At 41.4% G+C, this 144,179-nt stretch overlaps 1 protein-coding gene and 1 pseudogene across 1 annotated transcript; one reads left to right on the plus strand and one right to left on the minus strand.

Moving 5' to 3' along the window:
• Positions 1-5,407: 5,407 nt before the first annotated feature.
• LOC147308848 (vertebrate ancient opsin-like) lies at positions 5,408-86,657 on the plus strand. Its single transcript, XM_086271171.1, has 4 exons — positions 5,408-5,780; positions 23,278-23,606; positions 64,762-64,995; positions 81,752-86,657. Exons 1-4 carry the CDS (start codon positions 5,408-5,410, stop codon positions 82,031-82,033), a joined length of 1,218 nt encoding a protein of 405 aa, XP_086127297.1. The 3' UTR covers positions 82,034-86,657.
• LOC147308849 (uncharacterized) lies at positions 53,500-55,386 on the minus strand (annotated as a pseudogene).
• Positions 86,658-144,179: the final 57,522 nt, after the last annotated feature.

Genomic DNA, 144,179 nt, shown 5'->3' on the forward strand with positions numbered 1-144,179 from the left:
TCTGTAAGCATAAATATGCACAAGTGTCTTTTAACAGTGACTTTGAGCCACTTTCAAGGTTTCTTTATGCCACATGTTCTTTGTAAAGAGAGATGACAGCCATCAGGACTGTGTCACTTCAAAATATTTGCACCATCATAATTACTCCAGTACTACATTTTCCTTCTTATCACTGAAATGAATAAATGAGCATCCATTTAATTATGTGAGTGATTACCCTGCCAAATAAAAACAGAATAAAAGTGTTTTTATAGTCTGAACCCATTCTTACCTTACTAATCAGAAGGTTGGCGGTTCAATTCCTGTCTGCTCCAGTTTGCATGCCAAATATCCTTGGACAAGAGTCTAAGCCCAAGTAAGAATGTGTGTGAATGTTAGGTAGAAAGAGCGTAGAAAAAAGTGCTTATGTGACTGGGTGAATGAGGCAAGTTATTTAAAGTGCTTTGAATGCACAGATAGAGCAGAAAAGTGCTAAATAAGAACCAGTCCATTTACCATTTAATTTTGCTGGTGCTTTAAATGCGTTTAAAGGCAGGTTTAATGTCCCCGGTGAGCCAGCCAATAAAGGTATCTTTGCTCCGAAGTCTGATATTTTTTCTCTTTACATCAGAAAGTGAAATAAAACATTCTTATTGATTTCCTTTTTTTTTTTTTTTTTTTTTTTTATTGTTTTTTACCTTTATGCTTTGTGTGAATAACTAAGGTGTGTTGCTTAAATCCATGAAGTGCTACAGAGAAAATTACCTTTTATTTATGCAATTAACACGTTTTGAACTCTTAAAGAAATATAACAAAAGGAAAGACACCCAGCTGAACTAAAATGATCCAGCAAACAAAAACTGCTGTGAGCCGCCACCCTTATATCTCCTTTGGGCTTTTGGAGCCTTGACCTGACTTGTAAAAAATAATTGGATAAAAGCTCTATGCTGCTGAAAGATGAAAAATAGATATTTGTTAAATTCTGCCTAAATATGTATTTTACCTGGTTAATGTGTGTGGGAGGGGGAGGCGGACGCACCTGAGCGGCACCCACAATCACGCCTCGCCGCCTTTACGTCTGTGCTCTCTCTGCTGTTTTTTTTTTTTTTTTTTTTTTTTTTTTTGCCTGTCCCGTTTGGCTCTTTTGCCATCAGAATTGTTGTCTAAAGGCAAAGAAAGATGCCCAACGGATTTACTTTACCAAACTGACCATCCCAGCCTTGCCGTAATGGTCCATTTGATTCACCTTTTATTGTTTATTTTATTTTCACTTACTGAATACGGGACAGACTTGACTGGGGGAAAGAAGGGGAGAAAGAAAGAGGGAAAGAGAAACAGCTGAGAAGAGGGACGGGGGAGAAGGGCAAAAGACAAAAACCAACAGAACGGGCAGAGAAAAAAAATGCATATATCAATCACCTGGATCACCTGCTGAGAAAGAAAAAAGAAAGCAAGCAGAAGAGAACAAGAGTAATAGAATAAACAACATCACAATGATATATGGGAATATGACAGTAAATACTAAATGTTAAACATTATTGTGCAGCACATAAGATCAACAGAACACAGTGTGCTTTGAGGTAGGAGCCATTTACCATTTAATTTTGCTGGTGCTTTAAATGCGTTTAAAGGCAGGTTTAATGTCCCCGGTGAGCCAGCCAATAAAGGTATCTTTGCTCCGAAGTCTGATATTTTTTCTCTTTACATCAGAAAGTGAAATAAAACATTCTTATTGATTTCCACAGTGAATTAATGCACTCTGCCATGTGCAGGAATGTGTTTCACAATTAACTGATCATAGTTACCAAACAAAAACTGCAAACAAAGGTATGGGTGCCAGCAGTTCAGCAGTGAAGAGTCAACAATCTCACATGATATCAGTACATGAAATAATCGCTGAGACATGATAGTCATAATCAGTTTGGATTGGGTGTAACAGGCAAATGACTTGAAAAAGGAAATTCAAAATCAAACTGATAACCTTTTTGAAGCTTGGTATGAATATTATCTGAGCCAAACTGATTGAAATTTGGAACAAAAAACCCCTTCCACACCTTCCTTGTTAGGAGAGAAGCAGGCTTTCTTTTTTCACTGACATGTTTCAGAGCCGAGAGCAGGAAAAAATACTCCGGGTATTTGGAAAAGTCTGACGACTGAACTTTCGGCTCATAGAGATTACATGAACATGAGATGATTAATAATATTAATAAAAGTATCCACCACTGCAACCATATGTGTAAGTTCAACAGTGTGCTTTAAAGACACCATGATCATTGTTTGTAGAATTTTAAATGACCTCAGCACATAGTTATGGACAGCTGCAATGACATGCACTTGATTTGACACCTGCCAGTCTGCCACAAAATGCTGAGCCGCATCCTGAGTGCCTCTCACAATCTATTCTCAGACAATCCCCCCACCTCCCACCACCATCATATATTCTCCTCTGCTGTATCACGCCATGACAAGCTGTGTGTCAAGCACTTAAAGCACGGGTCTCAAGTAGGGGCTGTGGAGGGCCTGTGTATTACATTTGTGGACAATAAATTGATATGATCCACAGCATCACGCCTCTTCTGAGCTTACCCTAAAGCCCGTGGTACATTAAGTTGCAGAGCAGCAGAGGCCATTCTCACAAGGTCAACATCAGAGGTGAGGGTAACAATGATGTAGGAGGAAGGAGGAAGGAGGAAGCATGGGGAGGATGAAGGAAGCTGGGAATTTTGTAGATTTGTCATTTAATTAAAACCTCCTGTGTCCGCATGTCCAACCAGCTCAGCCCCTCACAGTTATATAGACAACAAGAAAAGGCAAACTTGGAGGAAGAGAAGCTATGATATATCCAGCAGAGCTGTACAAAGCTTGGCTTGGCTGCTGAACTCATGGCTGTTTTCTAACTCAACTTAAAGCTCAGATATTGGTCTAATTGCAGCTTTGGCCTGCTGAAAAGCACATGAGAGAATATCATCTCAATAAATGGGGTAATAACTCCAGAAATATTACTCATTTTAGTATATACTGTTATATTAAAGTGGAAATGACACAGCCGGCTGCCCAGATGTGTGAGTGCTTTTCATAAATAAATGTAAACCCTAGCAATTGAAAGCATAATGTGGGACAGGGCGAGCAGAACAGGGCGAGATTGTGAATTTGGGTCTGAACATACCACGGAGAAAGTGAACATGTCCTTTTCACCTAATAAAATACTTTCTGTTAATAAATGTAACAATTTACCCCTCTGAAATTGGGCTACAGTGACAGAACTGTGTGTCTCTTTGGGGGAACAGCAAGACAGATTTAATGTGACCAAACAGGTAACAGTCCATAACAAATCAACTACATGTGATATTATCCATAAAGCACCATTCTGCTAGCACTTTTCCTCTGATTTACACATAAAACAGAATCTCTGAGACAACCTTCTGACCCCATTTGCACTTCATCGTCCTGGACATCTCCTCAGAGCACAGTCGCCAAATTGACCTAGAAACCCACCTAAATACCAACCGCCCAATCCCACTGCGATGATTAAATGAGGGTGGTATCACAGCAGAAACCCAAGTGTCTTGATTCAACTCAATTAGGCCTGCATATGGGGAAGATGTTGTCAGAGTAAATGTCACTGTACAGTTTTCACAGGTAATTACCTCGCTCCACTGTGACAAGGGGCCTATTTGGTGGAAAGTGTTAGAACACACTGGGAAGGTAAGACTAAGTTTCCCCATCTAATTCTGGAACTTTCCATTGCATGCAAAGTCAAGAGATGCAAAAGAGGGATATTTTTATCACACTGCTTTAGCACCAAATTGTTGCCCTCCCACTCACATGCAGTCGATATTTGTCTGGCTACCAGGATTTGCTTTTAATCATCAGCTAATTGCTGACAATCGTTGAACTGGTGGTTTATTAATTATTTTTTGTGTGTACTGTTTGTCTGTGTCTGCTGACATGACACATAAAGCTGCAACAACCAGAAGAGACTCAAAGTTATGTTATTGCTGATGCAAACTGATCTATTTGTTCACTCAGCTTTTTTTTTATCTGCTTACTGTCGCTTCAACATAAAACTCCGTTTAAATCAAAGTGAAAGGCGACATGCTGTTCCTCGCACAAACGAAAAAAACAACAACTGCATTATCTGTCAGACATGCCACGCGCGTGTTTAGAGATAAGAGTTGAGTGGTTAGTGTAGCATGTGGAGGAAAGGTTGCGCTTGTTTGACTCAGAAGTGAGTCAAGGTTCAGCAGTGCACGGTGTGCTATCTGCACACAAATGCTACGACTCCTCTCTGCCTGCAGCGGAATATATGGACGCCAGGAGAGAAGATGCCTGACACTCATGTTTTAGCATTTCACTGCTCCTCGTTATTCCTGGCTGAAAATGCAATTCATGGAGTTTTACAGAGCTGGCAGATTGGAGGCGGGTGAGGCCCAGACATCTGTACATTGTGACTTCACACGCAGAGTTTCAACCTTCCGCTCAAACCCAGTGCTGCACGGTGACCTCGTTATAATCTAAAACAGCCCCAAAGTCGGCTGGAAATCTCCCCATTAGTGATTATTCACCTGATTCATTTAGGGCGGCTCATTGCTTTTGTGCCTGATTTAGAAAGACTGCACAACATTTCCCACTGCGAGAGATGCTTTCTAAATAAAGACAGTGAAATGCTATAACTGGTGGTGATATATTAAAGAGCCGGGGGCTTCTACCTTTCTACTGCTACGGTATTGACTTCATTTACATGCATGCAGACTTGGACGCACCGTTGATTAGTGGAATTGGTTCAGCACCTCGGACAGCGCCGAGCATCGATACCTGCACTGAGGACGTCAGAGCAGAGGTGGGGCTGGGGTGGTGGTGGGGAAGAGCAGCTCCATAAACTTTATTGAGCGGGACTTTTCGTCGAGTCGCGCTCTGAGCAAGAGCGGGTTGGCGTTTCTCTTCGAGGAGCGCCATTATCGCCCGATTGGTCGATGCTGCTGGATGCCCAACGCCGCTCCTTCCACCCACACACCCTCCCAGTCACCGAACGTCAGCTACCGGAGAGCGGGCCACGGTGATTTAAACACGGACAGAGAGAGAAGGTGTTTGCGTGAGAGACAGGAGCGTCTCCGGAAAGAGTGCGAGTGCACACTGTAGACATCCACACGGTGGAGCAAAGCCTACAAACTTTATTCCTTTTCTTTCTTTCATTTCTTTTTTAAGATATATTCCTGTTTACGAACACTCCCCTCCCCCTGAACAAAGACAAAGTTTTGACATCCCCACCAAAAAAAGAGCAAAAACAACAACTATTTATCACCCCACTTGTCCGCTTGGCTCTACTTGACGTTTCTTTTTAAAGCAACAAGTGTTGTCGGCTACGGTTCTTTTTCTTATTAGCTACCGTGGTCACTCGGTGTGGCACCGCAGTGACACCAGGACTGCCATGATCGTGTCCAACGTGAGCCTGAGCGGCTGCGCGGATTTCAACAGCGCTCTGTGTACCGGAGCCGGGGAAGGGCACCTGGGGGGCGGATCATACCGGACCGCTCTCACCCCGACTGGGAACCTGGTAGTGGCTGTGTGCCTGGGCTTTATCGGCACTTTCGGACTTATTAACAACCTGCTGGTGCTTGTTCTTTTCTGCCGCTACAAGATGCTGCGGTCGCCCATCAACCTGCTCCTGATGAACATTTCCATCAGCGACCTGCTGGTGTGCGTACTGGGGACTCCGTTCAGCTTCGCGGCCAGCACGCAAGGAAGGTGGCTCATAGGGGAACGGGGCTGCGTGTGGTACGGCTTCGCCAACTCGCTCTGTGGTGAGTACAAATGCGGGATCAGTTAGGTGGTGCTATAGGTTTCTGTACTGTATACAGGCTCTATATTCTTTATTTCACACGAGGTCGTGAGTGTTGCTGCGCGGAATGCGTGGATCCTCTCCAGAGCACTGCGCTTTGTAGACTGGATCGTGGTATGCTTTATTCGTACAGACGAAATGATGATTTTGAAAAAGAAAACGTAAAAATGTCCAACTGTCTCTCGTGCACTGAGTCATGTGTGAAGCCATATCAAACTTTCACAGAAAAGCTTAAAAATCTTCGGACTCCTAATGAATTAAATCTGGAGATAATGAGCAATGCTCGTGTGCCACTCTGGAGACAATAAGAGCCTGTTATTACAGCTGTTTGTTCGTTCTGCATGACTCGTCGCTGCTGGAACAAGGCATTTTGTTTATTGCAAGCTTTCTCTCGTTCGTTTCGTGCATTTTGGGTGGGATCATCCTGCAGTCTCCTACGTCATTAAGGTCTTTCATTAAGGTATCGCTTAAAGTGGAGGTTATCTTATTACGTTTTATTGTTTTAAAAAACAAACAAACAAGCAAATAAAAAAACTCATTCTGCACGAGTCAACTGGTTCATGAATCCAATCCGTGATTCGAGTTGCACATCTCCTCTCATAATCCCGATGAAGCTTTCACATAAAGATGCGCAGGTTTGGTCCAGGTGCGGTACTGGTCATTATATCTGTGGATGTGGTCTGGATGGAGCTCCGTGACAGACCGTACCGTACCGGTCCCTTCTGCAGCTGTGTGCATCATTTTGACATTCTCCTTGTCATAAGACAGCTCCACGGTTTCACGAAAGTAATTTAGTCATTTAGAAATCGTTTGTTCGAATTCCATTATGAACTCTGCAGCATGTCACACTACTGTCGGCTGGTGATTTTTGTGTGCAACCTGCTATTAAATGGCCGCTAAATGCTTATTACCGTTTAGTTGAGAGGCTGTACCTGAGGCGAATCAAACCTCCTCACTGTGCACTGTTCATTTAGCTGCTCCTGCAGGTCTGTAGCGGGCTGTGGCGACGCTGACTGCCTCCATGGCAGGTACATGGCATTTGTTGCAGAATAAAACATTTCCAAGGGGGAAAGCTGTGTAATGAGAAAACGGGATGCTGCTATACCTTTGCTCAGCAGTGCTGACATAAATAAATTGGGTATAATGATGCACACAATAGAGAATAATGCTGGTACGCACTTGCTTGATACTGGGCCAGACTGGATTGCGGAATTAAAGTAGAGCGATCAGACCAGGTGTGCTCTATACCAGCAGCAAACAAGGAGTTTCAATTAGCATTAAACACAGACTTACATTAATTGTCCTCTAAGAGTTGTATTAATTAAAACCGTCAGTGCACACATCCGAGTCACTTGGATGAAGTTCTCTTTTTTGCAAGCCTTATTTCTGTATAAAAGATGAAAATGTTCTTCTGTCAGCAGGAGTCCTTGGCCCAGTGCCTGATTTAAAGTGTTTAATGAACAGAGTCACAGACACTGAAAGGCAGGATGTCCCATCTTGAATCTTTATCACTGCTGTATATTATACCAGTTCCCTCTTGCTTTTAAATCAGTTCATATTTTAGTTGCTTGACAGGTAACAAGTTGAAAAAGAAGAATTCCTAAAGTTCACTTTTCAGTTGAATCAAAACACACAAGTCACCTTTGGGAAGACTTAAAAAAACATTAGATGAAAACCTGAAAAACTTTGAGCTTTTCAGTTACAGAGACCACAAATTCTTTGTGCAGCTGCGAACGGACCGAGTGTTCATGCTGGATGTCTGCGGTCAGCGGTGGCAGCCTTTCACTGATGAAGTTTGCAAGGGCTGATAAATCTTTTCTAAAACTTCTCTCACTCACTTCAACACATCTAATCTTCTGATGTTTAAAGGCCTGCTTTAAGCTGAGAAATGGCCACTGGAGCCAAACATTAGGTCCTCTGATACCTGCTGCAACTAAAGATTTCGGGCGTTTGATCTTATCTCGAATAGGATTACAGCTTGTTAGCCACCTATGTGAGAGTCCAGTTGCTGTGAAGCAAAAATCCCTCCGAGATAAAAGTCTGATTTCTACTTGAGAAACATTTGTGTTACATAATTTCCCATCCTTACTTTATGGTCATTCTGTGGCCCTGAGGTCGTCACGCTTCTTTGTGGTCACTTTGTGCATTATGTGAGCACCGAAACCTTCCTATCCAGGCGACAAAGGAAGAGGCTAAACACGGAGCAAACAAGTCCAGCAGGGGTTTTAATCCCCTGCTTTTATCAGCTCTTTCACACATTGATCTCTGGCTAACATTTACCCGCAGTGCACACTAACTAAATTGCATTTTACTTTCCACAAGAGCCTCGTGAATCTGTCAGCCTTTTAAATTCAAAACAGGCTCTCGACTGGTACACTCGCTTCCTCTGGGATAAGTTCCAAAACTTTATTTCTGTCTTATCATGGTGCAAAAAAGGCAAACTTCCAATCATTTTACAGTATCTGAGCGAGCTTTGATCGCATCCACCGTCTCGCTAACTCGAGTGTTAGACCAAGATTAAGCACCATGTGAAAATATGTAACACTGACCTCCACAAAGAGCCAATTTATTAAACATCTGACAAAAAAACTGGGCTTCGACAAACTTAAATATTGTAGGGAGACAGTGTGTGTGTGTGAGGGAGAGAGAGAGAGAGAGAAATATCTCACAGACATCATTAGAGCCTCCACTGGTTATGGATGAGTAATTCCTCAATGGCCTCATAAAACCAGAATGAAAGAGTGAGGGAGGGCCAGAGAAAGGAAAAGTGAAATTGATTGTTTGGGTGAATTATGCCGGGTGCCGCTTTGACAAAGCGACAGTCTCTGTATTCGTCGAATCTCCGCGAAGCTTTTCTGAGTGATCGATGTTCCTTCAAATTAGAGGGCATCACTGTCAGTGACAGAAGACATTGTTAGCATGGCGTTAGCACGTCGTATTCCTGCTCTCTCTTCACATCGATTTCTTCTTTCTGCTCACAGTCTTAGATGTTTGAATGACTGAACAATTGAAGATGTATTGCATTGACTTTTGTGCCAAGAGCACCCACTGAACACAATTTGTGGAGACGCATGCATGTGCATGTGTGTGTGTCTTTATCTGGACCTCCTCACCCACTGCCATCAGCCTCCTGGCATCCATTTAGCTGCTTCACCTCTTCTACCCGCCTCTTTGCATTTTCTTCTCTGTCTTGCTGAACTTTTAGTGTCTTCCATTATACTGAAGATGAACAGGACAGGATCTTTTTTTTTCTGTCTCTGACAGCTCGTCTATGTCTTCCTGCATGCCTCCTTCTTCAAGCAGGCTCTGCACACAGTCGCTGGATTAACCTTGCACTGCTGGGGGCCACTCACCACATATTGGAGTCAGATTGCTTTCCGCATACACTCACTCGCTGACCTGCGCACAGCAGCATCACCGAAATAGGCGGGCAAACTGATGAGCGTGCACGTGGGGGGAAAGGAAAATGCACGAATATGTGCATCATGTTGGTGCGCACAACTTTTGGCCTGAGTGATGTTAATTTGTCAGGACGCTACGCAGAATTCTCAGTAGGGAGAAAGAAAGCAGAACAATGCTGCTCTGCTGTAAAGGTCATAGCAAGCAAGCCGACTAATGAGGCACGGTAATAAATACTGAATTAAAGGTCTTGCATAGCAGAGACCCAAAAATATGTTTAGGACGTGATGTGTGTCTGGTGTTCAGCATTCATTAGTGTGAATGATCATGTCCGTATGCTCTGACTTCTTATCCAAAGCGGGGAAAATCGAATAAGAGGTACGCATGTTTGATGTCTCTTAGTAGACTCGGTGCGTATCGCGCTGGTTTCGCGGGATCTTCTGAATAAACACAGCTTTACTCAATCCTGTGTTTTTCATTCAAACTGTCTTTTCCTGGATATACGGTATCAAAGGAGTGATGCAGAAGCAGATGGTTTCTAACAGAAAAGCAAGACAGAAGTGGCGAGTGAATGTCACACAGGCAGGAGAACAAAGACTGTTCCTTTATACATATAAATATATATATATTTCAGATGTTATCACATCATAAGATGTTTCATTTTGGAATATTACATTCAGCTGATACATTTGATCCTGCCAGAGCAGTAAAAGATTGATGCAGGGTGATGTTTGATTTCAGATGCTATCAAAGTTATATCCAGAGATGTGTGGGTGTCTTTCATGATGATATTACATGGCCTCTAATAATGGATTTATTCATACCAAGAACCTTGCAAAGCAGAGACAGTGTTGTACTCATCGGGTAGGTGAAAGTTGTAGGGGATCTGCTGCTATAATCTAGTTTTCCCATTAAAAGCAATGAATTAAATCAACTACAACAGTTTCCATGAGCCTGAGACCAGAAGACTTCAGCAACATGATGCCAGTATTCAATTTTGGGTTAATTTTGAGCCGTGGAAGAGATTTGCTAATTAGTTTTTAGTAAATGTGAAGTTTGATTTATTGTGACAGTTCTTAAAAACTGCTTAAGGGATATTGGAGAAATTTATATTCAGCTGTTGTCTGGAAGATATACAATATGCACATGCTCACCAACCTGACCCGAGACTCATGACCACAGCCAATAAAGTATGTTGTTTAAGATGAAATGCTCTTCTCTTCAGCAGTATATTATTTTCCTCATGCTATTAGGGATGCATCAGTACTGTACTCTGGATCAGGTTACAGTTATACTTCAGTCAATGAGCTCGTCAATAGCTTCAATGCTAAAATGTTAAATGTAATGGACACTATTGCTCCCATTAAGGTGAAGGTTATCTCTGGAAGGAAGAAGTCTCCATGGAGAAACTCCACACTGGTGAAAAATGAAAAAAGAGAGCGTAGGAAAGCTGAGCGCAGATGGAGAAAAACAAACCCCCAGGTTCATTATGACATCTATAAAGAGAAACTTCACAATTCTAATTTACAACTGAGGAGTGCAAGGAGGTCCTACTTCTCTGACATCATCACCAAAAACAGTCATAATGCTCGAGTCTTATTTGCTACAGTTGACAGGCTAACAAACCCTCCTGTGTCAGTGGCAGCTGAACTTCATTCAACCATGGCCTGCAATGACTTTGCCAAATTCTTCAAAGACAAAATCCAAAAGATTAGACAAACAATTGGTACATCAACAGCAGATTCAGGATATGTACTGTGTCCACCAAAAAACAGTTTAAACACCATGAAACAGTTTCACCCTATGTGGGATACACCAGGCACAAATACACGCACACGCAGGTATGTACTGCCAACTTCCACATTTATTTGTCACTGTTAGTTTTGACAGCTGAATCAGTCGCACAGCCTGACAGCTCACGAGCCCAGCTGATCTCTCCTGGCCGCTCCTCCCCGTCTCACTATAAACACAGCGGAGGGAGACCATCATCAGTACATAAACACCATCAGCTGTTCTTACCGGCCTCGCGGCGCCGCCCTGTTGAGCCTTCTGCTCCACTCCTCCCCTGCAGCTGCGCCCGGGGCCACGCCTCCGCCACACACCCCCACCGCCCGTTCGAGGCCGGGGAGCCGTCCGGCCGAGCCAACTCCCCCTCCCGCGAGCGAGAGAGGAAATCGGCCACCGCCATCTGCGCCCCCGGCCTATGGATCACCTTGAACTTAAAGGGCTGCAACGCCAGATACCACCGGGTGATCCGGGCGTTGGCATCCTTCATGCGGTGGAGCCACTGCAGCGGGGCGTGGTCCGAACAGAGGGTGAATGAGCGTCCCAGGAGGTAATAGCGCAGGGAGCCGACCGCCCACCGGATGGCCAGGCACTCCTTCTCCACGGTGCTGTACCGGCGCTCGCGCTCCGCCAGCTTCCGGCTGATGTACAGGACAGGGCGGTCAGCCCCCCTCACCTGCTGAGACAAAACGGCTCCCAGCCCTCTGTCCGAGGCGTCAGTCTGCAGAACAAACGGGAGGGAAAAGTTAGGAGTGTGAAGCAGCGGCTCCCCACAGAGAGCATTTTTCACTCCCACAAACGCTGCCTGGCACGGCCCCGTCCACTGGACCAGATCCGGGGCACCCTTTCGAGTGAGATCGGTCAGGGGGCTGGTTAGCTGCGCACAGTGTTGGGAAGGTTACTTTTAAAATGTATTCCGTTACAGAATACAGAATACATGCCCCAAAATGTATTCTGTAACGTATTCCGTTACGTTACTCAATGAGAGTAACGTATTCTGAATACTTTGGATTACTTAATATATTATCGTGCTTTTTACAACAACGTGAATGTACTATTGCTGTGTGATTTATTACTATTACTGAAGGTCCGCGACTCCGAACTGTAGTAAAGGGACCTCTGACTAATACAGCGGGGTCCCTGTCGGCTCATAGCCGAAAAATAGCTTTACTTTGTTGTGTGGGTCAATTTTTCTTGCGAGAGACAGAGAGAGGCGTTGAAAGACTGCTCCAACGGAACTTATTGTTTTCGGAGGAAAACACGAACACGGTGTACAGTCGAGTCTTAATAGCTTACTTACAACTGGGCTCGTCAGGCACTCTTCTTGGCTGCAGTGGTTATTATTATATTTACATGCTTCCAGCTCCCGTTTTTCCTCGACGACAACTCGTACCTTTCCACTCGCCTTTTTCTCCCTCCTCGCGCTCACAGACACATAACGTGTATGGCAGTGCATTCTCCCTGCAACACGGACTATACTGCCCATGATGCTACATTCTTTAGAGCTATGCTTGTAGCATTCTGCCTGTTAGCTTAGCACAACAACAACAACAACGAAAAGGCGCTCTCTCACCCAGGAAACACACAGTCGCAGAGAGAGAGAGCGTCGCCATGTAACCATGGCAACCGTAACGCTGCTGCCTGGAACGAAAGAACGTAGCTGTCAAACAAAACCCAAACAGTCCTGACCCGCGACAAAATGAAACAGGAAAGTACCGCAGTGTAATCCATTTATTTCAACAAAGTAACTGTATTCTGAATACCACCTTTTTAAACGGTAACTGTAACGGAATACAGTTACTCATATTTTGTATTCTAAATACGTAACGGCGGTACATGTATTCCGTTACTCCCCAACACTGGCTGCGCAAACCCCGGCACAAAGCGACGATAGTAACCCGCCAACCCCAAGAACCGTCTCACCTCCTTTTTCGTCCTGGGGCGCGGGCAGGATGCGATAGCCGCCGTCTTCTCCACCTGTGGACGCACCTGCCCGCCCCCCAGGTGGTACCCCAGATACTGCACCTCCCTCCGTCCAACCGCGCACTTCCTCGGATTGGCCGTGAGCCCCGCCCCCCTCAGGGACTCCAGGACCGCGGCCACCCGCAGCACATGCTCCGCCCAGGTGTCGCTGTGGATGATCACGTCATCCAGGTAGGTGGCAGCATACGCCGCGTGCGGACGCAGCACCCGGTCCATGAGACGCTGGAAAGTGGCCGGGGCCCCGAACAGGCCGAACAGGAGTGTCACGAACTGGTACAAACCGTACGGAGTGGAGAAGGCCGTTTTCTCCCTGGCCTCGGCAGACAAGGGAATCTGCCAATAGCCCTTGGTTAAGTCCAGCGTCGTGAAAAAGCGGGCCGTGCCTAACCGGTCCAGGAGCTCGTCGACCCGAGGCACGGGGTAGGCATCAAAGCGTGACACTTCGTTCACCCTGCGATGGTCGACACAGAACCATATAGACCCATCCTTCTTCGCCACCAGAACGATGGGGCTACACCAGGCGCTGTGCGACTCTTCTATTACTCCCATCCTCAGCATTTCCGCTAATTTCCTCTGCACGATTTTTCGCTTATGCTCCGGGAGCCTGTAGGGCCGTGAACGCACCGTCACGCCGGGCTGCGTCACGAAATGGTGCTCGATGAGGGACGTCCGGCCGGGCAGGGGGGGAGAACACGTCCGCAAAACGCTGTTGCAACGCGACAACATCCGCTCTCTGGGCCTGTGTGAGATGGTCATCACAAGGGAGGGAGGTGGGAATGATAGAATTTGGCACCTCAGGCCCCAACTCATCTCTCTCCTTCACCAGGCTCACCAGAGAAGCGGTTTCGACCTCTCGCCACTGTTTGAGGAGATTGAGGTGATAAATCTGCGCGGCTCCTCCCCTGTCCGACCGAGCGACCTCATAGTCCACGTCCCCGACTCGCCGTGTGACCACAAAGGGACCTTGCCACTTGGCGAGCAACTTCGAGCTGGAAGAAGGGAGTAACACAAGCACTTTATCTCCCGGTGAAAATTGCCTGAGTCTAGCCCCTCTGTCATACAGGCGTTGCTGACGCTGCTGAGCCTGGAGCAAATTCTCCCGTGACAACCTCCCCAAAGTGTGGAGTTTTGCTCTCAGGTCCAACACGTACTGAATCTCATTTTTGGCGGGGCTCGGACCGTCCTCCCAGCTTTCTTTAATCAGGTCGAGCACCCCACGTGGCCTCCTGCCGAACAGCAGTTCAAAGGGAGAAAATCCCGTGGAGGCCTGGGGCACCTCCCACACTGCGAATAACAGAGGGTCTAGCCAGTGATCCCAATTGCGTTCATCCTCGTTAATGAACTTCCGAATCATGGACTTTAAGGTCTTATTCAGCCGCTCCACCAGCCCGTCAGTCTGAGGGTGGTAGACGCTGGTCCGAATAGATTTAATGCCCAGTAATTCGTACAGTTCCCGCAGTGTACGAGACATAAACGACGTGCCCTGGTCAGTCAGTATCTCTTTCGGGATTCCGACTCGGGAGATGACCTGAAACAGTGCCTGCGCCACACTCTTAGCCGAGATGGTGCGCAGCGGAACTGCTTCCGGGTACCGCGTTGCGTAATCCACCAGGACTAACACAAAGCGGTAACCGCGTGCACTCCGGTGAAACGGCCCGATGAGGTCCCCAGCGCTCAAACGGGACCTCAATGAGGGGGAGAGGGCGCAGAGGCGCTCTCGGTATGGCCGGCTGGTTAACAAGCTGGCAGTCCGGGCAGGACGCGCACCAGCGGCGCACATCCGCTCGGATGCCCGGCCAATAAAATCGGGCCGTTATTCGCTCCAGAGTTTTCTCGTAGCCCATATGCCCTGCCATGGGGTTATAGTGGGCCGCCTGGAAAAGTGTTTCCCGGCGGCCCTGCGGCACCAACAACTGGGTGTGTGTTTCCTCAGTCTGAGTGTCACGACTCACTCGATATAATCGGTCATTTAATAAGACGAAACGCGGGTAGGTCTGCGCGGCCTCAGGGCGCACCACGTGACCATCAATAGCCATCACTTGGTCAAAGGCTGAGCGTAGGGTGCCGTCACGAGACTGCTCCAGTGGGAAATCACCCATGGGGGACACTTCCGGGGCCGGCGGGACGTCCCGTGAGGGACCCGCCGGCTCCTCCCCCCCGGAGTCGGTGTCGGACGACCCCGCGTCACCGCTGAATGCCGCGCACACGCTACACCCCGCTTCCGGTCGTGATCGCACCCCCGCGTACTGCCCCAGTAGCTGATGAAACCCCGGCCAATTGGTACCCAGAATCAGGGGGTGCGACAGGCGCGGGCTAACCGCCGCCGTTACCCTATGTGTATGGCCCTTGTATTTTAGCAGCAGCGGCACTATGAGGTACCGGTGCACATCACCATGAACACACCTCACCTCCACCCATTCTGCCTCCAATAATGCCCCGGGGCGAACCAAGCCTTGGTGCACGAGGGTCTGTGTGCAGCCTGTGTCCACCAACGCTTGGCGTATACCCCCTCGAGTCCTTACCGGAATACTGTATGTCCCTCCTGGACCGGGGGAGGGTGCTGGGGCGCCAACAACGCGGAACACCTGCCCCACTTCCATAAGCGGACACTCCCTCCTCAGGTGTCCCGGCTGCCCGCACTTCCAACACTCCGGCCCCGGCGTCTGTGCTGCCCTCCGTGGCTCGGGGGCGGCTCCACTCGGCTCGGTTCCCCTGGACGGCACCAATGCCGCGAAAGGGTTAGTGGGGCTCAGCGCCGGCGGCCGCTCTGCCTGCCCTGGTGCCGGCACACGGCGTCTCGGGGCCGGCACTGGGGCCTGTTTGTTCGGCCTCCGTCCGGTGTCCCCGGGCTCCCCTGCTCCAGCGGCAAGGTGGTCCTCCGCCAGCGTCACCGCTACCTCCAAGCTTGCGGGCCGGTGGCACCGGACCCATCTCGCCGTCTCCGCTGGCAATCCCTCCGTGAACTGCTCCAGCACCACCTTGTCCACCAGCTTCGTCTCGCCCTCCGATGCTCCCGGCTGCAGCCAGCGCACCGCCGCGTCGCGCAGCTGCCGGGCCCAGGCGAATGGTCGGTCCGTTGCAGCCAGCCGACAGGCCCGGAACCGCCGGCGATGGTCTTCGGCGGTGAGCCCCAGCCTGTCCACCACCGCCCAGCTCACATCCGGGAAGCTGCTCCTCGACGCCGGAGGCAGACTCAGGGCCGCTGTTTGTGCCTCCCCAGACAGCAGGGGGAGCAGCCGCAGAGCCCACTCCTCCCGCGGCCATTGGCAAGCCTCCGCCATGGCACGGAAGGTCTCCAAAAAAACCTGTGGGTCGTCCCCGTCCCCCATCCGGGGCACCGCCACCGACAGTGGCGAGGGCTTCGGCGTGGCAGCGGCCCCGACCAGCCGCTCCAGAACTTGCGTCTGTCGGTCCGTTTGCTCCCACAGCGCGGCCAGGTGGGCACGCTGGTCGGCCGCCTGATCCCGGCTCATCGTCGCCATCTCCGCTAGCATCTGCGCCAAGAATTGCAGGGGCTGGGCGGGTGGCGCGGCCTGTGGGTCGGACATTCCCCCACCAGCACTTTCCTGGGTTTCGGCACCACTTGTGGGATACACCAGGCACAAATACACGCACACGCAGGTATGTACTGCCAACTTCCACATTTATTTGTCACTGTTAGTTTTGACAGCTGAATCAGTCGCACAGCCTGACAGCTCACGAGCCCAGCTGATCTCTCCTGGCCGCTCCTCCCCGTCTCACTATAAACACAGCGGAGGGAGACCATCATCAGTACATAAACACCATCAGCTGTTCTTACCGGCCTCGCGGCGCCGCCCTGTTGAACCTTCTGCTCCACTCCTCCCCTCCAGCTGCGCCCGGGGCCACGCCTCCGCCACACCCTATTAACAGCAAAGACCTGGAGGACATCTTGGGTCAACTGAACTCCTCCTCTTGCTGTTTAGACGTCCTGCCAACAAGTTTTTTCAAAAAGGTCTCAAAGACTTTGGAGTCAGACCTGTTACAGATCATCAACCTTTCTTTAATGTCAGGTGTGTTTCCAGAACCACTAAAAACTGCTGTAATAAAACCTATACTGAAAAAGGACAATCTTGACAAGACACAAATGAACAACTACAGGCCGATCTCAAATCTCCCATTTTTAAGTAAGATCATTGAAAAAGCAGTTTCTCAACAGCTGAGTTACTTCTTAAAACAGAATAACTGCTATGATGCCTTCCAGTCAGGTTTTAGACAGAACCACAGCACTGAAACCGCTCTGACCAAAGTGTTCAATGACATATGTCTGAATACAGACAGTGGAAAAATGTCAGTCTTAGTTTTACTGGATCTCAGTGCAGCATTTGACACAGTTGACCACAACATATTACTCAAACGACTGGAGAACTGGGCAGGTCTTTCAGGAACTGTACTAAACTGGTTCAAAACATACTTAGAAAAAAGGAAATACTTTGTATCAATAGGTAACTTCACATCTGAGCAGACAAGTATCACATGTGGAGTTCCCCAAGGTTCCATCTTGGGACCCCTTCTGTTTAACATTTACATGCTCCCACTGGCACAGATTATAAAGAACAACAAAATAAACTACCACAGCTATGCAGATGACACACAAATATACATCACAATGTCACCAGGAGACCAAGGCCCTGTACAGGCTCTTGGTAAATGCATTGAGGAAATTAATGACTGGTTGTGCCACAATTTTCTCCAGCTAAACAAAAACAAAACTGAAGTAATAGTCTTTGGAGCCAAAGAAAAATGATTACAGGTCACCAGAGAACTTCAATATACCTAAAAACCACAAACCAGTAGTGGTGATGGATGCAGACCTAAACTTAGAAAAACACATTAAGACAATAACAAAATTAGCTTACTATCACCTCAAGAATATTTCAAGGATAAAAGATCTGATGTCTCAACAGGACCTGGAAAAACTAGTCCATGCATTCATCTTTAGTAGGCTTGATTACTGTAACAGCATCTTTACAGGTCTACCTAAAAAATCAGTCAGACAACTGCAGTCATTCAGAACTCTGTTGCTCGAGTCCTCACTAAGACCAAAAAAGTGGACCACATCAGTCCAGCTCTGAGGTCTTTACACTGGCTGCCTGTTCGTCAGAGGATAGACTTTAAAGTTCTGATGCTGGTCTATAAAGCTCTGAATGGTTTAGGACCAAAATACATCAGTGACCTCCTGACCCAGTATGAACCTTCCAGATCCCTCAGGTCATCTGGATCCGGTTTTTTATCTGTTCTGTTGAAATCTCCCAATTCTTTGAATCTTTGGGCTGAAGGAAGGACAATACTCGGTGTATTTATGCTCAATCAACAATCATTTATTTCCATACAATTCAACACTTAAGAGCATAAGGACCATCATGATGGGGAGAGCTGCCTGAAGAGGGTCACAGCAAGTCTCAAAATGGTGACGGGTTGCTCAGCTTTTTATAGTCTCTAGTGGCCCCCATCTAGTCATAAAAGCCAAAACATCACATTCTTTCTCTGTTACAGCGCCTAAGTTATGACCTCGGCAGTTGTTTCTCTGCTTTCTGTAAGGTGGGGGTATGGAATGTGGTCTGTCTATCTCCCCTGTCTTAGACACAGAGTCTCCTGCTTACAATCTTCTCTTCATGATTCAACAATTAAGCATGTAACACATTCACAGCAGATCAAGGATACAGAGTGATGCACACTTGTCTAATAAACTAATACGTGAATATGTTCTTTTAACTCAAAAGTATAACGAGAACTAAACTACATACAGCTCACACACTCTATATTAAAGGGTATAATATGATCTACAGCAGTATTCTAATTCAACTACTTTGATTACATATATAAGGTAACATATAATAACAGAATAATATCACAGTTCCCAGAGTCAGAACCAGACACGGAGAAGCTGCATTCAGCTTTTATGCTCCATATATCTGGAACAAACTCCCGGAAAGCCTCAGATCAGCTGAAACACTCAGTTTATTTAAATCCAGGTTGAAGACTCCCCTATTCTCGGCTGCATTTGAATAAAACACCAAATCCACACGTTTAAGCTTAAATTTCAAAATGTACTCTTTCTTTTTCATTTTAAATCATGGTTTTTATTTGTTTCTGTTTTTTAATGTCTCTGTAAAGCACTTTGAATCACCTTGCTGTTGATTGTGCTATATAAAGAAACTTGCCTTGCCTTATACTGCTACATCAGGCTGCCAGCTCAGCTTTTAGTCCTGCCGCAGTCTCAGGTACATTCAAAACTAAAGACATTTCTTAAAGGTGACCCATTCTGCTGATTTACATTTTCATATTATTACTGTCAGACTCTATTAATCTCATACTGGGTCTTTGTGAAGCACGTCAGCTCATCTAGTTTATTTTTTCGTTTCTCTCCCTTTAAGCCAACTTTTTTCTAATTGGCTATCCTTCACTAATAGAAGGTTTGAACAGCAGATGGGCGGGGCTGCTGTTCCTGAGATGACTGTATTCATCACACCCCCTATCTTTGGCATCATACAGAGAAAAGAACAGAATAAAACCATTTAAAGCAGAGTGCTTAAAGACATCTGAAGCCTGCACATATGCTGCACCAAACTCTAGCGATGGTTATCCAACCATTAACCATCCAAAACTGTAATGCTGTTTCGTTGTGGCTGTTCTTCTGTCATCTGTTCCCTTTATGTGGGGTTGCCACAGTGGATCATCTGCCTCCATCTCATCCTCTCCCTAGCATTTGTCTGTCACACCAACCTTCTGCACGTCCTCCTTCACTACATCTAAGAATCTTCTCTGAGGTCTTTCTCTTTTCCTGCCGCTTGGTAGCTCCATTTTCAACATCCTTTTGCCAATTTATCCACTCCCCCTCCTCTGCACATGTCCAAACCAGCTTAACGTTGCCTTTCTCCACACTGATCAAACTGAGCTCTCCCTGTGATGCACTCATTTCCAATCATGTCCATCATGGTCACTCATAATGAAAATATTAATATGATCGACTCTGCCACCCCCCGTCTTTTGTCAGTGCCACCATTTTCAAATCTCATATCACAGCAGGTCTCACTGCCATCTTGTAAACTTTCCTGACACTCTCGCCCACTCACTCCACCCTGCCTGCGCACTCTTATTCACCCCTCTTGTGCAATGTCTGTTTTCTTGGGTGGTTGATTCCATGTATTTTGCTGCCTTTGCTTGTTGCAGCTTCACTGTTACACCTGCTTCTCTCTCATTCTACTTTCCTCTTTTCTCCAGTGCATATCTCACAACTGAGAATACGCTTTTTTTTTTTAGCTGCATGGCCACCAGCTGGCAGAATTAAAAAGAAATTGCAATCTTGCTCAGTGAGAGTTTGTTTATTTGAAATAAACTCCTCTGCCGAAAATATGGAAGCCTTTACAATCACTATAATCACTATAATCACAAAAATTACATCTATTATATTGTTTCTCCTAAGCTGATGACTTGGTAGTCCGTGGTCCACAGCAGCAGAGAAAACACTATAACAGAATTTGATGTGCAAACAACAATAAAATGAACCACATGAGTTCAAAAAACTTTTGTATTATCAGATTCTGCTTAACTGAAGTATCTTCTTTGCACATTTCATGGTCACTAAAACACGAAGTTTCATCTTTTTTTCATTGCCTTAAATAACGAGAGATGTTTATTTTCTTATCAGCAGTGAGAAAATTATTTTTCTCACTGTCTTTAAAAATGTTTTGCACGTGATTATTACAAAAACACTCATCAGATATCACTATGATGTGTAATGCTTAAGATTTGGGAACTTTGCAGAGAATTCAGAAAATGCTTCCCTCTCATGTCACTGAATCATTCCTCACAGGAAAGGTCAAACATCTGAGGATGCCTGAGGAAAGACCGATTTAAACACATAATGGAGTAGAAAAGGAGTTTTTTGAAAGCGTTGCTACTGGATTACAGCAGATTTTACAGATCATACCCAGCTATAAACACGACCGCTTTAGATCTCAGCTGAAAAATGACAGTAGCCCGTCCACCTGCTGTGGGAGGACAGTGTTACCAGGCTTTCATGTCAAAACTCACAGAAAAAAAGGGGGAGAGAGAGTAACAGATTTGGCTTAAATTAAAAAAACAACTGGAATTTTTTTTTTAGGTTTGGTTCTTATGAGCCAGCCCAGATCAAACAGAAACATAAGTGGACTGTTGTAAAACTGTGTTGACTTTAGAATATTGCTGTAACAGAGCTCATAAAAGCCCTGAGCTAACAGTCTGTGCAGGACAAACCACATTGAGTTTAATATCTGGGGGTAAACAGACAAGCACAACACACTGTACCACAGAGACTGTGTAGTCAAGTCAATGTATTTGGATAAACAAGACAAAAATACTCAAGTTTTCAACTACAGAACTAAACTTTGTTTCTATTCTGCTGACTTAGTTTTCTCTACCTAACCTCATGCACAGTTTATTTTTTAAAATACAGTAAAATAACAATAATAATTAAAAGTGGTCATTAAGCATGGCCCAGTGAACAGGATGACAAGACTAAAATTATGTTGTGTATTGAACAGTTACATACATATATATGAAAATGGTTTCTGAGATTTCTGTCTTGTGCTGCACTGAGACGCCGTGGGTAGTGCCGCTGTTTATAATGTGCAGTGTGGGTTTGCTGCAGGCTCCAGACTATAAATATAAGATGATTTCTTTTGCTATAGTTTTCTACGCTATGATAAATTTTAAAGCTCACTTTAGCTGCACTTGTGATGCCAGGACGTCTTTGGGAGGCTTTATATCACAGTGACTGTGCATGTTTTTCTCACTAGAGAAGAAAAACATTTGGACAGGCGGTACATTTCAGTCTGTATTTTATGATCCCATTAAAGGTGAAATATTATATTCAAGCTTACAACAGGAGCACACTGAACAAGCAGTCTGTAGTCTTGCTGTATGTCTGTGCATGTGTCACACTTACGTTTCAGATCATGAAATATAATTTAATATTTGACAAATAGAAGATGAGTACGTACACTCGGAATACAGGAAATACCCTGCAGGAACGAGCAGGAAACAAACAAGCAGACTACACAGTACAACAAACAGAAGCAAACTGAAGATTTAAATACACAAGAGCTAATGAAGGAAAAGGAAAGAAGTCACTGCCATCTATCAGTCTGTAAAGGGTTACAAAGCCATTTCTAAAATTTGGGACTCCATTGGACCACGGTCCACAAATGGAGAAAACTCAGAAAAGTACTGAACCTTCTGAACTTTCCCAGCCTACCAAAAGTACTCCAAGAGTGCATCGACGACTCATCCATGAGGCCACAAAAGAATCCAGAACAACATCTAAACTTCTGTAGGGCTCACTTCACTCAGTTAAGGCCAGAGTTCATGATTCAACAAAAAGAAAGAGACTGGGCAAAAATGGCATCCATGGAGAGTTTAAAGGAGAAAACCACTGTTGACCAAAAAGGACACAAAGGCTCGTCTCACATTTGCACAAACATCTTGATGATCCCCAAAACTTTCTGGAAAATATTCTGTGGACTGGGGAGAAAAAAGTTGAACTTTCACCATCTGGTGTAAAACTAGCACAGCATTTCATTAAAAAAAAAAAACACCATCTGAAAAGTCAAGCATGGTGATGCTAGTGTGATGGTCTGGGGCTGCTTCTGGGTGACTTGCTCTAAATGATGGGACCATGAATTCTGCTCACTGCAAAGAAATTCCGGATGGAGAATATCCAGCCATCGGTTCATTTCCTGAAGCTCAAGAGCAGTTGGTTTATACAGCAGAGTAATGATCCGAAACACAGCAGCAAGTCCACCTTTGAATGTCTCAAAAAAAGAAAAAGAGAAAACAAAGAACAAAAGCAAAATGAAGGTTGTGAAGTGGCCTTGTCAAAATCCCAACTCAAGTCAGATTCAGATGCTTATGGATGACCTTAAACACGCTGTTAAAAAAAGTCTCCAGTGTGGCTGAACCGAAGAACAGTGGATCAAAATTCTTCCACAGCGATGTGGAAGACTCACTCCCAGTTATCACAAACTCTTGATTGCAGTTCTTGCTGCCGTGGGTGGCACAACCATTTACTAGATTACGTTTCACACAGGGTCGGGTAGGATTGGAAACTTTTTCCCTTACTAAACGAAATCCTAATTTAAAAACTGCATTATATATTTACTCTGGTTATCTTTCTTTAATTAACATCAAACTAACTAAAAAGACTTTAATGATCTGAATAGTAAGGGGGAAATACCATATGTGTCTGTACCACATGTGCATATAATGCCTACCTTTGTATTTCTGTGCTCTAGGCATTGTGTCCCTCATCTCTCTGGCTGTCCTCTCCTATGAGCGCTACAGCACTATGATGGCTCCCACTGAGGCGGACTCCTCCAACTACCGTAAAATCTCCCTTGGCATCATCATGTCCTGGGCGTACTCACTTATCTGGACCCTGCCGCCGCTCTTCGGCTGGAGCCACTACGGCCCAGAGGGACCTGGGACCACCTGCTCTGTTGATTGGACAGCCAAGACAGCAAATAACATCTCTTACATCATCTGTCTGTTTATATTCTGCCTCATCGTGCCCTTCCTGGTGATTGTGTTCTGCTACGGAAAGCTACTGTCCGCCATCAGACAGGTGAGTCAATATGGGGATGGAGGAGACTTTCAGTCACCTTGCAGGACTTGCAGAGGAGAGCCTGTCCTTTCTGTGTGGGAAAATCCCCTCAGATCAGCTGCAATACTCAGACAGCCTCGCTGGCACCTGCAAACATACCATGTTCTGAATCACATATGATTGGCTGACTTAAATAAGCAAGCTGTTGAACAGCTGGACCTAATAAAGTGGCTGGTGGGTGTATATCAGCTGAACATTTAGGCGAATGTTTTTCTAACATATGTCAGTGTTGTGCTTGCAGCTTATAGAGTGGTAACATTACTCATATGTGACTCAGCAGATGCTCTCAGTGTAAAGAGTGAAATTAAATCCTGTCTACACCTCAAGACACTCAATATTCTAGTAAATCAAACAGGCAATGTGAAAAAGCACAAAGCAAAAACAGAGATTCAAAGTCTTCCCAGCTTTACTTAGAACAGCAAAATCACAGGTCACTGATTCAGAATCATTTCCAGAGCTGCATATATGCACATCAGAACTACTTTAAAAGTGAATGAAAAAGAAAGAAAAAATCTTTGAAAACCATACAGAACAGTGATTCAACCATTTCTGTTTTCTGGCAGTTAAAGCAATAGTTTTCAGTTTGAATAACTTTCCTCCAGTGATGTGAACCAGTGAACCAAAACCTACAGCTGGTTTATATACTCATTTCTATAGCAGAGCTAATTATGGTTTGGAACCTCAAACTGGTGAAACGTTACACTGAAATGACCATCGGTAAGTGCGTGTCTGTCTTTGGGCCACAGGACAGCTGCACACACACCAAACGTACACACACACATCTTTTAGTTTCCGCCGTTATCTGAATCAGCCTAAAAGCACAGAGACTTTTAAAGTAATGGTCTCTACACGGGGTTTGTGTATCACATTATTTTGCTTGTCTTTCCAGCTAGTTTGAATTAGCATCCTGAGTAATGTTTTCAGTTGCTGGTAGCAATAAAGAGCCTAATTTACATAACGTGAATTTACATAAGTGCTTAACAACTGAAAATAAAGTGTACAATGCTGCGGTAGCCCGAGCATAACAGATTAGTTATTACTATAAAATGACTTTAGGTGAACAATGTCTTTGAATGATAGCACGATCCGCTTGTTCCTGTTTGTTTTTGCTTCGTTTTGTCTGTGCTGAAGAAAGTCTCTGGGCCTCAGTCTTCGTTATTCTATGGAGACAAGTTGAAATGTTGTCTGACATGCGACAGGTAATCCTGCTCTTTCTACGACTACATACACTCATACTTGTATTGATTAGTGTCCCTGACACTGACAGTTTCTTAATGAAATCACAAGTGGTGATTGTGGACTAAGTGTTTTTCAGGAAGAAACATGTCCTTCCATGCAACAGGCCACTTCTTCACACTGCCCTCCCTTCTATAGATAGTCAATATCACTTTGCTGTGAATTACACTGGACATGTCTTTGGTCACCACATTTACACAGTGACACATCGCGAAAAGATGCTTGTAGTGGACCTGCTGGTGTCACACTGACACACACTTGTTAAGTGAATAGACTGTATATAAAAGATGGCCTTGGCTTAACTGCTCTGCATTGGGTTACCTGGTAGCCATTAGAAATGGTAATAATAATCATCATCATCATCATCATCATCTTACTCTAATAGTTATAGTGTATATACACGTGTCTATTCCTATTATTTATTCTGCATTAAACCAAACAAATGATTAATAAATAGATGTATTTATTTTATATATTAATTATTTTCTTTGGTGTTTATTAATGTACAGTCATATAATGATGCTCGAAAGAATATTATAAATTAACATAAATGTCTTTCTTTTAATACATAAGTGAAGAACCACAGGTCTGACAAAAACCGCCCATAGGGTGTTTTTTTTGCAAGGAACACCACCACTACTACTAATAATAATAAAAAGAATGATAATACGTGTGAATGTGAGTGTGAATGGTTGCCTGTCTCTATGTGTTAGCCCTGCAACAGACTGGTGACCTGTCCAGGGTGTACTCTGCCTCTTGCCCCCCTCCTCCCTCGCGACCCTGACAAGGATAAGCAGAAGAGAAGAGAGGGGAAGAGAGAAGAGAATGGATGGATGAAGATAACAATGACAATGAAACCAAGAATGGCCACCAGGGGGCAACTCTTGCCCTTAGCACCATTGCACTAAGTTCATTGTAAAGTTTCTGTTTCCTTATTCTTTCTTATCATTTTCGGTTATAACACCAAGAATGAAATATGAAAATGCTTCACAAAATGAGTTTGTTCATCAGTTGGTGACATCACAGTGGCTATTTCCATCACATATTTTTTCAATATCCACTGATCAATGCCAGTCGGTTAAATCACTAAATGAAAGGAAATTTTACAAAATGAAACAAATCAGAATGAAAGCTGAACAAAACAAAGATCAAAATATAATACGCATGTAACTAAAATATGATCTCTGGCACCACCTTCTTGTGACACCAACCTCTTAACGTGGACTTTGCTCCTCTTTGAATCATTTTGCTATCATTGGTGCATCAAGGCTCACATTCCAAAGTCCATCCCACGCATAATTTGAAGAAGCCCGCAGCACCCTGGGATGGCAACATACTGAATTAGCCTACAAGCCCTGCTCTGTTGGGCAAGTTTCAACACAACAAGGAAATCTAAAATACTGTATGAAAATTTGGTCCTGATCACAGTAATGAATATTTAACAGCAGTTCCCTGCTGTGGGCGTGAGAAGGACAACAGATGATCCAAACTTTCTGTGTTTTCTGGGATCTGCTCCTTTTTCTCCCCTCGGCTGAGAACTGTGATGTGAGCCAACCGACGTTTGCTTTTCCACATTCTGTTCCACGCTGACTGAATCAAACAGTATGTGCAGAGACAGAGAGCAAGACAGAACAGCAAGAACAGGTCCCTGAGCAATTTTGTGTGTGTGTGTGTGTGTGTGTGTGTGTGTGTGTGTGTGTGTGTGTGTGTGTGTGTGTGTGTGTGTGTGTGTATCCTGATAAATTCCAGTGTGAGACAGAGACACACTGGTCACCTAAGATGCATAACAATGAATCTAATGGCAACAACTTGGTAGTTTTCCTCTATTTTTATGACTTTGCAGAATAAAAAAAGCGTGCTTCTTTCCTTTTCAAGTGCACACAGTTCTTTGTATGAATGAAGAAGAGAAAGTAACAATATAAAGGTCCCTTTCTCAGTTTGTCTTTATCCCATTTCTCCTACTTTTCTTTCTTGCTCATATATCCATGTGCCAGCTGGAGCTTCTTTCTTTCTTTTCGTCACCCTCGTCTTTGGTGATCACATGTGCTTTCTTTATCTTTGCTTGTTTTAATGGCTGCTCTGAGTTCTTCTCCCACTGACGGTGCAATGTAAAACAAAGCTTCTCCCGTCACGGTCACTTGGGACAACTGTGACAGATAAAAGCAGCTAAGCCACTTGTTCAGCAAAAGCTAAAAGACCTGAACCTCCTCAATCTGATAATGTGGAGCTGGAGCAGTCAACGTGGAAAACATTGATTCAGCTTTGGGTTTAGTCCAGGTTGGTGTAAATCACCGCCTGTAGACAGGGAGATTTTTCCAGCTTATGACTGAAAGACTAATTTTATGTATTGCAATATAGATCACACAGATCGGTCTTTGAGGCTGCAGGTTTTAATAGTGTTTACTTTTATAAACCAAACTGTAAATGGGCTCAAATATGTAAAGACAGATCTGAGATTTCCCATTAAGAATGAGAATTTCTGTTTTTTACAAGGTTTAGAATTTATGTTCATAGCATCCACACCGAGGGGCAGACACTCAGAAGAAAGGAGCATTTTAGTGGGCTGATTGGCTTGCAGAAGGCAGGGAAGAAAACGATTGGACCAGAGTGATGATAACAGAATTTCGCTTGACAGCGTGGAAACGAGGAAGTGATGTAAAGAGCCTGCAGCAGCCCGAGCAACCAGGAATGCAGGGGTTGGATCAGTGAAGGCTAATACAAGATGTCCTAATCAAATTTACTCATAAGATTCACTATGAAAGAAATAAGGATTGTTTGAATTGTGAACCAGGCAAAGCTTCTCTAGTTGGAAATGAACACAACAGGCCCCAGTAAAAAGGAAACTAAACTTCAAGGTTTCCATCAAATCCTCTCAAAATTTTAAGAAAAAAAAATGAAAACGGGCAGGCAGCCAAATGGGTGCAGCCTGTCTCTACTTGTTTGATCATAGCTGGCAGTGTTGCCATCTTTTTTTATTTCTCCTGCTCTCTTCTTATAATGTGAAACGGCGGTCTTTATCACTGCAGGAAACAGATGCTGTCTGTCCTTTCTCGGGTACTTGAGTGATAGAACATTGATTTTTAAATTTTAGCTTCAATTCTATGAGGTTCTGCCTGGAATATGATTCTAAGTAGTTTATATGATTTTCTACTTAATGTGAATTTCTGTGTATTTAAATGGTAACATATTTGCAACAAATGGCTGATTTATCACAGTTAATTTTGTATTATCGCAAAGAGATTGCATGTAATTGGCTGACTGATCACATTCAGTCACAACCTGTTTTACTGCTGTTTCATCTGCATCGAGACACACTGAGGTAACTTTGAACACAGCAGCTGACTAAGTGGTCACAGACCTGCTCCCTGACTACAATGTTTCAAAGGCACCAAGACTGAAAGTTCATTGTCCATGGTTACAAGGATTATGGCATAACTGATTATATTAGATTAACCGATTATAATCTTGTAATCACTTGCCCTTGTATCCTCTTAAGTAAAGGGCTGCATATCACAGAGTTGTAACCAAGCAATGCTTCCCTTTTTTATTGTGTTACCAAACGGTCCACCCTTGGCTCCCATCAGCCATTATATTTCCCAGTCCAAAGACTTTCTGACTTTTTGCCTTCCACGACAGGTAAACAACGCCAGAAAGCAAGAACAGCAGTTTCAACAGAGACACGTGAATGAACTTTATCTATGACAAATAGTTAGGTTTTTAATAGAATACACACACACACACACACTAAGCGGTCTTTGGTTAGATAACCAGTTGTCTTCTCCCTTGTGTGAACATCTTTACCTTTGGTCTGAATTCATTATGTGTCCCTGTGGAAAAATACTTCTTAAGCTTTTTCTGGGCTGTATGGCACTGAGGTCACTTTGGAGATAGGCAAGGAAATGAAGATTTCAAGAGGAAGTGCAGGAGGAAGAGATGACGGAATAACAAGCAGTGCTGGTGGTGATTATGGTGGGGCGGCTCTCAGACTTTGACTACTGGGGTCCTAATTTTGTACTGGCCTACATCATGTAGTGACCTTGTGCGGATCGTGTGTTAATTCAATGGCCACGAGGAGAGTTTTTTCCCCGTACCTTAACCCAATTGGTAATTTTGTGACCTACTATTTCACAAAAACAGCCAGGCAGTGCACTACAGGGGAACGTCTGTGCAAATTAGCTGGTGAAGCTTCTATTGAGAAATTACACTCCACATCACACACAGCACTGGTATTGAGGGATCATGTGTATGTTGCACTAGTATAATGCATAAAAAGCTACAATGCAAACAGCATTTTTCATATTGTAAATAATAAAGTTGATCAACAGAGGGAAATGTTTTTATGTAGAATTCATATTTTGGCTCCCAACTTATCAAATGTCGGGTTTCTTTATTACTGTACATTAAATATATTTGGATATATTAGTCAGACAAAACTAGCTGCACCCTATTATTGTGAAGAGAATGGCAAAAGAGAAGCAGAGGGTTTCAGACAAGCTATATTGTCTTGTAATCACACTAGGCACAGTTATCTTACGAGGCCATGATTTGTCCCCACTCTCCTGCAGACCTGTGCTCTGCTGGGCTTAACCTTCTGGACCTGATTGGGCTTCACTTTATCTCCTTTGCTCCTCATAGTTTCACTCCATCACTTATCTCTCTGTCTTTTCTTTCTACCAAACCTAAAGGAGGATCTCAACTCCTTTTGGTCACTCTCTCACATAACACAGTTTTTTGGGGAAAAAAATAATACAGTGAAAGTCCTGTGAAAACCTATGTACACCCTGTGGTTAAACAGCTTTTTGAACCATATTTAGCAGCAATAACTTGCTTTCCATATGACTCTCTTAACAACATTGCTTCAGTCTATTGACATTTAATAACAGCTCTCTTAGGGTCCCATGTTTTCTTGTTCAGTCATTCTTTTGTAAATTTGCTGCTGCGCTTGGGATCATTGTCCTGTTGCATGACCCGGTTTGGACCAACCTTTATCTGCCAGGCAGACACCCTCACATTTGACTCTGTTGTAGTTTGGTATACAGAGGAATCCTTTGTTAACTCAATGACTGCAAGCTGCTCTGTGGCTGCAAAACAAGCCCAAATCATTAACCCTGCACCACCATGCCTGACACTTAGTATTAGGTGTTTGTGCTTTTATTTGTAGTTTGTCTGAGGATTGCATTTTCTGACCTTGGGGTGAATTTGCTTGGACTTCCACTCCTGGGAAGATTGTGGCATCGTATTAAAACACCTGAATGCTCCAGACCAGCAAACTGCTAAAACCTTTGCTATTTTATGCAGTCACATTTGCTGATGATCAGTTAATTAAGTGCATTTGATTAACAGCACTTAATTACCCTTAAACCTTAAATCCCGTGGAAGCAGTAGTAAGGGTGTACTTAGTTTCTCACAGACACAGACGACACAGATTCACGTTATTGGGACCCTTTTGTAAGTGGTGAATGCCAGTCTGTCACATTTCCTAGAGACTTATTAGTCATTTAGTCACACTGTTGAGATCATGTTGGAGTTCTGTGCTTGGTCAGCAAACACACCATATGTATACTTTAATCAGTGTTGGGACTAACGCGTTATTAAGTAACGCGTTACAGTAACTACGTTATTATTGTGGTAACGAGCACGGTAACTAGTTATTATGCCAAAATCAGGAACGCATTACTCGTTACTGGGATTTAGATAGGCTCGTTATTCGTTACTTCGTGTGGTGGCCATCGCGGAGCTTCCACAGATTCAATAACATTAGCAAGTGTTGGAGGCCAGCAGGTGGATGAAGGAAAAGGGAGGCAACAGAAGAGACCCGAAGCGGCCGCCGGTCCGAGAGTGTCAGGTGAACTGAACTTCAGGTAAGAAGTTATGACCTGCAGTCCATCTGGGTCAGACATAAACCAAGTTTAGGTGGAGTTTATTTTCGTTATGCTGACTTTTTCGTACTGCGTGCTAGCTAGCATGACGGAGTTTCTATACAGCTGGGTGGTGCTATGTTACTGATGTTGAACTTTATTTTGTTCATAAGGTTAAGAGTTGCCAACCCTCCCGTAAAAAACGGAATCGTCTCGTATTCAGAGAAAATATTACGGGTTTCCTATTGAGCTGAAAAGGAACATTTTGTCCCGGACTTCAGCTACAATGAAAAAGACACAAAGCTGGAGTTATTCTGTGTTTACGCCGCACAGCTGCCTCTTCTTCTCTCATCCTCTCCTGTTTCTACTTCAATCATGAAACTGATCAATGATCAGCTGATCGGCTTTTCTCTCTTGTTTGTTTATCGCTCACTTTGCGCCAGAAAGAGGAAACCAGCGGATGTCGCGCTAAACAACAGCAGCACGTTTAAGCTTGATCAGCTGTTGTTAGAATTTATTTAATATTAATTTCTAGTATCAGCTGATGTTTGCTGGAGCCACAGCTGTAAAAGCTGCTGGTCATGATATGGTTTGGTTATCTGGTGAGAGGGAAACATGAAGATGAAACCAGGAGATGTCCTTACTGAATCATCAGAGCTGAACAGGTGATGGAGAAGCAGGTTTACCTTTTAGGTGACATGAATGAGTTGAAGGGAAGTTATGAACTGTTTCTGAGAGACAAATAACACCAGGATCCTTTTTTACGTAGCTGACAGCTGGTAACTGTGCAGGGGCGGGTCTAGCAAAGTGTTGCCAGGGGTCCATGTAGGGCATTAAAAGGGAAAGGGGGGCACAAGGAAATACTTTCTTATTCTCATTTAAAATGTCTCACTCAAAAAATAATTATCTGAGTCTTACAACAAACAATTGATAGATTGATGCATATATACCATCAGAACAGTGAACATCACTGTCACAACAGTGTTTATTTTCATTCAAAGGCTTTATGATTTTTCCTATAATGGTGGGCCGGTCTCTAGTCAAAATGCCCGGGACGATTTTTTTGGCAGCAGTCAATGACGGTCCAGGCGTGGGATTTCTCTCGTGGAAATATGCACATTATCTTTTCCTTTCTATTGGTAGGTGGCACAGTGCACTTGCGGCAAGTAAGCAAGCTAGAAGACTGGCAATCTTGCTGGGTATCCAGTTACGGAAGCAACACATTAACAAGAGAATTCTGAGTAAAACCAAAGTTACTTTCCCTAGTAACTAGGTACTCTGAAAGTAACGAGTAACTTGAAGTAACTGAGTTACTTTTGATAGAAGTAACTAGTAATGTAACTAATTTAAAGTAACTTACCCAACACTGACTTTAATATACCAACACCACTAATGACTACTTTTTCTGTGTAAAGCAGGAAGATATAGGATCTTATATGCATGTTGCTGTATGTTGTGAAAAGCTTAACTTGAGAATCTAATTCCACAGTATTTGACAAGAAAGACTCAACAGTGAACAGCTGAGTGTTGTGTTATTTGCAAACACAACCTCCCCATTTTAGTGCCATTGAAGGTAACTCTCCCCAGGGTAACAGCATCAAAAAGTCAAAGGAAAACAGAAATCTGTTGGAATGAACAGACAAAATACAATTCATAACAAAACTTCAGGGACAGTTTAATGCCTGCTCCTCGTCTCTTCTCACGTTTCATAAAGAACATGCCGCTCATGTCCAAGTGTGCTTTGGGCACAAAACCCGTATCCGTGTTTACTTCTTTGGTTCATATTAGGACTCCTGATGTTTTTCACACTAAAAAATCACCATGTGTATAAACACAATACACTCAAACATCAGAAGGAGGAGACACAGCTGTGAAAATATTTCTTGGCAACACTCAGAAGGAAATTTGCTTCTGCTTGATATGAACTTTGTTTGGCAGAATACTTGACACTAGAATGCACAATTAAAACATACAATACTCCTGGATGTCCGATTGGATTAAACTTATGCTGTTTATGTGTGTGCTACAAGTGCCTTGTCTCAGTCTCGCTGGTCCCTTGTTTTTATTGCATGCTTTACCGGCAACCCCTCTGCTCTCTACGCATCCAACTTTAACCCAGTGTCTGCTCTGTTGGCATGTCTGGACTCTTATCTTAGTTGTGCGCTCTTCTTTCTTATTCTTATTTTCCACACATTCACACTCTGTGCATCTCAGCAACTTACATTTCCAATCTTTGCGCACACACATATCATATATAAGAGTGGCTCATTTCATCTTTTTGCAGTACCTACTTCAGTCTCTATTTTCTTGCTAGCTCTTTCACATTGTTTCTCCGTCTCCATGTGCCCTGCTCCTATATTCTTTCCCTTATTCTGTGCCATTATCATCCGTCTTCTTCACCTTGGTTGTCTCACTTGCCATTATTGTTTCCATTCAGTTCACACCACCTCGCCATAAAGCACCCCAAAAAGTGTTGTTTGTGTAACAATGGGCCAGATGTTAACGCCTGAAAGCAAAACTTGTAAAACAGAAGGTGGGAAGCCCGTGTTCTGAATGATGTGCATATGCCTGATGTTTTATTTTGCTTTGTTGTGTTCCCAGCTGATGCAAATACTGCATAAAATTTAATTTATTGACAAAAAAGTTACATGAATGCAAACAAACAAGAATAAATAGATGCTGTAAAGTTTGTCCTGTCAACAATTAAAAATACGCAGAACGTCATTGCATATGGGGCGATGATTTGGATCCATTCTATTGCAACTTTTAATTAAGCCACTAAGCGCTGTTACAAAGTGAAAACTACGATTAATTAAATGAAAGTGTAATGAACAGGACTCAGAGCATAAAGAGACTCACGAAGAAAGAACTTTTCCTACTACGGCTGAATGTTATCTCCAGTAATTCCTATAACTGTGAGATCTTCAGATTTTTATTTTTAACTTGTTAATTTGCTATTATGCTATTTAATGGTGTCATTAAACAAATAACACAAATGGATAGCTGGCTTTTCCATCTGATGGTGCAGCAGTTCTGAGGGGCATTTAGAGAGGAACACATCACAAACACATTTATTGTTGCCAGACCAAGATGCTGTATAATATTTCAGATCTGAGATATTGACTCTCAAATTCTAGCGATGATCCAGGTAAATGTAATAAACTTTTCAGTCTCTCAGAATTTAAGGTTTGGTTTGATTTTTCTTTTCTTAACAAATCAAATACACTAAATGTCTTCTGGGAAACACTCTTACAGGAGGTTGGTTCTGTCTTTGCAGCTCTTGATGATGACAGTGGTCACTTTCTTTATAATGTATTTGTAATTTTTTTTAAAGGCTGTGTAAAGACTTCCTCTCCTTACACCCTTCCACAGTTTTAGTCTCAGTATAGCTGAGCACAACGGTTCAGTGATGATGCTGTGAATTAGGACCTTTATGGATTTGGCTTGTGATACATCTGCAAATAGGATCTGGGGAATTGGGAAGCTAAGTCAGTGCTATCTTGTTTGGGCCTTTCCTGGGTGCTTTTTGCAGTTTGATGGAGTTTATTTTATTCCTGGAGGAGCCCATCATGGAAAATCATCACCAGTAGTACTGGACTTGGTCTCAAACAATGTTTAGGTGATCAATAGCATTTACCTACCCATTATTTGGTTTACATGTGTCGGCTAATTGGTGTCAGTTCTTGACCATTAAAGACATTTAAGACATAGAAACTTGATAACCCAGTGCTGAAAATCTTAGGCTCAGAGAACTCTGGCTTCACTCATTACTGGAGGTGGAGCCAACAGTGGAAACAGGAACAGGACAGTGGTTCTAAACCGTCGGGGGATTATTGAGGGTCTTAGTCCTTCCATCCCAATGAACCCTTTGCGACAAAGGTGCCATTCTGTGTCGCTGTCCCAGCCTATACTCTACCTCTGTTAGCCCCTCGGACAATTCAATTTCAAAATGTGGTGCAGTGGGCGGAGTTAGTGTCAGAGCTGTGGGCAAGGTTACAACTTAAATTGCATCAGTAATAAACCATAAGTCTTTATTTCATATCCCATGTCGACCTCCCTCATTACTTTTTAATGACGCCCTGTGAAATCTACATAATGAAAGAATATTAATAAGTGGCAATATTTAAGAATACTGTAATCATAATGCCATTCCCAGTGTCCTTAAGGCTTTTATTTAATTTAGCAATATAATTGTTTTAAACGTTAATTCATCCTTTGTTTAAGAAACTAATGTGAGATGTAGATTTAACTTGGATTCTAATATTATGTAAATTCTGTTAGTGTAAACTGTGCCATGATCTGAGTGAGCATCTGCTGTTTTTGTGCGTTTTTCCATGCTGGCTCTGGTACTCTGGTATCCACCTATGTGGGCTCATTTTCACACCGGCATCGTCCACCTGTGATCCATCAGTGGCAATCAGCAGACAAATTGGCCACACGGTGAAAGTTTCAACATGGAAAAAGCTACTTTATTGACCCACAAATCTCCAATGTCCACATTATTTGAACTGAAAGGATTTCCTGTGTGTATTACTGACCCAATAACTCAAACCAGTTGCACCACATGGGGAGAAAATTATTCAATTATTCATTCTTACTGCATTAATTATTGACACTTGCGCCATGGCCCTCTGTTAGGAGACAAGGTTCGGATGACTGTCACTAAAATACCAAATAGTGTAAACTTGCATCCTGATAATTCCCATTACGTTTGTCTCCAAACCAAACTGGGACAGGAAAATCTGTAAATATCAGCCCCAATTCTCCTTGTGCTGAAAGCTTTCAAGTTGGCATCCCAAAGAGGAAATCAGAACACAGGCAACAAAGTAAAACTGAAACACTGTAAATCTCAAGGCTCTTCCGTCATCGAATTAACTACAGTGCTTTACTTTCTAGACTCCCAGTCTTTACTGGTAAATGTAATTGGATGGTTCTGTGGGAAATATAATTAATGTTTATTGGCAACATGTGGAGGCATGGGTTGTTGCCCTATTATTCCTGAAAATGATTTAATTTGATTAGATCAAAACTTAATACTTAGTATATATTGTGGAGCTTCCAAGGCAAACCAAAGTGAACCACACTGTTGGTCTTTCTGAAATCACAGTCAGCTTTTTGTTTTGTCAGAACAGAAAGTCACACCCTGATGTGTCTTTGGCAGACTGACAGTCACATGCAGACAACTCTGTAATTCCTCAATGAGTGAATATTAAAAAACAAAATAAAACAAGCAGAGAAGCAAAAAGCGGAAAAAAATCAACAAATAAAAAACAACAACATTTCTTTTTGTGTATTTTTGTAGAACAAAAAAAGTGAGTGATGTACAATCTAAAAAACTATGAGGTTTACACAACAGCCGCCCTAAATTAAAACCATTAGTAATTACCAAAACGTGTTTTTTTTTAAATTGTTAATCAGTCAGTTTTAAAAAGCTATCTAACTAAAATTATAGCTTGGATGGAAAAATATTATTGTTGTTATTATATTCATAAATTTTCAAATTTACAGTTTTACATATTTTTACTTTTTTGGGTGGAAATGCCAGATTACAGTTATTTACTAATATTTTGAAACAGAAAAAATACAAATAATAAAAGGTTAAAATTAATTAAGTATGAAATTTGCTTGTTTAATTTCTGACTTGATTAATTTCTGACTTTGAGCATGACTGTGCCGGCTCCAATTCAGTAGTTTGCCTTATAAATAGCAATGCAATTTTTATATTTACAAAGTTTTGACAGACTTCTAACATATTTGTGTTTCCTTGTTTTTGTGACAGGTGGTCTAATAAAGTTGTTAATCGCTGTACCTGTATGGCGTTTCACTCTCTGCCTGTCTTGACCTAGGAAGCTGTGTCCTAATTGAACTATTTGAATGTCAGGCAGCCTCTTCTGTGGTATTTCCAGCCTCTGCAGCCATCTGTCTGTACGATGTATCGTCATTTCATTTTTGGCTAAAACACACACCTGCACTCACACTTATTAACTCAACAATGCAGCCGAACTCAAATGGGCTCTTGGGAATTATAGCGGTGCTTTTTTGAAATATTTTTCGAGCTGCATGTTCATTGACGATGCCTGCCTGCTATTGTCACAGTGTGTGCTTGCCTGGCTCTGCTGTCTCTTCCTAAGGACAGACCTCTTGAGAATTCTGCATTGAAAATGGAACAGCGGCCAGACGTGTTATTGCTTTGATTGGGTCCTTCCTGACCTACATCTGTGTACTCTCTTATTCCCTGGCCTTCCTTCATAAGGTTGGTAAGCTTAAGGGAATGCTGAATTCTGTCATAGATTGATATTCCTAACTTGGCAATTATTCGTTTTTTTGTTGTTGTTTTTTTTGAAAATCAAGGTCTGTAATTGGATGCTCTATAATTCTCCTTCTGCTTGTCCAGCTTTTTGTAGATGTCCTCTTCTTCTATACAACACTTCAGTCTCTATTTGTAATGTGTTTCTTTTTTCTTTTAATGCCCTAACGTTCTTCACTGGCAATAGAACAATTAAGTTTTAGTGAACCGAGTTGCCTTTAAAGATTCCTACTCCAGAGCTTAACAGTGGAAAGAAACCATACTTTGTTGAAAGGAAGCTCTAACAACAATCCTTTTAGGCTTATTGTGGGATTATATAATGTTTACCTGCATCATTACTGGCTTTTATGTGTTTTCTGATTGGCTCCCTGCAGTCCGTCTTCTTTTTGCCTCAAATTAAATTTAAAATCTTGAAACACAATCTGCTTAAAGAAGCACTTCTTAGGACTGTCAGCATATCAGTTTTTCTATACATGGTTAAAAGAATTCACTTTAATGATTTTACTGGCTGAACTGATATAACTAAATAGAAAATGATATTGTAAATGGTGCCACATTTGTAAGGAAAATTATTTTGTGAGGAGTCACTGTGGAGGCTCTCTACAAATAACGCTGTAACTTGATTTTACTGTTACCATGTTAGAAGTTGCCTTACGGCTCAGGCCGTGTCCAGATCAGTTAAACATAGCAGGCTTGGAGCAGACGCCAACTAACCGCTGTAGCAGTGTCCATGCTCACATACCCGAGTACCAGCAGCTCAAAACAAGAGTCAGTAGCTGAACAAGCTGTATGGCACAGGCAGAGAAGATCTGACAAGGTTTTCATGGGAGCAACACACACACTCAACTCTCCTACTCAACCCACAAACGCATTTTCCTTACAAATGTGAACCATCTAAGTGGAAATAAAGAGGCTTTCCAAGAGCATAAAATGTAATACCAAGAAGCATTGTTACAACAAAGACATAATGCACCAAACTCAAATTACCCGCTATAATACAAAGACTAACTATACTGTGTATTTTTTCTCCTTTCGGAAAACGAATTTCACTCAAAACATGAGTGAAGGGAGGTGGAGAACTTCAAAGAAAGAAAAAGTGAACCAGATTATGTACGTAGAAAGGTTTGGACTGTTAGACAAGTCTATTTAGGAACCTGAGCCTTCAGGAACACAACAATGTGAGCTCACACTGATGTGTTTTAAAGAGAAACGTAGAAGCTTTGACATGCAGAGTGAGATGAAACTTCCAAATTATTATCTTTATATTCAACCATCGAGTAACTGAAAACTTCATGCACACTTAAACTGATCCTAAGCTGCAACCATATAAAGAGAATAAGTGCATTTCTTTAGTGATTTTTCCTGACCTGCTACCCAGCTGGTACTGTGCTTCAGCATTTGGCTACATCTTTTTAAAAATTTGTTCCTCCTCTCTACCAACTTTCTATTGACAGGTACAATTGGACAGGTTGTTATGTGTGCATTGATGTTTGTCTTTGGGGTGCACACCTGCATGTTATGGACCCGATAGATGCTGTGGTGAGAGCATACAGTCTTTAAGTGAGTGTGACAGAGTTGCACCTGATGCATTTATTATGAGCCCTTCGTCAGCTCATTACGCATTTTATATTATAAATGACTCAACTTATGAAAGGCTGTCCACATTTTTTGCACTCATTGCAAGTTTGACCACATGACTGCCTCTGACCCATGATACATGTGACAGAAGAAGGATTGCTGCAATATGTGGGGTCAGGTTTGCAATAAACAGGGCATCAAACATACTAATGGAGCCTAAAAATACAGAAAACCTTTCTAGCCCTAAGCTCTGTAGTGTTGCACTGTCTAATTGCTTTTCCCTCCACTATAACAAATTGAATATTCATGTAGCTCATTAATTTTCAGTTTTATGTCCCCCTGATGTATTAAACTGGAGCCTTACTGGGGCAATCTATAATTTTCATACTAAATGTGTTTAAAATCATACAGAGAGAAATCTTTCTGGCAAGGTGTTGGTGTGTGAGTGCACGTGTGTGCACGTGCTAGTTTTAGGCAGTTTCAGGACACACTGAGAGATGAGCTGTTAGCTCCCTGCTGGTAACTGATGAAACACAAGGACATAACACAGCCATTCTCTTTGACTATGACTGTATTTGTGTACACGTTAGTGAGCATGTCTGAGGGAGTAACACATAAAATTGCTTTCCATGGGGAACACTATTTGTTTAAAGGCTTTTTCCTGTCTTTTTAAAACTTAGGTCTGAGCCTTTTTTAAAGGGCCTGTGGCAAATGACCTGGAAAAAAAAGAAAGAAGAAATCGTAAGTTTATACAGCATCATATTTGGCCTAGTTCTAAACTGCAGTGATTAAGTATGTAGTCAAACCCTTTAGCATAGCAGACTGCTTCAGGTTTGACGGGATACTATTGTAGTTTTTAACTAATGCCTTATATACTCATTCAGATAGTCAAACTACTCCCTAGACCACAATTAAAATTTCCAGTTGGAATAACAAAACTGTTTCTTTTTATATATCTCGTGAAACAAACCAAATCTGCCAATTTTCTGTGTAACACATAATAGAAAAACTGTTCATTTGCTGTGAAAAACTTAACTTTAGAACTACTGTGATGGTGATGGCCACAAACTATGTAAAAACAATTAAGGTTTTTAGTCAAATTACTTACAATTTTCCTGCTGGAGGAACCCCAGATCATCTGGCTTCATCCTATGATGCTAATTCTAATCTTTAATTAAAGACGCTGTGCAATTGAACTATATAAATTGTGATGATAATATTCATTTTATGGACTACAGGTCAAGACATCTGCTTTAATTTTGGATTTTGTCTGTAGTACAAAGCAAAATTGCAGTAAATCCCCATCAGCATCCCTTATTGGTTCAAAAACTCATTGAAAGAGTCCAAAAAAAATTGGATAAGTAACCTTTTACTGTTTGAATATTATTGCCTTGATGCAGAAAACACATTATGTTTATTGCATAAATAAAGGGTGCGACGGCTGAAGTGAACTGGACTTCTTTAAAGATGTCTCTTTGAAACTTCAAACTTCCTGTTATGGCAAGGTGCTGATGTGCATCTATAATATGTGACACTGGGAAAATGTGTCTGGATATAGATGTAACAAACTATTTCAGGCCCACACTAGTGAAGCCAGCCATGTCTATCACATGGTAGATTGTTGCCTTTCATTGTTATTCATTCATTTCATGCCACGGTTTGGTTTAGCCATTGCCAACAGCGATTGTTTGCCATCCTTCCAAATGTGGTTGCAAAGTTCTGAGTGAAGCAGTTTTAAACCTGTCTTTTTGTCAGTTACCGCTACACTTGGGAGTCAATTTGATTGAGCCAGCAAGCTATCGACACACAGACAGACCCATCAAATGAGTTGGGATAAAACACTCGGTCTTTCACAATGCCTGTCACAAATAAAAGCCTTCAAGCGTCCAATTTAGTTCATTGAAGTGACAATTTCCCTGTAGACTTCCACCTTAAATCCAGTTCATTTTTTTCCTTTCTTCAATTTACAATGAGTTCTAAGCTAAAGATTTCAGGAGCTGGATTTAAGGCATTTTTAATGTCAAAAATGTAATTTGTGTTTGGCATGGAAGGCATGTGCATGAACTGCTATAAATGTGTCTTTGAAACCTTCCTCACTCCCAGCAGATATGAATCATTTCGTTTTCTGTAGCTAGTGAGCTCTATAAAGACTTTTGACATCAAGGAAGCATCAGTCACTCAATTCCCCCCCCACCTCCTCAATTTAAAGTCCATTTAGAGCTGCAGGAAACAGGACATGAGGCAGGATCTCCAGAAATTACCAAAAGCAATCTAACAGTGAGAAAAGCCCTTTAGGTATACAATTCAACAACTCAATTCTACATCTCTGGTACAGTGCTCCGCTCTCCTTTTGGTTCTCAGAGTGTTATTACTCTGAATGAAAATGAATGGCCTCCACTTCAGCATACGCACGCATGCAGCTCCCATCCATTTACCACATCTGAATTTCTGCAGCAGCCAGACAGAACGTCATCTTCAATGCGATTCTGATTTCTACGCTTAAAAAGTTGTTTGTCCGACAAAGCGGCTGGCGATGCTCGTTCCCCTACGCTCGACAGATTTACTCGACTCCCCCCGATTCAATTCAAGCTACAATCAGTCTTTTTTGCACGACCGTACAGACACCTCGATGTGACGGCTGAGGGGGGTGCGGGTGGAGGGATGAGAAAAGGCAGCAGCGAGTGTTTGTAAAGTGACTCAGTGGAGCGTTAGGGATTCTTGCTGAGAGAGACCCTTTGATGGGGCGACAGGCGGGCGCAGTGTTTGGCAGACCAGGAGACTGGTGGTGTACAGGACTAATACAGCAGACACAAATCCTGCGATCAATCATGTTTAGCAGCCAACAACTGTGTTGGCAGAACACCCGGGCAGACTCAGGAGCTGAAATGCTGAGGCAAAACAAGCCATTTGAAAGTGCTGCGCCTATGTCTTTTCCCCTCCTGGGTTTTGTCTACGTGTGTATATCTGTGTTTGTGTGTGCGTACAGTTTGGTATCTGCGACCAGGTGTGTGTTTAAATATAAAACTATATTTCAGATAGATCTGCTTTATATTTTTGTTTTCAAATGCTGGAACATCTTTGTGAAGTTCTTGAGGTAATATTTGCAGAGTACATACACGGATGATTCTGAGTGTATATTTTTGTACGTTATGTATGTACATCTGAGTGAGTGTAGAAGCCACACACACACACATGCACAGAAAAAAAAGAAATTGTCAGCATAAGACTGGAGTTATGCACAGCTGATTGGCTGCAAGAACCATTTCCCCTCTCTCGCCAACATCAAGCATTTGCTTTAAGAAGAGAAATGTCTCATACGATCACTGATGTGTTTTCATGTGACTCTCAGCATTAGTTGCACGTCTTGTTTCAGTCACTGCTCTTTCCCTCCCCCCCCTCTGGCACATTGGGGATATGATGGAAGGGCGAAAAAGTGTGATTAGATTGGTGAGGATGTATCTTTCTGAAGTGTTCATGTTCTGGTGCCAGAATTTTGACTTTGCTTTGATATCCTGGTGCAGTTTTAACTGTCAGAATCCCGCCAACGGGGGCTGAACACAAGTCATACGAGGGAATTTTCCTAACAAGTACCGACAAGATTTAACTGTTTAATGTGTAGATTTTCAATATAACGATGGTGTCTGAACCCGGTGAGCCACTTTTATTACATTTGCAATCCCAGTCAGGGGTTCAAATTGCAACTCATTAAATGAACAGAAGAGGAACCCCTGCAACAAGCACGCATGTCTCCACATAACTGCACTGACACTCAAAAGTCGCGACATCAGTTTTTGACTTGCACCATTTCTTTTTTTTTTTTTTTTTAGAGTGGCTATTTTACAGACTTGAGAGTGTGAAAAAATGGTTTCTTTGAAAGACAGTAGGAGATGTGGTTGTAAAGCACTTCAGAAAATTGCTTCTAATCTTTCCTTCCTGGCTGAGGAGGTGTAGCTTCGCAAAGCTGTTCCAGCTCAACTCTCTCCTGAGTTTTCTTCCAGGTGTTGACAGTGCGTTCTGGGGTGCATTCAGGCATGTTAGACACTAATTATTTTGAGCAATCTGGCTTAGGTCTCAGTTTCCCAGAGGGTCTCTGAGGGTGTGCGCACTCAGAGAAGGGTCAGGGAGGGTTATTTGCGCCTGCGTGACAGCCACGTCTCTAAAGGTTGAGCACATGTTTGCGTAATCAGCGACTCAAACATGGTGCGGCCACAAATTTTTCTCTGGCTTGGTAGATCTGGCAAAGCTCTACCAACATTACCTGCTGTTTATAATTGCACAATGCCAGCCCATAATGAGGACAGAAAGACGAGGGCAGCACTTTAGTCTCTGCTAATTTGGCTTTAAAATTGGACTCACAGGAGGAGAACTCAGCTATAAATCTACCTGCATGCAGCTACGCCTTCTATCTCTTCATTTCAACCCCTCTGAGAAATTCACTGCTTTCTCATTTCTCCCTTCTGAACCCATCCACCCCCGGCCACAACCACCATACGTTTACCTCTCAAACAACCTCTCTCCAAGTTATCTCGCTCTATCCTCTTCGCCTCTTCTTCCTCTGCCTGTTTTCACCCCGATGTCTTGCTCACACTGCTTGCTTTCCATTGCTGCACCGCTTCCAATCTCCCAAGCTAATAGCTAGTGTCTGCTGCTGATTCTGCTGTGCTGGCGGGTGTGAAGGAAAGCAGCAGCAGCTGGGGAAGGCACAGGTGGTATAGTGGCTGTCTAGGGCCTCCCATGGCTTCAGAAGCCAGTCTGCCAACCACCTCCATCCGTGTGATCAAGTTAGCCAGCCAGAAGACTCCAAATTAACTGATTATGTGGATTAATTAAGAACATTTAGGGTATGCAAGTACTGTTGCATGTGTAGGGCGACAGAGGAGTTGGAAGCATCTGGTATAAGCGTGGGGAAATTCTCGGTCACCAGAAGTCATTATGAACAAGATTTTATTCTCTACTGGTAACTCTGTTAGTTAGGACACAATTGTAAATAGCAGTGAATGGAGAGAAAGAGAGAGACGAGGAATATCTGAACACAAGAAGTTGTGAGAAACAAAATTAAAGCGGAGAGCTGATAAGAAGCGTTAAATGCAATGACTCTTCTGTTCTTGTGTTGATTTATTTCTGCCTTCCTTGAGCACTGCGCCAAGATGATTATCAGATTCTCTCCTCCGTCCACCTGCAGACCAGTTTTATGTTTGTTTGGGACGTGCTGGAGGTGACTTACCCTAACGCCAGGGGCACACCGTCTCACCTGGCATCAGTCTTAACCTATACATGACCACCAAACTCCCAGTGTTTTAGCAATAAACCAGCGCAGCTGGTTAATTAAGAAAGCAACTGTGATCTCAGAGTCATCTTGGCTCATTTGTCTATTTGATTACAGTGCTGTAAAAAAAGCAGCTAATCCCATCAGTATAAGGCACAGAAATACACAAATGGCTGCCGTGCTTGAAGTTGCACGCTCCTTATTACATGCAAGCCCATAATTTTCAGAGTTTTTCATGCATGCTTTGAAATAACCTGCTGTTTGTTTTCCTTTTGCCACATGCCTCCAAATCGGGATTATCTGGTGCTGAAACCTGAAAAATTCATTTCTAAACCATGACAGGATATCGTGACAGAAATACAGATTTGGAAGTTAATTTGGCACAATGCGGGACTTTGTTGTCAAACTTCTGAATGCAGCTTTTTTGCTTTATTTTACTCTGAAGAAAATGTGCGCAATATAGCAGAACTGACAGTCAGAAAACAAAGTGGGAGTTCTGAACGCTTCAGATGTGTGCACAGCACAGAAAGAAGCCCCAGTGTTTAAATGTTTGAAGTGTAAAATAAGATGTGTGAGGTGGAATCAGTGACAGCAGCTGATATATAATCAGTGAAAGGAGTTTAACTAATGGCTAAACCAATCAAGTGTCAAAGATGAGTGTAAAGTCTGACTCGGAAACAGAGTCATGAAAGAACGACATTGTGCAGACTTTTTATTTTATCTATAGAAGGCAATATTTGAGTTTTAGATAAGATGTGTTTCTTTTAAATTAAAATATTTAATCTAGTGACCTAACCTTTCCTCGTGTCAAGTTCAAGTGCTAATTTGTGGCCCAGTCTGCACAGCAACGGAAATATCCTATTGAGTCAACATGTCCTGGAAAATAAACGAATTTACCTTGATTGAAAAAAAAAACATACAATTATTTGGGAATAAAAATAAATGTGTGCTACTTGGGCACTGCTGAATGAAGCAAGAACAGAGGATAAATTTCCGCTTGTAAAGCATCCAAAGCTTTTAATATCTCCACATCAAGTTGTGCGTGCAGTGTATAAACTACCGAAATAAGCAAACAACAGGTTGTGAAATATTCTCCTTGAAAACTAGCACTAAAAAATGGATAGGATGGAGTGTACCGAGCTTTTCCCCTCCAGACTCTTCCATCACCACTGACAGTACTATAATGACTCCTGTCTGAGCCCTGCAGGAGTCCTGACTTGCTTCTAGACAAGGAACTGTCATACAAAGCCCACATAGCAGCGGCAACTGGAGCATGGGGATGTCTCTCCCCAAAATCCATCAAATCTCCTCCATCTCTCCTCATCCCAGCTCTGCCCAGCTCTTTACTGAAACTTTAATCATCCTCCACCTTGACCACTGCAACACCTACTGGAGCCACGCTGCCGAAATATTGGTTTGAAATGAAAATCATCCCCAAGTTTTCCAAGCTCTGTATGTTCTACTACTTTCACCTTGAAATAGTAGAATATTAGACTAGTAGATGTTCATCCCCTCCAGCTTTATCAGGACAGCTTGATTTCAGAGTTGTCCCAAATATTTGATACCTTTGACGACATCCACCTCAAGGCTTAATCTGCCTCTGATATTATTTTTAAAGTGACACAGAAACTCTGGTCTATCGCTTATAATGCTCCAAATTTTAAATTGGCTGATTTTAATTGCACTGTAAAAAGTACTAGGTCTAGGCGATGTCTGCGATTCTCCAATCATAGATACATACACATATGTGACACCTTTTTCCTGTGTATGGATCTCAGCTGAGAGGAGGGAGACGAAGACGGAAAAAGAAGGTCGATGTCCTGAAGTGAGAACATGTCTTCTGCCCTTCAGCAATGTTTTAAGTGCTCTTCTTGTCAGTGTTTCAGCAGAACTCTGCTGATAACGAATGATACAACATCTTCCACACGAGTGTTTGTATGTTAAAAGGGAGTTTTTCCTTCCCACTGATGCAAAAGTGCTTGCTCATAGGGGGTCATATGATTGTTGGATTTTTCTCTGTATGTATTATTGTGGGGTCTACCGTACAATATGAAGCGCTTTTGGAGACTTTTGTTGTGATTTGGTGCTATATAAATAAAACTGAAGTGAACTGAATTGAAAGTTGTGATAGCACACCTTTTTTAAAGAAGTAAACAACAACTTACCAAACACATTAAAGCTATGTTAATATAAACGTGCCTGAATAACAATGAAAAAAAATATTATTGAAAAAAATCAAGGTTGGCATGATGGCATCGTGGGTAACACTGTAACCTCACTGGGTTCAAAACCATCAGCTGACTGAGGCCTTTCAGTCATTTTGCATATTCTCCCTGTACCTGTGTAGACTCTCTCTCTGGGTACTCTGGATTTCTTTCTATCTGCTTTTCTGCCTCTCTGTGTTAGCCTTGTGATAGACTAGCAGCCTGTCAGGTTATACCTCACCACGGGGTACCTTGTACTGTATGGCAGCTGGGATAGGATTCAACCACCCCCTTACTCCGAATTGGAGTTCGGAGTAAGGGGGTGGTTGAGTTTAATTGGAGTTTAATTGTAGTCGTGAGTGATATAAAAGCGCCCCCACCCCCCAAAAAAACCCACAAGAGTCTAGGTCATACCAGCATCTGTGGCCAGGAACTGAAAAACTATGGAGAGCAGCTGTGTGATATCTTAAAGTATATTTTTGCACAATCCCTTAAGCTGCAGAGGGTCCCCGAGCTCTGGAAACATTCCATTATTGTCCCGAATGTCAAAAGTAATCTACTAAGTTGTTAGACAAGTTCAGGCCCTTAGCTTTGACATCCATCCATCAATTCATCCAGTCATCCATTCATCTCATCCACTTATCCGGCTGAGGTTGCTGGAGCCTATCCCAGCTGGCATTTTTGGGTGAGAGCTGGGTATAGGGTCAATACATACCATCGCCGGGCTCACAGAGACAGACAACCATTCACACCCACATGCATGCCTACAGCAGACCTATCAGAATCAGAATACTTTATTGATCCCTAGGGGAAATTATTTTTCGTTACAGCGCTCCATTATAAACAAACATGAACAAAGACAGACAATACACTAACTAAGAATAGCATAATATATACATGCATATATATACATAAAAGTCAGTTCTTAATAAATAGCTGAAAACCTAGAATCACATGCTAACATGACATTCACGTCTTTGGACTGGAAGACTAACTGGAACGCTGAGAAAACCCACACAAGCACAAGGAGAACATGGCAAGTCCACACAAATAATTCGCTGCTCCACACAAATAAACATCTTGCTAACCACTGCACCAACTCCAGCTTTGATTTCTTTTGGCTATAAAACCATCCCTTTAATGCTTTTGCTGGAACAGCTAGAACTGTTACAGTTTGCATCTTGAGGGCCACAAACCTTATTCCAGATTCTTACTTATTGATTTTTCTTCAGCGCTCAATACCACCCCAGTCATTGCTGCTCACAGAGAGCCTCAATTATTGCTTTGAACTTGGTTTTGATCTTACCTTAATTGGGTGGATAACTGACTTTTTAACCACTTTTTAACCAGCAGGTTAGAGAGTGTGCGACTTAATGGTGTTCTCTACTTACCCACTGGTTGCCCTCAAGGTTGCTGTGTCTCCCCTGGTTATTACATCAGCACAAATCAGTGTTGCAGCAACCACCATGACAGAGCCATTAGAGAGTTTGCAGAAGATTTGATTTGGTTGTTGTGTCAGAAACAAAAGATCTGATCAATCATTTCAGAAAGTTGCCACCAAATTACTTTTAATGGGGTTTAAAACATTTTTTTTACCTCTTATATTTTAGATCTACAATTTTTTGTTTTGAGTTTTGAATCCTGTATTGATGATACCTCTGAATTGTCACATTTCTTTCTGTGGAAGATTCATCTTCGACTCCCTCTCGCAGAAGTTTTAATCATTTGGTTAGGAAACTTAAATATGTGTCATACCTGGATATTAAAAAGGCCTGTAAGATCTCAGTGAGGACTCAGGCAAACACTTGATCATTTCTTATTTGAGCTAACCCTAAGCTACACTACAGGGAGCTCGAGCTTTTGACCTCAGGTCACCCATTTAAGGTGCTCGTAAGGAGGACTAAAATTTTCTGTCTTTCTGATCTTGAGTTACACTCTTAAAAGCAGTTCACAAGGTTATTATCGTTAACGAAAACTAACGAAATAACGAAAACTAGAAGTGAAAAAACATTTTCGTTAACAGAAATAAAAATAAAAACAAAAAAAGGAAAACTAAATAAAACTGTAATGAGTGTTCACAAAACTAACTAAAATTAACTGAATTTATAGCAAAAATGTGTTTAGTTTTCGTAGATGTGTGTGTGTCATACAATAGTCAAGGGTGAAAATGAAGTTTAGTTTCCAGATTTTTTTCTTGCTGTCTCATTATGCCAGCAGGTGGTCAGTACGTTAGTCGAGTCGTCTGTGTTGCTGCTCCGTCCACGCGCAGAATCATGTCAGGAAAAGTCGGGAGAAAGCACCAGAGTCCAATTTGGGATTACTTTGAATATGACTCTGTTTTGGATAAAGCAAGTGTCTTGTAGTGGAAAGAGACAAATTATGAGGGACATTTCTAAAGGGAAAAAAATCCCACAAACCTTAAAGTGCACTTGAAAAGCTCACACAAGAAGGCTAACCTAGCTTACCTTGAGAAGGGAGCACACTCAACCCTCATCCCCAGAAAACAGAAGCTAACCCCAGGCAAGGCAGCGTGATGCATCCCGAGACAACAGGACTGGGATATCTACATAACTGTGTGAGTCAATTGCCTTCAAAAAGTTTATCAATTCACTTGAACCAAAATTACGAACACCCGGTGCTGCAAGAGTTAATAGTCTCATTGGGACCAAGATATACATTTTGTAGTTTCCTGGAATCAATGGTTGTTCATCTGCCTTTATTTATTTATTTAAAGAACCCATAGGTGGGAATGTGAGTTGTCTGTCTCTGCGTGTTAGCCCTGCGACAGACAGGCGACCTGTCCAGGGTGCAGGGTATGGTAGCTGGAATAGCAACATACCCAAGGATAAGCAGAAGAGCATGACTGATATGATGAAACTGGGATTTTGCTACACTTAATTATTGCAAACACAATTAAAACTATAACTGAAACTAATCAAAACTAAACTGAAACAAAGGATTTTGAAAAACAAAAAACTAAACTAAACTAGCAAACAATTGGTAAAAACTAATTAAAACTGATATAAAATTGAAAATCTGAAGTCAAAACTAAATAAAAATAAAAACTAATGAAAATTGCAAAACTATTAAAACCCTGGCAGTTCACATCCTGGCTACCTGGTTAACTTTCACTATGCTGACACATTGGCATATTTGTACTTGGTATTGATTTCCATTTTCCTTCATTAGCTTGGTGATTTATTGTTGTTGTCTCTTTGGACTGAATGTCGTTATGACGATCACTGCCGCTAAACAATAGAAATATGCCTGAACCTTACAAAGGCTAATGATTCGTGCTGCTGTGACACAACCTGGTCATCACTCCTCTTGCTTTGGAATGATCGCTACACTGAGCAGAAGAAAGAAGGTTATTTTTCTATGAAAGTACATCGTGTTCAGTATGTGTTCACTTGTTTTTGTGTTTTTGCCCAGTGGTTTATAATCACATGAGAAGGAACAGGTTCTACCATTCACTCATTTGAAGATCTTTTTGTGAACATGATGTGTGAATGGCTAAATGACAGTAAAGCATTAACTGTCATATATCACAAGTAACAATGTATTCAGCGTGTCTTCCTCACTTCGCACACCGTCTTCATCTTTTTGCATGTGGCACATTGATATTAGAATAGATCTCTTTGCCTACTGATGTCAGTGTGACCCAAAAGAGCGAATATCTTCCGCCACAGAAAAACAGAACATAGCTGAGACTGAAAACAGGTTCTAATGTCAACTAGGGCTGCCACAAACGATTATTTTGATAGTCGACTAGTCACCGATTATTTTTGCGATTAGTCGACTAATCAGATCATGCATCCATTGGACGTAAAACGTACAGCTTATTGCACCAGCATGCATCTGCTCTTATAGAACTATCATTAGCTTACAGCTTTAAGTGTTTAAGGTATGTGCTAACTAAAAATAAAGACAAGATGATAGTTTGTTAAATTTTAATGAAATTTTCAGATTGTTTCGGTGAAGTTTTCCTTGCTATCTAAAATATAACGGGACACCGGAGTATATTCTCCAGCATCTAACACTTCTGATAATCAGTTGTCTGCTTGACGTTTATTCAGCTGTGTAAAAACTATAACTTTTATCTCAGCCAAACCGATTTACTCAGGAACAAATAAAATACTAAAAAAAAAAAGCCAACAATAACATTTTGAAGTTATCTAAGTGACTTATATATGTTTAACCTGAGTAGCGAAAGACAGCGGTGGGTTTGAAAACAATTTTCCGAGAGTTCACGGGTTCTAGTGAGCCTTGCCCCCGGCTAGCTATCGAGCTAGTGGGTAACAGACGTCTCCGAAAACGTCAGAGCGCTTTTGAAAATATGTGGTGTCTTGATAAACTGAGCAGATATTTGAGGTTTACACGGTTACATTCTCGCCTGAAAATATGTTAAAAGTTTATTTTGTGATCCAGAAAGAATAATAAGAGCAATATTAAAACTAACTAGCTGCCGCCATTGTTGGAAACTGAGCAGGGCTGCGCTATGAATTCTGAGACACAGCTTCTTCTTCTTCAGGGTTTAACCGTCATGTCATCCTTTAACGGCAGCTGGCATCCTTGTACATGCAGTGCTGCCATCTTCTGTTTCAGTCCGTTATTACACTCTTAAATACTACTACTTATTCCTGCGTCTTTTGTGATCTTACAAAGCTTCAAAGGACGCGTCGACTATTAAATCAGTCGTCGACAATTTTGATAGTCGATGTAATCGTGACTAGTCGACTAATCGTGGCAGCCCTAATGTCTACTTAGTTACTTAATTGACAAAATCTGTTCAGCAGAATGCACACATATGAATACATATGTAGAGGCAGGTAGGTATAATAAAGTTAACTCCACAAAACAGGTATTCTCTATTGTGCATACTGCCATATTTACGTATATGTATTCTAATATAAGTAACCGCAAATAGTAAACTCAAGTAGTAAGCAATGGAAGATAAAAAAAAAATAGCTTCTTTTTCTTTCTTTTTTTAAAAAAAAATTGCATGAAAGCACAGTAACATCTTGGTTAAAAGTAAAGCTTTTGTGTATAATGCCACTGTTAGGAATGGAATTTGTGTTTGTTTGTAAATGTTATCCAAACATGGTACAATACAAACACTTTTTCCTAACATACTACATATCGCGCTGCTTTTTCATTGTCGGCAGCTTAACTGGCAGTGCACTGTTGTTTTCTTATTCTTAACAGTCTGTCTGAATCCATCTTCTAGGTGTGAATTTCTGAGTTTGTTGACTTTGGCCTTTTTATATTCAGTAGTTTGCATGCACACAACAGCTTCTTCTGCTGCTGAGCCCAGCTACAGCGATGCCAACACTTCTAATAATTTAGCATGTTTGTCTTCTCTGATCAAAAACCTTTCGCTCTCTGAGAATTCAACAGAAAGAATTCAACAAGGACATCCCTGATTTTTGGCACACAATACACTGGGCTTCAAAGCCTCAGTGCTAATCATAACACAGATTTACTTTAGAAGATATTCGGTCATACAGCATCAATAGAGAGCACATGCAAGAAGTGAATCAAAATTTGGCAGATGAGTGAAAAGCTCTGATTAGAATGAAATGACTGTGTAAACAGCATTGTTGACTAAACAAAGGGCTTCAGATTGGGATGACTACACAAAAGGCCACATCTTATTTTTTGCATATAGTGTTAATATTTCTGTATTATCATATTATCATTTATATTGATGAGCTTAAGAAAGTTCCTCAACTGACCCAACAAATTACCATGTGTAGCTTACCAACATAGCCAGTATGAGTGTCGTCTAATCTGATCTAATCTTAGAAAAATTATCTCGAGTCTTTTCTTTTCTTTTCTTTTTAAATTTTGCTGTAAATTTGCTGCTGTGCTTGGGATCATTGTCCTGTTGTATGACCCAATTTCCTAAGAGAGAAGAGTTCAATTTCCTAAGGCAGACAGACCTTCGTAATTTGTCTACACACATAGTTTGAGATGTTCGAAATTTGTTCACAAAGTATGAACAAATTCAAACATGACAATATGGATGAATCACTCGTTTGTGCAGTGAATGTTCATATGCACAGTTTATGTGCAGCTTTGTAAAGAAGAGGTCTATTGTTCCAGAAGTCTTTGTTCAGACACAATTTCCCTTCTGAACTTTTTAAGACAGAAAAGACTTCCTCCTCGTAACCTTTCCAAACAAGCCATACTTCATACTTAAACACTCTTTATCTAATTGTACTGTCATGAAATTTACCATTTAACATCCAAACTGAGGCCTGTAGATTCTGAAACGTAGCTCTTGCAGTTTCACAGTTCTGATCTCCTTGGAAGACGGGCAGCTGTCCTGAATATTGCCCACTTGTGAATAATCTTTCCCACTGCAGAGTTTCTTCAAATTGTTTGGAAATGGCCTTTCCTGGAGCAATCTCTTCTCAGAGATCATTGTTGATGTATTTCCTTCTTGGCATTGTGTCAACACACACCTGAATCCCCCAGACCAGTAAACTGACAAAACCTCTGCTTTCACGGAGGTGCTCACACTTGCTGATGATCAGTTCATCAAGAGCATTTGATTTTCAGCACCTGGCTGCTACCTACCCTCTTAATTCTTATAGAAACATTTCAGACATTGCGTCGACATTTTGTTCGTTTTTGTTAAATAAATACAAATATCACGTGTTGATCACTTGGAGTTATATCTGTCTAATTTTAAATCCTGCTGAGGATCAGATCAGCATTGTTTATTATATCCTGATATGTGAAACCTGAGTATAATAATTCACGAGTGTTTTTTGATCTGTAACCCCCCGATACATAATAACGACAAAAAAAATCACACCACGGCAGAATGACGAGAGTTGGTTAATTTATTTACTGAACAGGTAGCGAGCTTCAGGGTGGGCGATGCCAAAACAACAAACAAAACACACTAGAAAGAAAAACAGAGCTAACTTACCTCCCACGATCCCAAAACAAAATACAATTCTCTAACCTGTCTCCCTACCCGAAACAGGAGAAAAGAGGGGAATAAAAGAAAACGGCTTCCCACCCCTACAGCTACCAAGCCCAGGTACAACCCCTTTTTCAGCATTAATATTGCAGCCCCGTGCAGTCACACACCACGACGGTCCCCAGACACACAGCTCACGGGAAACCAGGAAGTCTGCTCGCCGACCCAGTCCAACCCCTTTTGTAGCTGGCCTCTTTCCTTCCTCCACCAATGGGTGGCCTCCACCTGGAAACAAGCTACACTGAATACAAATACAAACAATAACAACACCGTACCGCAAATAATGACCCTGGGTCATAACACCCCCCCACCTAAAATCAAGCATCTCATTAGAGAGATGCTAGACCTAGTATCAAAAACATTAAAACAAACAAACAAATCGAACACTTCCTAGGGGGGAAACCAGACTCATCAGTCACTGTCTGTGTCATCACTGATGATCCCCTGCAGGCTGGCCCATTCGGACATTTTCCTGCGACCTCTGTGGGTATTGTTTTCCTGATCACTGTCTGATTCCGAGTTTAGAGTGCGCTGATATTCAGAGGACGGACAGTCCTGTTGTTTCTGACTTGCTGAGGCACCCCTGCGTGTAGGTCGACCTTGTGTGGTAATGATGTTGTTGACATCAAGAGCAGCCAGTTCTTGAGCTTGCTCTCTCTTCATTCTGACCTTTTTCCATTTCTGAATAGTTGGCTGACCATGTACACCAAGCTCTTCAAGCTCCTTCTTCAGAACAGCCACCTGGGAGCGGCAGTCCTCCAGCAGCTTCTTGTAATTTCTCCTCACGCCGCAGAGGGCAATATAACGTTCAAGCCTCGCCACCGATTTGTCATCAGACTTTGGTTTTCTGGTGCTCTCATCTTTCTTCACACTCTTCTTCATCTTTTTATCATTTGTTTTATCAGTCTTATTTTCTTTTTCATCTTCCAAAGAAGGTAGTGATGAAACTGAGTCTGGGTCACTGGTTTTCTCTTCCACTTTTGTATCTTCTTTTTCACTGTCAGAAGACTCGTCGCTCCTAATTTTGTCACTCGTTTCTGACTTGCAGTCTCCATCTGATTCGTTTCCTGCATCACTCAGTGGTGTTCTCCTTCCTTCATCTTTACTGCTGGTTACTGTCTCGACGTTCATTCTCACCATTTTCTTTGGACTGTCACTGCAGTTGCTTTCCTCACTGAGTTCCTCATCAGAAGACTCGTCACTGTCAATTTGACGATTTTCATTTCTCTTTTGTTGTGATTTTTTCACCTCTGGCTCTTCACCATCAGCTTGAGATTTGGCATTTTCTTCATCATTGCTGCTTTCTTTACTTTCTGTTTTGTTGTCCTCTTGAACCTCAGATTCTGATGATGAGCTTGAATGATTATTTTGTGATTTCTTTGCCGGGATTCATCATCACTCTCACTCATGACCTCGTCATTTCCATTTTCTCTTTTCCTTTTGTTCTGGAGCTTCTTAGTCTCTGAGTCACTTTCACTTTCATCATTATCCTGCATTTTCATCAGTTCCTCTTGCACCACCTGTTTCATGAAAGTTTTTACTTTTGGCCTTAATGAGTCACATTTGTTGTGTGTCTGATATCTCTTTTTTAAAATTCCCAAGGTCAGCGTGCTCAGGTCTGCCTCGTCACGGAGTTGACCACACACAAACCTGCGGATACCTGCTGCCTCCTTCTCCGACACCATACTAAAAACCTTCGCCGTCCCACCATCTACCCCCGGAACAGAACTATCATGCGGCTCAGAGCCGTCCGGAAACATTTCAGATATGTCCACCTCACCACCCAAGCGACGAGCTTGAGCACGAGTAACCACACATGCCGGATAAACTGTGGGGTCACCCAGCTCCGACGGGAATTGGCATAACCGATCCGAAGTAGGACACTCAATAACTTCCGGCATAGCCGGAAACACTTTTCCCCCGGCCAAGTCATTTCCCAAAACAAGATCAATGCCTTCAATTGGCAGCTGATCTCGAACCCCCACCCGCACAGCGCCCGATACGAAGGACGAGGTCAAAGTAACCGTATGGAGAGGCATGCGTAAAAGACTCACCTTGATACCCCACACCAGCAAATCAGAACCACAGTACGACTGCTGAGAGAAAGGCACGACTCCATGCCGCGCCACCGAATGCTTCGCCCCTGTATCCCTCAAGATGGTGATCGGAACCCGGTCCCCCGCATCACCAGACAACGATAAAAACCCCGTCGAAACAAACGGTCGAAACACCTCATCTATCCCCCGCGGAACGACGCCAACCGGCATTAAGCTAGGGCGGGTTACCGCGGAGCAACACTGCACGGCCCCCCCCGAAATGTCGGCCCGCACCCCCTCCCTCGCCCTCAGCACGGGACAAGGAGCAACGAGATGACCGAGCTCATGACAAAAAAAACATCGGCGGTCCCCAGCGGCCACCGTAGGGCTACGCCGCGAGAGCGGGGGAGAACGCCCCCCCCCCACCTCCGGCAAAACTCTAGAACCCCGACGTAACGGAGGGGAAAAACCCCTCTTGTGCGTCAAAGCAAACTCATCTGCCAGAACCGCCGCTTTCGCGAGGGAAACGACCTTCTGCTCGTTCAAATAAACAACCACCCGCTCCGGCAGACACCCCTTGAAATCCTCCAATAACATCAACTCCTTCAACTGTGCAAACTCCTTAACCTCACTAGCCTGGCACCACCGATCAAAGAGCAAACCCTTCTCGCGCGCAAACTCCACATAAGTCTGATCCCCCCCCCTCACACACTGCCGAAACTTCTGACGGTACGCTTCAGGCACCAACTCAAAAGCACGCAATACGGCAGCCTTAACCACACCATAATCTAAGCTCTCAGATGCTGACAGGCTAGCCCACACCTCCTGAGCCCTACCCACCAGCCGACACTGCAACAGCAAAACCCAGACCTCCTCCGGCCACTTTAACGCGGCAGCCACACGCTCAAAAGCAGGAAAAAACGACTCCACCTCTGATTCACAAAAGGGCGGCACCAATTTAATGTGCCTCCCAACATCAAAATCCTGACGGAGAGCCGGGGCGGGACCAGGCGCCGGCGGCGCAGGGAGCACAGAGGGCGCAGGCGTGGGCGGTGTAGAGTCAGGGGCACGCGGTGGAGGTCCGCGCTCCAACTCCAACGCCCTCACCCTCAAATGCATCGCTTCTACCTCCAACCGGTGACTACTCAACTCCACCTCCTTAATGCGGAGCAACAACTGGAGCTCCTCCGCCGACGACCCCACCACCGGAGCAGGAGGAGCCACAGAGGGGGCGGCCACAGGAGGAACAGACAACGGAGCCAACGGCTCCATAGCCGCCCCGCCTGTCCCACCAACAAGCGGCACGCTCGACAGCAAACCCCGCTCGCTCAAAGCCACCGTGACAAGCTGTCGCAAATCATCCTTTTTCACCCCCGCCGGCGCTCGCACATCAAAACGGCCCGCAATAAGCAGCAAATCCTCCCTCCGACACCGACTCAACTGCTGCAAGGAAGGTGCCTCGGCAAACTTATCCACATCAAACTCCATCCGCGGCCACCCACACAAACAACCCCCAAAAACACAAAAAAAAAAAACCACACACCCACACGAACCCCACTACACACAAACGACCCCGAAATCCCTCAAACGGACAAGCCCCCATTTATGTTACACACCGGCCTCACTTCGCACAACGTCTTCATCTTTTTGCGTGTGGCACATTGATATTAGAATAGATCTCTTTGCCTACTGATGTCAGTGTGACCCAAAAGAGCGAATATCTTCCACCACAGAAAAACAGAACATAGCTGAGACTGAAAACAGGTTCTAATGTCAACTAGGGCTGCCACAAACGATTATTTTGATAGTCGACTAGTCACCGATTATTTTTGCGATTAGTCGACTAATCAGATCATGCATCCATTGGACGTCAGCCAAACCGATTTACTCAGGAACAAATAAAATACTAAAAAAAAAAAGCCAACAATAACATTTTGAAGTTATCTAAGTGACTTATATATGTTTAACCTGAGTAGCGAAAGACAGCGGTGGGTTTGAAAACGATTTTCCGAGAGTTCACGGGTTCTAGTGAGCCTTGCCCCCGGCTAGCTATCGAGCTAGTGGGTAACAGACGTCTCCGAAAACGTCAGAGCGCTTTTGAAAATATGTGGTGTCTTGATAAACTGAGCAGATATTTGAGGTTTACACGGTTACATTCTCGCCTGAAAATATGTTAAAAGCTTATTTTGTGATCCAGAAAGAATAATAAGAGCAATATTAAAACTAACTAGCTGCCACCATTGTTGGAAACTGAGCAGGGCTGCGCTATGAATTCTGAGACACAGCTGCTTCTTCTTCAGGGTTTAACCGTCATGTCATCCTTTAACGGCAGCTGGCATCCTTGTACATGCAGTGCTGCCATCTTCTGTTTCAGTCCGTTATTACACTCTTAAATACTACTACTTATTCCTGCGTCTTTTGTGATCTTACAAAGCTTCAAAGGACGCGTCGACTATTAAATCAGTCGTCGACGATTTTGATAGTCGATGTAATCGTGACTAGTCGACTAATCGTGGCAGCCCTAATGTCTACTTAGTTACTTAATTGACAAAATCTGTTCAGCAGAATGCACACATATGAATACATATGTAGAGGCAGGTAGGTATAATAAAGTTAACTCCACAAAACAGGTATTCTCTATTGTGCATACTGCCATATTTACGTATATGTATTCTAATATAAGTAACCGCAAATAGTAAACTCAAGTAGTAAGCAATGGAAGATAAAAAAAATAGCTTCTTTTTCTTTCTTTTTTTTAAAAAAAATTGCATGAAAGCACAGTAACATCTTGGTTAAAAGTAAAGCTTTTGTGTATAATGCCACTGTTAGGAATGGGATTTGTGTTTGTTTGTAAATGTTATCCAAACATGGTACAATACAAACACTTTTTCCTAACATACTACATATCGCGCTGCTTTTTCATTGTCGGCAGCTTAACTGGCAGTGCACTGTTGTTTTCTTATTCTTAACAGTCTGTCTGAATCCATCTTCTAGGTGTGAATTTCTGAGTTTGTTGACTTTGGCCTTTTTATATTCAGTAGTTTGCATGCACACAACAGCTTCTTCTGCTGCTGAGCCCAGCTACAGCGATGCCAACACTTCTAATAATTTAGCATGTTTGTCTTCTCTGATCAAAAACCTTTCGCTCTCTGAGAATTCAACAGAAAGAATTCAAGCCATACTTCAAACTTAAACACTCTTTATCTAATTGTACTGTCATGAAATTTACCATTTAACATCCAAACTGAGGCCTGTAGATTCTGAAACGTAGCTCTTGCAGTTTCACAGTTCTGATCTCCTTGGAAGACGGGCAGCTGTCCTGAATATTGCCCACTTGTGAATAATCTTTCCCACTGCAGAGTTTCTTCAAATTGTTTGGAAATGGCCTTTCCTGGAGCAATCTCTTCTCAGAGATCATTGTTGATGTATTTCCTTCTTGGCATTGTGTCAACACACACCTGAATCCCCCAGACCAGTAAACTGACAAAACCTCTGCTTTCACGGAGGTGCTCACACATGATCAGTTCATCAAGAGCATTTGATTTTCAGCACCTGGCTGCTACCTACCCTCTTAATTCTTATAGAAACATTTCAGACATTGCGTCGACATTTTGTTCGTTTTTGTTAAATAAATACAAATATCACGTGTTGATCACTTGGAGTTATATCTGTCTAATTTTAAATCCTGCTGAGGATCAGATCAGCATTGTTTATTATATCCTGATATGTGAAACCTGAGTATAATAATTCACGAGTGTTTTTTGATCTGTAACCTCTGTGTGAGGTCTGATTAACTGATTAACTACTGCTCTCATTGGTTATAGGTATTGGTCAATCACATCTGATTCACTGTTCACACTGAATGCAAATAACAGTACTCGTTGACTCTATAGATGCTTTAAATAGTATCCACTCAAATGTTACACTTTGGCTTCATAATTGTATCCTGAGATGTCCTGTGTTTGTTGTATTTGAGTTTTAAGTTGATAAGTTAAAAAAAAAAAAGGCATAAGGGAAATCATTTGTGCTAAAGTTTTTTTTTTTCTTTTTACAAAAATTATTTACAGATGATGAAAGCAAAAAGTTGTTTCATGCGCCCTGCTGTTCCTTTTAGTTAGAAATCTAGCATTAAAATCACAGCTCACTGGCCAGATGATTTATGTGAATAAGCGACAGCCGCCAGGGACGCAAAAGGAGACAGCGCTCCTTCTGCCGTCACAGGGGAAAATTAGCCATGGGATATTTAATTAAGTTGACAAAGGCTGTAAAGATATTCTATCTGGACAAGAATATCTCTCGTTTCTTTCCCACCTGTCTAACTATATGCTGTTAAATATCAATACCATACTGGACCGTTGCCATTAATCTACAGCTCTATTTCCAACTGTCATGATGCTGAGCGAAAAGGAGAGAAGCAAATGTTCTTGTTTCACTGACTGCCTTCTTATATCAAGATCATGTTGTCCTTTGTCCGAATCATCTATTATTTTTGAGGCTCGTTACAAAGCTTGTACTTATCAACAATTTGACAAAAGGCTGTAACATTTGGGCCGTCACATGGACTCAAAATATAAATATTAATTCCACTGCTTTGGGGATCGCTGTTTAGCATATGAAACAGTTCTCTGTTGGGGCAGTCAATTTGTCAGTCAGCTTCTTTCAAAAGCCACTCAGCCTTTGATTGCAATCATTCAACACTTACTCTTCATTTCCTCAATTTGCCTGTGATCTCTGGCATTTCATTTATTTAATCAGAGCCAAGACTGTAGCGCTGACAAAGTGGGAACAGAGTGAAACTACAAGTAAAGCTGAAAAAATGTCCAGGGACCTTAAAAATACACAAGACAAGACAGTAAAAATGCAAAAATGTGTGTGTTCAAGTAAGCAATGTGGCAAAATATGACCTATAACCTTTCCAAATCAAAACTACACAAGCAACAGTTTGACTCTAATGTAAGCACAGCGGCATAAAACAGGTGTGAACGGGTGTGCCTAATAAAATGAACAAGTTTATCATATAACAAGCAGGTTTAAGGCATAAATAAATTATAAATATAAAGTAAATAGAGAGTACTTTGTTTGCAAAGGAAGACTTCAGAACAAAACCATGATAGCTTCTTGTGGCTTAAGTATAATGGGCGTTATTACACTCAAAAAGCAACACAAATACAGACAGTGTTATTAAATGATATCAACTGCAAGGCATCAGCTCCAAATCCCAACCAGTCTGTGAGCGTATACAGGCTTCAGGCGTACATGTCTGGGTGTGCTTGTATGCAAGAACAAAGGGAGAGAGAAATGAGCAGCCACAGACCGTCAGAAGTGGGAATGAAACAGTGCAGGTGTAAGTGGATGGGGTTTTAGAGCTAAGTGGAAAAGTTTGGATTCCTGTGAGACTGTTTTTATATCTCCTTTCAACACTAGAGTCAAAATACCAAAGCAGCGATCCATGACTTGTTAGTAAAAGGAAAGATAGACAAGCATACCAAATCTGATGTGAAACCACTTCACAGCGAGAAGAAAAGAAAACACTCAAAAGTTTGATTTAGACGCTAAATCGTTAATCAAAATTGCATTGAAGATACAATATTGAAAATCTAATAGCACAAAGTACTAATGCTCTTTTTCTCTATATGCCATGTCTTTGTTAGTTTTCACTTGATCAGGCTTTGAAAATACTATACTAAAAAAAAAAAAAAAAAAAAAAAAAAAGAAAATACTATACTAAGCACTGATAAAAGTAATTAAAAGTACAGGTGTGGCAGTTTGGCAGTTTTGTAAGTAACAAAATAATTAGAAATACCCCAAATTAAAAGCTAATGTTCAACTCTATTTTTAATATATAGCGTCCTGTTTGTTTAAAAGAAAATCAGCCACACAGTGTTTTCCATCATCTTGCAGACCACAACTGTTCAAATCGGCTAGCGACTGGTGCCATATTGAACAGCAGCATTGACGTCTGTCTGCTGCAATAAAAATGCAAAACTTGTTTTCCCTTCTTTTTTTTCTTTTTTTTCTTTTTGGCCTGTCCCGTTTGGCTCTTTTGCCATCAGAATTATTGTCTAAAGGCAAAGAAAGATGCCCAACGGATTTACTTTACCAAATTGACCATCCCAGCCTTGCCATAATGGTCCATTTGATTCACCTTTTATTGTTTATTTTATTTTCACTTACTGAATATTGGACAGACTTGACTGGGGGAAAGAAGGGGAGAAAGAAAGAGGGAAAGAGAAACAGCTGAGAAGAGGGACGGGGGAGAAGGGCAAAAACCAAAAACCAACAGAATGAGCAGAAAAAGAAAAAAAAAGAAGAAAAAAAGAAAAAAAAAAGCATATATCAATCACCTGGGTCACCTGCTGAGAAAGAAAAAAGAAAACAAGCAGAAGAGAACAAGAGTAATAGAATAAACAACATCACAATGATATATGGGAATATGACAGTAAATACTAAATGTTAAACATTATTGTGCAGCACATAAGATCAACAGAACAGTGTGCTTTGAGGTAGGAGCCAAAAAAAGGGTGTAGTTTGTGGGTGTGATCACCCGTGTGTACACCTGTGAGCATGGACGCATTTGTTTTTTGTTTTTTAAAAGGTTCCTTCATGTAATGATCTGCTAGAGGGTGTGGGGGGGCCACAGCCCCGTCCTCCAGGGCATGAAGCAGGTATGGAGGAGATCAAAACTCCAGACATCCAGAGGCCCCCAGAACACAAGAGACCAAGGAAGACCAACAGAGGGGCAGCCACGCCACTGTCCCAGAAAGAGCTGAGGAGAGTCCCAGATGAGGGCTCACTCAGCAGCCGCGGAGCAGAAACCAGGGGGAGTTGCAGTGACGCGCCCGTGAGCTCCGCCGGCAGCCAGCCGTGCCTGAGTGACCAAGCCCCAGGCCGAGAGGCCGGGGGCACCCCACCTCCGAAGTGGCCGGAGCAAGCCCCAGGCTCCAGGCCCCGATAAGCGGCCGCCAAGGAGTGAGCCGGTGTGTACCTGGACGCCCATCCCCGGACACAAAGAACCACCAACGCACCGATGTCTGAGGGGGTCCGCCACTGGCAGGGGAAGTGGTGGTAGGGGGAGATAGGCCTCCAAACCTTGGAGGGCCTAAGATGTCCTCAGAGAGGTGGCGCCTGACACCCAACCTGACATATAGACACAGACATACAGGCACACACAGATACAAACATCCATTCCCACCCTCATGCTCTCATATGCACTTACTCCACACTCAACCAACGTGGAGACAGACATAAAGAGACGCTGTACACACGATCACACTCCCCAAGCGTACTCTAAGCCCCGGGTCTAGGTACCCTTGCCCCTGGAGGGGGGGAACTGCCCCCAGACCCAGGTGGTGTTACCCTTTTCCCTGCGGTGGGGGGAGGCAGACCGCCCCGACTCCGCAGCAGCAGGGAGGCCCCACACTCCAGACCGCAGTCGGACGGCCAACTCCTCCTCCTAGCCCCCCCGCTCCAGCAGGTCGCAGAGAATGGGGGTGAGAGAAGACTCCAAACCTCCCTCCACCCGCTCATTGTAGTGTTGATGCATGTGTGTTCTAAGGTGCATTTAAAACCCAGGAGGGCATGGAGCTACCTGCCAGAGAGCAGCAGGTAAGCGCATGGTCCCTCCTGCTGGCCCTCAATGTCTACGTGTATTTAACATTGAGAGGTGGGCAACGACGCCAGGGGTGGGGTGTACACCCTGATGGTACTTTGGATTCCGTGTATCGTGCCCACCCCCAAGATCCTATATGTATGTGTAATGAGAGTGTGAGTAATGTGAATGTCTAAGTTGTGGGATAAAATTGAGGCAGAGGCAGCCAGAAGGGGACGGGGGGGGTGGCCTCCTCTGCACCCTGGTGACATACCCCTACTCCAAGGTCCTGCATGTGTGGGTGGTTGTGGTGGAGCGGGAAGAGGGAGGCAGCTGGAGATGGGGAGGGAAGGAAGGGAGGGGCAAGTGACCCCTCCCTGGGGCCAGCTCGTTTGTTTTCCAGCTTGTTTTCCCTTCTTAAAACTATCGCCCCATTGTTTCACGAATTACAAAGCCTTTCTTTCAGGGAAATTGTGTTTTCGATGAAGACGGTCCAAACAGGCTTGTGTGAACACAGTTCCCCTTTGCACATTTGCAGCCGTCTCGTGGGGGTAAAGGTAACGAGACTGTCAGTCACTGGCTTGGCTTGATTAGATGTATAAGCACACCTGTCTGGTGAAAGCATACTGTACTTCTATACTGATGTGTATATATGAATACAAATGGCATATGAGCGGCGGCCCAGGGAGTCCACGAGACTGTGAGTTGACAGCCTGCCTGAATAATGCTAATCATGCTTCGCCATATTGTTTAAACCCTCACAGCATACATAAACATGTTCAGGCCGTACACCAAGAATAAAACACTGAGAATCAGCAGCAATGAAATTCATAGTAAAATAATATAGCTGCAAATCTGGAGTGAGGGTTAAAGGATATTAGAGTGATCAGATGTCACAATGGCGACGATGACTGATCACTGGGGTCAGGAAGTTTTGAATGTTCACATCATCTTTTTCTTTTCACTAGTGTGTGTATGTGTGTAAAAACAAAAAAAACAAAAAAAAAATCCCAACACTGCTGGAGTCTTTCTTAAAAGAGGCTCCCTGTCAGAGTGCGTCTCCGCCGCCATGAAACTGAGTGACAGCAGCAGACATGTGGCCATCGGGTAGCAAAACAAATCTCGACAGTTTGGGTTTGGGGAGCACGAAGATGCTTGTCAAGTGCGTGCATGTCCGTGCGGGAGGATGCATTATACTTGCTAGATTCAACCTGATACTTTGATATTTTAACAAACAAAAAACTTCAGTTTATTCAAACTTGATTCTTCTTTGTATTTCATTTATTTATTTTTATAATTTTCAGTTAATGTCTCACCAATGAACTTTCTGAAATCTGAGAAATATGCAAGATTTCTATCAAAGACTTTCATCAGGTCATAAAGATGTAGTCGTAAATGTAGTCAACACTTTCATTTATCTTTGCACAGAAATTACTAATTAACTCAAAGTTATCTGTCAGTTTTAGTAGTGTTTACATATTACAATTTGACATTTTTGGGACATGTGCTGATTGACCTTTTGCAGAAACTCAGACTATCCCCAGGATACAAACCAAGGCAGTCCAAAGAAAAAACAGAATATGCCTCCCAGAACTTCTTATGCTCACTTATAAGAATGATGCACTTGGTTTATTATTAAGCAGACAACTGTGCAGCTCCCAGCAAAGGGACTCTCTGCTACATAAGTTCAGTTAAACTTATCTCAGGGACTGCTGGCTATAATTATATTAACAAAGAGGCCTAAGAATAGTACTGACCTTCTAATTTAACTCTACGTAAAGACACTGGTAAGTTAATTTTCCCAAAATGTCAATCAATTGCTTTAACTTGCTGAGTGTAATGTTATTACAGATGGGAATGTAGGCTTATGTTACAAAAATGAAACCCAGAAGTAGATGTATTGACTATATAGTGAGCATTTTATCCCCCAGAATCCTCCTCTTCCAACAGCAAAAGGAGGGAAAATGTCCGACCACAATGTCTCATCACAGGAAATCGCCGGCTTATTAAGGTCTTTCTTTTCCACGTCTTTTCTCCCATTGTCTCCAGGTAAGCGGGATCAATGCGTCGATGAGCAGGAAACGTGAGCAGCGCGTGCTATTCATGGTGGTGATTATGGTGATGTGCTACCTAATATGCTGGCTCCCTTATGGCATCATGGCCCTACTGGCCACCTTCGGCCCACCGGGCCTGGTCACACCGGAGGCGAGCATCATCCCCTCAGTCCTTGCCAAAACGAGCACGGTCATCAACCCAGTCATCTACGTCTTCATGAATAAACAGGTAAGAGGAGGGAGGGCTGAGGCTGGGGTCAGTACCTTTTTCTATTTCGCTGTCAAAAAGTGGCAGCCGGAGGTCTTCCTGCCCACTGAGGCGAATGATTATTTCAAGGTGGATTAAAATAATAGAAATTACTCCTTGTTTTCTATTCCTGTCAGGTGAGTCAGTGGCTTCTTGACACTGAATAAACTAAATTATGTACTTGTGTGTGCATGGTGAATAAGAAGGTCTTTGAATCTACCTTTTTTTCTAACATATTTGACGAACTCTGCCAACTCGGCTTGTTCGTCTAAATAAATAACGTCTAAATAAATAATAGACATTGTGATGAGCTAATGAAAACCGAGTGCTTACATGTCTGTTTGTCACGTCAGAGGGGGGTATTTGCAGTGTCGTGCAAGTACCCGTTTTATCAGGTGTTCGTCATTAAAATTGTAAAAGATCTCATTTAATCTTGGCCCACGCTCACGTGAGGCAATATGATGAGACCCTTTGGGTGTTAACTGGGAGCAATTATGTCTTGGTCTTATTTGCTTTTATACTTTAATTACTGTTAAGTTGCCCGTGAGAAGAATTAATAAAGCTCACCTCAGGAGCCTACAGTGTGTCATATGACCCTCATAGCTCATTTCCTTTTACTGTGTTTTCTATTTGTGCTGCGCTAAAGTTCCAATCGGCTGTAACCTCTTCTATCCCGGCTTACTTTTTGCAAAGCAAGAAGTACATAATGCATGGAGACTACCCAACAAAATAACATTTTTAAACAGTCAATACCTGAGCTGGTCTGCTTCAGTGTGATTGTTCTGGTGTGATTTTGTCAACTTTTTGATGCAATATGAAAAATTTTGTTTTGACCAAAACAATAAATAAACTGTCAGCGATCAGTGGTGTGTGAAATTATAGAAAATCACTTAGTTCTAATGGCATCACTCCAAAGAACAAAAGAAAATTGGGAAATATATTCTAACCTAAATGTGTTTGTTTTTATTTTATTTTGTTTTATTTAGGATCCGATTACTGAGAGTAGAAAAACTGGCTGAGAAGCATTCAGGACCGTTACAGTTGTGGTCACATACAGTACATTTGCCAAATTTAAGTGGAAGCAGGAGAGCAAAACTCATAACTATTCATCTGTCAGGAACTGACAGGAATACAGAAACTTTGCCGGCGTCAGCGTGGGCTCTGCTCGTACTTTTTGACTGGAGGGCCAAAGACATAGGGGGAAAGGATGAAAGACAGAAGACACTGAGGACTGAGAAGAGAACCAAAGATCAGAAATGTTTGTTTTCCGTGTGTCAGTGGCCCAACATTCAGAGAATCTCTTCTGATTATAAACTAGCTGTACATATTCAATGATTAAATACTATGGCACACAAAGAAGTTTACATCCAAATAAATAATCAAAGTAAACCTTAAAAGTAGTTTCACATTTGTCATGCAGCTGTTGTTGTTTTGTGTTATTTAATTAAACCCACAGACCAACAGTAAACGCTTATGTTATTGTTGAGTGATGCAGTACTACTTTTTTATCGAGCAGTGTCATCCCGGGCATGACCGAGCTCAGAGCCCAGTGCAATAGTTGAACTGGATCTTAGATTCTTCTTCCTTAAGTGAAACTTTTTGACCAGTAGGAACCAATACTGACACAGTTTACCCCGACGAATGTGACTGGTGGGGATGTTTTTGTCAGCTGATCATTTCTGGGTGCTTGGCTTGGCCTTGTTTGCTGGTGTGTTCTATTGTTTGTGCTAAAATCACACTCAAGTTTTAAATGTTTAATTCATTGGTTGTATAAATGGTTGAGGCATAGAGCTATAGAGACATTCCAAAGCATCGCGATGGCTCACTTGTTCATAGTGTTGGTTAATCTAAATAACAATTTAGTTTTACCTCATTTTAATAAATTGGACACTGACAGATTGATTTGTGTTGCTCTTGGTAGATTACATGAGTCAATACTGAAATTAGCTGATTCTGACAGAGCTGTTTTAATGTGTACATTAATGGCAGGGTTAGTTCCATAAATAGTTGGACTATTTATGAAAACTTTTTGTAGTTTTGCCTCTGCATACCAGTACAGGGGGTTTTAAATCAAATAATTAATTACTAGCTATATTTTTAAAAGACTAACATTTTTGTAGTTTTAGAGTTAAACCTGGCAGTCTTCTTACCAAAGAACATTTGGATTGTTTGACAATCCACTGTGGTGGTGTACAGAGGCAAACTACAACAAACTACCAGCTATGGAACAATACTTTCCACAATCACTGGTGCATTTTTGCATTTGTGGTCTCTCCCTAATTTCCCCCGTTAGGTGAGCGGTCATGTCAAAGTAACATCCACACGAATAGATACGCCAGAATGCCTCGTATTTTTATTCACCTCACATTAGTTATATTTTTACTGTGCTCCCAAAGTTAACTCTAAATTTCAAGTTTACTTTATTCTCCACCTTCCTTATCAGGGTTCTCTCTCAACTCAAGCTCTCTGTGCAAACAATACATTTAAACTCAAGATTTAAGATGTTTTGTTCGTTTCTGAAACATAGTTCATCATCGTGAGCATAAATAGGAGAAGATAAGCGAGACTGTCTCACTGAAGCAGACTGATAAAACTTATTTTTCTTTCTCAATGAAAAGCATTATGCTATGTAAGGCTTTAGCCCTCTCAGGATATCTATGTGCAGTAGATCCTGAGATGTACTATACAAAGAATTATATGCAGTGCAGTATATTGGAGAGCCTTTCAAAGTGCAATACTTTTTCTCAGGCTTAAACTTTCCTTACTGGAAAGTTACTGTGTTACTGCCAAGACTTATTTTACTGTGGAGTTGGAAATCTACTGAAAAAGCATACAAACTCAATATGCTGCTGTCATCTGGAGATACTGCATGCTTCTCCTTACATGTTACATCAGATGCTGAGGCCACCGCCACAGCTAACTGACCTTACAGGGACATTTTAGCCGACACGTCATCAACTTCAACTTCCCCTGGGAGGGAGCCAGTGGGAGAGAATGAAACCAAATGTCCTGTATGTCATTTTCAGTCTTCAATTCCTCCCAGCCCATTACTATGGAAACTGTGAGTTGAGGCGAGTTGAAGACTAAAAATGCTGTACAGATACAAGGATCAGCTGGTTTGTCCCGTCAACGATCAGCTCTGCTCACAGCCGAGACCCCCGGGGTGGTTTAAAAAACAGGGATTATGGGTAAGTTTAATCATCTGTTTATTTTTTAATCACTACTTGAAAATAAACTTGTGAATACTCGTGAATACACTGCTTTATATATAGACCAATCCAAAAATATCTGTATATTGTCACAATTGTCACGTTTTCAAAACTAAAACCTGAGTATGATTTTATTTGACTGACATAAAAATAAAAACTAGGCATTTTTAAAAAGTGAACTAATGACACCAGACTGTGTACTTGGAAAAATATACTAAAACAAAATAAAGATATACAGGAACTGTCACTTGTGTAGCATCTTGTACATGTTACAGCGCTTTAATGCAAAGAGAAAATACATACATTTTCAATGTTAAACATGAAAAACTGAAAAGATGGTGATTGAAACAACTAATAGATCATTGCAGTCTTTGAAGTCCTTACCTCATCTCTTAATCCAACAATAAGTTGTGTAAAGACCTAACCTTGTCATTGTAGACAGGGATTGCATGCATCCATCCATCCATTCGCTTCCGCTTATCCTTTTCAGGGTCATGGGGGGCGCTGGAGCCTATCCCAGCTGTCTGAGGGCGAGAGGCAGGGTACACCCTGGCCAGGTCGGCAGTCTGTCGCAGGGCTAATCATAGACACAAACAACCATTCGCACTCACAATCACTCACTATGGGAAATTTAGAGTTTCCAATTAACCTAACCCCACTAACAGCATGTCTTTGGACTGTGGGAGGAAGCCAGAGTACCCAGAGAGAACCCACACAAACACAGGGAGAACATGCATGTATGTTAGGGTAAATTATATGTGTAATGGTGTTATTGCCTCAGTCCAGCCCCATAAGTACCAAGTCACACTTCTTGATGTTAATTTTAAAACAATCAAGAAAGACAACAAGGACCAACTAGGCTCAAAATTCAAAACAACTGTAGAGGTTTGTTTCCTGGTTATGAATATTTTGCTGATCTCCTGGGAAGAATTCATTCAGTGACGCTCTACACAAACTCTACACAAACTCTACACAAACTGATTTCCTGCAAAATTGAATTTGCAGGAAATCTAAAATGTTCCTACCTTTTCACCTCAGAGTGAGGATATGACTGATTTACAATATAAACCAAGATCAGCCTCTGCTGAATTGGTGATGTGCCAAAAATGTTTTCCCAAATATCATTCTATTCACAAGTTCTTATGTGAATGAATCATTGTTTTTCCAGCTCCAACCCTCTGATTTTTTAATACAATCTATGCTTTGCATTGTAATTCATAGCACTGGGGAGTTTCCTGGATTAAGTCAAGCAAATGTCAAATGAAGCAGAAGGTATCTGCTGATGGCTATCGAAGAAGCTTCCTGACATTCACTCACCTCATACAAGTCCCTTAAACTACGAGACTGTCTTCTGTAATGTAGAAGAATGACTGACTGCAGTTTAACTCTTCTGAAACTGTGGAGAGAGCACTGCAAATGTTTTGATGTATGTCATACAGAGAATTCAGTTAAAATCTATCTATTTGGGTCTATCCATTTTCCATCTAATCCTCCAATAAGAATGTCATTCAATACAAATGCCACATATTTTTGGAATGTGCTGGACCTTTACAAACACAGACAATAAAGATCTGTCCTTTAGGAAAAAACTACTCTCATGTACAGTCACAGCAAAACTGAATAACATTAAACCCAAGACAAAGTCTGATGTTTTTAAGAGAAAGTTGAGCTCCTCTTTCCATATAATATCCGCTCAGTTCACAGGGTTCATCATCATCCACACCTGCTCTAACCAGTCTGAGATGACTCTTCATAAATTCTCTGCAGCCCTTTCTCTCTGAAATATTCTGTCAGTGCATCTTGTTCCTTCAGTCTCCCTGTCATGCTTTATTTAGTTATCTGTCATTATCTTCACCTTTCTCCTGACCTCAACCTTGATGCCTCTGTGCCCTAATTTACTTCATACTTTAGCATTTGTTTGTTGTCTCCATCTTTCTCTCTCCCGTCCTTCTAGCCCTCATCAGTGTGGTGTTTGGACAGCTGAGGGAAGTGGGGAGTGTGCATCAACATTACAGAGAGGTGCTGATCATCTTGTTTCTTTACATCTCCTTGCTAGCTTTCACTCTCCGATGACCTAAAGGTTACTGAAATACTGACAATAGGGACAAACATGTTGCTTATAGACGCAGTGCGTGAAAGATCTTTTTGGTTATGTCCTGGGGCATTTTGCTCTTCTTCTCCTCAGCATCTGTTCATGCCCAGCAAGGTTTTGAGACATAGTGTGCGTGAGAAGTTCAATGACGAGTCAAATGATTACAGGCTCTCATGAGATGAGGTCACAGTGTGGTAAAAAAGTTTGAGATATGTTTTTAAGTCGAAGAATAAAAAGTCTTAAAAAGACAACACTTCGCAACTTTGCCAACCTGTAAGGGGCTTTAAATCAGGAGATTGTTGATTAAACTGAAGCAGGTGGAGTACACAAACTACTTATTTAATGTTGTATTTAAGGAAGAGCGAGGGCCTACGGTGCCCCCTAGAGATGTACAAACTCCAAAACAGAACGGAAGTGCTCCAGGACGCTAGGGGCAGTGTTGAGCTCAATTTGCAAAATAAACGGCAAGTTTGTTGCAAACATGGAGTTGGATACAGGCGGAAAACACCTGCAAGGATAGAACAACCACGCTTTATAAGAAAGGTAATGTGCAAACTGTTGTTTGTTTGATTTTTTAAAAATTGCTATGAATGCTTAGTTTATGGTGGAGTCAAATCCTACGTTAGCTAACAGTCAGTGTGGTTGGCTTAGAGAGAAGCCCAACACTGCCCCTAGCATCCTGGAGCACTTCCGTTATGTTTTGGAGTTTGTACATATTTTGGAGTTTGTACGTGCTTTGTCTCTAGGGGCCACCATAAGGGCCCCAGTGCAGACTCGTAACTTAAAACAACCTTTCACTAGAGGTAAATCATAACACATCAAAGAATGCAATTATAGTAAGGCTCGCAGGGATATAAGGGATACCAGAACTATTAAATGAAAGAGTCGCGTCATCTCCATTCACTTCATTAGACCATTTTTTACAGGAATGGTGGAGCCTCACAATAGTTGTCAAAGTTAGCAAAATGTACTAGATGTGCCATAGAGATATAGAAGAACACACATTCCAACTGCCCACTAAGCGCTTGCTGGAACTATTTGAAGGCTACATTAGTGATGTGGGAGGACAGGGACAGGTGCTGCTAGGGCAAGACAGACGTCTCTCACGAGTCCTTTAGTGCTGCAGGCAGGCAAAGTGTTCAAATAGGCACAACTTCAGTTTTTTTATTTCTATATGATGAACCCTGCATTATTAAGTGATAAGAACAAGTAATCTGATGCCCTGTAATCATTATGACGCTATAATTTGAGATACAATAAATAAAATACATTTTTGTACAAAGTATCGGTATCGGATCAGTATCGTCGATACCACCCTGAATATTACTTGGTATCGGATCGGAAAGGAAATCAGTGGTATCGCACATCACTAGGCTACATGACCCTGAATTCTGAACTCCCACTGAATAGGATGACGTAACCAAAGGCCACAGCGAGACAAGAACTATAAACGCACACCCAGTAATCAGGGAGATTAGACAAACCAGGAAAACTCACTGGGGGAAATCAAGACTGGGAAAATTAAAACTGAACACTAAACACACAGGACAAGGATTAGCAAAATAAAACAGGAAACACTAAAGCGGAGACAAGGACTCAAATATATGAACTTGACACAGAAAGACAATCATGGAGACTAGCACAAAGACGAGCCTGAGGGAAAAGGAAGGAAATACAAAGCGGAACTTATAAACCTATGTTCATCAATAACTAACCAAAAGATAAAAGACAAAAATAATAAAATAGGAAACTAGTAACAGGGGTCAGAATATTAATAAAATATAACAATAAAAATCACGAACACATGGAAACACAAAACACTATAAACCAAATTTAGGAATAGAATCTGGTCTCCAAACCAAAAGAAACCCACAAAATGTCAAAACTGTGATTTTAAGTAAAACAGCCGTCTACGTGCTGCAGTTAGAGATGTTTCTCCAAACTAAAGTAGACATTTGGTTGGAAATAGTGGTGAAAATCATTGAGTAACACACAGTATAATGCTATCATGATAGTTCCACAAAGTAACAATATTAAAAAATACTGTCAGACTAGATATTCACATGTAGTGGTAGCCTATTAATATAACAGTGCCTCATCCAACGTAGGCTTCAGTCACACTAGAGTATAAATAGGATGGCAATTTCCATCTGGTGAAGAAAAGCCATTAGTTGGTGAGTCATTCAGTTTTTTGCTGTCTGGGGTAGATTGCAAGTAGTCACGGCAACCAACGAGCATGCAGCACCCTCAGCCCGGGTGACCACTTTTGTCACAATGCGATTGGTGGAAAGCAACTTGTCTCTCTCCAATCTCAATCTCAGTCAGATTGGTGAAGGTTTACAGACGGAGTACATTCACCATCTAGTTTATAAATACAGACAGACTGCCAACATGTTCTAATCAGAGTCAGTCTGTGCTGATTGGTGCAAACGATCTGCTCCATCAAATACTGAACCACACAAACCTGAGCTGCAAATGTCTGACAGTATATAATGTTTTGTTTTCTTCTGCACATCACACATGTCAGCTGCTACAAAATGAAGCTTTCAGGGTTGCATGAAATAATAGTTTTTAATACAGCAACTCTGGATAAATCCACTCCTTCATTCTTTGCTCAGTTGTAAGAACCACACACACTCCTCAGTAAATCTTAAGAGAAAAGTTCACCCTTGTATCATAAACATATTGATTCTTCTTCAGCATCCTTCAGAATCTTTATCTAAACTGCCATGCTCTTGTCAGAGAGAAACACAGCATTAAACCTGCACTTTCACTGTGTTATTTTGTTAGTGCGTTACTGGCATTCTCATTTTTGAGCTGCAAATTTGCAATGCTCTTAAAAGAATGCAGGTTATTAATGAAATTAACTACTTTCTATTTGCTATTAAATCATTCAGCTGTGGACCAGTCTATGGCTGAGGGTATCATGCTTGATGTGTGAATTCTGCACACAGGTGGCGAGTCCAGCTCTAAGGTACGGATTTGCAGATTTGAGATTAATCACAGTTAATTGTGATGTTATTGCAAACTGGTGGCATGTAAGTGCCGACTTTCGGTAGCACAGCAGTCTTCCCCAACTCTTTTCTCTAGTGTGACTGCAGCATAACTTTACACAGCACCTCTGTTGACAGGCCGGCACTCAGCAGCTGAATACATCGACATGAGTGAATGTTAACATCACTGAAGAGAGGTCAGCTCCAGTTTCAACATTGAGGTTTTTAACAGTTATCATGCACGTTAACATGGCCACCATTTAACTAAAACTAGAGCAATAGAAATTATTGTGACATATTTCAGAGTGACTCTTCTCCCAACGCTGCCCCACTACAACCAGTCTCGGGGTTCCAACACCTGCTGAATCTCACTTTAACCCGTGACTGTGAGTGGAGACAGTCACTCATCTACATCTACAATGTAAGCAACAGGAAACAGATATTTCTTTTACATTTACTTTGTTTTCCTCTGCTTGTATTCTGCAAAACAGATGTTCAAGTTGTGTCCATTCATTCAGAATTAGAATTTAATTTGAAATAAAGTTTCTATTCTCTTATATTAATATTATTCTATTATCCACACAAAATAGCTACTTTTTAATTTTATATGAGTGGTTTTATATATACCACACACACACCTACATATATACAGTCTAGTTTGGACACACCACTGCACATTTAATGGTTTTTCTTTATTTTTACTACTTTCTACATTGTAGATACAAACTGAAGGCATCAAATAGATGAAGCAAGATATGTGGAATTATGTAGCAAAGAAAAAAATGATAAAAAACTCTAAATATGTCTTATATTTTAGATTCCTCAAAGTAGCCACCCTTTGCTTTGTTGACAAACCCTTGGCCTTCTATCAATGGGCTTCATGACGTGGTCACCTGAGATGGTTTTCACTTCACAGGTGTGCCTTATCAGGGTTCATTTGTGGAATTTCTTGCCTTCTTAATGGGGTTGAGACCATCAGTTGTGTTGTGCAGAAGTCAGTTTGGTACACAGCTGACAGCACTATTTGACAACTGTTAGAATTCATATTATGGCAAGAACCGACCAGCTAAGTCCAGAGAAACGACAGTACATCATTACTTTAAGAACTGAAGGTCAGTCAGTCAATAGTAATGTGCAGTTGCAAAACCCATCAAGCACTACGACGAAACTGGCTCACAGTCACCTGACCTAAACCCAATCAAGATGGTTTGGGATGAGCTGGCAAAAGGGCCAACAAGTGCTCAGCATCTCTGGGAACTCCTTCAAGACTGTTGGAAAACCGTCTCAAGTGACAACCTCATGAAGGTCATCGAGAGAATGCCAAGAGTGTGCAACGCAGTAATCAAAACAAAGGGTGGCCATTTTGAAGAATCTAAAATATAAAACATATTTGGATTTATTTCACACTTTTTTGTTTACGACATATGTGTTCATTCATAATTTTGATGCCCTCAGTGAGAATCTACAATGTAAAAATAGTCATGAAAGTAAAGGAAAACGATTAAATGAGAAGGTGTGTCCAAGCTTTGATTGGCAGTTGTGTCTGTGTATGATTGAGTTACACTATTGTGGCAGTTCATCTTAGCCGCCCTTGAGTAAGCTTTCGCTCATTCTTTCACCGTTTCCCCTGTGTCTGAATTTCTTCTTCTTTTCTGTAAAATAGTTGTAAACATTGATTCACTGTCCTCTCATTTGAAAAAGCAAATATATAAGGAGACATAAAGTAATCAGATTAGTGAGGGGAATCTTTTTAGAGCATCCATATAAGAATGACTGTCTCACAAGAGAGTCACATGATATTGATATATTATCCACCCTTATTTGAAAGTACCAACAACCAAAGGGCAGAATATTTAAAATCAATTTCAAAACAAATAAATAAACAGACTGTGGTACCTGCGCTAATTGTACTGGAGAAGTGCAGAATTCCAGAATTCCCATTGTGGTTTATTTTTTCTTCATTTTAAGCAGCAATAGAGGTTTAGTGGAATAAGCCATTGCGTTTTGGCTCCACAAATAACACTTAACAGAAGCCATTTTTTGGTCTCTAATGATCAGTGGTTAAAAAATGGTCAAGATACAATCTGTGATATTCTGTACACATGCTTTCAATTACACAAACACATGTCTGGGTCACATGCTACTGTCGTGAATCTAATTCAATCAATAAATGACTTTTGAACTAATTATCTGTGTACACTCGACCTTTTTGTCTCTTTCCAAATGCCACATGTGCGATTTCACTGCTGTGATGCCTTAAATCTAAGCACATGCTGCGAAAAAGTTTCACTGTATTTTGCACCCATGAGAAAATGTAGTAGACTATAAGTATACATGAAACTCAGAAAGTATACTAAGTATACTACGTTTACTCAAGAGTGGCATCTTCAGAGTCCACATTAACACGAACTCAGGAGGAGGACTAAATTGGAGTTTAATGCCAGCCGTTGTGTTGAGAATATGTTACAGACATGGATAGAAATGCATAGAATTGAAAATAAACCTGTATACCTTGAATCCATTGTTACATTTTTAACTTGCTGCTGAGGCCTTTAATTATTCAGAATCTTTCTATCCATCTATGTGCAAGAAATACCCAGGTTTATGCTGGATAACACTTTATTTTTCTTTCTTTCTTTTTTTGTTAAGAGATTGATATAAAACAGCTAAATCTGCATGAAATCTCAATCTCGAGACTTCCAGTTCTGTTTCTTGGATTTAAAAATGTATCCAGAGGTCCACTGACTATTTATTATATCCTGACAGAAGGTGTATACATTTCAATGCTTTCCCTCTGTACCTTGGAGACAGCCTGTCCTTTCTTTTCACAAACTGTGATGTATTCTGACTCTTGGTGCTTGTGAGAATACAGTATTTGTGGAAGTGTAGACCAGTAATGGTTCAGAAAGATAATGTTATCAGTTAAAAGAGTTCTGTTTACTTTAAGGCAGTTTGCTGTTTGTTAGTTTAAAGCTAGTTTTACAGAATTCGGTCCAAAGGTACTTAACCTAACTTTATCTTTATTCATTTTTGTATTCATCTTGCAGATAATACAATTTACTGCATGATGTTACTGTTGATAACGAGGCCATGATCAACTATAAGATTAAAATGCTTTTATCCATTTAAGTTATAGCTGATTTATTTCCTGCTTATTTGATTGGATCCACCAAGTGATGTTTAGAGACCAGCTGATTTAATAAAAGCTTTATGTCTTTATTTTGATTACAGAGAAATGCAGTTATGATTGCTTTTATATTGTAAAGCTCTTCTGCAACTTCAATCATGCATCCAGCTTTTTGCACAGTGCGTGTCTTTCATTGCCCATTAAGCTAATATGCTGAGAAGCACTGGAATGTACTGGTGATAATTCCGAAGCGTGAGCTCAGGTGAAGCCCTGCAATCATCCCATTTACCTGTGAAGAGCAGTGACACTATAGTGCAGAACCTAACAGTGCAAAATCCATGATTATGTTAAACAGTACTTTTGTTATTATTTCCCACTCTGAGTAGTTACTGGGAAATGAATGAAGAACTGAGAGGTCCTTCAAAATGTCCTAATCAAGGACTATCTGTTAATTAATTAGACTGAACAACACTCCGCAAAAATATTTCACTGTTTCAATGTTTTATGTATCTGTGGAATCTTAGGATTATCACATTTTTCAATAACTTATAAGTTTTTACATCCCATGTTACAACCTTTAAAGTGACTTTACTATATAAGTGATTTAGAGTTCAAAATAAACCTTATTTATCTCATATTAGGCCTTGGTGCAGTCCTACAATTCATCCACAGTCTGAATCAAGCTGTTTTAGTTCTTCTTTAAGGTCTTCCCCTCTCTAAATTAAGCCTTTAAGTCTTCTGACTGGCTCCTCCTGGCATTATGCAGAAGAAAGAATAGAAGTACATGTCTAAAACGTCCATCATATAAAACATCTGATGAGCATGTTAATTCCAGTTTTCAATAGTGCAAGTCTGGATCTCTCACACTCATATAGAAAGGTAACACTCCATTACCTCTCAAACTAAAGATATAAATCCACTGTCTCCTACTGTCTTCTACTCTAGGGCAGTGTATGGCAGCGAATATATGATATACATCATCAAATATGGATTTAGGATATTAGGTTTGTGGAATAAGAACAACGATGCTTATAGCCTTCACAAACAAGATGCTGAACATCTAAACTGCCTTTCCGGTGAAGTTGCAGTAATGGAGCTGGTAATAACAGAGTACTGCAGGAGCTGCAAAATTAAGAGGCAAAGGTGCTGAGATCTTTGCCTCCCACCACTTCAGAGACATTTTCATTTTGTCACAGCTCACATCAAACACATCTCTGTCACAAAATAGAAGAAACTTCTGATTAAAGCAGGCCCAAAAAAGTGATAAATGTATGTTATTAGGGTCCACCAGGTGGACACAACCCTGTCGTCACCATGTCAGAGTTTGTTGGGAGTTTTTGCAGCATTTCCCCAATGATTGTTTTGTTTCTTTACTAGCCTTGCACCTACATGATGAGTACATAATTGTACCCCTTCCTAATGCTAAAGACCAGCCATCATTTCTCCAGCAGTGGGACTGTAATTTTCCTGGTACAAGGAGGGCTCGGGTGTGTTCTGCTATGCCTGAAGTCCTTGTTTTTCTGTAGCAGCACACAGTAGGGGATCACCTCTGTTTGTAGATCTGCAGGGCAGGTCTCAGCCTAGAGTCAGCCTTTTTCTGGAACTAAAGTGCAGTAGCTTACCAATAGCCCAGTGAACGCAGCATGAACCCTAGCTTTGTTTTCTGCTTCATTAATTTAACACCATTCATGTTCAGAGTTACAGAGTCAGCGTCCTCTTCCCTTACAGCCTATTTTGTTATACAGAGACCGAGCGACACCACAGGTCCTCAATTTCTCGTCTCCAGAGGGTTGTTATGTTTATCCAAAGCTGACTCTGCAGCATTAAGAACAATGGAGATAATGATTGTGGATGCCAGTGCTGCTCCAAAACCAATGGGACATTATTCCTACATCGAATAAGGTTAATGCAAAAAGTCAGTTATTCAGAGCAGCATGATATAATTTTATTTTCCCTAAAACAAAAACAAAAAAATCAAATTCATTCTATTTGCTACACATTCACATTTTCCTCATTACATCAAACAGCCAACGCTTTCAGAAATGCAAGACAATGCCACAGTTTTTAAGGTAAACCCCAAAGGCTGGTGAACGGAGGCTAGACCACAAACACAAATGTAAGTGGTATAAGCAGAATAAACTTAACAATGTGATTATTTGTGTGTGTGTGTGTGTGTGTGTGTGTGTGTGTGTGTGTGTGTGTGTGTGTGTGTGTGTGTGTGTGTGTGTGTGTGTGTGTGTGTGTGAATCTGAAAAAGAGGGCATTGGCTTCAGGAAGAAATCCATGGTTTTGAAAGGCCACTTGAATGAAGCCTTGTGCTGAAGGTTTTCTTTTTCTTCTTGTTTTGTCTTTTAGCACCTTTTGCTTCCCCTGCTGTACAAACTTTTAATGAAATGATTAAACTTTTTGGATTTGGCATTTAGCAGATTTGGCTTCAGCATGGAGTGCACTTTCTGTTTTAACTGGCACAACTTTCATGTTGTTAAAAGTGCTAAATGATTTGTGGCACTGCACAAAACACATTGAGAACCTAATTGGGAACATTTGGAATAACCACGTATGAGAATACATATACAAAATAAGCCCATTTTCTCACCCCTTTTTTGTGTGTGTGAACAGTAAGCACTGAACTCACATTTAAATTTAAACATTTCTTTTAAAATACAACACACCCCTTTTATTTCTTCATAATTTGCTTCCAATCAACCAGACTGGAAGCCAGAAGCTCAAGTAATAGTTCTCCTGGCTTTCTAGAGAAGTAATTTACTAAGTTTTAATCTATGAAAAATGCTAAAGATGATAGAGTTTCACAGGAATAAAATAGTATTTTTGCACTAACAAGGTAATTCTCAAAGCCAGAATACAATAAATCTAATATAGTGTTATATATTAGAGGAGTTGAACAAGTGGGGTGAAAGAAGAAATGGTAGCCCTAAAAAAAGAAGGTGGAAGGGTAGCTGTCAAGCCATTCCTAAGTAAGGATGAGGTATGCCAAATGACACAATAACTTGTGTGAGAATCAGTGGCAACAGGACTTATGGAGTGATGAATGCAAATTTGAAATTGTTAATGTAAATAAACAGCCATAAGTAGAGGTCAGGAGAGAGATCCAGCAGTGACAGTCTACAGCCATCTGTAAAACACGGTTTTGTTGGGGATCTTGTCAAATTCGACAGAATTAAAATACCACCAGACTGTAATCCATCATGCAAAGCCATCTGGAGAGCATCTGATTGGCAATAAAGTAATTTTTCACAGCACAGCAGAGGTAACACAGTAGAACCTGGATACACCCTCCACTTGCCATCCTTTGCAAGGGCGTAATTCCCCCCCCCCCCCCCCCCCCCACACACACACACACACCCCCCGACAGCAGGAGGTGTATAATTTTTCCACCAACACGAAAGCGGTGTTTTTTGTTTTTTCATTTCTTGCTCATAAGCAGAGAGTGCTTGCTGCGCTGTCCTTAGACAGCAAACGTGACGAAACTATTCAGGAAAAAAACGCTGCGTATATATTGTTTATCATGACTCTGGCTTTACGTGCCCTATCAGCACAATTTAAAAACTGGTATATATCACCTTGTTTCTTTGTCATCTCGACGTGGTCATGTGATTGGCTTACCACGACTACTTTATTCTTTCTCAGTCAAACAGCAGCAGTCATGCGTTTGTTTTGCCCCCTTAGCTCCAGGTGTTGTGCCAAAAAGTGATCGTCAGGCAGAAAGTGATTGCTGTCTGCAAGACCGCGCGCAGCTGCTTATAGCTGTAGCGCCCAGATTACTTACATAGACAGCTACTTCCATGCAACTGAAGGTGCGGTAAGCTGAAGACAGCTTCAACCGTCTGTTTGCTGAAAAATAGTAACGCGACCACATTTTCTTGTTAGTAACTGTAACGACGTTGTAACGATAGAAATAGTAATTAGTTAGATTACTAATTACCATTATTCCCATCACTGGTTATTACCAGTAAAATAGTTGCATGTTTCATCATCTGGGAATTTACCCAGATTTATTTACTTATTTAGACAGAGATCTTGACACCCCCCCTGTCATGGTTGGCTGTGTGGCAGGTGGGCAAGCAGGAGTGGTGGATCCAAAATGCAGGACTCAGACACAGAAGTTCAACTTAAAGTGCAGCTTTATTGCTGTAAAACCTCTTACTAACTAAACTCACCAAAAGACAAACAAAAACGCTGGTGGACTAAAACACTGAAGCAGAAATACTGAACTGAAACTAGAGCTGGAAACAAAACACTGGTAACACGGAGGCAAAACACACACAGCTTGTTGAGGGTACGACGCAACACTGACTCAGAGAAACACAGGGTCTAAATCAGGGGTGCCCAATCCCGGTCCTCGAGAGCTACCGTCCTGCAGCTTTTAGATGCATCCTTGTTCCCACACACCTGAATCAAATGAATGGCTTGTTATCAGGCCTTTGCCAAACATGATGGCATGCTGAAGAGGTAATCAAACCATTTGATTCAGCTGTGTTGGAGTAGGGATGCATCTAAAAGCTGCAGGATAGTAGCTCTCGAGGACTGGGATTGGGCAGCCCTGGTCTAAATACACTGGGAAGTAACGAGGAGAATGAGACACAGAAGGAGAGCACAGCTGGGGGAAATTAGAACTGACGAGACAAGCAAAGCAGGACACATTCACATAAGACACGGACCTACAAAGTAAAACAGGAAGGATCACACAGAGACGCGAACTTGACACAGTGGAGACAGCAACTAAGAAACACAGAGATATAAACCATAAGGCAGAGGACTCTAAGAACCGAGAGACACAGAGGGGAACTCAAACATGCAGACACAGACTTACACAGAACAGAGGGGACACAGAAACATGAAGACAAGGGATCGAAACTAGAAACCATAGAAACTCACACCAAGTACAATAATACAAAAATCACAAAGAACTAAAACGCTGGGTCAGGAGACCCAGGACCCTGATACCCCCAATGTTCAACACAAAGTTACACCGATGATCCTTTGCACAAATAACCTACATCAGTTGAAAATACAGTGATGGCTCACACTCATAATTAAGAGAGAGAAGAGTGAGACTAAGAAAATAAAGATTATGAGTCACTATAAACTTCCCTGTTGAAGAAGCAGCAACTTTGCTAAAAATGCATCAAGCTGGTATTGTCCTTAAAGCAATATTAGAAAAAGGTATAAAATGCAGCCTAGAAACATTAGAACTAAGTGTTTAGTTCATAAAGTTTTGTCCTCTGTGGTCTCTTGCATATAACTGTGTAGTTTAAAAGAAGCTTGACCATATGTTTGTGCTGTATGCTTGCCTCAGTTTTACAGGTGCTTCCAAGCCCTGCTGCAGTGTGAAGCTCCTCGAAGAGGCTCCAGCTTAAAGAGTTCCTCCAAGGTCCCCACCAAGGCCATGAGGGGAATAGCAGGAACTGGTCCCCGCCGTACTAACGAATTCCTATTTATGGTAGCCTCATTGGGTCAACCAGCTGCTACAGTCCCCCGACTGGGGCTCTCATGTGAACCTACTATCGATATCACAAAAGCCCCTTCTTCAGACAATAAACCTGTTGTAGTCTCACTAGTGGCTCACCGTGAATGCTGACAATTGGTTATATAATCATAAAACCCTAAGGTCCCCATCCAGGAGATCAGTGAAAAAGAAAGAGGTGGTTTTACTGAGACTTGGAAAGCGGCGGTCTGCCAGTCCAGGTGGATTCAATGTGACTCCAGCATTAACTCTGGCCTGCCTAGTACAGATGATAGATCAGTAAGAAAGGGCTGTCTCTGGAAAATGTGAGCAACTATCAGAGATGACAGTAAATCTACAGAAGCTGGGAGTTTGTATATTTTACTGAGAAAAGAAACACTCATGATCCTTTCTTAGAAAGCACATTTAAAGGATGCTCTTATCAGAGCTCTGGAGTCAGACTGTAATAAAAGAGGAATTATAAGGATAATTTTGTGCAATATCTCATTCTCTTAAAATGTCATAACAATAGCGTGTTCAGGAGTGCTGGGGAAGGGCTATGATTGGTCTGTACTGATTGTTACTGACAGCAGTTACAAAGTGAAGTGAAATTGAAGAACACCAGCCACATATGACTGCAAGCTTTTTGAAGTCCTTCAGAATGAGAAAACTTTAATAATCTGTGCAAGGGGAATGCTTTTGCAGCACTTGCACAAATAAAAGAAAGTTGTAAAATTACACAGAAACACAAGAAAGTGTAATGCAATAAAAGTACCTGAGAAACGACAGAGGTGCAAACTTAAATGGAAGTGGTGATAACTTTACCACCATAGAGTGGCAAATTCTATAGAAAACTATAGAGTTAAGTCTTCAAACCAGCAATAGTAGCGGCCATAACAGTTACAAGAAAAAAATCAAACGAGTGCAATAAGTCAAGATGTTAAATTGGGTAAAGAGAAGGAGTAGCATTCACAATTAAATGTCTTAATAAAAAGTTAATTGTACATTTAACATTGCTAGTATGCCGGGGGTGTTTGGATTTTTTTCAGGGAGATAGACTTTGGAAAGAAATACTGTAACTGCAAGTTGGAAATCACTGTACAGCCCATTCAGTAATGGCTGTGAATGTGCAGTCTAATGTAAAGGAGTTTGATGAAATGCAGCATCTAGCAATGTTAAATATTTAGCATTTGTATACCTCGAATTTTATATTCATGCTGTGTTTTGTTAGAGTTTTAAATGTGTATTCAGAGGAAAGAGGTAACATCCTAAAATGTTAGTAGAAGATTCAGATAACTACGAGTTTAGTTTATTGTTCATAAGCATGCTGTCTGCAAAGTTTGGGCACAAATCAGCTTAGCTCATAATCTTCACAGTAGCTGATATATTTATTTTCTCAAGAGTCATTCTGCAGAGTTTTGCAGTTCAATAATCAGTATCACATCTGACAATGTGCTCCAAAGTGTCTCCAAAGCACTCCATTGCAAGCAACTCATATAAGTTAAATGGAAAGAATTTGCTTTATCATATCATGTTTTCCATGTATTTGTCAGCATCTTGGTTTTTGGGGGTTTTTTTGCTAAGAAATTAAAAATCTCTCCCTTCATGAAATGCAAAGATTACAGTAGAGTTTCTGAATGCATCAAAGCTGTGTTGTCAGTAAATGTTTAAACTGTATATGATGTGGAGCCACTTTTGCTACTGCATACAGCATACACCTGTTGGCTACAACAAGGACAGCAATGGCAGGTGAGGTGAAAAACATTGATTATATTATTACCAATCTGTCAGTGTGTAGGAATTATTGGGCAGCAAAAATCAACATTTTTTTAAGTCCAACCTGGAAATAACTTACAAACAAGAGAAAATGGTAAGTGTGCCCATTTTTCTTGGTCAGCTTCTGATGGTTGGACAACTGGACTACTAGCATTTCCAAAATAGTGATTGTTGTGAATTTTTCCCAAAAGCGAGCTAAAGAAGGAAAACAAGTAAACCAGCAACAGGGTCATGAGCACCCAAGACTCACTGATGCACGATGATTCCTTGAAGGAGGGTTGAAGGCTGAAGAACACATTTTCTTTTCTATTATGTTGACAGCTGAGTGTATGTGCATTATTTACAAGAGGAAGAGATGGCAGCAGGATGCACTACTGGAAGTAGTTAGGCAGACCAAGGTAGTGTAATACTATGGGAAATGTTCTGCTGGGAAAGCTTTCCCATATGGAAAAGAAATGGAAAAAACTTATAAAAGACTTGCATAAGATGTGGTCTACATCATATAATGAATCCTATAAAACTTATATGATTTACTCATGAAAGTGGCCACTTTCTCATTACTTTCATATATTGTTTTAGTAAATATTGAACCCTGATTCTTTTATTCTTCTACTGGACTAGAGAACACAGACTATCCAAACCATACAAGTTTCATTCATATAATTTTTCAAGGGATCTTATATGTGTTTTCACTCTTTTATGCTTTTCATACAAGTTTCACACAAGACAGATACAAACTTTATAAGATTAATATAAATCTTTTTCATATGGGTTGGTTTTGGAGTTCATGTGACACATTAAGAGGTATCACATAAATATTGTTGCTCACCATGTATGTTTCATGGCAGGGTATTCTGAAATGACAATGGGCTCTTTCAGCAAACTATGCTGCAATATCAACTGCAATGTTCGGGAAAGTTGACTAATATAAGAAAAATTTGATGGTTTTGATGTGGTCATTAAATTCCCTTGATTTGTGATTTGGGATGTGCCAGTTTAAAGTAAAACAAAAAACCAAAACAACTGTTAATGTCTTCATGCCTGACAACCCAGGAGGTCTCGTGGCGTTCATTCATCGACTGCTCAGAGCTGTTTTAGCAAGAGGGGAGCACAAAATTACACACTGTTGTGGCTGAATGGTATAAGTTTGTATTGGCAATTTTTGTAAATCACTTTTACCACAAAAGCTGTTTTGAGTAAAAACAAAACAAAACAATTTTGGAGGTGCATTGTTCAATATTTTTTTACATCTAAATATACCTGCAGTGTGATTTTGGTTTTTTGTTGGGTTTTTTTAGAAAAATCTTTCTAAAGCAGAACGGTCAAAGATTTTAGATGTTTGACTTCGATGTGTTATGGGAAATGCAGATGGACTCAGACAGCAGAACGCACGGAGGCACAGAGCTGCAATGAAGCAAATTTATTTACAGTGAAGGGCGAATTTTCATGGACAGTGTATTTACAACAGAATGTGAATGGGAACGTGGAGCCAGGACGTGCAGGTGAAGAAACACACACTGGTAGCGCACTCGATTTGGTACTGTTTGCCAAAACCTCCAGAAGGAAACGAACCAGACGAGGCGACCCGAAGAAACAGAGAGGCGAAATCCTGGGGAGGAAACAAAACCCTGTACTGTCACCAGCAAAAATAATCCACAGGCTCCAACAGTAACGCAGGTGTCACTGCCCCTTTACACACTGAGGAAAGTTTCTGTTAAAGTTTCAAAACTGACTCACCCATAGTTTTCCTGACAGTAAAAATGGGTCTGAGCTCTTATAGGTTAAAGAAGACGGACATCAGTAATGTCTCATGTATGTATATGTTAAGCAATGATTTGTCATTAGCTGTTCAGGGGATGTTATGGGTGCATATAGAGCTATTTAGTGTAGTTTGAGGGCTGGCGTCATTTTTTGTTACTAGATCAAAACCCATATTCAAATGAAAATGTTGACTGTGAGCTCTCAGTCTAAAAAGCATATTGCCTGCATAACCCTGAGCCTAGAGGAGCTACATTCATTTTGTGGTGAAGCTCTTAGAGCACCACCAATGTATAGACATTTAAAAAGAAAAAAGCTAACAAGAGATGTTAAATATAGCTGATAAAACCTTCGGCTGCTTTAAAAAGTGTTTAAACAGTGATTCAAGAGATTTCAACACTTTTGGAACATCTCTATTCCGAGGGTTTTTCAGTGTTTAAACTATAAAATGACGAGCATAGAAAGATCGATTTTTTACAATAAATTATTATTATCTATTCTTTCCAAGCTGCAAATGTTGATCAGTGTGTAGAAAGTATTTTCCAATGCATCTTGTGTTCATAGTGCATGAACACAAGTGGTTACACTACAGCCCAAGTTTGATTCTTCTCTTCTTTTCTCTTCCTGGCTCTCAGTATCAAAAGCACAAAGACTAAAAAAGTAAATCTTAAAAAGCATTGCTTTTTGCATGCTGTTATTAATACTGAATTTCAGACTATGTGTGTCAGATAGCAGAAGATGTTTTTTCATTACTTGAGGTCCTGGGAACTACTTCCAAGGACCTTTAATATCTCAAATCTGGGTAGAGTCAGGAGACAATCTGTCTCTGACATTATGATGATGGACTTCATTAAACCTGAGTCTCAGGGCATAATGTCTGATTATTTAACTGAATAGTCTCAAGGCTAGACTGAAGATGGGGTGAGTAGTATCCTTTGTTCTTTGATCTTATTTCAACAGTGATTATAACTGAGTAATATTGCATTGTTCCAGAAGCTGTGAGTAATAATGTAAAACAAATATGTGCCTATGAGTCAAGGAGTCTCATCAAATTTTCCTGACTGTAAGTCAGATTTGACAAAATAACTGTCTAAGATGATGTTTTAGGAGGTTTTGTTACTTACAAGTGATTAAAATGATTGTATTTCACATTGTAAAGTTAAAATATATTTCTGAATTCACTAATAAATTGAGTAAGACAAAAATAAAGAACTTATTAAAAACTGAGCACTCACTGAGAAATAATGTCCTCTTTTTATCCCACGTACCCCATAATTCACAGTATGATGAATATGCCTACAGTGGAACCCCGACTTACGAAATTAATTTGTTCCCGAGAGTCTTCGTAAAACAAAAATTTTCGTAAGACGAAGCACCCATCGCGCGTTTTGACTGAGGCGATGCTGAACGACAGGTTATAGGCTAATTGCTATCTAGAACAACAACCAAGGGGTTGTCACATGATTCGGAAGGCATTGTGGGCATTGTAGGCTCAGCCAATCAGAGCCAGCGGATTTCATTACTCGGGCATTTTGCCGTAACATGGGCAAAATATTGCTGTTCAGTGCCTTCCTAACTTGAATTTTTCGTGAAACTGGGTATTCGTAAGTCGGGGTTCTACTGTATTTTAGGGTAAGTCTTGAAATATGAGATGATGGGTGTTATTTGAACAGTTATATGATTGTTAAAATGCCAAAGGGTGAAAATGACTCTGTTGTGGTCACTACCACAAATCAGTAACATTCTAATGCAAAATATTGCCATTTTACTTCCAGCAGGTTATCATATTAGTACCGATATTATTATACAATTACTAATTGGTTTTGCCTCATGGGCATGCTTGTTACCACATTACCACTCCAAGCCTTTGACCTGTAATTATCCAGTTAAACAAACTGTTCATAAAAGACAGTCACTTGGATATTACTTTGGTAATTAGGTGGTAATACCTTCCTATTTCCACAATATTATCTTCTTGTTACCACCCCATAATTACCACATTATTACTGAACTGTGGTGGTATCCATTCACCCACCTAAATCCATGCATTCAATCTTTCTCTTTATTACTTTTTTAGTACCTCTCCACGCATCTCAGCCAAGTGTTTTGCCAAGTGCTCCTTAAGTTATAGTGCAAAGAGAAAACAGGATTGGAAAAAAGTTTTGCACTGCTCAAACACAGATTTGTCCCTTAATGTAATAAAACCATATGGCTTTATCTTCAAAAATAAAGTATGTCTTATTTGCCTATTAAAGGAAGCATGAATGAGATAGTAATAGGATGCTGGTTGATTTTGATGCATTCACTTAATAGGGTTCCCATCTGGTATAGACAAAGGCGTAGATTTGGCATGGACGGAAGGGACATGTCCCCACTAATATCCAGCGATTAATGAATTGTCCCCACCAATAATTTGATCTCTTCAAGTAAAGAAAAACAAACCCGATAGAGAGAAAAAAACGATCTTTCAACGTCTCATTCACCCAGCGGTGCAGAAAGAGATAAATTACGTTCTCTACTGGAGTCCTACCTCATGTGACAAATATGGCCAATGTTATTGGCTGTGCCTTTCAGGGAGTTCTGTTTAGTTTTAGCAGCGGCAAGCCTGCGCTGGAGGATGGCAGCACAAAGGAAGAACCTGGATATAAGAAAGTATTTTTCAAAGAAACCTGCAAGTCACTTAAAGCCAAGTAAACCCATGAAATGTGTCCGTCACAATAACGTTACAGGCTAGGCTTTGGCCCACATCAGTCTAAAATTGTATGTAACCATGAATAACGTGTTTTGGAAACTAACTGCACAACAGGCAGCACTATTAGTTCTCTCAGTCTCAGAGCAGCATTTCTAATCTTGATTCAAACTGTCAGAGAAAACGGAGCCTCGAGTAAGCCAGGATATTAGTTTACAGAGGCTGTTAAAATTATATGTCTAACGTTAAAATGTTGGGCACACAATAATTTCATCCTAATGGCACTGACATATTCATAGGGTTAATTTTTGAGACAAAATATCATGAGGTAGTCATGATTTTGCAAATGTTCCACCTTGTAGTGCAGTTTGCACAAATTGTTTTAAAAATGCACTCACCCTACAAACATTACTGATGAGTCAAGATCTGCACAAAGTGACAGAAACACTGAAGCAGCTCCACATTTTATTCTTATTGTCATGTATGTCCTATTTGTCAGGTGACAGAAGAACCAACACAAAGCTCAGAGAGCAACGGTGATACAAGATCACAGGTGAAATTGGATGATGACTTGGTGGTTCAATGACTGTATTTGAAGCACATGTGTGACTGCATGTATTTGGAATGTCTCACTGTTATTCATCAGGTGACAGAGGCAGCTCTGCCATGTTGTAGCTCAGACAGAGGTGAAGAGGCGAGGTCACAGGTGACTGACTCATGATTTGGTGCTATTGATTAACTAGTATTTATTGTCATGACAACTGTTTGGCTGCTGATGTAATTTTACAAAGAATCTGAATTGACATGTCTCACTTTTTATATGGAATATGGCTGAAGAAAACTAAAGTCTAAAATACTTGGTCATTTGTTTAATAGTAATTTAACATTATATAATTCACATATAAAACTATGAATTGTAATTTTAAATGGTTTAAAAGCATGTAGAATAGCATATGTAGACAAGTATATTTCTCCTTTTCTTTAATCAAGAAGCAAAGACAAAAAGGAAAAAAAATAAGAAGCAGGGCAGGGTTCGGTGGTTGAATCATCCGTCCCCACCAATGTCAAAACCAAATCTACGCCCTTGGGTATAGAGCATAAACATGTCAACATGTATTAATCTGTAAGTTAAAATGTTTTATTGTGTTTTTATTCAAGCAACTGAGAGTAAAAATGGGTAACCCCTTATTTCCAGTCCACCCTGTGCCAGTAGCAGCTCTAACAGCAGATACTCAGTTCATCCTTTTAGTCTGTTATTATTCTCTTTCTCACTTGCAGTGGACTTTGTGACTCTGTTGCTAACAACACTATTGCAGTCTGATTAAAAACAGAGCATGTCATTATTCAGAAGCCTAATGTTTTCCTGAGAAAACTCCAATGTTCAATTTAGCTTTGAGTATAAGAAAGACCCAGTTAGGGCTACAGTTACCAGGAGGAAATACAGCTGTGAAGTTCAAATTAAGCATCAGAATGAGGGAGGAAGGTGATTTAAGTAACTTTGAACATGGCATGGAGAAGACCACATCAGGTGCCTTGGGATTTTTTTCTATTTTCTATGTCTTTGTCTATTTCCTGTCAGCTAAAAACAGGACACTGGCTAACTAACAGATGATTGGAAAAATGCTGGCTGGTCCAATGCCTTCAGTTTCTGCTGCAACAGATTCAGTCAGAATTTGGCATCCAAAACGTTAAAGTATGGATCCATTCTGCCTTGTACAATCAGTTCAGGTTGCACCAAAGGACTCTGTCGACTGCACATTCATGATGCATTTTATCTTTGTTCTTGCTAAATAAATTATTAGAGGGGACATGAAATGCTACACACATAAAGGCTAATATACACCATGGAGCCCCGCTCTGATGTCCTGATGTCATGTAGTTGGTCGGTTGATTGCAGCTAATAGACTTACATTAGTTTATGTTAGCTAACTAATGACAGAATCGATAACTCAGAGGAAAATAACTACAATAAAACTAAAAATCAGTTGAAAGGGATCACATTTATTCTGCCCCTGGATGCAACAATGAGTTTTATGTTAAGAAACCGAGGCTATACTGTCCACTTTTACTATCTGTCTCTTTAGCAGTAAGTAGCTGATCGCTGTTTAGCTAGCTGCACTCAAACGGGATAATCCTGCTGTTAGCCGTAATGTTTGGGTCTGTAAAGCACTTTATAAATAAGAACAGTGTGGACGAGTCGACACTCCAGCTTTTCCAGTTGTTCCTGATGTTTGCAAGATGCTATCAGCACTTTTTTATGAAATAAAATATTCTCTCTTTTCCCCAAAAAATCCTTCACTTACATTTGGCCTTCACTTTTCCTCACTTCTAATATGAAGTAATCCAGTCAGTGAGATGATGTTAGGGAAAAACAAAAGGTCTCAAAAAAGTGTGGTACCTCTTTCTTGGAGCCGCTACTTTCTTTTGTTTTTCCTTCGCACACATGACCTATTTTCCCTGCAGATGGGATTCCCGATGGTGCTTCGGTAAGAAACTTAGTTATGTTTGTGGTGTGATGTGCACATAGTGGCCTGTTATATTGTAAACTGTCTGCATGTACTTGGGAAGAGCTGATACTAATGGTTCCTGAAACACATGGAGTGTTTATCTTTGAGTCCTGCCAAACTAGCCAGACTAAGGCAGTTGTAGTATCTGGCAGGCTGCCCGGTAACCGGTGGGCCCAGCCAGCTCTCTGATGATAAAACACACTGTAAATGAGCGCAGACAGCTCAGGCGGTTCTATGGATAATTGATTAATAAAGTCCACTGTCACATGAAACCACCCACCATGACGTTTCTCGCAGGCTCCCCAAATTATATGTTTGACCACCCACAGGACAGGCTTAGAGCTCAACCCAATAACATTTAGACAGTATCAAAGAATATCCTTGCAGATTGTTGCTGTGGCTGTGAGGGTTTTGTTATGTTTTACCTGCTTGTAAATGATTATTTAAATAATTTATTCATTTTACAGCTTGATTGCCATTTAGCTTTAGATATTGTCACCTTGATTTTCTTTTATTTGATTTGTTAATACGTTTCATTGCATCTGCCAAGTTACACACATATTGTTACAGAGATGATTTCATATTTAATTTTTTTCCCCATTTAGCTTTGTTATTTACATGTAACTGTATCTTGCGACATACTGCAGCATTTGGTCTATAACAAGCTGCTACAAACAAATTGCCCTTGAGATTAATGAAATAATTTGTACTGCATTGTATCCCATTGTTCTGTACTGTATTGTTTCCTTGCTGCAGTGGCCCCAATAGGAAAGAGTTAGCTCTCTTGCAAAAAATGTAATGCAGTATGTGTTGCATATACAGTGGCTGCCTCCTTCAAATTGCTTGTGCTACTGAGTGCATCATCCTTGGAATAGCAACTTTGTATAATGCAAGGTTATACTCAGTACATGCTGCATTTGGAGACTATACAGGTCGAGTGTTCAACAAGCCAGTGACTGAGGCTCGAAGATGATAGGAAAACAACAGGTTTCTATAAATAATCATATAAGCACCACTTCTTCCCAACTTTTCCTCTTTCTGAGAATCTCACTGAACCAGCCTTGGTCTTTCTAAAAGGTTCCCAATTAATTTCTGTCACAACCCCCACGACAGTTCCTTATTGGTTTGCTGTTCTTCTCCTGTTGATCCATGACCTCTGGATGCAAAGATTTATTGCATCTGGTGGTTCTGTATACTTAGTGAATGTAGGTAGGTTTTGTTCCCTGGCGCCTGTTCTTTTAGTTACAGGGTTTGTAGTATAGAAACCTTTGCAGTGATGTCACAAAGACAATCTTTGGAATCTCATTTTGCTGCACTTTTAACTGAAGATGCAAATTATTTAAAAATCAGCTAAATTACAAGCACGTTTTAAAATCTGGTGGTCTGCTCAACTCTGAATGCACCACTCTGCTTGGTGAGAATTTTCGACCCGACTTTGTCAAGGTTAATTAGTGTATTCAACTTTGACAGTTTGGTCAAAATGAGATTCATTAATACAATAAAATATTTACCGATGGGGAATTTCTCTGCCAAGGTGGCTCGCAATGGAAGCCCGTCTGGCAATAGAGTGCAAAAGGAAACAGTGGTAGGCGCTGGATTGATACACTTCATGGCAGATCACTGACTGTTTGGGGGATCTTGGGAGCATCAGATACACTGATTATTATTAAATGTTGGCATCACTGCAATGGCGGGCATGACAAACATGCCTATACATATTTTAAGCACCTAACAAAAAACCGAGGATGCCAGTGATTATTTTTTATAATTATTCATATAGTTAATACCCTGTTGCTAGCCACAGATCTTGTTCGCCCACTTTGTAAAGTACTCTCAAGGCAAAGCTTAGTAAAAGTCTGTTGCTCTCTTATTCATCACTGAGACATTTTCCACTACATCTCCTGCAAACTTGAGAGATCATTTTTCTTTCATGTCCTTTTATAGCTGGTGGGTGTAACCTGAAGCAGTTCTTGGTTCTTGCTGCTATTGATAAGGGCCTATTCACTTTCCCATGATGGCTCAAACTGTCACTTCTTGCCAAAAGCTTTATTCAGAGAACATTTAAGCTTTTTGGAGCCTCCCATTCAGTTGTGCTTCAAGGTCATGAGCAAACATCCTCTTTTCGCTTTGTTGAGTTCTGCTTTATTAAAGACTCAATAAGTTATAGTGGGTAATTTATGAAAAGAGACCACTGCTTTATGAGACTAAGTCAAAAAAACACAGCCTACATTTATTTGATGCCTTAATTTCATGTATGTTTTGGGGGTTTTCAGAATAAAATTCACGTTTTGGGTGCACTGTGTTGACTCTTCTGCCCGGAGAAAGTAATTAACTGAAGGGTGAAATACAAACCGTCTGCTGAACAATGGGCACTCAACCAAGAAAAATCTGAACTCACAACATTAGATATTAAATCTCTGATCCCCTGTGGTGGTATAAGAACCACAGAAAATTATGTAGATGGCTAGTCATGCCTTTTACTGCAATATTAGATTATTTTCCACTTCAAACATGCAAAATGACATTTCAGTCCCTCATCCTGCTTAAAGTCCAAATCTTTAAGACTTTTAATACAATCAAAAATAATATTAGTTATTAAAAATAATAATAGCAATAACTGATGGGAAACATTACTGTTTCAGCATAAAAGCATGACATAGAGCCCACTGCATGCCTCCCATCGTGCACATAGCTTTCAACAAGTCATGTGACATTAAAGAGCTGCTGTATGCTGCTAGTTTGACACACTTAAGCCCAATCATAAGGTTTTAATTGGAGCCTTGGGAGTCAGTAAGGAGGCCAAGTGGACAGTATCAGGTCATCTTTTCTGTGAAGTCAATGAGGACCATCTACAAATAGATCCACTCTGAGGTCTCTGATGTGAAAGAAATACTCAGTGTATAAAGAAACATATGCACATTGTTGTTTTGTTTGCTGTAATATAAACAGATGGGGAGGTGGACTTGACTAATGAATGTGCTTGTCTGAATTCAAAATCTTTGATTAAAGGGATCATTTGCTTCATATCACATTTTTGTGCATATCGAGCTTAGAATAGAATAGAATTCAACTTTATTGTCATTGCACATGCACAGGTACAGGGCAACGAAATGCAGTTTGCATCCATCCAGAAGTGCTTTAGTGATATAGATATATTACAATATTGAGCTTGCCATTGTTTTCATTTCCTCTCACACAACGGTAAACTTGTCTAGAGAAACAATTGCTCAGGCACTTGAAAGCAGTGAAAAATGTGTGTGCGCGGCCTTTCTATGCATGTCACAGTGATTTATGTTAGGGTTGCACTGTCTTTGTAATCATCCATCCAAGTGGAGACCACGCATGCGATTGAATTTAATTACTCAGTGACTAATACCAATTAACTGAGGAAAAGTGTCAACAATGTAAGGTTATTACACATAACCCTGCTGAAAATTTGCATACTGTGTTATAGAAATCCACAAGAACATGAGGGGAGAAAAATCCCAGAAATTGCAGATGGATAGCCACAAATCTTAGTGTGAAGACAGAAAAAACTAGAGCAGCACAAAAATGTATTTCTCACAAAGTAAGAAAATGAGGGGTTTTTTCCCCTTGACCACAGATTTTTAGATATGACTTTTAGAATTTTATGAGTACACATCTAAAAATCAGACTCGACCAATCTGAGCTTTCATTAAAAAGCAAGCATTTTTGTGTTCTTTTGCTTTTATTATACAAACAATAAAATGTTAGACTCAAGCAACCACGTGCAATCAAATCTCCCAAAAAGTTGTCATTTTAAAAAATGTAAGTAAAAATAAATTATTTAGCTTTTTCATGATTTGTCAAACATTAGTCACCCTCGATCAGCTACAAACAATCTTTATGAAGCCATGCTGTTAGAAAGTAATCATACTTTTCTTAAAAGTACTGCAGTATGTTTTTTAATTACCCACTAGAGCAGAGGTGTCAAACTCAAATACACAGTGGGCCAAAATTAAAAACTGGAACAAAGTCGCGGGCTAACATTAATATTTATTGAAAAAAAAAAATCTTCCTCTAGATATAAGAAGGAATCTTTTCTTATGGACTCAAATAAGTTTTGCTGAAAAACTGAATATGGAACAAGCAAAGCTTAATACTAAACAATATATATATTAGCTGTATAATACCAGTAGGCCAGCTCTAACAGTAATTTGTTATGGCTTCGCAGGCCAAATTTGGCCCGTGGGCCAGAGTTTGACACCTATGCACTAGAGGAAGTAATTTGTTACACTAGTCATTACATTACCTTCTCATTACTCTATAAAATGACCTGAAACACCTTACATAAATACCAGTTAACAATATAAACCTATAGTCTACGCTTTATCATTGCTCTTTTGCTCTTTTGTGCAATAAAAAGTTATTTCCATACCTTGGCTTCTGAAAATTTGTAGAAACTCCACCATCTCCCACCTCCTGCACACTAACTGAAATCAGCTGACTGGCACAAGAAGAAAGCATGTGTGTGTGTGTTTTTTTGTTTGTTTGTTTGTTTGGGGTTTTTTTTTACCATCAACATAATTGTAATGTAATTACTGAATTTAGTACATTAAAGAGATGCATTACTGCACTACTGAAAAATGTAATGTGACTACAGTAACGCCTAACACCTGTTATGTAATACATACAAAGGGCGTTGTGGCATTGTCTTGCTGAAACAACAAGGCCTTCTGCAAAACAGATGTAATGCACATCAGCTGCATGCTGTTGTAAAGCTTGTACTTAAACTGCAATTTGATAGTACGCTTAATGGTCCCTCTCCTCTTTGCCAAAAGGATGCAGTGATTTCTAAAGTGCTGCTTATGTGCCAGTATCACAGTCTGGCTGAGGCAGATTATATGGAGTGAAGAAGGTGGACCCAAGGGCGGACACGCAAAATAACAAGACTTTATATTAACTGAAAACGAGCCGTTTATTGAAGGCTGATAGCAATAACAAACAAAAGCAAATACAAAACTAAATCATAACCTAAACTGGGTGAGCTAAACATAACAAAAGCCTGGCACATGGACAAAGACATAGACCTGGCATGAACGCATAATCTTGGAGACGAGGTGGGATAACAGACGCTCGGGCAAGGAATGAATGAACACACACAGACTAAGAGCACACAGGAGGTGATCAGGGGAAATGGAAACACATGGGGAAACAGCTGACACAAAGGAACATAATGACATCACAGTGGAAGAGTAAAACTAAACACATGAACACATGACCTCTTCAAAATAAAAGGAAACATAATGAGACAGACATGGCAACATGAACTTGACAACAAATGACGTGCAGACATGAAACACATAAAGGAGAGGGGAGACTTAGCACAGGGGTTGAAAACACAAGGGGAAACTAATAAACAAAGAACTATAATGACAACCTAGGCATGACAGAAATGAACTTAGAAAACCTAAAGGACTTAAACATAAAAACAAACTAAAACTCAAAACGCTTGGTCGAAATGGCCCAGGATCATGACAGCCAGAAGATTAACCAGTCAATATATGTTAGTCCTTGTCCCGTGGTACGACAAATCCTGCCAGAACCTCTGAACATTTCATTTATATTATGCACTGTTGGTCATTAAGCTCCAACATTTTTTGTATTTTTAAGTAGCATTAATCAGCTTCTCCACACTGGTACTGGTACTGGTACTAAAACAATAGTAGCACAATAGGACCAATACTTACTTAATGTCCTGTAAATTCAGTATGTGACCCAAAAATAGCAGTGATTTAGAATTGTGATTCAAATTTGCACATTTTGATGAGTCATCTCACAATCCACCCCTCACAACTCATCAGGAAACTGACAGACCTGGGCATCAGTTCCGTCATCTGCAAATGGTTACTGGACTTCCTGACCAACCGCCCCCAACATGTCCGGCTGGATAACCGCTGCTCATCTACAATCACAATGAACACCGGTGTACCACAAGGCTGTGTGATGAGCCTTTCCTCTACTCCCTCTTCACCCACGACTGCAGACCTGCTGATGGTTCCAACACCATCATTAAGTTTGCAGATGACACCACGGTGATTGGCCTCATCAGTGACAACGATGAGGCCGCCTACAGGGAGGAGGTGGATCGTCTGGCTGAGTGGTGCGACACAAACAACCTGCTGCTTAACACCGAGAAGACCAAGGAGCTCATCGTGGACTACAGGAGGAATGCTGACCCACATTCACCCATCCACATTAAAGTGACGGCTCTGGAGCGTGTGAGCAGCTTCAAGTTCCTGGGAGTCCACATCTCCGAGGATCTCACCTGGACGACCAACTGCTCCAAGCTGGTCAAGAAGGCTCACCAGCGCCTCTTCTTCTTGAGGACTCTGAGGAAGAACCACCTGTCCTCAGACATCCTGGTGAACTTCTATCGTTGCACCATCGAGAGCATCCTGACCAACTGTATAACAGTCTGGTACAGGAACTGCTCTGCCTCGGACTGGAAGGCGTTGCAGAGGGTCGTGAAAACTGCCCAGCGCATCGCCGGAGCACCACTTCCTGCCATAAAAGACATCTACAGGAAGCGGTGTCTGAAAAGGGCTGGGAAAATCATCAAAGACCCCAGTCACCCATCACATGGACTCTTCACCCTCCTGCCCTCTGGGAGGCGCTACAGGAGCCTCCGGACTAAGACCACCAGGTACCGGAACAGCTTCTTCCCCACAGCTGTCAGACTCCTGAACTCTGCCTCCTGACATCTGACCCACGTTAACACATGGACTGAACACACACACACACACAATGGACAACTGTACCCTCAAACACACAATAATAACATGGACTGAACCACCACTCACAACCACCAGCACTTTATATAGCCTCTGTAGAAATCATCCACATATCTCACTTATCTTAACTGCACTACTGTATAGCTCTGTAAATAATCATTCTGCACACGATAATTTTTAATCCTACAACTGTTTACAACTTGCATAGTTCCCATTTCTGTATAGCTGTATATCTCAGATTTCTGTAAAGTTATTTATTTCATATTCTGTATAGTTTTTCATATTTATATCCTGTTCATAGCTTGTACTCACTACAGCCTGTACATACTTATAGTTATAGAATATTCACAACATACTTCATACCGTGTACATTATAACATACCATAATAGACCCATTTCTGTAATATACTCACATATCTATATTATTGCTAATATATATTGTAATATATCTATATCACTAAGCACTTCTGGATGGATGCAAACTGCATTTCGTTGCCCTGTACCTGTGCATGTGCAATGACAATAAAGTTGAATTCTATTCTATTCTATAAATTAGGTGTCACTGCTCTCCACTACATGAGCTGCCTTTATAAGTTACAGTGGGGCAAAAAAGTATTTAGTCAGCCACCGATTGTGCAAGTTCCCCCACTTAAAATGATGACAGAGGTCAGTAATTTGCACCAGAGGTACACTTCAACTGTGAGAGACAGAATGTGAAAAAAAAATATCCATGAATTCACATGGTAGGATTTGTAAAGAATTTATACGTAAATTAGGGTGGAAAATAAGTATTTGGTCACCTCAAACAAGGAAAATCTCTGGCTCTCACAGACCTGTAACGTCTTCTGTAAGAAGCTTTTCTGTCCCCACTCGTTACCTGTATGAATGGCACCTGTTTGAACTCATCATCTGTATAAAAGACACCTGTCCACAGCCTCAAACAGTCAGACTCCAAACTCCGCCATGGCCAAGACCAAAGAGCTTTCGAAGGACACCAGGAAAAGTATTGTAGACCTGCACCAGACTGGGAAGAGTGAATCTACAATAGGCAAGCAGCTTGGTGTGAAAAACCAACTGTGGGAGCAATCATCAGAAAATGGAAGACATACAAGACCACTGATAACCTCCCTCGATCTGGGGCTCCACGCAAGATCTCATCCCGTGGGGTCAAAATGATCATGAGAACGGTGAGCAAAGATCCCAGAACCACACGGGGGGACCTGGTGAATGACCTGCAGAGAGCTGGGACCAAAGTAACAAAGGTCACCATCAGTAACACACTACAACGGCAGGGAATCAAATCCCGCAGTGCCAGACGTGTTCCGCTGCTGAAACCAGTGCATGTCCAGGCCCGTCTGAAGTTTGCCAGAGAGCACATGGATGATACAGCAGAGGATTGGGAGAATGTCATGTGGTCAGATGAAACCAAAGTAGAACTTTTTGGTATAAACTCAACTCGTCGTGTTTGGAGGAAGAAGAATACTGAGTTGCATCCCAAGAACACCATACCTACTGTGAAGCATGGGGGTGGAAACATCATGCTATGGGGCTGTTTTTCTGCCAAGGGGACAAGGACGACTGATCCGTGTTAAGGACAGAATGAATGGGGCCATGTATCGTGAGATTTTGAGCCAAAACCTCCTTCCATCAGTGAGAATTTTGAAGATGAAACGAGGCTGGGTCTTCCAACATGACAATGATCCAAAACACACCGCCCGGGCAACAAAGGAGTGGCTCCGTAAGAAGCATTTGAAAGTCCTGGAGTGGCCTAGTCAGTCTCCAGACCTCAACCCCATAGAAAATCTGTGGCGGGAGTTGAAAGTCCGTGTTGCTCGGCGACAGCCCCAAAACATCACTGCTCTCGAGAAGATCTGCATGGAGGAATGGGCCAAAATACCAGCTACTGTGTGTGCAAACCTGGTAAAGACCTATAGTAAATGTTTGACCTCTGTTGTTGCCAACAAAGGTTATGTTACAAAGTATTGAGTTGTATTTTTGTTATTGACCAAATACTTATTTTCCACCCTGATTTACCAATAAATTCTTTACAAATCCTACCATGTGGATTCATGGATTTTTTTTTCACATTCTGTCTCTCACAGTTGAAGTGTACCTCTGGTGCAAATTACTGACCTCTGTCATCATTTTAGGTGGGGGAATTTGCACAATCGGTGGCTGACTAAATACTTTTTTGCCCCACTGTATATGTATCAGGATCAGTACTGGTATCAGCAATACTGGCCCTGTATTTACTTGGTATTCAATCATTATCATAGAGCACTACTACTAAGTTTTCCTCTTTGCATTAAGTGAGCTACTAAAATAAAGGGTTGCTCTGTCTTTCTTAATTGGCTTGTGTGGCCACACCTTAACCCTATATGCTCGCTCAAGCTCAAATAGTAATGATGTGTTTTTTTAAAACATGTTACTGGGATTGCAAACTCTCCTCTCTCCACATGTCCAGTGTACATACTGGACATAAGCTTTAAGTCAGCTATACAGAAATAAAGGAAACAGGATGAAAGCTAGAACACAACCTTAAAAACCTCAGATCAGCTTGTGCAAAGTATATACAGGCAGGATGAGCAGAGTGCCTTCGGTGTCAGCTGGTGAGATCAGAAGCATTGAACGCACTGCTTCTGAAGTCTGATAGAGGTATGAAGACCTCGATGTCTTCAGTGTCATAATATCAACCTGTGAGGAAATCTGAGTCTAGCCGTACCCTGTTTAAACTGTGAGTTCTTGCCGGAAGGTAAGATTGTGAAGGAGAACACTCGCACTTCAAGCAAGGCCATCAATTAAAATTGCTTTTATTTTTTGTTATATATATTAATTTTCTTTCTCTAACACTTGCAGGGCCTTTCCACCTGCCTATCACACACGACAGTCAATCAAATAGCAATCATGAATAAAAACAACTAGATCTTGGATACCTTACAAAAAACATCATGCTTTGCATATTAACAACCATAAACCGATAGTAGACTCAGAAATGTAACCACATTTATAAAAGTCGTATCTTTCTTAGACTGTAGATGCAAAGCAGGAGACAAAAAGGAGAGACAATTTTTCAAGATGTACAATTGGATCAATGAGCTCAACACACGCTAGGACAGTTCACACTGCAGTAAATAGTCAGTGATATAGGTGTTTACAGTTCATAACAAAACTGTAGTAAATAATTTAAGTCATACTTAAATTCTATTGAGCAGGTCTATAACTCTGATGCTGTACACACCACCTTGATTGATGTTATCTGCTTACATTTACATGACTTCTCCTTCCCAATGACTTTGTGAAAGATGGCAAGCATGTCTGACAGACAAAAATATTCATTTACCAGTTTGAGTGTGACATAAGATCTAATACTGCGTGAATACAAAAGCACCAAACACAAGCATACAAATAGCTAATATAGTATGTATTTTGTTTGGATGACACTGATGACGATGCCGATGCCACGAGGAGATTGCCTCCAGCAGCCACTCAGTGTCTGCAATCCAAATTGTTCTCAGAGTGCACTCCTCCACAATAAAATCAGTGAAGCTGGTCTGAGTGCAAACTCCCCTGCCTCTCTGCGTGAGAAACTACTGACACACACAGTCACATTCTACGAATCAATACATGTTGCCTCTGCACAAGGCGGAACAAGTGTCAAAGTAAGAAGCACTGCAGACCAATCGGGAGAATGTATGTGGGACTAACTGTATGGCTTCACACATTCTGTAAACTTTACAGAAGATCAGATGGAACCATTAACAGGATCTCCCAGCAATAAACAGATGGGCAACTGCAGGTACCGTATTTAATATTTTCAGTTAGGCTATTTATATAATCTAGATCTGTTCTACACTGGCAATTACTTTTGATGGAAAATGCAGCTCAAGATAGTTAATTTATGTAATCTTCTAATCATTCAGCTATAATAACTGTGGTTAGTGGTTGCATCAGGTCTCCTGCAAAATCAGAATGTGGGTAGCCATGCCGTTAGTCCCACATATATTCTGTTGATTGGTCTGCGGTGTTTCTTACCTTGACTCAATGTGCAATGATTTGTAGAATCTTACTGTGTGATAATAGTTTCTTGCACAAAGAGGCATTAAAACAGGTATGATTCTGTCATGGACATCGCTGCATGGGCTTATTTTAAATGAACCGAGATCAAGTGAAAAAGTGTTCTGTGGTCAGATCGCATACTGCAGCTGTTACTACAGCATGGCTTCAGAGTAGAACAGTAGAACTGGCGTACCTGCAGTGCAGACCTTTTCACCAATGGAAAACATTTGTCCCATCATAAAATGAAAAACAAAGATCCAGGACTGTTGAACTTCTAAAATCCTGTAACAGACAAGAATGGAACAACATTCCTATGCCAAAGCACGGCTTGAAGTAAAAATGAGTCACAAAGGACGAGTGAATCAGACTGCAGAGTAAACTTGCTGTATACTATACAAGCTGTAATCAGTACTGCTCAAACTGTTATTAGTTTTTCATTAAAATCTCATTACACTGATGAAAAATTTTGTAGATCGCAGTTAAACGATTAATGAAATCATTCATCATTATTCAAGGTTTTTTAATGACTCTTCAATGCAGGTGCACAGAGAACATCACAGCATTTGCTGTTCCAATCACATATTCAGGTTTACCATGTGAAAGAGCTAATGGATCGGTGAATAATCACTTTTCCACAAAAAGCTGAGAACTGTGTGATTAGGGAACCAGTAAATTAAGCTAGTTGGAGGATTGAGGACCACCCTTTAAATTATAGTTTGAAAATGTCCAAAAAAGCAGAACTTGCTTCCGAGACTGAAAGAAAATCGCCACACTGAGCTAAATGTTACCAGCAAAACAGCCACAATGTACAGCACCACAATACAAGGCAAGTATTGTTTTGCCTTGATATAATGCAGAGGAAAAATGTACTTAGTCACTGGGACGTGTACACAAGATAAAAAAACAGTTATTTGTTATTAAAGAACAATTGAAATGCTAGATTCACAGCAAACTCTACTGGGACAATATTTAGGTTTTAGGTGATAGTGTGTAAATAAAAAATAAAAAATGAAACTTGATTCTGGACCTTAAAGTTGCAGTGCACACAGTAAACGTAGTTATTTTTTATTTTTTAAAAATCAAACTTTTCAAACCACAAAATCAATACTCCCTACTGAAGTGTAGTGAAGAAATAATAGAAATAATAATAGAAATTATAGTGTCCCAGTTCACTGCTCCAAAAATCCCCCTGGTTTGCCAATGGCAGCATTCTTAAGAGCTTCTCTTTTTTAAGCCATGTCCCTCAACCTTGTTTACTTACAGTTCATCAAGTATCCATCTATTCCTCAGTGCATACTTCAGTCCATTTTTATCACCCCACTCTTTCTGCCAATTTCCATCAATTTCTCATTAGCTGCCACAACTTTACTCCGGTATCCCCAGTCAGCAGTAAACTGGGCCACCCCAAATTAGTGAATTCTCCGGGAAAGGTACATTGGAATACAAGAAGCTCAAATGCTCTGGAAGTATTGGGAGGGTAATCTCTGAACATAGAGAGGTGAATTTCCTAGGGGAAACAAATATTTCATTAATCACTAGCTTGTGTGACAGCTAGACTTAATTGAAAAGGCAGGCATATTGAGCCAATCTCTTCTTTTCTTGTGTAAACCTTGAAATGTCATTTATATATATATATATTTTATATTTTTCCTCATCTCAGTCTCACTTCTCCACATTTTTTGTCACATCCCACGCACACTTTGTTCTTGCTGTCCTTCCACGCAGCAGGTATGATAGAGCCAAATAATGAAAAACATCTAACCATATGCCTATAATGCACACATGAAAGAGGAAACTCACAAATTACATTTTGCATGTCATTTTTCTTGTGTGTAATTGTGTGTGTGTGTGTGTACCATGTTTACATATTTTTGTGAGAACCAAAAATTGGAATGTTACTATACTTGTGGGGACCCACAGCCCTGATGGGGACAGAATGCCCGGTTAGAAGGCATTTTTGAGACTCAAAATGTAGTTTTAGTGTCAGTGTTATGGTTGTGTTTAGGCTAAGGGTTAGAGTTAGGCATTCATTTTTGATGGTTAGGGTAAGCGGCTAGGGAAAGCATTATGTCAGTTACATGTCCCACTAAGACACACATGGCTGTGTGTGTGTGCGTGCCATATTTTGTTAAAATAAATACAGGAGTGAAGAGTATCCAACCTCCAGCAGCTTAATGGGCAGCACATTCATATGCAATGTCAGCAGTAATAGTGAAAGTGAAGAATAAAAATAGAGGAAGAAAAATACATAGTCAACAATACAAAGTCAGACTGTAAAAATACTAATAATGCTAGAGCTGAGAACATGTCTACAATCTTCAAAGCTTCTCTGTGTCATGAACCGAAGTTCAGCGCACAAGCTGGACCCAGAAGCAGAGCCAACACACACAGGAGCACGAGAAAATAAACTTTATTTTAACTGAAGGTGTCCCGGGAGGGTAGAAGGAAAACACGCGTGAAACTCGAGAAACCAAGGGACCGGAAGATGAGTCGCGCAGGACCGCCGAAAACGGGACTGCAACAGAAAAAGGACAAGAATTATTGGGGCGCGGGGAAATAGCAGCATACGTGGGGGAAGAGTATGAGTCTTACGGTGACAGCGGGGCCGTGGGAGCCGGAGGGAGGGGTGAGGGTCCGCGGGGGAGCTCCAGGAAAGTCGAGATGGCGAGTAGGGGAGACCGGGGATAGTTGTAACGTGGGTCAGTTGTAACACTTCCAATTTCTCCAATCAGGGCTAAGTTTCAAATGATGTGACTCATCCTGTGCATGCCCAATTCAGTTCTGCTATCACATGTGAAAAATCAGCACATTTTGTCAAATACAGACAATTTAGCACGAAAAAAAAGTAATTTGTATGCCAAAAAGTAAGTTTTTCTACTTTATTTCAATTTCTAATAGCATTATCTGCTTTGCAGTTAAACTCATCAAACTTAAATTATGTTATTTGTATGTCTATGGGGATATATTCTGTGTAGGTCTTTAGAGCTAGTGCTTTAGCCGTTGGCTGTAATGTTAGCTAGTTCATGGCTATAGGAGTCTGGGTCAGTTGTAACAATAATGCAGATGTTACAACTTGCCACACTATTACTTTAACTTATATTAAACAAGTTGGGGCAACGACATCAGCAGAGAGAGGTCCACTGGTCGCATTTGTATATGCGGTTAATGCCATTGGCAACACAATTCCTCCACTGTTTGTGTTCCCACACATACATTATGCAGACCACTGTGTCAGAGATGGACCAGTAGGAAGTATTGGTAGTGGAAATAAATCAACATCTGGATTCATCCACACACCCCTATTTCTTAACTAAAATAGGTGTACAAATTTCCAGCAGAGGACAATATTGGCCCATTACACTAATAACAGATCCCACAGTGTTATCACAGTTTGTTGTGCAGTTTGAGCCACAAACCCCATCGCTCAAAATGCTCTTCTGTACATGCCCCAGATTATGCATCATAGATGAAGAGACGGTAGTTTGAAATCAAGAACAACAGCAGATGTATCAATGTCAATCTTTTTTCGTGGTGTCATTATCAGCCCCAGAATTTCAGTATTGGTCAGATTCTTGTCTCCAGCATGAAAGTTCTGGCTTTTGACAGAATACATCAGGGCATTCGGGCGACCATTGAACTTGAGCTCCTCTGTAGCCTTTTCCCACTTGTACCTACTCAGCTCGACTCATTTTCAGTGATTTTCCATTACACCTAATGTGCATGGGCTCGTTATTGTAATGCTGCAGAAAGTCCCGTAACATCAACCGTGGAGGACGCTGAACCAATGGTATACCTGCTGCTCAGTGTATGGCTTTTTGTCAGACTAGGGGATCATTGTGTTGTTTTTTGTGTAGCCATTTCACTCATTATTGGGTTTCTACCAGTACCTGGTACCAGGTACTAAAAAAGCACTTGGTACTAGGTACTGAGAAATGGGAAAAATAACTACCACAAGGAAAACCCTCGGCTGGAGTCGAGCTGAACAGAGCTGATTAGATACTAGTGGAAAATCGCTAATGGAGATGAGTACTCTTGAAGAGACCCAAGGAATTTCATTACCAGCAAGTGTTGTCAGTCTTTTGATGATGATAATGGTGATGCCTCTGCTGATTATTATAGTTGTATTCTTTCTTTTGGTACAGCATTGTTTCTTAAGTAATACAAGGATTGTGTATTAAATCTAAAAAGTTTACCAGCAAATCATTTACATTACTGAATAATAGCAGTGAAGAAAGACTGGATTTCAGTCCAGGTACAAAATAGAACCTAACCCATAACCGCTGGAGGATATTGTCTACTAGGTAGAGTACTAATGTTTAAAATGCATGAATTACATGAAAGACAGAGCTGTTATTATGTGACAGAACCAAATAAAACTAATTAAACATCATATGTTATCAGAAACATTTACAACTCTTGTGTAAATAAAGATTTAATTAAATATTAACCAATATAGAGAACAAATGAGGGTGGAAACAATCATTTAATTAAGATCATACACTCAGAATCTGCTGATTGTTTTTCCTTTCTGTCATTTGTGAGCTACCATTTATATTCATGGGTCTTCCACTGTCATGTCACGGTACATTACACATGACAACAAAGAGCAATAGAAAGACAGACAAGGTTTGCCTCCATCTCCCAATGCCTCGCAGCAGACAAGGGAAGTGAGACTCTCAGGAGACCGGGTCAAAGATCCATCCATCCTCACGAGGAATGAAGGGCGGACACGTACATACGTACAATTACTTCAAGGTGCTTTTGAGGTCACTGTGAGTCAATTAGGAAAACAAACGGTTATTTTAATGGGCTTTTTACCCCTGAATCGGGACGTGCGTGTTGCTGCTGTGGGGCTGTTGTGGGGCTGCAGCAAGTTGTTCATCATTTATTTTAGTGAGAAAAGATCAAAATGACAAATTATTAGGAATTAAATGAATTTCAAATTAAGTATGCACAAATTTTTATGTTGCTAGCAGCGTCATTCAAACCCGAAGCTTATTCATGCTGTAAGTAACGATTAAACATTTAATAGGAAAAAAGGTGCTTTGACTTGCAGTCCCAGACTAAAAAATATTCTTATTCATGTTTTGGCAACAGGAAAATGAAGAAAAAGATTAACATCTGTAGAGCACAGAAGGAAGAGCCAACTATTTATTTTGATAAATTACAGAAGTGTGGCTGGTGTATTTTCTTTCGGTAAATTAACCGATTAACTGAGGGGCGATGTTTGTTATTTAAATTAACTTTATTTAAACATTGTTTAGATAAGCGCTTCAGCAATATTAACCCTTCATGTATCTGAGCTCAGCCCTCTGTCTGTCTGTGTGTGTGTGAGAGAGAGAGTGCTTGAATTCTCCTGCCAATTCCTCAAGGTTTCTCTTAATCTCGCATTTGTCGCACTGTCAACAGCGAGTGTCATGCCAGCAGACAGAAAGTCACTGTCTGCAGTAGATATAGGAAGGATGATTACTCGCTTCTAAAGCGCTGAGTTGTTTCTGCTGCTTAATAACCGCAAAGCAGCCGTCAGTCTGTCAGGCTGCCGTGACAGATGGTTAAAACTGTCCCTAATTGCAACAGATCTGCAAAATATTTTGCGTGGTGATCATAGGTGCTCAACTTAGCCCAGAGACAGGAGAAAAAAAAGATTAGTCAGCTGGATGAGGCTGGAGTTGTAATTTTTTCCCATCTCCAGAATCAAACATATTAACCTATAAACTCATGTAAAGAGAAGCAGTACACCGTCAGACTGCCACACGTCCCCTCCATGTCATTGTGACTGAGCGGTGTGTGTGCTTTGGAGGTCACGTTCTACCCCAACCCCCACTGCATTTCGTTGCCCTGTACCTGTGCATGTGCAATGACAATAAAGTTGAATTCTATTCTATTCTATTCTATTCACACTCACTGCCCAAGATCACCATCATGTGGAACCTAAGACGCAAACCAGGCCGTACAACATGGCGGAGGACTTTCATCGATGATTTATGCACCTTAGACATTGCATAAGGCCGAAGCAGCCACAGCTGATCGAGTATGCTGGCGGACATTTGCGGTCCAATGCGCCAAACGGCACAGGAGGACCTAAGTCTAAGTAAGTGAGTAAGAGAAGCAGTGGGCTTCTAAACACCACATTGTGCCATAAAATGTGACTCAGCAACAATGGCACCCTAATGCAGTAAAAATGAACAGTTGGCAAGGATCCAGTAACTGACCTGACCTGACCTGAGTCATGACCTAATAGTCTGATATATTCAACTGTGTTCGCTTGCACATGATTTGGTAGACATGTTTGCATGATTGCACTGTGCTGCACTCTGACACAGCACTGCAGAACCCACAGGCTGCAGACTGATTAATATATTATATGTACCTTGCTGCTTTCCAATGGGATTCAATGAGCTCAAGCACACACTTTTTATGCAACATAAAGCAGCTGTGGAGAACAAGCACTGTTTGAATCCCTCATTCCAGTTATAGATCAATACAGACTGATTTACTGAGATTCCAGTGTCAAACACAGAAACCATTGGTTTTGATTTGTTTTTTTCGATTTAAAAATATGCTGTGGTGAGATTAATAAATGTTTTACAATGTGTGTCGTAACCATTTTTCTGCCATTTGCTCTGAGCGTTTAATTGACTGTTGTTGAAAAATCAAGTAGAATTTCCACATTCCCTCAAAAACACAAACAATGAAGTCCTTCATTTGATACAACTTGCTAACTGCTTGCAAGTCACATATATGCCATGCAATGTTGACTGAATGTGCCTGATCCCACCAAAAGACAAAGCCACACAAATGAGTGAAACAACTTTGAACGTCTGGGATTAACCAAAATTACGGATGTTTGCATACTTGTGGACCCAGGATTTGCTGGCTGCATATCCACGAGGTGAATCTGAGATCTGGTGACTGTGGAGGCCATGTGAGTGTTATGTTCAAAAAGACAGCTTGAGATGATTTGAGCTTTGTTATGTGGTGCATTTTCCTGCTGGAAGCAACCATCAGAAGACGGCTACACTGTAGCTACGAAGAGATGAACATAGTCAGAAACGATGCTCAGTCGGTACTAAGAGGCCCAAACTGTGCCAATAAAATATCCTCCACAGCATTACACCACCACCACCAACCTGATGCATTCATTTGCTTCAAGGGTGAGTGTGTTTTGCGGTCAGAGATGCTCTTCTGTATACCTTCATTGTAACCAGTGGTTATTTGTGTTACTATCAGCTCAAAGCAATCTGACCAGTCTCCCTCAACCACTGGCACTATTTTCTCATTCTGGTTATGTGTGAAAATCCCAGCAGTTTCTGCTAGATCAGCCCGCTCGATTTGAAAATCGTTGGGTCGTGTTGACCATGCCTGCATGTCTAAATGCACTGAGTTACCACCATATGATTGGCTAAATCAATATCTGTGTTAAATCCGTTTATTTAGTTTAATATAATTAATTGCATAGGTATTAGTGTTTTATATTTTATATAAAATGTATAGTCTTTAATTCAGGCATAGTATCAGAAAAGGACAGAACTAGTAAAAACTGCCTGTTGGTATGCTAATGATGTCCCTGTAGGACGCTTTTTCACTGAGTGACCTTCCTCTCTGAACTGTACACATCTAACAAAATGCAGAGCAGGAAGAGGAGGGGACTGCCAAGGGAACTGAGCAGAAAGTTAATGAACAGCCTTCACAACTGACAGGGGATGTTTATAGGCACACGGATGCACAATCATGCCTCTGCTAGACAGATCAGCAAACCACCCACATGATTTCGCACACATGCACCACCATCACTGCTGGTATTTCTACAGCCTCTCGAGCCATCCCATTCATTTCTCCACTTTATCCTCCCAATTCACAGAGAAAAAGAATCCAAAGAAGGCTGAGAGAATGAGACAGCAGGGAAATCAATTTGCTGTCTCTAGGGCCCTGAGAAAAAATGTCTTGAGCTGTCATAAGTGGGAGAAGGAGAGCTTGTCATTTTCAGACATTTAATTAATTTCCCATGTACCCACAGCCGTCAGCTGTGGGATTTAGAGTAAGGGCGGCTCTGAAAAAGGGAAGGAGTGAACCTTGTGCACCTTGGTTGAAGGTCTAATGTCATAACGGTCATTTCCTGGTTTAAACTGTCTACACAGTAAAATTGCAAACTTTTTGTTTGCAGTGTTATGTAATGTTGCTGATTCTAACAATTCTTTGCAAAAACTATTTTTGGAAAACAAGAACATTTCTGTCCAGTGATCTGACAAACAAAACCATAATCTCATTAGTGGATGGCTGGGAAAGGGAAGACTTTTTTTCTCTTTTGTGTTGCACCTGACTCTTCAACAAAAATAGCCAACAGGATTTTACAACAGGCTTTTGAATGTAAAAAGTAAACTCTGTGGGAAATAAAAGCTTGCAACACTTGGATGTTTTTTAAACAGTTTCATAAATTTTGAAGCATAAACTCAACTGTTAGAAGTTAAATTCTACTGTAGTAGAATTTAACTTCTAACAGTTGAGTTATAACTACCGTCTTCTCATCATTTCGGCAGCACCATTAATGCCCTGTATGCAAAGTGATGATGTTGAAATTATAACAATAAGGTACATGTTTTTTTATACTGTAGAATCATGACCGCACATTTATTTCAGGCATCTAGCAAAAAAAAACAAAAAAAAAACACTGACTTTAATGTGAGGGAACCAGAAGTGTAAAATATAAACTCACATCTGAGCTGTAAAGCTCATTCACACTATTTCCAGTATTTCTTTCATCTTGGTAAAGGTCTTTAAGTGCAAAGGCTTCAGATTAATTAGACTCATACTCACAGTAATGACACAATGACATTGAAACTGCTGTCCAGTGTCTTTCTAATTAGACATTGGAAGCATGAATGCTAACTAAGTATGTGGCAGTCTGAAGAAAATGCTGAAAATATGATCATAAAACATGGCCAGAGATCAATAATCCATTTACATACTGATCAATAAATAATGATAAGCACTAGCTTTCTCCTTCCACAAAGCTGTAAGTCATTCTCCCTCGCAAGGACCCCTAGTTGTCCTGCCACAACCATGCTGATTCCCCATGTTATCTAAACACATGTTAATAAAAAGCTATGATTTGAAATATTATTTGTTATAATGAATCATTCTCATGATGGAAGCATGTAACTTTTGTTCTAGAGGATATGCAGCAGGTTAATTGTCTTGCCTGTTACCTGGCTATCTATCTAGTTTTATGGAGTACTCCCTTGTTTCCTGCAGGAGGCTGAAGGAGTGGCACTGAGAGTGTTATGAATGGGATGAGAAATTGGAAGTAAATAAAAGCTGTGTGCTGTAACCCTGCAGAGTGGAAGGTGGATGCCTGCAGAGCTGAAATATGGAGCTGTCAGGAAGAGGCACATAGCAGCAAAGAGAGGTCACTGTGACCCAACCAGGGAGTGTGGTGGAGATGTGCCTGGACTTGTTTGGAGTACCTTATGCCTGATATGTCACTGGTACTCTCCCAGCCTGCATAAAAGAGAACCTTAATTGCTTTCAGTAATAAAGAGCCACCACGACAGAACAAGCAAAGATACTAACACAGAACAAGCAAAGATACTAACACTATACACCACTCCATCGACAGGTCCAAGGAAGACTCTGCGCTCTGAGAACTGAGGCAATGCTGTGTCCAAACACTGACTACACCCCATAACTGATGAATTTCTCAAAGTTAATATGATTAGTGGTGCTTCTATTGTAACTAAACCTTAAACTGAACCTAAGCTGAATTAATGTGCTGTGACTGTATGTCCCCACATTCAACTTTCTCATCTTGCACTCACACAGACTAGATGATGAGCGCCTAGAAATGTCTTAGGAAAGCAAATGAGATTTGGCAACTTTAAAGATGACTGTTGATTACAATCATTGAATCATCAACATTGTAATGTGGGGTCTAAAGAAAAGGGGAAGACCACAAACACTAAAGGAAAAAACTAAATCAATCAGAGAATCTTCACCAACTTGTCATCAGAACAAATTTGTTTATCTTTCTCTTACTATTCCTAAGACACAGTTCTCTAAACCAGTCCTCTTCTCAAAAATCAAAACAAAAGGAAAGAATTTTTAAAAGAAATTCACAAAACTTCTTAGTGTTCTAGCAAAAACCCACAAGTGCATCAAAACAATTTTGTCTTTTTATCATCATAATGTCTTCAGATAGTGAAGTAAGACTACAGAGCATTCATTACATGCACAGAAAAAAAACTAGGAAATGATGTTCATTACACAGAACTCAAGTCTTTCCATCTCTATTTGAGTCTCTCGCAATTCTAAGAAAGATTCAAACATATGGGGTAAAAACAAAGATCATGCAAGGTAATGATAAAAAAAAGAGGATCTGCTGAGTTGTTCACTTTACCTTTCCTCTTCAAATCACATGTGAAAAAGAATAAGAAAAAGCACGGAATAAATCTTTGTTTTCATATATTGTCTACAAAGACTTGAAGTCATATAATTTGTTGTAGATTTGCTGCAGCGCTTCGGAGCATCATCCTGTTGTCAGACTGTCAGACAGATGGCCTCACATTTGAATCTAGAATACTATACAGAGAAGTTCATGGTTGACTCAGTGACAGCAAGGTGCCAAAGCCCTGTGGCTGCAAAATAAAAATGCAAAGTGTATTGGTATTTAATGTGCCTCTACTGTAAGTGTAATGTTTAACCCTTTACTTGGCAAGTGAGAGGTCACTGGTTCAATTCCAGATGGGAACTCAACTAACCCTTGGGGCTTTGTCAGGAAGAGCACCTGGTGTAAAACTACTAAATGAAACATGTGATGCTGCCTGCTGTGGCGATCCCTTGAGACAAGGATGCAGCTAAAAGTAGGTTACTGTCACAAACTTTAACAGTTAACATCTTAACTAAGGTCTGTTGGGTCTGAGTTGGAGCTCTTGGGGGTTTTGCAGTTTCTTTGAGCATTGCACAGTTTGACCTTGAGGTGAACTGGAACATCCAAGACAATGACATGTTATGTTAATACACACTTGAATGCTCCAAACCAGTAAACCGACACAACATCTGCCTTTATTGACGTGCTCACACTTTTTAATGACTGCAGAATTCCAGGTGACCTGTACTAGGAAGATTTTGCAGTAAGAAAAATCTTACAAAGAAAAGGCCATGGATGCTAATTATGCCAGATATTGTGTTGATCACATAAACTAATACACTGAGCTACTGAGGAAGTAGCCCTACCTGATCAACGAATCATGGGTGGTGATCAACCTTTCCTTTAAGGTGTCTGATGTTAAGACCTAAACCACCGATTGATTCCAGACATCACTGATGATAAATCCAGAATTATCAAGACTGTATGAAAACCCAGTGTCATACTGTTTCAGAATTTTTAACCGTAACATAGATATTGGTTATTTGTAATGTATATAAATTACATTCAGCACAATCTGAAAACATCGTATATACATAGCCTTTAATGCATAATAATATATCATATTCAAATTACTTATATAAAATGATAAAGGTGGCATGCTTGAGTTACGAAAGTTTTTTTGTCGTCGTCACGCAAGGTGGTGTGTCCAAATTTAATTCAGTTTTATGTTCTGTGCATCAACTGCCTTCAGATAAATTATTTGCATTCACATTGGATTCAGAAAAAAATAATAATCCTGACAATTTCAAACACTAAATCTGCCCAAAAGATGCCCTAATCTCAGCAAACTGTTATACTAAATATTAACTACCATGAATATTGAAGAATGTAGATCAATCGTATACAAAATCCTTATTCATTTGGCTAACAACGGTCCACACAGAGGATGCTTTGTATAGGTTCTGCTTGTGTAAAGGCAAAAACTACAGGTAATGCAGAACCAGTGGCCATTACAAAAATTAACTTGATAGAAATCTCCATGTTATCTTAATGAGAACATCAAAGCATGATTTACACACATAATGAAGCCTGTTTGCAGTTTTAGCATGCACCGAGCCAAGGCAGCACGAAAGGGATTTAAATGGATGATGAGAGGAGAACCTTAAGTGTGTCTAATTCATCTACTCATCAGAGTAATGCTTTAATCAATGTATTGAGCAACTGAAATCAGGTAATGGAACAGTCCTATCCAGTGCAACCAACACAGGGATTAATCAGCACTGAGGCCCAGTGAATCAATGATAGCATTAGCATGCATGTGTGTGTGTTCATGTTTGTGTATGTGTGGAAACTGCCTACTTCTTTGATAAAGATCTGTATGTTTCTGCGCCTACTGGCCTGAGACTGTTTTTAGGTTGAATAATCACTCTTTTTGAATTGCACAGGATGTTGAAATGTTGAGACAGGAATTAAAGGAAGCAAGATTTATTGAGCAGAGGGGGTGTCAGCAGTGCTGAACAGGCAATAGAGACGTGAATTTGTGATTGTGTGCCCATATGTGCATGTGTGGCGGTATGTGTGTGTGAAACAATGCATGCACGTGTGTGTGTGTGTGTGTGTGTGTGTGTGTGTGTGTGTGTGTGTGTGTGTGTGTGTGTGTGTGTGTGTGTGTGTGTGCACATAAGGAGTAGAAGGCACAGGGGCACGTTGTGGCCATGCGATAACAGCGATGAATGGCCCCGCCAAGTATTTAATGAAGCATTAGTGACAGAGTGAGGGAGGATGCTCTTCGCCTCCACTGTAGCCAGCGCACTCTTTCCCATTCTTCATGCACCATGTGGAGGGATGGACCCAAGATAAAGGGATAAATGGAGGTGTACAGAATAGTGTGGAGGAGACGTTCACGATGAGTGCTCCCCTTAAGGCAGTGGGATGTCAGCTCAGCAAAAGCACAAAAAGGCAGCATCTCATTTATTACATTTGTTAGCTGAGAACACTTGCTGAATATGCAAAATCTGAAATTTCTCTATGCATCAGGATTGACATTATTGGGTGGTGCCTGAGTAGAAGAACCCAGGTTATTGAAAAAGCATGTGAGGATGCCACCAGCTGGTACGGCAGTAATGAACTACTAAAAATAGGTCTGCTCCGGCACACAGAAGGAGGAGGGAGCTGCAAGGGAGCACCAAGTGTGTGGAAAGTACTTTTATTACTGTCACAGTGCGGCCGTGTTGTCATGATGGAGAAAACACTTGCCATCATGCCAGATTAGGTTATTTGCACCTGAGATGCCTCATGACTGCCACATACAAGTTAGCATTGAAAGTCCGACCCTTGGGTCAAATTCAATGACCTGACTTGATGATCTTTGGTCTCTGCTGTTTGGACATATGGATGAAGCAATACATCTAGCTTTCATCATCTAACTCAAAGGAAGATTCTGCTCTGTGTTATATCTGCAAAATAAATTTGATATATGACATATGGTGGCACATGTTGCCCCATAGCTTGCCAACAGGCTGTAAACACTAACCTCTCCTGTGCTTTTAAAACAAAACACCACTGGGAGTCAGTAAAGCTGTATAAGAAGGGCACGAGTTTGGAGACAAAAAGGTCAAGAAACTGGCAGAAGGTTCTTAAACTGAGCTGCACTTTCCAAACTCAGTCTGAACATTGTTATATTAAAGATGTGATCATTATACCATCAAGTTTTCGAGGAGGACCACATAACGGAACCAAGTTCTTAAAAAATAAGTTTAACTCCAGGATTTATGTCCCTCCTGCATCACCCAGGCGATGTTATGATACCACAATCACACAATCTTACTATTAGCACTTTAATCATTTTACCTACCTCTTAGGCTAAACTGACCAATTTGAATTTAATTCAGTAAATTTGATTTAAACCATTAAATTTGCTCTCCTCGGTGTCCTCCTCCTGTCTGTAGCAGTGCAGCGTGAAAATGTGCTCACAGCAAAGATGCTCTTCTTCTGATTGCAAACATTGCTTTTCTTTCACATCACTTAATATATAAGCAACAGTTTTATTGAAGCTGTTATTTACAGCTACACTGAGAAATATAAATAAGTAAATAATTAAATAAATAACAACAAAATCCGATTTTTTTCTCAGTGTGATTCTAATCTCAGTACGTGCAGTCATGTGAGGGGGGAAAGCAAAAAGACATAGACAGGAAAAGGTCATGGCAACTGATGGAAAGTTATGTATGTATGTATAACTGACAGGAAATGATACCGATTTTTGAAAATGTCACTTTTCAAGAGCTCAGAGTGTTGGCTGTACTTTGGAGATGCTTCTCCCCTCAAAATTCAATCCACATTTGTCTCAAAGATGTAACTCTGCTCTTCAGCAGAATTGACCTTTGGGTTTGTCAAAGAAATCAGTAAAAAGCATCGACTCTGACGGTGCAGGTGGTGGTGTTTGCCAGGGGTCAGTTTAAAGAAATGATGGATTCAAGGGAATCATTCCAGTTTTAGATAGATGTCACAATTAGACTAGCTTTTGCTGGTCTTCATTATACCCCTTGGCCTCATCTAATTAGATGGGCCCACATTATGAAGGGATTTCCATTACTCACCTTCTCAGTATTTAACACACTTGATCATTAGGCCAGTCTCCATCCCTTTCAGGCTTTTCATGTGGGGATATAGATTTTTTGCTGAGTGGGTGGAAATTCAAAAAAATAAAACTGTGTGTATTGTCATTTTTTTTTTGACAATCTCTTTCTCTACCTGTTCCTCGTTCCCCAACACCTGGACCTCAGTTTCTCCTTCAGAATACTGACCAGTCAGTTCAAATGAATACATCCTGGCCATTTCTGCTAGATCAACATACAATTCATCCATCATTTCACTGACAGCTTTCCTACACATCCTCCAGAGAAAGGGCCTCACTTACCCAAATGCACAAAACACATGCGTACATGCTCAATTCAGACTCCTCTGAATCCCTTAATAATTCCCATCAGCCGATTTGAGCTTCTCTGGGAGCGATGGCAAAAGACGAATCTCTACTCTGTTTTTGTTTGATGTTACAGTGGTAGCGAATCAGATCGAGCTACACTATTTCCTCTGTTTGTGCTTGGAAAGAAAATGTAAATTCCTCTCTATGAGTTGGCTCGAAAAGTTCGGCTGAGATGTCACCAGAATTACCAAATGGCAAAAGATGTTAGACGTTTGGCAGAGGTTTGTTCTGCTAGAAAACTTCCTTAAAGACAATCATTCTGGAAGATAAGCTTGACCCACCCTTACATCACCATGTGTTTCCCATAATGCCTTTGGCACTCTTCAACTGATTTTCAAAAACCATGAACGCAGATTTCTACTAGTATTTGGCACTCTAATCCCCTTGTCAGAAAACTCAGTACCAGTGCGGTTGCAGAGGAGGGTTTTATCCCCCTCAGGAAGTTAAACTATGTTGGTTTTTCCACTTTATATGTTTGCCAGCCATCTCAACAACGTCTAGCAAGAGACATTTTAGTCTGACTGTGATTTCTCTCTCACTTTAACTTTAAAGAGAATCTGCCGAACACCTGAAGGCGTTCTTGTCTTCAGTGTTTCAGTCGCTCCCTCAAGCCATTTCACCAATTTTAGGCTACAACTAGGTGTGACATGGGAGAAGTAATTCAGTTCAATAGCCTACAATTCTGTGCAGCCCCGATCTCATTCACTTTTAATTTGTGTGGTTCTACCTCTCTTTAAAGTATAATAGATCATACATCTACCTAGGGACTCAAAGAAAAAATATCCATCCTGGGCTCACCCCTTGCACCTCTGCTACATTTAAATGATTCATCAATAGTGGCAACTTTAGTGTATAAGGTTAGGTTGCAGTGATCGGGAGACACTTAAACCACTTAAATATCTCAAAGTGGTCATTCAGAATGCATTCTTCAGCAAAATGAATTGTAATTGCTCAGACTGGAAAAACATGATTAAAAAAAAACCTTTAAACACCACTTAACTATAGTTACATCATCAACTCTCCTCAGGTGAAATGAATTGACCTTCAAAATTTTTGTGGAGCTATCAAATTTGTGTTTGCAATTTGGCGATGAAGGCCTATTGTCAATATAAATGACTAATCTTCTTATTGAGCTGATAGAAAACACATTTAGGTGTGTATCGAAACACATTTCAGTTACAGCGTAGAATGTCTATTGATAATATAGAATGAGACTTCCTGCTGAATAAGACTGACAAGAACAGAAACAATGGTTCCCAGTTTTTAGAACCTCCAGTATAAACAAACAATTTAATGTAGTAATAAAATACTTTTAAAACTTAGTTTCTGCCTTTAGTTTAGTCTTCTGCATGTGATGTAAAGGATCAGGTTTAGGTTGTGCAACTGAGTTTCTTTACCTTCAGTATACAGTATCCTTTGTGTGTTGTTTTGATCTGTAGGCTAAGTGGGTCAAATGAGCTGAATTTGAAACTACAGTGGGGCAAAAAAGTATTTAGTCAGCCACCGATTGTGCAAGTTCCCCCACTTAAAATGATGACAGAGGTCAGTAATTTGCACCAAAGGTACACTTCAACTGTGAGAGACAGAATGTGAAAAAAAAATCCATGAATTCACATGGTAGGATTTGTAAAGAATTTATACGTAAATTAGGGTGGAAAATAAGTATTTGGTCACCTCAAACAAGGAAAATCTCTGGCTCTCACAGACCTGTAACGTCTTCTGTGAGACGCTTTTCTGTCCCCCACTCGTTACCTGTATGAATGGCACCTGTTTGAACTCATCATCTGTATAAAAGACACCTGTCCACAGCCTCAAACAGTCAGACTCCAAACTCCGCCATGGCCAAGACCAAAGAGCTTTCGAAGGACAACAGGAAAAGTATTGTAGACCTGCACCAGACTGGGAAGAGTGAATCTACAATAGGCAAGCAGCTTGGTGTGAAAAAATCAACTGTGGGAGCAATCATCAGAAAATGGAAGACATACAAGACCACTGATAATCTCCCTCGATCTGGGGCTCCACGCAAGATCTCATCCCGTGGGGTCAAAATGATCATGAGAACGGTGAGCAAAGATCCCAGAACCACACGGGGGGACCTGGTGAATGACCTGCAGAGAGCTGGGACCAAAGTAACAAAGGTCACCATCAGTAACACACTACAACGGCAGGGAATCAAATCCCGCAGTGCCAGACGTGTTCCGCTGCTGAAGCCAGTGCATGTCCAGGCCCGTCTGAAGTTTGCCAGAGAGCACATGGATGATACAGCAGAGGATTGGGAGAATGTCATGTGGTCAGATGAAACCAAAGTAGAACTTTTTGGTATAAACTCAACTCGTCGTGTTTGGAGGAAGAAGAATACTGAGTTGCATCCCAAGAACACCATACCTACTGTGAAGCATGGGGGTGGAAACATCATGCTATGGGGCTGTTTTTCTGCCAAGGGGACAGGACGACTGATCCGTGTTAAGGACAGAATGAATGGGGCCATGTATCGTGAGATTTTGAGCCAAAACCTCCTTCCATCAGTGAGAACTTTGAAGATGAAACGAGGCTGGGTCTTCCAACATGACAATGATCCAAAACACACCGCCCGGGCAACAAAGGAGTGGCTCCGTAAGAAGCATTTGAAAGTCCTGGAGTGGCCTAGCCAGTCTCCAGACCTCAACCCCATAGAAAATCTGTGGCGGGAGTTGAAAGTCCGTGTTGCTCGGCGACAGCCCCAAAACATCACTGCTCTCGAGAAGATCTGCATGGAGGAATGGGCCAAAATACCAGCTACTGTGTGTGCAAACCTGGTAAAGACCTATAGTAAACGTTTGACCTCTGTTATTGCCAACAAAGGTTATGTTACAAAGTATTGAGTTGTATTTTTGTTATTGACCAAATACTTATTTTCCACCCTGATTTACGAATAAATTCTTTACAAATCCTACCATGTGAATTCATGGATTTTTTTTCACATTCTGTCTCTCACAGTTGAAGTGTACCTCTGGTGCAAATTACTGACCTCTGTCATCATTTTAGGTGGGGGAACTTGCACAATCGGTGGCTGACTAAATACTTTTTTGCCCCACTGTATATTTAGTCAGAACTCATACAGTTGTTTCTCTGTAACTAGCAACCCAGTGCCACTGGAAACACAATGTAACTTTACATGGTGGAAGTTTTCTTTCCATGGAAACAATCCTGCGATCATCCACAACTCTAGGTGATGTTATGTTGCCAAGTTCACCAGCGTTATGTTTGTTTTGCTTTGTTTTACCAGAATGTAAGAAAAAGTTCTTTTGGACATTACTCATGTTGCAGGTATCTCTCTGGTTTTGGTTTTGTTTGGTTGATTTTTTGTATTATTTATATTTGCACAGTGTAAAGAAGACTTTCAGCTACACTACATAGCATATGTTAAACCCTATGTACTTAGAAATGATTTATTAAGAATGGGATGACATTTAAATTCATATATTTGTGAAGGCAGATTCAATTCAATTCAATTCAATTTTATTTATATAGCACCAAATCACAACAAAAGTCGCCTCAAGGCGCTTCATAGATACAGAGAAAAACCCAACAATCATATAACATATAACTCATATAACATGAGCAAGCACTTTGGTGACAGTGGGAAGGAAAAACTCCCTTTTAACAGGAAGAAACCTCCGGCAGAATCAGGTTCAGAGAGGGGCGGGGCCATCTGCTGCGACCGTTGGGGTGAGAGAAGGAAGACAGGATAAAGACATGCTGTGGAAGAGAGACAGAGATTAATGACAGATATGATTCGATGCAGAGAGGTCTATTAACACATAGTGGGTGAGAAAGGTGACTGGAAAGGAAAAACTCAATGCATCAAGGTTCAAGGTTCAAGGTTCTTTATTTGTCACATGCACACATGCATAGTTATACAAGTATAACACACAGTGAAATGTAGCCTGACACGCTCCTCGACATGTGCAAAAAAATTGGGGGGGTGTAGAGGAAGAACATCATATATATATATATATATATATATATATATATATACATACATATATGTATATGTATATATATATATATATATATGTATGTATGTATGTATGTATATATGTATATATACATATATATATATATACATACATATGCATGAACATAACTGCCAGTATTGAGCAGAAATCCTTTCTGTGACAGAAAGGACGAGCTGGAGCTACACTGTCAATGTGCATCTTTAGAGAATAGGAGAGTGTGTTACTCATCTAGACTGCTTCACAAACTCCCCTCTGTGAGTCTGACAGGTGACACATGAGATTAATGGAGTCCTTTTACTCTCAAAAAAGTCACTGAAGGCCGCAATTGGAAAGAGACTCAAGGTCACAGGGTGTTTTCATATGTCGAAGATCCAATACCGTTTGGAATTAAAAGCACAAAAATGAATTCTAAATGGAATTTAAAATGTGGAGATTTACAGTACATATACACTGCAACAGATTTCAGGGCATGGCCAAGAGTCTAACAGAGAATACGATAATTAACACCTCACAGTGTGGGGGTCTATTCTTAGCAGCTCCTATGCATTCCTACAGGGAGTGCAGAATTATTAGGCAAATGAGTATTTTGTCCACATCAACCTCTTCATGCATGTTGTCTTACTCCAAGCTGTATAGGCTTGAAAGCCTACTACCAATTAAGCATATTAGGTGATGTGCATCTCTGTAATGAGAAGGGGTGTGGTCTAATGACATCAACACCCTATATCAGGTGTGCATAATTATTAGGCAACGTCCTAATCCTTTGGCAAAATGGGTTAAAAGAAGGACTTGACAGGCTCAGAAAAGTCAAAAATAGTGAGATATCTTGCAGAGGGATGCAGCAGTCTCAAAATTGCAAAGCTTCTGAAGCGTGATCATCGAACAATCAAGCGTTTCATTCAAAATAGTCAACAGGGTCGCAAGAAGCGTGTGGAAAAACCAAGGCACAAAATAACTGCCCATGAACTGAGAAAAGTCAAGTGTGCAGCTGCCAAGATGCCACTTGCCACCAGTTTGGCCATATTTCAGAGCTGCAACATCACTAGAGTGCCCAAAAGCACAAGGTGTGCAATACTCAGAGACATGGCCAAGGTAAGAAAGGCTGAAAGACGACCACCACTGAACAAGACACACAAGCTGAAACGTCAAGACTGGGCCAAGAAATATCTCAAGACTGATTTTTCTAAGGTTTTATGGACTGATGAAATGAGAGTGAGTCTTGATGGGCCAGATGGATGGGCCCGTGGCTGGATTGGTAAAGGGCAGAGAGCTCCAGTCCGACTCAGACGCCAGCAAGGTGGAGGTGGAGTACTGGTTTGGGCTGGTATCATCAAAGATGAGCTTGTGGGGCCTTTTCGGGTTGAGGATGGAGTCAAGCTCAACTCCCAGTCCTACTGCCAGTTTCTGGAAGACACCTTCTTCAAGCAGTGGTACAGGAAGAAGTCTGCATCCTTCATGACAGCCTCAAGGATAAATAATCATTTTTCAATATGGCGCCAAGACTAAGAGAATCATTTCTTCTTAGAGATGCAATATCACAAGTAACAGGTTTAATTCAGTCCGTTTAACTGTAAAATGTTTCGGTTACAGATTTTAAAATAAACAGGACGTATGTGTTAGGATTATGCAGGCAGATCTTTGAGGATAAAGGAATTGATACCATTGAGACCCAGGTCGCCTGACCTAAATCCAACGGAACACCTTTGGGACGTCGTTATGTTTTCGTCCATCCGACGCTCAGATTGTCCAGGGGCTCAGTGATGCCCTGGTCCATATATGGGAGTAGATACCTCATGACACCATCCATGATCTCATTAGGAGAATGACTTGATGCTGTAGGGCATGCTTACAAGCATGCAGAGGCCATGCAAACTACTGAGTACCATTAGGAGACACTGCAATGACATTTTAGTTAAATGGACTAGCCTGCCGCATCATCTTTTCACTTTGACTTTCTCTGTGTCTTTCTTTGAACAGTATATAGATAGAGCACATTTGTCTTTTAACCAACAACCTCGTGCTCTATTGATTAAAATGACCTCTACACAGAAGTTAAAGCTTAAATATGCATAATGCAGTACATAAGTAGAACTAGTTCATGCATATTTCCACTTGTGTAATGTGATAAACACACATCTTCAGAGAGTTTTTGAAAGAATACATAGACCTGCCGAAACTTAGGAGTGCCGGCAAAGTCTTACAGCCTCAAACGTTCAATACCCCCAGGTCCTTAGGTAGGTACGTGGAATATGTGGTTAATATAATGTATTTGACCCCAGTGGGTGAGCTGAAAAGTGATGGTAAAGAAGATCAGCCTCAGAAGTCTGACCATGCAGTCCTGAACACGACAGGGAGCCAAAGAGAAAGACATAAACAGAAGGTGATATGAGACTGTTTGTTTGACCTTGTGTGCAGTCTGGCAGCAGCATTCTGAAACACTCCAAGCGGTCGAGGGCTGACTTACTAAGTGCTACAAGAAAAGAGGAAATAGTGTAGGAGCTGTAGCTCTGCTCCACTCTCACTTGACTAGTATTTATCTGATAGAAAAAAAAGATCTGTGAAAAAGAACCCCCTTGGATAGGAAGGAAGGAGGTCGTGGAGACCAAGAAACTGAACATTGGCTGAACAACAACTGAACAGCTAAAGGAACATATATTGAAGTGAGCAAAACAAAATATGCCTCAGCTAAGTTAGCTATTAAGGCCATTACAAAACTACAAAAGAACCTGAGTGACAGTCTGATTCAACAGCCAGCTCCCATCAGAGCCCCACTGCCCTTGAAATGCATCCCTCGCCAGGTGGAATTGGCTGTTAGTGAAGGCCCCTCTTGATGTGTGAAGCTCATAGATCCTGCAGCTGATCAGCACATAGATGTCAGGAGAAGGCAGTTTCATGGGATTTATATGCCGGCTGCCTGGCAGATGAGGGCTAGCTGAGCCTGGGTGAGGATGGCGCTGTTGTTTCTGATGTCACACCTGTTTGTTCTCACAGGTTCAAGACATGAATTACACGTCTTTCTGCTGACTGCCACAAACAGAGATTGATAGGCCACGAATTCTCTCACATGCATACACCTCCTATCTATTGGAGACTTTTCGTGTGCTGCATTACACAGCTGCAGTAAAATGCGCTTTTGTGACATGTTTTACCACGTCAGTATTTCAATGACATGCCAAACACATTTTCTAAATGTTCTTGTCTCTCTCAGCTGCTTGGGGTGTTTTTACAATCACTTCGTGGTTGATAGAATGAGCTGTGAAGCCACCTAAATCTATTAAAAGGTTATACTAAAGTGTAAATTAATTTTCTGTGATTTCATCTTTACCTCATCAAAAAATAACCACTGACATTTCATCTGATAATGAACAAACATTCTTCTCTATCTCTGTAGATAGTAAAACAATCTCTGATAACTAACACAACAAAAAGAAGCCGCATTGCTTTTTTTTGTCTAACGCCTAAAAATTCAGATTAGTTTCTCTACGCAAATGACCTCTGACAACAAATGAGGTACATCAAACACAGCTTTTCACATTATATTTCAAATTATAACTACCCAAATGATGATAACATGATAACATAATTCAGAGAATTTACCAGAAGTCAGTCATTGTAGAACAAAGTCTAAATGAGTGAGGAAAGACTCTTTATTTATTTCAGTGGTCACCAGGGCATAACAATAGTGTGCATCAGTGTAAATAAAATCTCAAATCTAAAAAGAATAAAATCCCCCCAAACTTATACTTCTACTATCATAGTGTAAAAACCCAGCATGCTAACTTGATCTGCAACTCTGGCCCAACTCAGCTGGTCCAGTACAAAACCAGCTGGGGGCCGTGAGGTGGTGCGGAGGCTTGCACTGTCGCAGCAAGAAGGTCGTAGATTCAAATCCAGTTGGATTTCTGTGTGCAGTTTGCATGTTCTCCCTGTGCCTGTGTTGGTTTTCTGTGGGTGCTCCAACTGCCTCCCACAACTCAAAGACAAGCAAGACTTAGATTAAATGACAATTCTAGGCGTTAATGTGAGTGTGAATGGTTGTCTGTCTCTCTGTGCTAGTCCTGCAATAGACTGGCCTGCCTTTTGCCAGCTGGAATAGGGTCCAACTCCTTTGCAATTTAAAACAGGACGGATGGACGGATGGATGGATGGAGTTGCAGGTTGAGGATTTTTTTGAGTGCCATTGTCTCTTTTATATGGTCTCTTGCCAATGTCATAGATAATACACAATGCAGCTAATGCACAACTAGTGTTTAGAACTTGAAGCTTGTGAAAGTGGTGGCAGTACAGACAGAATGTGAATAAATGAGTTTAATTCAGTTTATCTTACGCTATCTGGACAAAAATATTGGGCCGTGCCTCTCAATCTTTAAATTCAGGTGTTTTGAGTCCAATTGTTATAGGTGTAGTAAAATCAAGCACCTAGCCTTGCAGTCTGCATATACCAACATTTGTGCAAGAATGGCTCCTTCTAAAGAGTTCACTGAATTCAAGCATAGTAGTGCAATGAGATGCCGCATTTGCAATTAGTCAGTTTTAGGAACCACAGCAACTCAGATGCAAAGTGGCAGACCACATAAAGTTACTGAGTGTGGAGGCATATAGTGTGTAAACATCACTAACATTCACCAAACTCAATAACTGCCAAACATCTTCTGGCATTAACATCAGCACAAAAACTGTGCACCAGGAGCTTAATGGCATGACCGAGCAGCTCGAGTAGGTGTAATGTGAAGAAGGCTCAGTGTTTGCCCATTTAGTGTATCTTCAACTGACACATTCAACTAATTTACCAAAATTATTCAATTCAGCTTATTAGATTATTTAAGTATAGCATCAACAACAACTGTCTCAACGTGCTTCGATAACACAACGTTCAGCATGTGTATATAATCACATCAAATTAATTCAGCAGATAACACACATCAATTGCGTTATACAGGGAGTGCAGAATTATTAGGCAAATGAGTATTTTGTCCACATCATCCTCTTCATGCATGTTGTCTTACTCCAAGCTGTATAGGCTCGAAAGCCTACTACCAATTAAGCATATTAGGTGATGTGCATCTATGTAATGAGAAGGGGTGTGGTCTAATGACATCAACACCCTATATCAGGTGTGCATAATTATTAGGCAACGTCCTTTCCTTTGGCGAAATGGGTTAAAAGAAGGACTTGACAGGCTCAGAAAAGTCAAAAATAGTGAGATATCTTGCAGAGGGATGCAGCAGTCTCAAAATTGCAAAGCTTCTGAAGCGTGATCATCGAACAATCAAGCGTTTCATTCAAAATAGTCAACAGGGTCGCAAGAAGCGTGTGGAAAAACCAAGGTGCAAAATAACTGCCCATGAACTGAGAAAAGTCAAGCGTGCAGCTGCCAAGATGCCACTTGCCACCAGTTTGGCCATATTTCAGAGCTGCAACATCACTGGAGTGCCCAAAAGCACAAGGTGTGCAATACTCAGAGACATGGCCAAGGTAAGAAAGGCTGAAAGACGACCACCACTGAACAAGACACACAAGCTGAAACGTCAAGACTGGGCCAAGAAATATCTCAAGACTGGTTTTTCTAAGGTTTTATGGACTGATGAAATGAGAGTGAGTCTTGATGGGCCAGATGGATGGGCCCGTGGCTGGATTGGTAAAGGGCAGAGAGCTCCAGTCCGACTCAGACGCCAGCAAGGTGGAGGTGGAGTACTGGTTTGGGCTGGTATCATCAAAGATGAGCTTGTGGGGCCTTTTCGGGTTGAGGATGGAGTCAAGCTCAACTCCCAGTCCTACTGCCAGTTTCTGGAAGACACCTTCTTCAAGCAGTGGTACAGGAAGAAGTCTGCATCCTTCAAGAAAAACATGATTTTCATGCAGGACAATGCTCCATCACACGCGTCCAAGTACTCCACAGCGTGGCTGGCAAGAAAGGGTATAAAAGAAGAAAAACTAATGACATGGCCTCCTTGTTCACCTGATCTGAACCCCATTGAGAACCTGTGGTCCATCATCAAATGTGAGATTTACAAGGAGGGAAAACAGTACACCTCTCTGAACAGTGTCTGGGAGGCTGTGGTTGCTGCTGCACGCAATGTTGATGGTGAACAGATCAAAACACTGACAGAATCCATGGATGGCAGGCTTTTGAGTGTCCTTGCAAAGAAAGGTGGCTATATTGGTCGCTGATTTGTTTTTGTTTTGTTTTTGAATGTCAGAAATGTATATTTGTGAATGTGGAGATGTTATATTGGTTTCACTGGTAAAAATAAATAATTGAAATGGGTATATATTTGTTTTTTGTTAAGTTGCCTAATAATTATGCACAGTAATAGTCACCTGCACACACAGATATCCCCCTAAAATAGCTAAAACTAAAAACAAACTAAAAACTACTTCCAAAAACATTCAGCTTTGATATTAATGACTTTTATGGGTTCATTGAGAACATGGTTGTTGTTCAATAATAAAATTATTCCTCAAAAATACAACTTGCCTAATAATTCTGCACTCCCTGTACTTGCGTTTACAATATTCAACTTGCACTGTGATAAATTTAAGTGCACTTATATTAGATCACAATTTATCACTATTTTGGAAAAGAAAAGAAAAACTCTTGTGGGACTGAAACTGACGTGATGCCAGATTTGAGCAGCAGACTGTGAGCTCAGTATAGAACCACTAATCCTGTAAAGTGTGACTTTTGGTGATGTAGTGATTTCAGAGCAAGTCTTTGTGTTTGAAACGTTGATGATTTCATGATTTGACATTTTTTTTGACAGAAGCATCAGTCATAAAGTCACCTTTATTCACAATACAGCTCGTAACAGTCTCTTGTGTGTAGCAACCTTGTACATCACACCAAAGCTGCCTTTTGTCAGGAACTACGATACCCTACTCGGTCATGTAGTTTTTCAACACGACTTTATGAAGAGCAAAGGAAGGATGTTCGCTTTTCCAAGCCTCTGAAGTAGCTGTGAAAAACAACTTTGCTGTACAGTTCTTTACTTGGGCTACACATACACATAAATGCATCATGTTGAATTCGTTTAGCAAGGATGTATGCTCAGGGCAACTGTTATAAGGGACAAGTGGTAGTCTCTTATTAGCTCATTAACATGTTTTGTAAAATCTTGAGGGTCAGATTTGGCTCTTTATTACTTTTTTTTTAATGTTCTCAAACAAATTTCCTCTTTAAATAGAAAAGACTCATTGCCAGTTATCACAAATGCTTGATTGCAGTTGTTGCTGCTAAGGGTGGCCCAACCAGTTATTAGGTTTAGGGGGCACTCACTTTTTTCCCTTAGTAATAAATACCTTCGCTTAGAAACAGCAAACACTTTTCACACTGATGTATTTCTATCATACACTATAGCTGTGGCCTACAGTTAAAAATTCTAAAATACAAATTCAACACTTTGAATCAACTTAGATATTACGTCTGCTTCATTTGTCATAAAGTAACACAGAAACAGAGACAAGCTCGGGCTGTGCAACGCTCTGAGCAGTTGCAGAAAACCCAGGAGCTGCATGTCAGACTCTACAGGGCTCAGTGAGCATGTTAAATGTTAAAGATCATGGCAGTACAATAAGAAAAAGGCTTGTTTGGAAGGGTTACCAGAATAAAGCCTCTTCTCTCTGAATGAAACATAAAATGTTTTACAAGCTACTCAAGTTACTATGAGGTGTGGATGCCTTTTCACAGGACTTCATAGGGTGGTAGAATAGTGCTGTAATGAAAGAATACTAAAGCATTATTACAACAGAGCAAATCAGACCTTAAACACTGCAAAGACATCAGTGTTCTGTTTTAAAATATGAGCTCCTTCAGGAGGCAAGTTCTAGAGTTGTTACAGAAATAATAGGCTCGTGCATATTCTTGAACCAAGAATAAAAAACTCTGGAATTTTAATTGGATTTTAATCTTTTCCTTTCAACGTGCCCCATGTGAGTCTCCCAGCTATACAGGATAGCAGGAGTGAATTTTTAACATGTTCAAACTTTTGTAGACTGTGTGATTATGAGCACTGCGGTGGAAAAAGTAATGTTTTTTTTAAATTAAAAATCTCTCTCCTAATTTGGCAGCTTCAATGTTCTGATAGCAGTAATGAGATTTGTGCAGGACCCTGTGATGTTGGAGTGACAACGAAACAACCGAATGAGGATCCCAAATGACAGACACCATAACAATTTCAACTGTCAAGGTCTGACAGTCATCTCCATCTCCAAGGACTCAGTGTACCTCACATTTATTTGGTTTAGCATCAAGTTTTAACGCCATTGCAACTTTACTAAACAAAGCGAAGTTGAGAAGAAAACCTCTAAGTGTTAGGTTGTTAGATTGATGTACAATCATTATGTTAAATGGTCCATTCAAGGCTCATTTTCATTGAAATTTCAGAAACACTCTTCCCCTTTAGACTTAGAGTGCAACACGTGCGTAAGCCAGCGATTTCATATGTGCACACCAAGTGTTTAAAAGTGCTTGTGAGGATGCTCAAGATATCTCTAGGGTAAGCTGATGTTAGGCCTTGAAAATCGGTGTGATGTGGATAAATTTCCCCTGGGTGATGTGGTGGAGTGCTGCTCATCGAGTAACTAACCACCAGACTGGGCCAAAGCAATACCCCAGAATTATTTGGAGAAAATGAGAGCTCCTCCAACTGCGTACACTGGCCAAATGTGAACTGTATGAGTCAAATGAAGGTTAGGCAAATTGGGTAAATTCTGAGGTATAGTTGTTGAGTCTTTTGAAGACAATGGCACCTTACTCATGTGTCTCTGCCAAGTAATCCACACTGGTGCTGCAAAAGATCGCACTTTAAGTGTATACTGTAGGTATTTCAGATTGTCCAGTGTCCACCAGCAATTTCTCTCTTGTTGAGTGACTCTCTCTTTTTCCCTGCTCTCCCTTCCCTTCTTGTCCTGTCTGTCCGGTCTGTACTTTATGAATGAAAGCCCATCAACAAGATATCAAGATAAACATAAAAGTGGTGTGAGCCTGACAAGAAAATAAGAGTCATCCATCAAAGGGGTTGGCTACTTACACAACATGTCAGAGGGACCCCAGGGTTCTCAGCACACTGTCTGGCTCACTTTAATTTAGGACACTGAACCGGATCACCACATCAGAGATGCCAGAGCACAAAAGTGGAAACAGTGACCAAAAAGTCCTAAATGTGATATTTGTTGGCTTTTTTCTTAAACACTTTTCTGTTGGCCAGTTAGGCAATGTAGCACGTTTCAGAGCGATGGCAGAGGAGAAGGAGAAAGTCTTCATATCAGGCTTGATATCTAAGCCTCTGGAATCGGCACCATCCTTCTTTCTACAGGTTTCCCCTGACATATCTAAAGTCAGAGTTTGTTAGGTTTGTTGTGACCACATCAGTTCTTGTCAGTCCATTTGCTATAGATAAGGCAGTGCTTATACAGTTTTGCCCTCGTTGCTAATGTACATCGGCATCCTTATAAATGTAATATGAATGAAGCCTGATCCACAGCTTAATCTCACCTTGTACCTGGTTATAAATCATCCATTGCAGTGGACCACGCAACCACATGATTCATGCTGTCGCAAGAGTACTCACCGGACATCGATAAAATATATATACATAAAAGTGACTACTTGTATTTGTCTATTTGCATGCAAATGTTAGAGATTGCTAAAGACTCCAAGACACCACTAATAAATGATTCTGCTAATTTAAATGTACAAGATCAGCACCATCGGGGACTGAGATGAATTTGACTTCCTGATTAAATTAAATGTTAGTGCGAGTAAAGTGTAGCACATTTTCTGCTGTTGCTGCAGTCGGCTGTTATTTTCAGACTAAATAAAAAATATCTTAATCTGCAGAGGACTGTCAACAGTTCTTGGGAACAAATTACATCTGGCTTTGAATTAAAAGCACCTACAAAATGAAGTATTTTAATGCAGACCACAGTTTGGCTCAATTTGCACAATGTGCAGACATGAAGGAAATTTGAATATGTTGTGTTCAGAAAATACAGGGGTTTAAAATATAAAACTGCACATATGTCTGTACTGTTCAGAGTATAATTAACCCAAAGAAATGGTGATAATCAACAAAGCAGCCTCTTGTGTCACAGCATTTGGAACCAAATCCAGTGAGAATGACTGCATTGTTTTCAGAGACTCACATTGTTTCGCCTTTATTGTAAATTTCATCATTGTTTCTGGACAGTCCATTTTCTCTGATGACCACAGTAGTGCCATCTGTGGCTACTTTGATGTTTTGTAATTTATGCCAAATTGTAAGATTCTCTCTCCTTTATTTCCTTTAGACAAAAAAAAGAAAAGAAATTTTCTTGCTCTTTGTGCTCAGTCTCAGGGATCATTATAAAGTATGCACATGTTTTACCAGCAAAGTGACACTGCAAATACTGTATGTAGCAGTACAGAAACCTTTGACTGTCACAAGATAAGGTCAGATGAATGAATATATGCAGTGTGCCTTATCTTGTGGGCATGCTGTATGCTGGATACAGTGGTAGATGAACTATTCAGTCCCGCATTTAAATGCCAATTTATGATTAGATCATTATCATATATGCACTATACAGTTTGTTAAATACTGTGAAAGTCGCCAGGCAGGTAAAGATACTTTCAGCCCCTCGCCATTATTTATTCGCAGTTGAGCAACTACACACATAAAAAGCATACGAGATTTAGCTCTGTAGGACTAGCTATGAATTCTTGCTACAGTTAGGTTATTTCTTGGAAGTCCTGTTCTCACTAGTTTTGCTCTACTTGCTCTTTTAAAATTCCTCAGATTTACAGCAGATCAATTCAAGGTGTGCAACCTTGTTTAAAACAAAAAGGGCTCAAATCGTCAATTCAGAGAAGCTCACTTCTGTCCAATGACAGAGATACAAAGTGGTAATACTAGCAAAGTGAAGAGGCTTGGAGGGATAGGAGTTACAGTCAAAGAAAAAGGAGTTAACAGGTTCAAAATGTTGGGTAAATAGCCACTATTTTCATTTGTGAGGAGCTGCAAGAGTCAGTCCTGGAAATGTTTCTGGGAAAGTCTCAAGTCTTTACTTACTACACCACTGATTCCTCTAAAGATATCCCTTGCATTTCATTTACTTCTTTGCTGATATCCTTTTCTATTTCTCCGGGGAACAGCTATCAAATATAGAAGTTTATGGTAACTGCAACAAAAAGGATCATTCTCTAATTGGACTACTTATGGTTGCAAATCCTAAGACAAGTGGACAGGTGGGGATAATGAGCCAAAATAAAAAGAAGAGACAGTGCAAGGTTATTTGCATCCAGACTCTTTGGCACACACATTAAGAGGGATCTTGCCAGGGATACACAGTCACCTTTGACTTACTCTGTGTTAAACTAAATCTTAACTGTAAAGTGCTCTTTTCTTCTTATCCACTAAAATACACTTAAAACTCTGTTCTGGCATCATAACACACATAACACTGATCTCTGATGATAATAAAACTGCCTTTGGCTGACAGAGCAGGAATCCTACTACCAATCAGTCATGTGAAGATAACCTGGCTTCCTGCCATGTTTGCCCGTAACATCACACAGGACTTAGTACAAGCCTCAAGGACTGCATGGGGTTTAATAGCCGAGCACGTGCTTGAATACAGCTCAGTTCACTTTATCCCTGTGATTTTCTAACTGTACTATGATAATCCTGGAACTGCTGGTGCCTCCAGCACCATTTATCACTGCCAGGTCGTAAGCCACAAGGCATTAGTTAGAAACCATCTGTCCACACCAATACTCACCCTGAAAAGAACGCAAGCATAAGACCATTTTAGCGGACAATTGTGTAAAGTTGCAGGGGTATCATTGTCGTGGTTTGTGCTTCATTCTGGTCAAAAAGCACAGTTTGCAGCTCCTTTTCACAGATTGCTTGACTACATCTACCAGGAGAAACAACTGATTGTTGAGCCAGTCATGTGTGCATGTGTAATTAAATCTCCAACATAACTAGTTAAGTGGCGGGTTAAATTTGTCAGGGTCAATAAATCAACCCTTCCTTTTATTTGTCTGTTTGCAACAACACAGATTTTGGCCTGTAAGCTCATTCAGCAAAGCTTTCCTATTTATTTTGGTGTCAGAGTGAAAAAGTAGCTTATAAAGAATGAAGATGTATTGCTTTTATTAGCTGTTGTGATTCGAGGCAATACATTAAAAAAGGAATAAAGATGGGTCAAAGGTGACACTGTGTAATTACACCAATCGTTAAATGAGGTGGAAGATGCACTTCTTTTTCTTCTCAGCAGTGTGAGCAGTGATCCCTGCATCACCCAGAAAAAGGAAGTGGGAAAAAAAACTGCATGGTGTCTTTTTTTTAACTTTATATCCATTCAGTTTCCATTAATTAACTTCAGCAAATCAGGTAGATTATCATGCTTGAGACCGACACAGTGGTTTGAGATATTCTTGTCTGTCTGTAGCTGCAATCTCAAGGTCTTTCAGCTGTAACAGTGCTGACTAAAAAGAACCCAACTAATAAGCAAAATGACAAAAAGTAAAAACTGATATGCTGACACCGTCTTGCTCACATTTATATGCACGCAGCACACACAAACATACACACACATATCTACAATGTAAATTTAAATCAGAGCTCAGAGTGTGTTTTCGCAGCAGTGCAGTTAACTTGATTAAGCATGAAGAAAAATGAATCTCACTGGAACCTACAGATATAAATCCTATAAATTGTGTCGTTAAATTGAAAATGAGTAAGTGGCTTGGCATGAGTATGTGTGCATCTTTGCAGATGCGTGCAGCATGTTATGCATCACTTAGACTTGTTTAAAGGCTGTGAGTGCAACACAGAGACTGTATGTTAAAAACAGATGTAGCCACCATCATGAGCCGCAGCCATTCGGCACTGAAGCCCCACCGTGAAGCCTCGAGCATCACCGTCTTGATGTTGAAACTCAACCTGACAAGTGAGGGGTGTAAGGGAGGCAAAGTGAGTCAATCCGTTCCTCCTTTTTGGTTTCTCAGTGAGCTCCTACTCATGCAGTGCAAAAATAACTTCCAAGACACAAGTTAAACCAACTCTCAAGCATAATTTAGACTGTTTTTTACTCTAATGGGAACCATAACTTAGTTGATGAGCATCTAGTTAGTTAATAAGAAGTGAGACTAGAGAGCGATATTAATGAACTCATCAGGAAGGCGTTTAATGAGGTCAAAATCAAGTGAGAAATAATGCCATTTTTTATTAAATTCTATGCAGCCTGACTTTGAAACCAGCAGGGGAGACTCTGCCATTAAAAGGGTGTGACTTTAAATCGCTTTCATGTTGGCTTCATTTTTCTGACTCAGAGCTTTACATACTGTACATGCTAGCCTATACAGCCAATGATCGTATAGAGTGTTGACGGCTTTTACCATCTGTGGTGTCAGTGAATAAAAACATGTTTGTGTTGTTGCATCTAAAAACAGTCTGGAATAGAAATGTGATGTGGCAACCCGTATTCAGACGCAGACACATTTTGAGCCAACGACTGACTTTTTTCTGGTTGAAGAGCAGAGCTGCACCTGAAATAAAGGGAAGAAATCCACCGTACAGCGTACCAGATGGGATATTTTTTTTTGGTAGGAAAGGATTGAAGATTTTCCAGAAGACATCTGCCAAAATGCCCAAAGTGTATCAAAAGACCTGACAAGGCTAGTCTGGCAGGCTTAGTAAGATTTCTGTTTTTTCACTGTATATCTAACACAATCGTCACTGTGTTTGATTTACTATATATGTTTGTTGAAGCTGTATAGACAGTAGTAAGAAAACTAGAAATTATTACAAATTAATGATTAATGGTCAATTAGATTACAGTGGGGCAAAAAAGTATTTAGTCAGCCACCGATTGTGCAAGTTCCCCCACCTAAAATGATGACAGAGGTCAGTAATTTGCACCAGAGGTACACTTCAACTGTGAGAGACAGAATGTGAAAAAAAAATCCATGAATCCACATGGTAGGATTTGTAAAGAATTTATTCGTAAATCAGGGTGGAAAATAAGTATTTGGTCAATAATAAAAATACAACTCAATACTTTGTAACATAACCTTTGTTGGCAACAACAGAGGTCAAACGTTTACTATAGGTCTTTACCAGGTTTGCACACACAGTAGCTGGTATTTTGGCCCATTCCTCCATGCAGATCTTCTCGAGAGCAGTGATGTTTTGGGGCTGTCGCCGAGCAACACAGACTTTCAACTCCCGCCACAGATTTTCTATGGGGTTGAGGTCTGGAGACTGGCTAGGCCACTCCGGGACTTTCAAATGCTTCTTACGGAGCCACTCCTTTGTTGCCCGGGCGGTGTGTTTTGGATCATTGTCATGTTGGAAGACCCAGCCTCGTTTCATCTTCAAAGTTCCCACTGATGGAAGGAGGTTTTGGCTCAAAATCTCACGATACATGGCCCCATTCATTCTGTCCTTAACACGGATCAGTCGTCCTGTCCCCTTGGCAGAAAAACAGCCCCATAGCATGATGTTTCCACCCCCATGCTTCACAGTAGGTATGGTGTTCTTGGGATGCAACTCAGTATTCTTCTTCCTCCAAACACGACGAGTTGAGTTTATACCAAAAAGTTCTACTTTGGTTTCATCTGACCACATGACATTCTCCCAATCCTCTGCTGTATCATCCATGTGCTCTCTGGCAAACTTCAGACGGGCCTGGACATGCACTGGCTTCAGCAGCAGAACACGTCTGGCACTGCGGGATTTGATTCCCTGCCGTTGTAGTGTGTTACTGATGGTGACCTTTGTTACTTTGGTCCCAGCTCTCTGCAGGTCATTCACCAGGTCCCCCCGTGTGGTTCTGGGATCTTTGCTCACCGTTCTCATGATCATTTTGACCCCACGGGATGAGATCTTGCGTGGAGCCCCAGATCGAGGGAGATTATCAGTGGTCTTGTATGTCTTCCATTTTCTGATGATTGCTCCCACAGTTGATTTTTTCACACCAAGCTGCTTGCCTATTGTAGATTCACTCTTCCCAGTCTGGTGCAGGTCTACAATACTTTTCCTGGTGTCCTTCGAAAGCTCTTTGGTCTTGGCCATGGCGGAGTTTGGAGTCTGACTGTTTGGGGCTGTGGACAGGTGTCTTTTATACAGATGATGAGTTCAAACAGGTGCCATTCATACAGGTAACGAGTGGGGGACAGAAAAGCTTCTTACAGAAGACGTTACAGGTCTGTGAGAGCCAGAGATTTTCCTTGTTTGAGGTGACCAAATACTTATTTTCCACCCTAATTTACGAATAAATTCTTTACAAATCCTACCATGTGAATTCATGGATTTTTTTTCACATTCTGTCTCTCACAGTTGAAGTGTACCTCTGGTGCAAATTACTGACCTCTGTCATCATTTTAAGTGGGGGAACTTGCACAATCGGTGGCTGACTAAATACTTTTTTGCCCCACTGTAATTTTTATAGGTCTGTTAACTTATCTGTTCTTATTGGAAAGTTAGAGCTCATCCTATTTTTTGAGGTTGTGAAACCATCTTAGTCCCTTGGACTATCTTAGTCTGTGGTATATTTTCAATAGATTAGTCTTTACAGAACCACTTAGTCAGGTTTTCTGTAAGCAAGTCTCAAAATGTCTCAACTGGTAGAGCGGGAAACCCATATGCTGAAAGGCTGCAGGGGCCTGGGTTTGATGCTACCCGGACGATGTCCTGTGTGCCTTCCCATTAGTCTGCTTTATCAAATCAAATCAATTTTATTTATATAACACTTTTAAAAACAACAACTGTTGACCAACGTACTGCACAATAGAATAATCAGATCAAATTTAAAAGGAACGTAAAATCAAAGATAAGAAAATAATAAGAATAAAATAATGACAGACTCATACAGAATTAAAATGGGTTTTTAGATGAGTTTTAAAAGTATCCAGTGTTGAAGAGGTCCTGATATGTAAGGGCAGTTTATTCGACAGTTTCAAAGCAGTCCCAGCAAAAGCCCGATCTCCTCTGTGTTTTAATCTAGACCTAGGGACAACTAGAAGAATTTGGTCCACAGACCTCAAAGCTCTTGTCGGAGTATGCCAATTTAAAATTTTAAATTATTAATAAAGTAAAAAAATAAAATTTCCTAAATATGTAGAACAGAAACTTAATATTTACTTTTTATATTTGAATTTTTTTTTAATGTTGACAAACTGAGGGATTCTTTAAAGGACTCAATACGATTTGTAGATTTCATGGCTAACCCTATTAACATGCCAAACAAGCATTCAGCAGTTAGTAATTATATTATTATATAGTATTAAATATATATTACCACACAAAAAGATTTGCACATTGGATGTGTTGCATAGAGTTTGCACTTTAAATTTTCTTTCTGTGAGCATAAGTTGGTCAAAATCAACAGACTTCAGTCTATCCAGTCTTTAAGTCATGAATGCTTACAAACTATTCTGCCTTTATTAAGACTCTTATGTTTTTAACATGTTTTAATGCTTTGTATTTTGTTCTATTTAATCTGAACAAGCCCCTAAAAGAATTCTGTAATCGCTGTCCGGCTCTCAGTTTTTATTACCACTATTCATCAGCACGTTTTGAAGCTCAGTTTTTAAAACCTTACGATGTAACTTCAGCCCAGCACATGCAGCAGTAAATTAACGACTAACCTTGTACTGTGGATGTATTATCTCAGTTGTTCTCTTCACTGAAGTTTGGTTCGTTTATAGCATCCTGCCATGCAATTGCATTTGTCCCTAATTATCGGAGCACAACAGGGATTGTCATGACCACCCAAGCACAGGATTTTCTATTTTTTTTTTTTTTAAACACCTATATAATAAATGTTGGAGAGTTAGACAGAGACATTCCTTCTTCACTGTGATGCCCTTTTTAGTTATTCAGCACCGGAGGCTGAGGAGATGAGCTCTAAGTCTCCCCGGGAGTACATGCTCTTTATTTCAGCGTTGTACAATCGTGGGACTTAACCATAGATTTTATGAGGTTGTACTCAGTTTGTATGTCAGTGCGGCCGTTCCTATATTACACAAAAATTGTAAGGGTGGATCCTGCTGTCCACATATTGAAAGCATCTATTATGGTTCCCAATTTCCATTTGTTGTTATTGGGGCTTCTATCAAATGCACACATGAAGCTGCAGGATCCGGCATCTGAGGCAGAAGATGATTGGATCTTGAGTAAGTCCCACCCAATTGACCCACCGATTGTGTGCTCTGTACCCTTTGATGCCATACTGTAGATTTAAAACCATACTAGTCGGCGTTTGCCTTGAGCTCCTGATCAAATTTCATGTGTTTGTCACATGAGATCAAGGCCAAATTAAACCAGACTTCGTTGTTGGGCCAGATTAATTTTACTCTCCAGCTTCTAAAATCACAAGGAGATTTATGATTTTTTTTTTCAAGTCAGTAAAGTGATTATAGGGACATAACAACACAAATGTTTTTGTTGGCTTTCAAATAGCTGGCATCCACAGCTTCAACTCAGTTCAGCAGTAAAGTATCAGCTAAATGAAGGGAAATAGAAAGGAAAGCTAACCTTAAAAGAAGCTACTGCTATCAACTTCTTCTTGTTCACACGTGTACATTTGTTGGGCTCCAGGCTCCGGGGAAATCAATACTTAATTTAGTTCATTCAAACATCGGTGAGAGTACAAACATCACTTGATAATCCATTATCATTACACCACTTCAGCTCCTTCAGGTTAAAGTACACCTGCAGAGAACTTTTTCTTTCTTTCTTTCGTTTTTTAATATGCTGTATTTTTTATAGTCATGTGCCAATCATGCTTGTATTCTTTGCTTCTGTGCATCCCATAGACTGTACATAAAAGGCAGATGTCCACTGTGATGTCAACCACTTAGTGGTTTGTGGATTACCACTATGAAGCCTCGTGTTTTGTCATTTTTCTTTGGTTGGTTTTTGTTTTCACCAGATTTAGATGAGAGGGTACAGCAGCAGAGTTTCCAGAGTGCTGTGTGGTTAGTTTGGTTGGCAAGACCCATTGGTAATGTACTGTAACATCAAAGAAGAAGCTCACTTAAAAACAACAACAACAACAAAAAATCATTAAAATTTTATTATAGTTGGTGTGTCTAAAGTCAGGGGATTCTTCCTCCAAGGGACATTGCCTACATAGGCTGCGTCAGTCGAAGCCTGCGAAGACCAAGAAGGCTTTAAGTGAGCGGCTGTTAAACTAGACAGTTTAGGCTACAACGCGCTGCTCCTGTCACAGAGTAATCATGACAGTAGCAGCTACAGAAATGGTGAATAACATTGTTTGACAGAAGTAGAGGACAAAACTTTATTTCTTACTTTTTATTTTACTTTTGCTGAGAAAATTGTGTTTGATGTATCTGAGGCTCAAGGCCATGAGCTGAGTCCCTTTAGCCAAGAGTCATTTGAACTTTAGCGACCTTGAATCGCTACCTTATCGTGGTGGAGGGGTTTGTGTGTCCCAGGGATCCCAGGGGCTATGTTGTCTGGGGGCTTTTGCCCCCTGGTAGGGTCTCCCATGGCAAATTGGCCCTGGGTGAGGGACCAGACAAAGAGCGATTCATAAGACCCTTATGAAAAGGACACCGAGGGAACAGTTTACCCTGCCCGGGATAGGGTTACCGGGGCCTCGCCCTGGAGCCAGGCCCGGGGAGGGTGCCCGAGGGCGAGCGTCTGGTGGCCGGGCCTTAGTCCATGGGGCCCGGCCTGGCACAGCCCGAAGAGGAGACATGGGCCAATCCTCCCGCAGGCCCACCACCCGCAGGAGGCGCCATAGGGGTCGGGTGCATTGTGTGCCGGGTGGCGGCCAGGAGCGGAGGCCCTGGCGGACTGACCCCCGGCTGCCAAGACTGGCAATAGGGACATGGAATGTCACCTCTCTGGTGGGGAAGGAGCCTGAGTTAGTGCGTGAGGTTGAGAGGTACCGGCTAGATATAGTCGGGCTCACCTCTACACATGGCTTGGGCTCTGGAACCAGTCTCCTGGAGAGGGGCTGGACTCTGTCTCAGTCTGGAGTTGCCCCTGGTGGGAGGCGGCGGGCTGGGGTGGGTATCCTAATATCCCCTCGGCTTGCTGCCGGTACGTTGGGGTTTTTCCCGGTGGACGAGAGGGTTTGTTCCCTGCGCCTTAGGGTCGGGGAACGGGTCCTGACTGTCATCTGCGCTTATGCGCCGAGTGGCAGTTCAGAGTACCCAGCCTTCTTAGAGTCCCTGGGGGGGGGGGGGGGTGCTGGAGGGTGCTCCACCTGGAGACTCTGTTGTCCTGCTGGGAGACTTAAATGCTCACGTGGGTAACGACAGCGAGACCTGGAGGGGTGTGATTGGGAGGAACGGCCTCCCTGATCTGAACCCGAGCGGTGCTCTGTTATTGGACTTCTGTGCTAATCACAGTTTGGCCATAACGAACACCCTGTTCGAACATAAGAGTGTCCATAAGTGCACGTGGCACCAGGACGCTCTAGGCCGTAGGTCGATGATCGATTTTGTAATCGTATCAGCAGACCTGCGACCATATGTTCTGGACACTCGAGTAAAGAGAGGGGCTGAGCTGTCAACTGATCACCACCTGGTGGTGAGTTGGATCAGGTGGCGGGGGAGGACGCTGGACAGACCTGGTGCACCTAAACGCGTAGTGAGGGTGTGCTGGGAACGTCTAGCAGAGGCCCCAGTCCGCGAGATCTTCAACGCACACCTCCGGCAGAGCTTCAACAGCATTCCGAGGGAGACTGGGGACATTGAGTCCGAATGGACCATGTTCAGCGTCTCCATTGCCGAAGCTGCTGCATTGAGCTGCGGCCGCAAGGTGGTTGGTGCCTGCCGTGGTGGTAATCCCCAAACCAAATGGTGGACACCAGAGGTGAAGGGAGCCACCAGGCTGAAGAAGGAGTCCTATCGGGCTTGGTTAGCCTGTGGGACTCTGGAGGCAGCCGACAGGTATCAACAGGCCAAGCGGAATGCGGCTCGGGCAGTGGCTGAAGCAAAAACTCGGGTGTGGGAGGAGTTCGGAGAGGCCATGGAAAAAGACTTTCGGACTACCTCGAAGAGATTCTGGCAAACCGTCAGACGTCTCAGGAGGGGAAAGCGGTGCTCTATCTGCACTGTGTATAGTGCTGGCGGAGCGCTGCTGACGTCGACTGAGAAAATTGTCAGGCGGTGGAAGGAATACTTCGAGGACCTCCTTAATCCCACTGACACGTCTTCCGAGGAGGAAGCAGAGTCTGGGGATGAGGGGAATGACCCGCCAATTTCCGGGGGCGAGGTCACTGAGGCAGTTAAACAACTCCTTGGTGGCAGAGCCCCTGGTGTTGATGAGGTCCGCCCCGAGTTCCTGAAGGCTCTGGACGTTGTAGGGCTGTCCTGGTTGACACGCCTCTGCAATGTTGCGTGGAGATCAGGGGCAGTACCTGTGGACTTGCAGACCGGGGTGGTGGTCCCCATCTTTAAGAAAGGGGACCGGAGGGTGTGTTCCAACTACAGGGGAATCACACTCCTCAGCCTCCCTGGGAAAGTCTATGCCAGGGTGCTGGAAAGGAGAGTACGTCCGCTAGTCGAACCTCGGATACAGGAGGAACAATGCGGTTTTCGTCCTGGTCGCGGAACACTGGACCAGCTCTTTATCCTCTCCAGGATACTTGAGGGTGCATGGGAGTTTGCCCAACCAGTCTACATGTGTTTTGTGGACTTGGAGAAGGCATTCGACCGTGTCCCTCGGGGTGTCCTGTGGGAGGTGTTGCGGGAATATGGGGTGTCTGGCCCATTGCTACGGGCCATTCGATCCCTATACAACCGTTGCAAGAGCTTGGTTCGCATTGCCGGCAATAAGTCGGACTCGTTCCTGGTGGGTGATGGGCTCCGCCAGGGCTGCCCTTTGTCTCCGGTTCTGTTCATAATTTTTATGGACAGGATTTCTAGGCGCAGCCAAGTGGCGGAGGGCTTTCGCTTTGGTGGCCTCAGAATCTCATCTCTGATTTTTGCAGATGATGTGGTTCTGTTGGCTTCATTGGGTGAGGGCCTCCAGCTCACACTGGAACGGTTCGCAGCCGAGTGTGAAGCAGCGGGAATGAGGATCAGCACCTCCAAATCTGAGGCCATGGTTCTCAGCCGGAAAAGGGTGGAGTGCCCACTCCGGGTCGGGGATGAGTTCCTGCCCCAAGTGGAGGAGTTCAAGTATCTCGGGGTCTTGTTCACGAGTGATGGGAGAAGGGAGCCGGAGATCGACAGACGGATTGGGGCTGCAGCTGCAGTAACGCGGACGCTGCACCGGCCCGTCGTGGTGAAGAGGGAGCTGAGTGTAAAAGCGAAGCTCTCAATTTACCGGTCGATCTACGTCCCTACCCTCACCTATGGCCACGAGCTGTGGGTAGTGACCGAAAGAACGAGATCGCAGATGCAAGCGGCAGAAATGAGCTTCCTCCGAAGGGTGGCTGGCCTCTCCCTTAGAGATAGGGTGAGAAGTTCGGCCATCCGGGAGGGGCTCAGAGTAGAGCAGCTGCTGCTCCACATCGAAAGGAGCCAGCTGAGGTGGTTCGGGCATCTGACAAGGATGCCCCCTGGGCGCCTCCTGGGTGAGGTGTTCCAGGCATGTCCCACCGGGAGGAGGCCCCGGGGCAGACCCAGGACACGCTGGAGAGATTATATCTCTCGGCTGGCCTGGGAACGCCTTGGTATTCCCCCGGATAAGCTGGAGGAGGTGGCTGGGGAGAGGGAGGTCTGGGCCTCTTTGCTTAGGCTGCTGCCCCCGCGACCCGGCCCCGGACAAAGCGGATGAAGATGGATGGATGGATGGATGGATGGATGGATGGATGGATGGACGAGCTAAAAAGCTTGTTAATGTTAGTGTATGATACTAGTCTCACTGAACTTTGACTTTTCACATATAATTATTATATAATTACAAATATAAGTTCTAAATTATATATATTACTTTATTATGATATCTATGTATAAAAAATTTATTTAAATGATCAGTGGGGGATCAGTCGTCTCAAATACTAAAGCTCACTTAAAAATATATGTATTTATTTCCATTTCACATCACTGTAGACCAAACAAGTACTTTGAGTAGACTCAATGCAACCGCATCCGCATAATTAAGGGTGCAAATCTTTGTACAATTCAAATGGAAATTATAAAGATTTCCTATAAAGCTGGACATTTTAAGATGGGAGACTGTGTAGAATGACAAAAATAGTTCATCCCAGCAGATACCAGACTAAACAACAATGCAATAGATTTCAAATGAAGCAATCAAGAAGCAATTGAAAGAGCTTAGCGAAAAAATACTGCAGCAAAAGTAACTGGACAGCTGACTGATAACTAGTTCTGTGGTTAGTTGTGCCCTGATTGTTCCTTATTTAAGTTTTGAATCTTTGCATTTGGATTTTATAATTGGGGCCTCACAATATTAGGTTCATATTTCCTTTTTTTTTAATCACAGAAGAAAACTCTGGTGCATGAAGAAGTTTGTCCCTGATGAAGAACACCTTTATTAATAAATAAAAACACTGGTGATGCGGGGAAGGCACTTTCTCTAACAGACTTATTGATCTCCACTGCTACAAGGACAGGACAGCTTTCACACCTCAGGCAATAACTCTTTGAATTACAACACTCCTGTTTAGCAGAGGTTTAGCTGTTTGCAATTTTATTTCAACTTTATACTCTCACAACAACAGACTGTAAGTCACTTTATTTCACTGCTCTGTCCATTATATTTTACACATATAATAAACCACTTAATGTTGTCAGCTAACAGTTTTAAACTCTGTTTTGCTTTGTTGATGTTTATTTAAATATATGTTCAGTTTTACTTTATTGTATTTACTATAAATTGGCTTATACCTTTGTCTTATTGTGTTTTGCTTTGCTGAGCAACTTAAGTATTTTAACGCACACGTTATTTGTTATTTTGCCTCTGCGCACCAGCTCAGTGGATTTTAAATCAAACAAAATCTGCACTTCAGTCACATCAAAGAAATGATTGAAGCCGCAAACTTTCAGATTTAATTCAGGTGGTTTGACAGAATTATTGCAATAACTTTTCAGGAATTTCAGACATTTTTAGACATAGTGTCCAATTTTGAAAGGCTTAAAAGCAAATGGACAATGAAAGATGACTTTAGATATGAGGATTGTTTTAAAAATTCTTTCAATGAGCTTCTTTGCTTTGAGAAACTCAAAGCAAAGAACATCTTGGGCTGCTTTTGTTGTATGCTTTGGGTCATTATCCATTTGCACTGTGAAGCACTCTCAGATCAGCATTTGGCTAAATCTCAGCAGAGAGTACAGCCCTGTATACTACAGAATTCATCCTGCTGCTTCTATCAACAGTCGCATTATCAATAAGCAGTACTGACCTGGTTCCACTGGCAGCCATGCTTGATAACGACACAGCTATCTCCTCAAGAGTGTTTCTGGTCAGGTGTTGTGAAAGCGTCTTTCTTTAATCCTCACAATTCATTTATCCCTTTTCAAACTTTTTAGGCCTTTTGTGTTATTAAGCTGGTGCATTATTCTTTTAATGACTGTACCATATCAATGATTAAGGCACTCCAAGTGATGGCTTGCACCACTTGCACCAGCATTTATAAGATTAGGGAAACCTGCAGTCAGCTGAGACTGAAGAAGTCACTTGGATGGGTGATGAAACATTTCTCCCACTGAAAACGTTACGTCCAGATAAACAGAATCAACTTTTGGGGATTTACTTACCTGGATGATTGACATGCATCAAGACATCTATTTGGACCTCATACTGAGAGTTGGATTAATTAATTAAATCGGATTGTGCAAGCATTATAAGCAAACTGAGTTATAGTAAACTATTTGCAAAATGGATTCTGTTTACTGTACACGTCTAAGTATCATTTCTTTAAGGAATTGTTCTAATGAAAGAAAAATGTATAAAAGGAGCAG

This window comes from Aulonocara sp. 'chitande type north' Nkhata Bay, linkage group LG18, assembly GCF_057382095.1.
Source record: "Aulonocara sp. 'chitande type north' Nkhata Bay isolate Kocher_YH1m ecotype deep benthic linkage group LG18, A_spYH_male_GT1.1, whole genome shotgun sequence".
NCBI classification, from domain to species: Eukaryota; Metazoa; Chordata; class Actinopteri; order Cichliformes; family Cichlidae; genus Aulonocara; species Aulonocara sp. 'chitande type north' Nkhata Bay.

Bases quoted from the DNA above. Each gene is read 5' to 3' on its own strand.
- LOC147308848 (XM_086271171.1), top strand. From the start codon at position 5,408: ATGATCGTGTCCAACGTGAGCCTGAGCGGCTGCGCGGATTTCAACAGC. The intron at 23,607-64,761 runs GTGAGTCAATAT...CATTGTCTCCAG, and splicing joins TACTGTCCGCCATCAGACAG to GTAAGCGGGATCAATGCGTC. The intron at 64,996-81,751 runs GTAAGAGGAGGG...TGCTTGCCTCAG, and splicing joins ACGTCTTCATGAATAAACAG to TTTTACAGGTGCTTCCAAGC.